Source organism: Tinamus guttatus, unplaced genomic scaffold, assembly GCF_059628265.1.
Source record: "Tinamus guttatus ecotype Peru unplaced genomic scaffold, ASM5962826v1 Tinamus_guttatus_pri_ptg000563l, whole genome shotgun sequence".
NCBI lineage: Eukaryota > Metazoa > Chordata > Aves > Tinamiformes > Tinamidae > Tinamus > Tinamus guttatus.
In genome coordinates, this window is record NW_028289097.1 from 136,489 (window position 1) to 274,725 (window position 138,237).

General features: G+C 54.0%; 5 protein-coding genes across 8 annotated transcripts; 3 read left to right on the forward strand and 2 right to left on the reverse strand.

The window, feature by feature from the left end:
• The first annotated feature begins 13,845 nt into the window (after positions 1-13,845).
• MYBPH (myosin binding protein H) lies at positions 13,846-25,807 on the forward strand. The gene is made up of 11 exons (XM_088534482.1): positions 13,846-14,239; positions 14,514-14,648; positions 16,687-16,854; positions 19,236-19,324; positions 20,528-20,723; positions 21,072-21,211; positions 21,340-21,499; positions 22,374-22,510; positions 22,914-23,100; positions 24,999-25,040; positions 25,600-25,807. Exons 1-10 carry the CDS (start codon positions 13,846-13,848, stop codon positions 25,007-25,009), a joined length of 1,617 nt encoding a protein of 538 aa, XP_088390608.1. The 3' UTR covers positions 25,010-25,040; positions 25,600-25,807.
• Positions 25,808-28,674: 2,867 nt separating this feature from the next.
• On the reverse strand, positions 28,675-53,049 carry ADORA1 (adenosine A1 receptor). Its single transcript, XM_010216307.2, has 2 exons — positions 52,628-53,049; positions 28,675-29,512 (listed from the first exon to the last, which is right to left on the reverse strand). The coding sequence occupies exons 1-2, from the start codon at positions 53,047-53,049 to the stop codon at positions 28,879-28,881; spliced, it is 1,056 nt and encodes a 351-aa protein (XP_010214609.2). The 3' UTR covers positions 28,675-28,878.
• A 14,376-nt stretch (positions 53,050-67,425) lies between these two features.
• Positions 67,426-70,325, forward strand: MYOG (myogenin). The gene is made up of 3 exons (XM_010216306.2): positions 67,426-67,905; positions 69,590-69,671; positions 70,204-70,325. Exons 1-3 carry the CDS (start codon positions 67,426-67,428, stop codon positions 70,323-70,325), a joined length of 684 nt encoding a protein of 227 aa, XP_010214608.2.
• A 1,681-nt stretch (positions 70,326-72,006) lies between these two features.
• On the reverse strand, positions 72,007-101,724 carry PPFIA4 (PPFI scaffold protein A4). 4 transcript variants are annotated; one of them, XM_088534471.1, is made up of 30 exons: positions 101,343-101,724; positions 93,877-93,978; positions 93,595-93,759; positions 92,758-92,832; positions 91,466-91,561; positions 90,704-90,925; positions 90,057-90,203; positions 89,472-89,610; positions 89,019-89,098; positions 88,651-88,782; positions 87,192-87,254; positions 85,800-85,891; positions 83,570-83,711; positions 83,097-83,302; positions 82,399-82,639; positions 82,084-82,119; positions 81,265-81,398; positions 80,931-81,094; positions 80,141-80,234; positions 79,755-79,836; positions 79,010-79,210; positions 78,119-78,181; positions 76,910-76,936; positions 76,068-76,243; positions 75,451-75,548; positions 74,532-74,707; positions 74,296-74,364; positions 73,040-73,217; positions 72,490-72,581; positions 72,007-72,225 (listed from the first exon to the last, which is right to left on the reverse strand). In XM_088534471.1, exons 1-29 carry the CDS (start codon positions 101,577-101,579, stop codon positions 72,523-72,525), a joined length of 3,696 nt encoding a protein of 1,231 aa, XP_088390597.1. In that variant the 5' UTR covers positions 101,580-101,724; the 3' UTR covers positions 72,007-72,225; positions 72,490-72,522. The 4 variants fall into 4 exon arrangements, with proteins under 4 accessions (XP_088390597.1, XP_088390596.1, XP_088390599.1 ...); XM_088534470.1 differs by having other exon boundaries at positions 80,141-80,237; XM_088534473.1 differs by lacking the exon at positions 82,084-82,119 and having other exon boundaries at positions 101,343-101,723.
• A 23,372-nt stretch (positions 101,725-125,096) lies between these two features.
• On the forward strand, positions 125,097-136,698 carry TMEM183A (transmembrane protein 183A). Its single transcript, XM_088534433.1, has 8 exons — positions 125,097-125,230; positions 125,719-125,808; positions 128,646-128,801; positions 130,465-130,624; positions 131,451-131,631; positions 134,760-134,840; positions 135,340-135,495; positions 136,396-136,698. The coding sequence occupies exons 1-8, from the start codon at positions 125,134-125,136 to the stop codon at positions 136,579-136,581; spliced, it is 1,107 nt and encodes a 368-aa protein (XP_088390559.1). The 5' UTR covers positions 125,097-125,133; the 3' UTR covers positions 136,582-136,698.
• Positions 136,699-138,237: the final 1,539 nt, after the last annotated feature.

Below are 138,237 nucleotides of genomic sequence, written 5' to 3' on the forward strand. Positions count from 1 at the left end.
CATTAAACACACTGGTTAAATTTTGTCTATTAAATTTATTAAGTAATCTCCAATATTCATCTCTGCTGTCTTCCCTTTAACATGCTGCATATTCTGCTACAGTTGTAATATATTATTGTCCATTATTCTTTCCTCCTAGATTCTAGCTATACTTGTACAGTTATGTGGAAATTGCAAGCAAAATTGCAAGCAGTTTGAGTTGCTCAAAGAAAGTGAATTAAATTTGGAGTTCTTCCCTGCACCCCCGCTGCATCCAAGGAGGAGCCAGCTCCAACTCTGAAAGCCGAGGGTTAATTTGAAACCCTGGTCCAGTGGGGATGTGGTCAGTGCTCCTCTTTTGTGCAAGGAGCTTTGTTTGTGGTGAGATAAACACGAGGTGCGGGTGCTCCCAGCGCAGCCCTTTTGTGGGAAAGGGCCCGTCTGCCCCCAGGCCTTGCCAGGGTTGTCCCCTCCTGGCAAAGGGGCTGAGGGCACCGGCTCAAGTTGCATGAGGAGAGGTTCAGGTTAGATATCAGGAAAAGTTTCCACAAGGAAAGTGGTGACGCTGTGGAACAGGCTGCCCAGCGCAGTGGTGCAGTCCTGGTCCCTGGCAGTGTTCAAGAACGTGTAGATTAGGGACATGATGCGGGTGTGGTGCAGTTTGGGCATCCCCTCCAGGAGGGCTCTGCTCTCCGTGTCTGCAGGTTTGGCAGGAGGCTGTGGAGCGGAGCAGCCGAGTGACCACGAGGAGCCTGAGCAGGGGACGGGGGGCAGCCTGTAGTTGATTTGTGCGGAGGGAGACGGTGCTGCGCTGCCTCTTGCTGATGGGTTTTCCCCCGGTGACCCGGAACCGGGAGCGGCTCCTTCGCCTCCCTGAGGAAGAGGCGGCGCAGGTGCCACTGCGCATGCGCCCCCCGCCGGAGCCACCAAAGCGCATGCGCCCCTCCCCGGGTCACCAAAGCGCATGCGCCGAGGGTGTGGAAGATCAGCTGCGCATGCGCGTAATGGGGGGGGGAGATGCGGTTCTGCGCATGCGCTCTACCCCTCGCACCGCGCTACCGCCTTGCTAGGGTGGGGGGAGGGAGTGGGCCGGGCGAGCGGGGACGCATGCGCAGTGCGCGCCGGGCTCTGTGCTGCCCGCAAATGGCGGCAGTCAGTACTGCAGCCGGATCGCGCGCATGCGCCCTGCGTTCCCTACCGCAATCGCTCTAGGTAAGGCGGGGATATACATGTAAATATATAGAGATATATATAATAAATATATCTATATATTAAAAATATGGATATAAATATATATCATATATCATATAAATAAATATCATATCGTATGTCATATATCAAGGCTTACTTAGACTTAGATTTAGACATACTGAAACAGACTTATCCTTAGAGAGACTTAGACTTATAATTTAGACAGATTTAGACGTTCTTAGCCTTAGAGAGACTTAGATGTGCTTAGTCTTAGACGGACTTACACAGGTTTACTTAGACTTAGGTTTAGACAGACCTAGGCTTAGACAGTTCTGGCCTTAGACAGACTTACACACCCTTAGATTAGATATAAACAGAGTTAAACAAGCGTAGGGTATCGAAGTGGAATAGAGGGGGCGTGGCCAAGGGGAGGGGGCGTGGCCAAAGGACGGGGCGGAGCCTGGGGCGAGGGGGCGGGCGAGTGGGCGGGGCCGGGCGGCTTCTTCCCGCGCGTGCGCGTCGGCGCCGCCTCCTTCCGGCGCGGGCGGGTGCGGGCGGTCTCGGTGCTGGTGCCGGTGCTGGGGGCTCCGGGCTGGCCGCGCTGCCCCGGCCGGGCCGCCCGGGCCCAGGTAAGCGGCGGCCGGGGCCGGGCGCGGGGGACTCTGCCGCCCGCCGGGGCTGCCGCCGCCGGGAGCGGCGGGGCGCGGGGCGGCCACGCTCGGCCGGTCTCGGGGCTGCGGGGCGGCCGCTGCCGCCGCCGGGAAATAAAGGCCGAAGGGCCGGAGCGCAGCGGCCGCCCGCCCGCCCCGGGGCTGCCCCGCGCCGCGGGCTGGGCCCGGTCGGCCCGGAGGGGGCCCCGAGCCGCGTCCCGAGCACGACCCGCTTCCCGCCCCCTGCGCACACGGGGCTGGGGGGCTGCGGCCGGAGGTCTCTGGGGTGAGAACGGGGGTGAAGGGGCAACCTGGGAGGCTGCAGCTCTGGGCTCCCCCACGGGCTCCAGGGCTGCTCTGGGGCTCGGGAATGGAGGTTCCCTCCTGTGTTTCCCCATTCCAGCTCCTGGGGCTGATCCGGGAGCTCAGGAAGGGAGGGGGACTCAGTCCTGGGGTTCTGGTGCTTGGGGACAGGCTCAGGAGAAGGGCCAGGCCTGGGGCTTAGTAAGGGCAGCAAAATCCTGGGGTTTGGGGGCTCAGGCTCCTTTCCGAGGTCTCAAACCAGCCCCCTGAGCTGCTTTGGAGCCCGCAAAACGCAGCACTTGGTCTCCATTTTGGACCCCCCAAACTCCTGGAGGGAGGCCCAGGAAGGCAGCACTAAGGCTAAATCCTGTGTTTCTGGGTTCACAGTCAGCCTCTAGGACCTGCTTGGAAGGCTCAAGAACAGAGGCCAAGTCCTGCATTTGGGGTGCTCCAAACCGGGCCCTGGGGGCTGCCCTGAGGCCTCGTCAGCAGAGACTGACTGCTGCATTTCTGGGTTCAAAACCAGGCTCTGGGGGCTCTTTTCGGGCTCAGAAACAGAAGCTCAGCACTGCGTTTTTGCTGCTCAGAACCGGATTCCTTACACTGGTTGCAGAGCTCAGAAACGGAGACCCAGTCATGTGTTTTGGGGGCTGGATGAAAGCCCCTAGGGCCCCATCAGGGCACGCAGAAGCCCCTGGGGGCCGCGTGGAGGCCCGTAGGAACCCCCTCCCCGGTCCAGTGTGCCCCGATGCCCTGGGGGGCTGCACAAAAGCCTCTAGGGCCCCCATGGTTGCAGTGGGGCAGGAAATGAGTCAAGAACCAGGTGAGTTGTAGTAGCTGTTCGGGTAAGAAAGCCCCAAAATGCCCTTTTGCAGAAATGACCCTTTTCTACCCTCGCCACGGCTGTGCTCCCTGAAGACGCCGTGTCCTCCTGGGTGCCAGCTCAGGCTGGATGTGGCACGTTCTGGGCACATGGTGGTCCACGGGCCGTGCCACTGCTCTGGCGTGCCAAGCATGGCCTTTAGGGACATGGAGAGACTGTGGACACTGCTGCTCTAGGACATGGGGCAAGTCCCCCTGCGGGCTGGGATGTGTTCCCAGGGGATGGGGAGCATCCCTAGGAGATGGGATCCCCCCTGGGATGGGGAGGCTCCAGGGGAGCGGGTGCGGGCGCCGCGCTGCCCGGGGAAGTCCCCGCTCTGCTTGCAGGAGCCCGGCGGCACCGGCACCTACAGCGGTGAGTGGCACCGGCACGGCCAGGGCGCCACGGGCTCCGTTGGAAGAAGCCCGAATTCCGCCCGCTGCGTTTTCACTGTGCCCGGGAAGGCCGGACGGGATGGAGAGAAGAGCGGCGGGGCCGGTCCGCAGCTCCCCCGGTTCACTGGGGTGCGTGGGCTCCCCTGGGAGCACCGGGCACGGGGGGAGCCGTAAGCGGGAGTCCCAGGAGCGCCGGGAAGGTGAAGCCGGGAGCACTGGGCATAGGGGAGCAGGGAACATATGGGTACAGGAATCCCGGGAGCACCAGGGACTGGGGAGGAGGGAACATCTGGGCGCAGGGGGAGCTGGGGACATCAGGCACAGGGGAGCGGGGAATGTCTGGGTGTTGGAGCCCTGGGATCACCCGGCCTGGGACACTGGGAACATATGAGCACGGGGGGCCACGGAACTGGCAGCAGAGGAACAGGCAGCGCTGGGCACAGGGGAGCAGGGAGCACATCTGGATATGGGCATCCAGGAGCACCAGTCCCAGGGGAGAATGGGACATGTGGCTAGAATCCTGGGACACTGCTAAGGGAAACACCGAGATGCCATTTATTTTAGTGCTGTGCTTTAATTTTCATGGATATTCCAGCATCCCAGACCATGAAAACTCCTCCGGGCAATGCCAGCCTGGGCAGGACCTGCACTCGCGCTGGCGTCGCTCCGTGGGTGCGGGTTTAGTCCCCGTCGGGTGACTCGGAGGCGCCTTGGCCACCACTGGGGCTGCTGTGGGTGCTGTTGCCCTCCTTGCTGGTTGTGGAGAAAGAGGGCAAGTGGCTTTAAGAGTAGTGATGATTATTATTATTTTTTTTAAAAAGCATTTTCCTTGCCTTGACTCCTAATATTTTCCCTGCTCCTTCTAGACTCTGCCTCCACTGTGAGCCCAAGGGCCTCCTTTCCCACACCAGGACGTTTCTCCACTGGATGGCAGCATTAGAGCAAATAAACCTCTCTGCAGAGGCTGGTGGGGATCTTGGAGCCCAGCTGGGTCTGCTGGAGAGAGGCCCTTCCTCCAGGGAGGCTTCTCCTTGCCCGGTTGTCCTGCTCCGGGGGAGCTGAGGCCGTATAGACTCAGTTCACTTGTGTTTTCGCTGGTTCTATTGCCGACTTTTTGCTCTCTGTGTTGGCTTTCCCATGATCGGACCAGGATCCCAAAACCAAGGTGCCCCATGACATCCTGCCCGTCTCCTGCCTGACACCCTTGGGTGCACCGGGACCAGTGAAATTGGGGTTTCTTAGCAAGGGGCATCTCCAAACCCCAATAGCCCCCACTGCGATGCGCAGGGTACAGACAGCTCCGCATCCAAGTCACAGATTGTGGGGATTGTTGCCTAAGAAAAAGTCATCTTTTAATTTTAGGGACCATTTCTGGCCCTGGCAGCTGCAGCGGGGAGCACCAAGCTCCTGACGATGAGAAAGCAAAGCAGACGCAGCCACTGCTCCTGGTGCTGAGGTGGTCTTAATCCCGACTGCTTCAATCCTGCTTTGTTATTCCTTGGAGCGGGGCTTTGGCAGAGGGACTGGGGCAGTGCTGCAGCCATCAGTGCTGCTCCATGGCCTCCTTTTGCAGCCTAGTGCAGGAAAACCCTCTTTTCTGGGGTCTTCGACCATCTGCAGCTGACCAAGAGCCCCTGCAGCGCAAAGCGGGCACAGGGATGATGCACAAGGATGAGGAGCGCTTGGAGCTCGGAATCAGGTAGAATGGGACTTGTTAGTGATTTCAGTATATTGCTGCGTAGTGCTGCTAAATCAGGAATGCCATGGTGATATCAGATATGCTAAAAGCCAACTTTTTGGTTAAAACTTGCACTCTGCAAGGGCTGGAAGGACCTGCTAGGCGAGCGCTGGCCCTGGACACTGTCAGGAGGTGCGAAGAGGTCTCAGCTTACACGGGCTGCGCTGGCACCGCAGCGCACGGAGGGGCATCCATAGATGGAAAGGGTCGAGCTGCACGGCCCGGGCTCAGGTGTAACTCGGGATCTGTCCCGAGCCCTCCCGTCCTGCAACAGCGACTCGTCTGGGGCTAAAATCCCTGTGGAGGTCAAATCCCCCCCAGGCTGACCCCGGTGAGCTCCAGGGGTCCTGTGCAAAGCGTGCGGGGGATTTCCAGGCTGGATGCACCCAGTTTTGCCCCACCAGGTGTTTGCTGCCCCTTTCTCTGCTCAATTCAGAGCACTTGCCCCTGCTTTGCCTTTGGTCATGTCCATGGTGGGAATTAACCCTTGGCTGAGTCCGGGGAACTCGTGGCACATGTGGATGGAGGCAGGTGGGTCTCACCTCCCTGGTGTCCCATTTAAGGATCGCGTGAGTCCCCGCTCTGAAGCTCTGGGATTGAGCCGAGCTGTGCCCAGCACTGGGGACAATGGGGACGATGGAGCCTGGGGCTGAGCTCAGTGGGTCCCACAGTGCCACAGCCCGGGTGACTTGTCCCAGGCCTGGGCTGGGTCAGGAGGAGCTGCAGGGCGATGCTGGAGCAGACCCGGGTGGCTGGCAGGGAGCTTCACCTTCAAAATGTTAAAGGAGGAAACCGGGAATTTTCCAAGCTGGGCTGAGCCATCTGGGAAGGGGCGGGTGGGGGCAGCGCCCAGATCCGTGGGGAAGGGAAACCCGGGGGGGATCCCGGCACCTCCGGAGCCGGCAGCACCCGGGTGCCCCCATCCCGGTGGAGCAGCGAGCCCATGGCCGGGCTGCGTCTCCCTGCAGGATGCGAGAGGCCTTTGTCACCCCCTGAGGAGGGGACAGCAAGAGCCTCCCCCTCTGCCCCGAGTTTGCAGGGCTGCAGACCCCAAAGAGAGCAGAGCTTCCCCGCAAGGAGCCCTGTAAGTTTTGCTAATCTCAAAATATTGTTGGCATCCGGAGCAGTGATTTACAGCGTGTTTTGCCATGGCAAGTACTTTCCGAAAGGCCATGCTAAGTTTACACCGGAGCTGCCGGGATCGGGTAACGGGGGGTGCTGGCGGCTCCCCCCGTCCCTGCTGGGCTGGGAGAGGACGTTGCCTTCCCTGCGAGGAAGGGGTGACCACGTTGTGAGCAGCACAAAAAAGGATCCGTGAGCGGGTTTTGCATCCCGGACAGGGTGGGATGCGGGACACGAGCTGCCCTGCAGGCGGCTGTGACGGTGGATGGGGTCCTGGCATTGCCCTTTTCCAGACACGTCGCTGGTGCCCGGCCCAGCTGTGTCCACCTCCCCCTGGGATTTGCAGGTTGTGGAATGGAGGTGGCTCCTCAGCTCCCACACCGGATAGCCTGGAGTCTCGCTCTGCCTTCCTGGCACCCTGTGGCCCCGCAGGATCCCCGAGGGGGTTTGGCAGGGGCCGGGGAGGAATGAACCCTCCGTCGGCATCCTGGGGATGTGAGGCCCTTGGAAAGAGTTGGATCCTTCCGTTGGTTGGGTCTGTTGTGGAGCGGGTGGTGGGGATGGCCTGGGATACACTCCAGCACGCCCCAGAATGTGGGATTTCCTGGTTAGCCAGGACATGGAGTGAGTCACGGGTACTTGGGATAAGGACCTGTCCCCCACTCGTGGTCTGGAAGTGCAAGGAAAGCCCTGGCTGATGAGACTGGGCAAGAATTGTCTTCCCTTCTGCATCCAAAGGAAAACGATAGGGGCGAGACTGGGAGGCCAATGTGCCCCCAGCCACCACCAGTGACCGTCCCAGTCCCTGAGCACCTCAGGTCCCTCCTGTCCACAACCACACACAGCCCCAGGCAGTGGGGTCAGGCTGATCCAGCATCCCTGCAGCAGGACACTTGTTTTTCCTGCAGTTTCTTGCTGTGTGAACCCCCTCACAAGGATGCTGCGTGGCCTCGGACCCCTGGATGGTCCAGGTGTCCCTCCAGCCTTTCCAAACCCCTCTCCGTTCTGGCCAGAGGCCACGAGCTGCTGTGTCTGGAATGGAGCACGGCAGGTGCTCTACGTTGGGGCATTAGGAGCAGGTGGAGGAGGTTGGAAGGCAAAGAAGGAGGAGGTGGAGAAAGAGGAGATTGAAATGAGCCAGGAGAGGGAGAAAGTGAAATCCTTTCAGGAAAGGGAGGAAACGGGGAATGTGAGAAAACTGGAGGAGAGATGGAGATGCCAGTTCATGGTGCTGCCTGTCCAAGAGGGCCCAGAGAACCCTGAAGATGGTTTGAGAAGGTTCTTGATGGATGTCGTGCTGGGAATCCAAGGAGGTAATAAAGGTCAGGTGAGGCTGGCAGTGTGTGCCTGCCCATTGGCCTGTGGGGTAATGCACCTTGGTGGGGATTTTTAGTGCCTTGAGCCCTCTGCATCGGGGTAGAGACCTTCCTGGCCACCTGCTGTTACTGGACTGACTGGGAAATGGAGGGCACTACCTGGGATCACGAGCACAGAGGTGACCAGAGGGGCTCTGGGCAGTGGTCTCTGTCCCTGTGTAACGAAGAGCTTGGAGAGCAAATGTCCAGGATTCCTGCTGGGACAAGATGGCAAGGAAGGTAACCTTGAGCGTTGGTGGGGCCTGGCATGTTTTCTTCCTGCTTCTCTTATAGATCCTCTGGCCAAAAGACTACATTCAATGGGGGAGATGGGTGTGTGTCCCTTGGACACAATTAAGGTGCATAAAGCCTTGTAAATAAAGCAGCAGTGGTGACATGTCAACCTTTTGTGGCTTTATGGGCCCTTGAAATGTGGAAGAGAAAACAACGCCGGGGCCTGCAGCCTTTGGCTGCCCCAGAGCAGGGCCTGGCAGGGCAGGTGGTGCCAGGGCCCTCCTGGTGTCCCCAGGCTGTGGGCAGAGGTGACCCCCAGTGCGCTGAGGACCGCGGGGCTGGCAGGGCTCAGTGCTGGGCAGCTCCCTGCCTGCCCATCCAGAGAGCAGGATCGGGAAAAAATCCCGAGGCAGAGCAATGCCCAGGGTTTGACATGGCTTCTTGAGCTGCAAGGGGTGGCTGACGTGGTGCCGAGGTGAGCGGTCCCGCTGTCCCGTCATGTCCTGTCCCGGCTGCCACCCAGGCCCTCATTTGGAGGCTGCGGTTGACCTTGCTCTGCAGCATGTGGTAGCCCTGTGGTCAGCACTACAGGGCTCTTCTGGCTGGGGACGTGCGTGGTGGCCCCCCTTGGTGCCATACCCAGGCTGGAGGAGACAATGTTGGTGCTGAGCTCCCTGACTCTGCTTCTGGTGATATGGTGGGCAAAACCAGGGCATCTGTGTGGGGTTCCCTGGTTAACTCTCTCTTGAGCTGGCAGGGAGGGACATCCCATCACCGCCCCTAAACTCACAGCCCAACGAGGCTGATGGTCAGACAGGGCCTGGTGTTAGTAACTGTGAGGCTGAGTGTGGCAGCACCTTCTCACCCCGTTCCAGGGAGAGGATTCAGCTCCGGGTTCCCAACTGGTCCTGGCCATCAACATGGGCTCACCCACGTGGTGCTGGGTGAGCCCATGGCTTGTTCTGAATCAAAGTGTTGATACCATCCTTGAACTGATGTGTTTTCCCCACACAAGAAGGGTGACTTGGAGCCGGCACTGCCCCTTACCTGCCCATGCAGGTTGTGCTGCAGGAACCGTCCTGGGCACCTGGCAGAGATCCCCAATGGCACCTTGGTGCAATTCAGGATGTCTCCAAAGACCTTGTTGCCTGGATATGTTTCCTAGACCAGATAAGGAGAACTTAAGGCAACGCTAATTTAGAGCTGATATCCCAGATCAGCAGTGCCAATGGGCGCTGCTTCGGAAGAGGCACCGAGATGCGCAGAGCGGAGCCTGCGTCACGGCTCGGCCCCAGGAGACCTTCCCGCCGTCATTGCTCCACGGTGCAGTCAGTGTCTGCTTGCGCCGAATGGAAAACTTGTCCCGTCCCAGCCCACCTGCCACCCTCCCCGGCCGCTTGACTCAGCGCGCCGCGAATATCGCGGTGACGCGGAGCCTGGAAAAGCTGCTCGTAGTGGAGGGAAGCGCGCGGGACGGACGGTGCTGAGCCTGCCCCAGCCGCGCACCCGCAGCCCTGCTCGGCCGCTCTGCGCTTTCCCCGTGGGGCTGGAGAGTGCCAACCCCATCAGGTGATATTGAATATGCCCCTATGGTGGGGAAGGGGTGGGCCTGGTGTCATGGGTGTCCCCCTCCATCCTGGGAGTTTATGGGTGATTTCTGCTTGTTGACACCAATGCTCCAACTTCTTGGAGCTGGGCTGTGTTCTCCACCCCATTAAAGCACCAAGCACATCACTTGCACTAGGGACCTGGTGCTGGAACACTGGTGGTGGCCGTCCAAGCGACAGCACTGGCTGTTTTGGGTGAAATACCTCACTTTACAGCCATTCCTCCTTCTTCTTCTTTCCATTCCTTCTTCTGCAAAACAGGAACCTCACAGCAATGAAGTGTTTCTGTTATGTATCCACGATGATTTGGTAAGTCCAGAGTTGGGGAAAAAAACCCTAGAAGACCAGGCATCCCAAGCAGTTCTTTAATGTTCAGCTCCTCAGCTGCCCTTGCAAATGACTAGTACAGCTCACGGGATGTATTCTTAGTCTTGTTCGCTCATCATTGTGTCAAGCATCAGAGAAATCGTGCTGGGGGCACTTCTTGTTTCCTTCATCAGGCTATTTTCAGCTTGCTCTGGTGGAGGGTCTTTGAGTGAGATGCGCTGCTCTCATCTGTCACCGCTGAAGTGGCTCAGCGTCATTTGAGAGACTGCAGTTCTGCCCTCCTGTCCAGCTTGTGTCTCATTCCATGAGCGCTTCCATCCGTGGTGGAGGAACAAACCTCACACTTCCACGGAGAAACAAACCTCGCAGTGTCCCCCAGTGAAGGGCTTTGGCTTCAGACTCGGGCATCTTGCCATGGATGCCTGTTGGGATCTACGACAGGACGCATAGTGTTTCTGTGTCTGAGTTTATTCAACGTACGGTGGTTTCGCTGGCGATGTGTGAATAAATGAGATGCCAGTATGCTACGGTAACCTGGCCCAGATAAGTCTTGATGATAAACCACATTGAGTCATTTGCTGTTAACCTATGAGTCACCCTGTGAGTCAACAGAGAGTCAACAGCACCTAAACATCATCAATCAGGTTAAAAACCTGAGTTCAAATCCAAAACTTCAAGTATGGTAATTGCCTTGATGTTCTATTCTAAAGAAAGTATTTAATTTTTGACTGTGCTCACCTAAATTGAAATGGGAGAGAAATGTGAGTTTGTATTTCCTTATGAGGTAAAGCTTCAGTATTGATTTCTTTCTGGAGTCTTTAAATTGTTTTTCTTGCATGAAGTCAAGAGATCTGTTCTTACAAAGCACTTCAGATTGGACAGCATGATCGCTCTTGACACAAATGCAGGGAAGGCTCCTGAAAGGAGTTTATGCTGCTGTGGGAGTCAAGGTGATCGCCCAAGAGTTGACTGAAAAAAGCATCAAAACATGGATCAAGTGGATACTGAAATCTCCCTGGAAAAGGTAGCGTTTTTTTAATCCTAAAGTCCCCGTAAATATGTCAGTTGTCTGACAACCACATGGCCAGTAATATGGCCAACACTCGATCTTGATGAAGGTTTGGTCTACCTCCCTCCAGATCAAGGAGATGCCAAGATCATTCAAGACAGGCTGAAGTCCCTGTATGTCAAGACATGGAGAAGGCAGAGTTTTCCCCTCCTGGTCCCAGACTCTCCAGGGAGCCAAAGGTGTCCCAGAGATGTGCTTGGATGGAGGAGGATGGAGATGGTCTCTTCTAGCCCTCCATTGCTGTTGCACTGGGAAGCAGGACTGTCTTCCCTCTTTGTTGGAGCAGCTGCAGAAAATTTTCTGGATCGTGACCTGCTTGGCAATTTTGAGCTGCTTCTAGCTGCTCCAGGGACTGGGGAGGAACTGCTGGCACCTGCCCATGGCCATGTTTGCCTGGCTCCCTGCAGGCAGCAAAAATCATGGGACCTCTGTTTCTCCCCTCCTTCCACGGGGAACGTGGCCTTCTGGTACCCCAAAGGTATTTTGGGAAAGGGAAGCCTTTTATGGTCCTATTCCTCCCTGCAAACAGAAGTAACTATGGAACATTTGGCTTATTACAAGGTTTTGAAGGGAAAAATGCCCTTTCCTGAGACACTGATACCTTCTCTTGGTGTCTTTGCTCTGTCCTGCTGCCAATCGCAGTCACTAAAATAAGCAAAGGAAGAAAAATTGATCTGTGGACCAGGAGGGTAGTGCTGTCAGGTTGTAGCTTCCTGGCCCCTCTTGGGCTCTGAGGGGCAAGTGGGGCAACAGGAGGGTGTGCAAGCAAGTGACTTGATCTGCCTGTGACTCGTGAGGCTGGTGGCTACGATGAACTTTTCCCTCAGCTTACAGGGGAGCCAGGATAGCTGAAACCGTGGGCATCCCCCGTGCTGCTCCAGGGGAACGGCAGCCACCTCCTCTACATGTCCCCTTCTGCCGTCTTGGTGGAGTATCAGATGCAGAGGTCTTCAGGGCTGTTCCTCCATGTTCAACCACCAGAGCTTGTCTATCCCCGTCTTCACAACCAAGAGCTGGGCTGGGAGTCCCAGGCCTGAGTTCAGCATCCAAGCGACTTCTGAGCCGAATAATCCGCAGAGCTGCCCTGGTGTCCTTTCCTTATCCCTTCTTCTAGCTAGATCCATTGCCAGTGTAGGGGTCCTCCACCTGGGATGTGGCTATTGGAGTGCTACTGTGCCTCTTCTTGGGATGCCGGCATCCTATTGAACACTAACCTTGCCATAAATGTTTCCTTTCCTTCTCCCCATCCTCTTCTTGGGCTTTCCCCACTTCAAAACCCTCTCCCTTGTTAGCAAAGCTCAATCCTTTGGACCTGTTGGAGCACACTCCTTCTTTCGTACTATGTCAGTCTCAGAGATACTGTTTGACCTTGATGCAACTGTTTGGAGTTTGGTGTTTTCTGGGGGCCACAGAGCAGTGAGCCCTTGGAGCAAAGCCCAGGAGAGTTGGCTTGCTTTATTCTTCCATAGCAGCGTCATGGGAAGCAGGGATGTAACTGGGGAACAGCAGAAAACACTCTGTGAACCTGAACTGGAGGAAGGTTGAGGAATTGGCCCATAGGTTACAGAGACATTTTCAGTAGTATCCCGTGTACAGCATGGCAGAACAAGGAGCGTGGACAGGTGGAGTCAGAAGGGGGATGTATCCTCTAAGGCTAAGGGACTTCCCTGAGTCAAGATAGGATAACTGGGGTGAATCTGAGCTTGGAGGCTAGCAGAAGGGTGAATGGACATGAGTCCTGGGGTGGCCTGACCCCATGGACAGGTAGTTGTTCCTGCTTCACATGTGCAGGACCAGGCTGGAAGATGTGGAGCAGGGCTGGCCCATGACTAAGCTTCTCCAGGAACATGGGCCAGGTGTACATGTGCAGCGAGGGGCTGGAGACTGGAAGAGAATGTTCTGGTGCAAACCATTGCACCAAGGTGGAGGGGCTTTGGAGAGGACATGGGAGACCGGTGGGTCTATGGCTGTGACAGCGGTTGGGGTGGACATGAGGGAGCCAGGGTCAGGTAGAAGTTGGGAAGTAAATGGAGAGCAGAGGACTGGAAATGGTTCTGGGCAACCTGCTCCACCTGACACTGGTTTGAGCGAGGGTTGAACTAGAGGATGTTCAAGGGTCCCTTCCAGCTCCAGAGATTCTGCAGTTTTGTCAGTCTGGGATTGAGCCAGAGGCCAGAGGAGGGCTTGAGGGGCAGAGGGGGGTGTTAGGCCATTAGTTCTAGGGGGTGGCTAGAGGGGGAGAGGGGCAGGTAGGACTGGGGCTCAATGTAGGATTGGTGGGAAGGACCTAGGTGCTCTAGGTGACCCTGCGTGTGCAGGGGGGTTGGACTAGATGACCTCAAGATGTCCCTTCCAACCTTTAGCATTCTGTGATTCTATGACCTGAACATAGCGGGGTCTGACACTCCTCAGCTGGAGGAGGGTCTGGAGAGGGGAAGCCTGGGGTCGGTGGAGACATAGGGGTTATCTGGGGTGGTGGCAGAGGGTGTCCATGGCAGGGGTCAGCAAGCCCCAAGCTAGAGGGGCTCCTGGAGGGGTTGGTGCTGGGAACAAGATCCGTGAGCCCTGTCCCCAGGGAAAGGTGACCTGGCCCTGGGCTGCCTGGTCCCGTGCAGGCCGGGGGGCAGTGGGGGAGGGCAGGGCCACATGCTCCGTCCCAGGGGAGGGGACAGGGGCGTGCTGCTGAATGTGCAGGTCCTGGGTGGCTATTCCTGGCGGCCCCCGCCTGCGCAGGCAGATTGGTTTGCAGGGAGGTGACAAGTGCCAGCCCAAGCCTATAAAAATCTCCCAGCTCCTGTCCTGGCTCGGTGACCTGGTTCTCCCTCCCAGCACAGTCAGCCCAGAGCGCAGACCATCAGTCCACAGCGGAGACCCCAGACGCCTGGTCTGGAGCGGGGACCCCAGCTCCGGAGTCGATATTCCAGGAGCAGAGATCGTTGGTTTGGAGTAGGGACCTCCACCCACAGTAGAGGTCTGAGAGCGGAAATACCCCTGGCTGCCAAGCTTTGCAGCAATGACCGGCAAAACCACAGCTTCGAAGGGACACCCGGCCCCGAAAGGACACCCGGCCCCGAAGGGACACCCGGCCCCGAAGGGACACGCGGCAGCAAAGAAAGAACCAGCGCCGGCCCCGTCTGCTGAGCACCCAGCAGCCGAGCACCCCCCGGCCCCAGAGCATGGCCCGGAGCACCCCCCGGCCCCGGAACATGCCCCGGAGCACCCCCCAGCACCAGAACATGCCCCGGAGCACCCCCCGGCACCAGAACATGCCCCGGAGCACCCCGCGGATGAGGCAGCTGCCACCCCAAAGGCAGAAGGAGCTCCAGCCCCTGAGGAAGGTTCTCCGGCTCCTCCAGCTGAACCCCATCCTCCAGCCCCTGAACCTGAGCCTGAAAAGCCTAAAGCGGGTGAGGAGGGGGATAGAAATAGAGTGAGGGGAGTCTTCGAGGTGGGGAGGGCTCGTGTAGAGGCACTGGGGTGGGGAGGGCGATGGTGGTGTGCGGTGGAGGAGGAGGAGGATCACGGGATGAAGCTGGCAGGGATAGATTTGGAGTGGGATACGATTGGCAGATTAGGCAGGAAGGGGTGATGGGGACTTGTAGTGGGCTGAAGACCAGTCCAGAGGTTGTGTGGTTGCCCTCTGATAGACCTAACGCTCTCACTGCCGTTGATTTGTTACAGAGCCCCCCAGTCCCCCCTTGTCCTTGGCTGTGGAAGAAGTGAGTGAAAATTCAGTTACACTGACGTGGAAAACCCCGGAGCACACGGGCAGCTCTGTCCTGGACGGATACGTGGTGGAGTTCTGCAAAAATGGAAGTAGGTTTGGGCTTTCCTGCCTCGTAAGCATGAGGAGCTGATGTGTTGCTGTGGAGAGCAGGGAACAACCCAGGAAGGAGCTGTGCAACCTCACAGTGCATTTCCTGGGCATGATTTCTCTTTCTTTACACAGACAAGTTTTATTTCAAATGGTCATTTCTTTTCTCAGAGGAGAGCAGCTGCCCATCACCTCTGAAGAGCAGGTCATTGCAGGCCCCTTTAGTGTGGGGCTAAACTGTTGGGGTTCAACATGACCAATGTGTCCAGCACAGAGTATGGGGCAGAGACTAACATACCCAAGGGTGATGGTGTCTGATGGACCTGGGGTTGCGGTGATGATTCAAGGAGGAGGAAGATGCAAATGTCCCATGTTTACCCAAAGGGCATGGGGCTAAGGTGGGAGGATAAGGGAAGAATGGGTCCAGTTGGGTAATGCAAGAGCAACTGGCAGGCAGAAATAGGGGCAAGTCCTGTGCTTTAGAGATGGAGGACCAAGATGCCTGGAAGGAGGAAAGACATCCTCTAGGTTTGCTTGTAGATGGAGGTAACTGGTGGGTGGCAGTAATTATCTGTGGTTCTTCCGTGGCATTGCTTGTTGAGGGAATGAGGGAGGTGAATGAGACTTAATTTTTGGGAGACCCATCTTGTGAAGTCCAGTTTGGCCTTGGGGTGAGACCCACCTTGTGTGGAGGAGAGATCTTAAAGGTGAGGTTAGAGCTGGTGAACTGAGTGAGGCTGGAACAGTTTGAGAGACCCAAGCATTTTGCAGGTCTTGGGAGCAGGAGCCCTTAACTCTTTGCTTATTTGAGCAGATGCAGTCATCACTGGTTTGGCTATTGGAGGCTTTCACCATGGGGCTGGTGGGCTTGGGAGGTGATCACATTTGGACCTGATGTGTGAAGAAGCTGTTGCATGGGAAAAGGAAAGATGCAGCCATTCCTGGAGGGAGCTGGCTGGCAACTACTCAAAGGTCATAACTTTGGATCCTCTCCTAGCTTGCTTTGGGTTTGGCTGGTGAAAGAGAGTGCTAGTCATTCAGTGAGGACCACACAGGCTTTATAGCTGCTGAATTTGAGCTATTGCAAATCTTGCCTTGGTTAGCTAAGATATGGTGAGGTTTGCCTGAGAAGAGGGTTGGTTTCCTTGGTTTGAGTGATGCAGGTGGGAAGGGACAGAGGAGCTGGTGGGACCTGACTGGTTACTCTGGTTGGTTGCATGGGTCTCCTAGTCCTGTGGTGACTGTGTTGTCCATTTCTTGGCTGGGAAACCTCTTACAAGGCTCAGCAGGGGTTGCAGGATGTTCTTGGCTGATGTGAGAGAGCTCCTGTGTCTGGGCTGTGGGGGGTGAATTTGAGAAGCTTCTTCTAAACAAGAGAAGCTGTTTGGGAGCCAACAAGCATGGTGAACCCCAACAAGACCGGGTCAGCAGGAGGAGCAGACTAGCTTATTGGGTGATAAGACAGCCTTGGAGACTTCCAAAAAATGCCCTTGGCTAGTCATTAGAGACCATGATATAAGAAAGCCACTCGTGTTCTGCAGACTTGGTCTGACCCTTGTAAATCCTTTATAGGCTGATGGGATAGAGAGAACAGCTCTGGTCTTGTTTGCTAGTCAGTACAGGCTTTCTGGCTCTTTGAGCCCCGTTTGTTGGCTTAATCTTTATATATATATATAAATATAAATATATATAATCTTTATATATATATATATATGTATTTTAACTTGCAAATTACATGCTAGTCGGAAAGAGTTGATAAATATTGTAACGGAGACGCATTCAGCATCTCAGTTTTTGGCACCCTGCAGTCCTTCGCAGGGCTGGGCTCCAGGGCAATATGGGATCCTATCCAATCTCTGGTGGCCAGCCTCACTTCTAAGGCCCTTTTTCGACGGGTGTCTTGAATCTCTTGGTTTTTGCAAAGAAATGTTTTGGTCTTTGCAAAGCAATATTTCCGGATTTCACATTCCTGTGACTTCATCCACTTCTATGGTGTGTGTGTGTGTCCATCCATTTTGTACTATTTTGTTTTCATTCTAGGCACAGATTGGACTGCTGCGAACCAGGAGCCCTTCCTTTCCATGCGGTACACCATCCACAACCTCAGTGCTGGAGAGAAGATCCACATCCGCGTGAAGGCGGTGAACGCCAACGGAGCCAGCGTCCCGGCCACCTTGGAGCAGCCAGTCTTCATCAGAGAGATCCTCCGTGAGTTGTGCTCCTGCCATGCCCAGTACAGGTTGCACCACTCAAACCCCCCTTCTCTCTTCCCACTTGCAAGCCTTTGACTTCAATGTTATTCTCAATAACCTGGTCTAATTCTCTTATATCTTTAACACCCAATCACATATATGTCAGGCAGTTGGGCCAGAGACAATCTTGTTTATTTAGATGAGGGAAGCTGAGCTGATTGTCTAGCGCACGGGAACTTTATTCATGCTGAACTTGCTAATAAATAACTTGTTCCCGTGCTTAGCAAGACTCACATTCCTCCTCGGGTGCTGTGAACATGCCGAGGCTGATGTGTGATTGCAAGACCGGCTTTCATTTATTCAAGGGCAAACATGGACTTATTTTCCTGTTCTGAGAAATTATTAATGTGAATTCAAGTTTTTCTATTACTCGAAGAGAGCAGCAGATTTTTTAGCTGCTTGAAGATAGTAATAATACTAAAAATTACCCTGGGAACCATCAATCTTTGATTGAAAAAGACTTGGAGGAAGCTAATGGTGTTTGGAAAGAGGCTCTGCAGGGTCCATCCTCAGCCTCTGGTCCTAAGAGATGGGCCTGGCTAGGCAGGTCCTGTGTCTGCCGCCTTGTTCAAGCTCCCACCCTGCCTGGCAGGACCGAATTCCTCGGTGATTTGGTGAGATCCCAAGTGCCACTTCTAGACCTGTGGAGCCCTCACTCTGGGATGTTGGAGATCAGTCCCAGCTGTTTGCATGGGCTAAGATAAAAATCAGGGAACTGAAAGACCCTTGCAAAATTTGCTCTTTTCTTGTTCCTTCTGTTTTTTGTTCCCTCTGTTTTTTGTTTTACTCTTTTGCTAACTGAAGCTGCTAATCAGCAAATGGCTCTTGACTGCTTTTGCCGTTTGTTTTGCATGCACATCCCTGTCTGTAATATCTGACTTTGATGCAAAAACAGCAGCCCTTGGGGCCTCTCTAGCCCCCCCACAGCCACCCCCCATGCATCCCTCCTGCTCCATGCCATCTCTGACCTTCTGGCCTTCACAGTTGATTAAGAAACGTGTCCCATTCCCCCTGACAGATCATTTATACTTTTACAAGGGGGAGCAGCAGGGATTTTAATAGCAACAAAGCAGAAGGCAGCGGTTTGGGAACAGGTGGTGTGAGAGAAGGCAGGGGACTGGGGAGGGAGAGGGAGCAAACCACCATGCGGTCAGCCACAGGAGTTGGATTTTCCAGGGAAAAATAGCAGGAAAAATGCCTTCCTGCACGCGGCGCCGCTTCACTTGGGATGCTGATCTTGGCCAGCCCTCTGCAGCTAAGCAAGGCACGTGTGCCCAGGAACTGGGGAAAATTCTTGTGAATTAACATTCCTCCTCGGAAGCCAGGTTTCCCTGCTCGGCTCAGACGGATAAGACCAAGTGTCCGCATCCATGCACGGATTCCTGGAGCGGGGCGCGCGGAGGAGAGAACAGCTCAGCTGTCCCATCTGGGGCCGCCGGGCATCTCTCTGGCCCCCCGCCTGCATTTTGCTCTCACAGCTGTTTCGGCATCGCTCCCTCCTGGTTTAATTCGAGCTGTCGCCCACCCCCTGCTCATGCTGTCCCTCCCCAGGGCTAAGCTCCGGCACGTTTAATCCAGGCAGAGACACACAGTTCCTTTTACGAGGGACTCACGTAAACCCGATGCCTCCCCAGCAGGACGGCTAAGCAGAGCAGAGCCGGTAGGGTTACACCACGGCTATTTTCACCCCGGCAAGGAGACACGAGCTCCATCAGCATTCTCTTTATTTATTTTTTTTTTCTGTTGCTTATCTTTGTTATGTTCCCTTGGGGACGTTAACCCTAGTTTTTCAGCTCTGCTCTGAGGTATCCTGCATCTTGGCCTCCTGGCTGTCCTGACCACACATGAGGAGCCTTGTCCTTCATACAACCCAGTTTCTATGTCTTGGAGAAATCTGCTTTTTGAGTTGGGAGGACATATTTTCCAACTGGGAGATACTGACTCAAACTTCAGGGCCACGAGGGCCGTGCTGTGGCAGCGCTGCTGTGATGCTGCTCCTGGTGAAGCCCACGCAGGGCAGCACAGGCTGGCCATAGTGAAGGGGGTGAATGGTCCATCACGGAGGTGTCATTGGGTTAAGCCAGTGGCTAGGGACAAATGGGGACGTAATGTGGGGGTCTGACAAAGGGGTGGGCTGCAGGGAAATGTGGGCTGCAGGGAAACACGGTCTCGCAGGCAAGAGGGAAGGGGTGGCTGTGCTCCTGTGCTGCATGTCCTGACGGACAAGCAGGGCGATGCATGGTGTGGCTTAGCCTGCATGGTGTGGCTTAGCCTGCATGGGATCTCCCAGGCCAAAGGAGACCTCACTGAGCCCACGGCACCAATTCTGCTCCGCAGAGCGCCCGCGGATCCGCATGCCCCGTCACCTGCGGCAGACGTACGTCAGGCACGTCGGGGATGCCGTGAACCTGATGATCCCTTACCAGGTAGGTGGGCAATGGTTCCCTAGGGATGTGTGGCTGGGTGGGCACAAGGCGTCCACCATCTCCTCCAGGATGGAGGAGACCATGTCTGGACGGAGGCTGTGAGAGCAGAAGGGGCCACTTGGCCCCTGTGTATCCCTGTCCTGAATATTACCTCATGGCTGGTGTTGGGCCACGAGAACCTGTGCAACCTCCCCGTGCTCCAGCAGCGGTGTCTGGAGCTGTGATCTGGCTTCTCCTCAGTCCTCACCTCATGTGGACTGGTTGGTGGCACCTATGCATGAGACCCTCTCCTGTTCCTGCCCAGTGCCCAACTCCACTCGTGCAGGGTCAATGATGAAGGTGCTGGCAACTGGAAAACCTCAAAAGGACTAAGACATGGGTCAAATATGGCAGCAGTCTCAGCTGATGAGCCCTGCTCAGCTTGGCTTTGCAGGGGTCATAGAATCACAGAATCATAGAATGCTTAGGGTTGGAAGGGACCTCTAGAGATCATCTAGTCCAACCCCCCTGCACACGCAGGGTCACCTAAAGCACGTGGCACAAGGTCTGGCCACATGCTGCAGAGTGATGTTAGGTTCCCCTCAGGGAGAGCAGCCGCACTTGGAGCAGCTTCTGAATGATGGGGAAGGAGAAGCTGGCGCTGATGGCTCCAACTGGAGTTCACATGCTTGGCTGATTTATTGCACATTCTCTGGAGAAGCCCCAAGGTGTTCCCACCACAACATCTGTAGAGCAGAGGGGAGGAAGCAAGGGATGGAAAGTTGCCCCTGTAAGTGAGGGACATGTCGACACCATTGCTGGATGGCAGCTGGGAGGCAGCGCTGGCCACACTCCAGGCATGAATCAGCCCTGGACACTGAATACAAGCCCCTATGCCAGGCTTTTGAATCTGGGCTCAGGGCCTGGGCAACGTGAGCTCAGGTCTGTCTACAAAGCCCTGGGCAGACAGAGATGGGCTTGCTCCGGGGCAGCTTCATAGACCAGTGCAGGAATGTCAGCTCTAGAGCCTGGCAGCTTCCCAGCAGTGGGGCTGGCTGGGATCAGCTGTAGTTTCTTCCCTGGGTACCAGGGGTGGGAGATGCTGTATCAGGCCACAACTGTGTGGACATATTCGGGTGGCTCTGCTCACCCTCCCTTCCAGCAGGACTGGTTGGGACCATGCTCTCAAGCAGCTCCTAACCTGCCTGTCCTGGGTTGTTCCAGGGAAAGCCACAACCCGAGGTGATCTGGACCAAGGACGACCAACCCTTAGACACCAAACGCGTCAACATCCGTAATGGGGAGAAGGACACAATCTTTTTCATCCGTGAGGCCCAGCGCACTGACTCTGGCAAATACCAACTCACCATCCGGATAAATGGAGCGGAGGACAAAGCCACCTTGGACATCCAAGTGATTGGTAAGATGGGGAATGTGGCCCTTCCTGGTCACTCCTATTTGCTTACAGTGAAATGTCCTCGAGGTCTCATTTCTGGAGGCAGCTCCTGCACTGGATGGGAAAAGGCAGAGACAGCAACAAGGTGGGGGACTGTGGGGTTGTTCTTCCATTGTGTAGAAGACTCTGATGTTGATTTGTTCTGGTTGAGGATGCAGGGTTTCTGTTTGCCCACATCCTTGTGCAGAACTCAGCTCCATGTGTTGCAATAGGACAAGAAGAGAGTAGAAGCAGGATGCAGGCAATGGACAAAGGGCAGGATTTTGGGGGGCTGCAAATTAGGATGTTACCCATGAGGGTTTATAATTGCAGAGCCACCAGGTCCCCCCCAGAACCTGAAGCTGGTGGATGTGTGGGGCTTTAATGTGGCCTTGGAGTGGGGCCCCCCAGCAGACAATGGCAACTCCGAGATCAAGGGCTACCTGGTGCAGAAGTCGGACAAGAAGAGCGGGGTGAGTCTGGGCTCTTCTGGGAACTGAGTGCCCTAATGGGCTCTGCAGAGGGAAGGGGAGGAACGGCTGCTGTTGTCTACCCACCATTATCTTTCTGCCTCTCCTTACTGCTCTCCCTTTCCCCCCAGCAATGGTTCACGGTGCTGGAGCGCTGCACTCGCACCAGCTGCACCATCTCTGACCTCATCATAGGCAACACCTACTCCTTCCGAGTGTTCACGGAGAACGCCTGCGGGATGAGCGAGAAAGCAGCCGTCACCCCCAAGCCAGCCCACATCCAAAAGACAAGTGAGGATAGGGCCCTGATGCTGGGGTGGGCTGTGGGAGGTGTCCTGTCTCCTCTGGGAAAGGCTGGTGCTGTGGCCAGGCTGCTGGGAAGGATCAGGACATGACCATCCTGGCCCCAAGCCCATCCGCTGGTCCGAGCCCACCTTGCAGGAGGACCCAAATGGGTTGTGGGGTCCCTGGCACCAGGTTTGCTTCCTACTGGGTGGGAGTCTGAGAGGGCACAATGTGGCCTGAGCAGGGAAGATGTCCCAAGACTGGGACAAGTTGCTGGGAGGCAAAGATTCAGAGCTAGGCTACCTTTCCTCCTTTCCCCAGGGTGAGGTTGAAGCAGCAGTAAGAAAGGGTGAGGGAACAGCCTCAGCTTTGCCCATCATTCAAAGCAAATGGAGGAAGAGACCCTTGAAATGGTCCTTCTCAGAACCAGGGCTTAAATCCAGCGTGTCTCAATCCTGATCTGCTCCTATCCATTTCCATCCTGCTCTCTGGTAACATGTAGTGAGACGGGGATCTTGGCCATGGTGCAAAGCTGGCATCCAGCTTCTGTTTCTGTGGTGGAGCAGGAAATTAGAACTGTCTGGTCTGGATATCACCTGCTGCATAGATGTGCTGCATCACAGTTGGCTTAGAGATGGCCATCCTCCCCTTGCAAGGACCTTGCACTGTCCCCACCAGTACCAGTGTGTCATGGCTGGATGAGAAGATTGGATAGACAGGACTGTTGAGAGCTGAAGACACGTTTCTGGAGTCAGGCTAGGTTCTGTTTGCCTTATTCTGTGAGGGAGCAGAAGTATTTTGGGATGCCCTGGGCTGAGTTCTCCTGAGCATGCATTGGCCAGCCCAGGGTACCCAGCTAGCTGTTGCCCCAATTTCCTAGAAACTGTCTACCAGCCTGAGAAGATCCGTCAGCGGGACATGCTGGAGCCTCCAAAGTTCACCCAGCCGCTGACAGACCGAACCACCACGCGGGGCTACAGCACACACCTCTTCTGCTCTGTGCGGGGCTTCCCCAAGGTCAGCAGCTGCATCTCTCCTCCTTGAACATCATCTGTGCACATGGGTTTTGCTAAGCAGCTGGAGGTGCTGGGTGATGGCTGCTTTTGTTGGGTTAGGGTTTGATTTATGTGGTTGCAGCTGCCCTCTGACACAAACCAAGACAAGTCTGGGGTGGCTGCACAGTGGAAGGGTGGACTGGTTTCACTTCTAGCCATGTTGCTTCCTTCTGCACTGGGGAAGAAGTGTGGGGCAGTCGTTAGATCTCAGGGCTGGTAGATTTGGCTTTTCACCTTGCCCCTCACTGTTGATCCTATGGAGCTATCACATTCAGGCAGGGCCTGGATAAGGTAAGGAATGGCTGTGGGAGCTGGCTGTGTTTTGGGGCTTTTTTTTCTGAATGAAAAACCCTGCTGCCTTCCAGCCCAAAATCATCTGGATGAAAAATCAGATGGAAATACGGGAAGACCCCAAGTACATAGCGATGATGGCGCAGGGCGTCTGCTCCCTGGAAATCCGCAAGGCCAGCCCTTTCGATGGGGGTGTCTACACCTGCAAAGCTGTGAACCCCTTGGGAGAAGCCTCAGTAGACTGCAAACTTGATGTGAAAGGTAAGGTGGGCTGGGAAAACTCTGAGGAGCAGGTCCAGGAATCCCCGGCTTTTCCCGTTCTCCCTTTTGCGGTGACGTGGTTTGTTTCTGTTTTATATTGAGAATCCAGGTGATGGAGGAGTCTCAGGGCATTGGCCAAGCTTTGTGCTCCTTTGGTTCATGATCTTGCAGCATTCTTTGCTCTTGAAATCCCCTTCCTCTCCTTTATGACCCAGAAGTAGGGAGGAAACCAGAAACTGTGGAGTTGAAGAGATGTTGGTGGAGGCCATGGCAGTCACCTGCTCTTCGCCAAATCCACCAGAACTCTGCTGCACCTGAAACCAATGTGTATGGGGGCTGTGCAGAACGACCCCAAGGCCAAAAGCTGCCTGCCCCATGGCCAGGGCAGCTGGCTTGTGAGGGACAGTCCCAGCACCCTGCCCACGATGACAAGGTGGTGGTCCAGAGCTGCTCCGAGGAGCTGGATGGCATAGGAGGCTGGTGTCCCTCACTGTCCTCACCTGTAGTATCAGGACAGCTGAGGACAGCCAAGGAAAGGTCTCAGATCCTCACCCCACTGCCCAGCATGACCAGCAAGCACCACATTCATCGGATGTGTGAACATCTAAATGCATTTGCAGATGGATTTTTCTTCCACACCCAAACTATATCTGCCAAACGTGGTTTGGGTCATGTCCCTGTCCCTCATGCTTTTTTGAACAGTTACCAGCCCCCTGGGCTGATCCTGTGGAGTTAATTCCTCCTTTGTGTCCCCTCGGCTTCCCATAGCCTTCCCTAGTGAGAGTCAGGGACATGTTGATCCCCTGCCTGCAAAATGTCTGTGTTTCCAGGACAAACTCCATTCTGGAACACTGTGCACCTTCCCTACAGACCTGACACCGTGGTAATGGGCCCATCGGTGCCAGGAAGGATTTGTGCCTGGCTTCTCCCGGCTTTCCTAAGTGCAAACTGAGGAAATACCTTGTGCAGACCCTGATCAGGTTCCCTCCTGTGGGCATCCCACAGCTTTTCAATATTTCCCTAATACCATCTCCTTAAGCTGGACATTACAGCTGCCATATTAAATGTCCCTGGGCAGAATGGCAAAGCGCCCTTCTTGGCTGGGTGACTGGCCCACTTCACCAACAGGCAGGTTGCCTTGATTTATGTCCTGGGGTCCTGCCCAGACTTTCCAGCTCACATTTCCCTGCTTCAGCAGAGTGTCCAGGCCAGTCCTGTGCGGAGATGCCCTGCTTGGTTTACCCACTCCTCAGACACCTTTTTTGGGCCAGGCAGACCCACCTGAGGGCACAAAAGGTTGCATGCCAAGCCCCCAAATTGCACCAATATTTCTCAAGTCACGATGTCATTAGACACGTGCTATTTTTTTATTACTTCTCCCATGCAGATGCCTTCCCAGCACACATCTGCCCCCAGACACAACCTGCCCTACTTCCCGTGCTCGCGGTGGCCGAGATCTGGCTGGCATCCAGCACGCTAAGTCCCTGCTGAAGCCGTGGAGCTTTTCAGCACGTTGTGGGGTGCAGCAGCCGGTGTCAGGGCAGTGACCCATGTGGCCACACACGGCCCCATAGGCAGGGCTGTGAGTGCAACAACGTGGTGAGGGCAGCACGGAGGCTGAGAGCAGCTTCTTGCTCCCCTGGGGACACAGAGCTCCTGGGAATTGTCCAGACTGAAGTTCGTGCTTGGACTTGGTGGGGTCTTGGAGAGAAACCAGCCGGGAGGAGGCAGCGATGACGGTGTCCATGCGTGCTCAGTGCAGGTGTGCACGGGGGCGGTGTGTTCAGGAGCACGTTGGTGTGTGAACATGAGCAGATTTGTCACGTCCTGGCTCGCTTTTAGAAGAGAGGGAGGCGATGGGAGCTCAGGGGTTTATCATCTGCTGTGTTTTCCCACAGTGCCCAAGTGAGGATAATTCGGAGAGCAAGATGAGGAGTGAGGTAGGTCTGGATTGTAGCTGTGGGATGGAGGGAGGATGGATTAGTCCACTGGGGACAGAGCATGTTGAGTGCCCTGGATTTAGCCCTTGTCAACTGCCTTCACCAGCACATCCCCAGCTCCTAGCCGAGTGGGATGGTTGAAGGGTCTCAGACAAACCTGCCCTTTTCCAGGGTGAAGCGTGGGCTGGAGAAGGGGATGCATACGGAGACTGCTGGGCCTGGCAGGCACCTGGGCAGCTGCCCTGGGACAGAGCCGCGGGTTTGCAGGCAGTACCTGGAGACACAGAACTCCAGGAATTGTTTGCATGTGTGGGCGAGTATTGGAATTGGGGGCAGGTAAAAAGAGGTGAGGGGTGGGTCTGGGGGGGAAAAGGAGCTGAAGGCTGGACCTGAACTTTGCAGTGTTGGAGAGGACAGTGGAGCTGGGCCAGGCTTCTCTTGTATTGGAGATGTGGCTTGGGACCAGGTTTCCAGCCTGATCCTGGACCAGGAGTCTCCTAATATGCACGTGGCAGCCGTGACCTTGTTGGGACTCAAGTCTCCTTCCTTTCTGCTGCAGGTGGATGCTGCAGCTCACAGCCCCGCTCGGTATTGCAGCACGAGGAGATGCTCCTGGCCATGGCCTCCTTGGCCTGTGGGCCTGTCCCCTCCCTGGCAGTGTCCCCAGGTGGCCCGTGTGTCCATCCTGCCATGACACAGTCCTCTCTGCACGTGTTGTTAGCTGTGACAATAAATCCATTTGAGGAGATGCTGGTCCTCATTAAAAATGTTCTGTCCTGTCTGTTGTGGGGTCAGGGTGGGGGGATAGATAGATTGGGGTGAGAGGACACAGCTCCTGGGATGGGTTTTAAAAGGGAGAAGGTCTTGTTTTAAAAAAAAATGCATATGAAAATGAGCTAAACCAGAGGCAATTCAGCCAGGAGGATAAAAGCTTCCTCTTGGAGCTGGGGAATGATTCTGTCAGGAGATTAAAAAAACCAGCAACATCAAAACCATCTCACAGTGACTCTACCTCATCGAAACAGAGTATCTTCATCCTCCTCCTCCACGTGAAGGAGGAACAGCCTTCCAGCACCTCATCACTGCCCTGGCACTAGCATCCCCTTCCCCACGGCAAGAGGCAGCCAGAGCAGGACCAGTCGATTCATTATCGTGAGGTGCAATTGACCCCTTTAACTCTCGGTAGCTCAGATTAAGAGATGAAGCCTCGTTCCTCCCAGCTCTGAGACAATCCAGGTCAGATGTTTATTAACAGAAGGCCCAGACACATCCATTAGATTGACTGAATGTGCAGTTAACCCCGACTCAGGGCTGCGGTTTAGCTCCTCCATCAGAGCAGTCATCCTTCTTGGGCGGAGGGGCCATCATGTAGATGAAAGCAGCTCTCAAGGCCCTGAGCCAGCTTGGCCCTGGGGTTGCATCCCTCATCCCGAGCGAAGAGGCAGCATCTCCTGCTGCATCCCAGGGCTTGGCAGCACCTTCCCCGCAGCCAGGGCAAGTGGAAGCCCCGTGTGGTGCCCCCTGTACCCAGCCAGACCCACCAGGCTCAAGGCTCTCGCTGCTCACTCTCTGCGGCCATGCACTGCCTGCTCTAGAGATCCTTTCCACCATCAGAGGGCATTGCTGCATTAATTTTTTATGTGGGCTGTTAGTTTATTGAGCTGGTTGGGGTTGGTGATGCTGCTTGGGTCGAGATTTGTGGTCCAGCTGCCCAGGACCCCGCAGCCGCAGCAGGCAGGGTGAGAGCTGCCATCCTCCTGCACATTCACACGCAGCCTTGGCTACCGGCAGGGCTGTCCTGGCCCCCTCGACATCCCTGATGTGGTGGCTCGTGACCGTGACCAGCTGGAGCCTCACAGGGAGGGCTCTCTTAGCAGGGGGTTTGCAGCCCTGGTGGCCAAAGCAGCGTTTCTGGCTGCACGGTGTTGCTTGGTTTGCCCTTTTCAGATGTTTCCTGCAGTCCTTAGAGGGTGACAAGTGTGTTTGTAACCCTAGAGGGGAGCGGGGAGGGGAGCAGCATCCACATATAGAGAGCCCTTCCCGGGAAAGGGCCAGAGGGCACAGAGCGGAAAAATCCGCTAGATTTTTTTTTTTTCCTTCTGAAAGCAATCATTTGAATGCCTTTTAATTTACGAGCAACCCAGCCGATTTATGAGCCTTATCTGGGCACCTTAGCGAGAAGCAGGCAAAGGCAGTTCCAGGAAGGCAGCCTTTCTCAAAAGGGAGATGCAAGCGGGACTCAGACCTGCACTTGCTAAGCAGCAGTGGGGTGGAGGAGGAGGCCACGTGGGATGGTCAGTGGGGTTCCTGTGATGGAGACAGCCCCTGCCCATGAGGATCTCCCTTCCTGCACAGCTGGTGGGAGCTGGCAGGCTGGGGTCTTGCTCTGCACCAAGCCTCTGGGCTCGTGTGGGTTGGGGTCTGCTCAAACATCAGCTGAACTTGCCCACACATGGCCATCAGCCCCAGGACTTCTACATGACCGGGACCACCCTCCTGTCCTCCATGTCACCAGGAGCCACATCCCTCTGCACATATGTGTGTTAGTGCATGCCCTGCCTTGAACATCCTCAGACACTGTTGACACAGGTTTGCAGATCCTTCAGCCAAGGGATGCTAGGAAGGTGGCCAAGACTCCCCCTTGGTGCTGAGACCCCAGGAAGGACTTGCTCCTTTCCTCACTATCATTGATTTTCTGCAAGCTTCCTTACTCCACTCCAGTGCATTTCACACAGAGTAGTCCTAACCTGGGGAGCCCAGAGCCAGTATGGACGCTGTATATTGAGATCCTAGAAAATGTTGAGCCTATCTTCCCTCATCTTTCTCCCCACTCTCTTTTGCTGCTGTCCTGTTATTTGTGCAGCGTAATCAGCTGCAGTTGCCTCCACAGTGACCAGGGCTGGCTGCTCTGGGGGGTGAAGGGGGCACTCAGCAGGTCCATCTCCCCTATCACGTGCCCTGCACTTCTACCCATAGTCTGCTAAAGAGCCACCCATAAATCTCATCCACCCAAGCTCCTTTTCCTCTCTGCAGCCCCTGCAGAAACCTGCTCCAGTCACTTGGTCATTCAGTGACGTCCACAGGGCATGACCCTCCCAGGGGAGGGAAAGGGTCATAGGAAATGTGTTTCCAATGGGAGAGTAGGGAGTAAGGGATACTGATAAGAAAGGAATCCTGATAAATTTATTCTCTCGACCACCTAATCAGCCCTGGAGTAAATCCTGCCACAGGCCCAGGCCTGACGTTACCCTCTGAGCATCTCCAGCTCTGAGCAGCCCCCAGAGATCACATCCTCCTCCAGTGCAACCAAAATCTCGTTGACTGCTCTTGGCAGCTTCACTGCCACCACTACGTCCCTCTCCCCTGGTACTCAACTACTTCCATGAGCCTGGGGATGTGGAGGCCAGAGGATGAGCTATCCCTCAGAGATGTCCCCACACTTGCCCAAAACCATGCTCCAAGGGGCCCCATCAACAGCAGAGGATCTGCTGGGTGTTTTTTTTTTTTTTTTTTTTTTTTTTTTTACCATTTTACTTTATTTGCATTAAGATAAACAGCACTTTCGTCTGTACAATTTCTTCTTAAATATTTGGCAACCTTTAAAAAAATGAAAAATCAACAACAAAAATGTAAGGAACAGTGCAGGCTACAATATCAAAACAGTACGATGCTTGTGAATAAATAACTTCCTAGAGTAGCTTGGGGATTTGACTGTTCAGATTGTACGGGCCTGGCAGACCCGGCTCTTGGGAGTCCGTGTCCTTTCCCCTGATGGCAGGAACAGCAGGAAGGTGGGAACGTGGGCATGGAGAACTCCGTCTCTTCTCTTGCCTAGCTCCTAGTTGCCTGGCTCGGCGGCAGTGCTGTTGATGTTTTTGTTGGTTTTGCAGCAGAAGTACTGGTTCCAGATTTGCAGGAAGGCTGTCCGGAACTTTTTGATCCTGAAGGCGTAGACGATGGGGTTCATGGCTGAGTTGCCATGGGTGAGGAAGATGGCGATGTACGTGAGGATGTGAGGTGTCTCGCAGGACGGACAGAACAAGGTGATGCAGTTGAGGATGTGCAGGGGGAGCCAGCTCAGCGCAAAGAGGAACAGGACCAGCGCTAAGGACTTGGCGATCTTCAGCTCCTTCCCGTAGTACTTCTGGGGATCAGTGGAGCTGGAGGAGACCTTCTTGTTGAGCTGCTTGCGGATGAGGTTGAAGACTTCCAGGTAGATGAGCAGCATCAGCAGCAGGGGAGGCAGGACCCAGACGAAGAAGTTGAAGTACACCATGTACTCCATGCTGATGACGGTCTCGAACTGACACTTGATGACAAACTCTGTGTGGCTGCCATTCAGCTCCTGAGTCCTCCGCATCTTGTTCAGGTTGTTCCAGCCAAACATAGGGGTAAGTCCCACCAGAAAGGAGATGATCCAACAGCAAGCAATGGCCACCGCTGCACGCCGGGGTGTCACCACGCTTTTGTATCTGTGGAAGAGACAGCGACCTCAGGGAAGGGTTAACACAGCAAGATCCTTTGCCCAGGTTTAAGATAGCTCCCCTTGTGCCAGTGATCATGCTGAGATTGCACCATGCTTTTCCCTCCTTTCCTTAGGAATTTTTGCCACTCATTTGGGTAAGGATGTTAACACTCTGGTGTCTCTGCAGGTGCCCTGGGGATCCCCCACTCTGTCTCCCACTGCCTCCTCCAGGGACTAGGAGAGACCTCGGGGGTTATCCTGGAGCTCTTGGGCTTGATTCAAAGTCAGGAAACAAGTTAGCCTGGACCAGGGTTGGGGGAGTCTGTGTTCAAAATCCATGATCCCACGTGACCCCAATACCTAGAGGGGCTTCAGGCCTCTTTGGCAGCCCATTTTACATATGAGAACCCCACACAGCAGTGGCTGATCTTTTCCTCCCTCTCCCCACACGCCATCCCTCTGCACTGGCCCTGCTGGGACCCTGCCCCAGCTGATTCCCGAGGAAATCTCTAGCAAAAGCTTCCTCTGGGGCCTGCTGGGCTGGAGAAAGGATCCATCAGGGCTAATGGACCCCTGGGGACGCTTCTGGGCAGTCTGTTTCACTTCCTAATGCGCTGGGCTGATCAATAAAACCCTCTTTCATAATGGGACAGTGCCAAGGGATGGAGGGAAGAGGAGAACTGTGCACTGACTTGGCTCTGCCCCCTCCCCAGTGCCACCATGGAGCACACTGGGGCTGTGCCCACCTCTCCGGAGCTTTCCAAGCAGGAAGGGAAGCCTGCTAGATTGATTTTCCCCTTGGCCCTCAGACGAGAGTTTCTCCTTGGAGGCTGAGAGGATTCACAGCCTCAGTGTTATTGCTTTCCACCAGAGGGGATTGAACAAATAATATTTGCTGGGTTTTTGAGCAAAGCTGGTGTTAACCTGACCGAGGGGATTGTATGACAGTGCTGGAAAAGCTGGATCCCTTTCTTGGTCCTCACCTCATGCCTGCAGGCCTAAATTCTGGTGCAAAGATAAAGCAACTTTTTAATACACCAGCCCTGCAGATGAGACCCCACATCCTTCTTCTCCCCCTTTAAGGTCCCGTCTTAATTTTGAGTTCACAGACAAATTGCTGGGATGAGAACACAGAGGGGCACAGCATGGGGCAGGAACATTGGTTCTTAGGAGCCTGGAGGGTTTGGGGCTGCCAGTCCTTCATGATTTTCCCAAATGAACCTGCTCTGGGAAACAATTTCCAGCATCCCAGAGGCAGCCCCAGGTCCCATGGGAATGATATGGCACTGCAGGCTGCTGTTTCCTCTGCAAGCCAAGGCTGGAGCTAGAGGGTGATTTATTCCCTGTGAAGAAGAGAAAGGGCAGGAGACCCTGAGAAAGGCGTAGGACCAGGAGAGCCCGAGCATGGGAAGGCTGAAGGGTCGTGGGGACATTGGTCAAGCACAAAGAGGGGTCCCACCAGAGCACTGGCAACAGAGGGGTACAGAAGATCCTCGTGGGGCTGTGCACTGACCTGTGCATCCCGTGTCACTGGTATGGAGGAAAAAGGCTTTGGGAGGGCTTCTCTCCCCTTCCATCCATAACCCTGCTCGTGCCCTTCTAGGCTCAGGCTCCCGGGGGGAACTAAAGACACCAGGATCAACCCCCTCCCTTGCTCTTTCTCTTTGCAAGCCCTCCTCATGGGCCTGCAAGCCAAGGCTGTGTCCCTGCATGGGATCCCCGATTCCCAGTGTCTCCTAATTTTGCTGAACGTGCCTCTACCCCAGGTGCTCATCTGGTGCTGCAGTGATCATGGGGGAGACAAGGATGCTGGGCAGCACCTGGGCACTCCCTGACCACCTTCCATGGCTTTGCCACCAGCCCCACAGGCACAGAGTCGTGTTCATCCCTTCTCCCCGTCCCTGGAAGCCCAGCACTGCAGCAGGGAGCACAGGGGATGGAGAGACCAGCCCTGGTGATCCCGGCCCCCCGCAGCTCCAGAACATCATGTGTTGCTGCCGATGGTTATCAGATCAGCTGTGGAGGTCGTGGAGACCTCAGGGCGCGTGTGAGCCAGTGTGGTCTGGAGGCTGCAGCACACACACACACACACGGCAGACATTCGTCCCACGCACTGCTGGCATCGTCACTGCCCGTCCATCTCTCCTCCTTGCTGCGTATCCATCTCCTACATTGCTGCACACCCCTCCTCTACCACAGTTAACATCCATCCTCTCCTTGCGACTCATCCATCCCCTACCACATGGCACATCCATCCTCTTCTGGCTGCACATCCCTGGCCTGACACAAACACAGCGTCCTGAGCACAGCCCAACACCATCGCATGGGGCATTTAGTGATGGAGCAAATAAAGGAAAGGCTTGGGAGTGCCCTTCCTGCTCCCGCTTTCCTGCCTTAGATATGCTAGAAGAAAAAAAAATTCCTTTCTTATTTACTTCATTTTGCATTAATAAAGAGATGGAGTTTGGTACGGGTCTAGAAGACAAAAGCACTAGGAAGCACTGGTAATGGCTTGCAATTAATAAATAATCATATTATGAGTTTCACCATCATGATCATCATTGCATTTTTATTACCACTATTATTTTTATTAACAGTTGCCACTAAAATGTCAACAGTAATGGACACTTCCATCATTATAAAATCTGGGTTTGTTTCCTTCATCTGCAGGGTTTCAAGCCTGGCCATATTTTCCAGCTTTTTCCTCCAGACCTCCCTCCATCTGCTGGTCATCTGCCCCTTTCCCTGCCAAGACTGGGAGCAAGGAGCCTGCAGGGAATATAGCAACCATCCATCCTCATTGACCTTGTGGCAAACTGGAATGGACAGGATTTTTGGTTTGGTGCGGAAGCAGGACGTCTTTGAGGGCTTGGAAAACATCTGAGAGAGCCAAGACATCCATTATTGATAGAGTTCTGTTTGTACTACCAGAGGAAGCACAAGAAGTGGCAGCTGGAGGCAGAGGCGGACAAACTGGCCCCAGGAGTCACACAGAGCTAATGGGTAAGGGGATGGAGAGCTGGAGCTCCAGGAGAGACAGTTACTTGTGGCAATATGTGCCAAGAGATGCTTCAGTCTCACAGTTTCTTGGGCTAAGGATGGAATCCTTGGGAGAGATGTTACAGCCCCTCTTCTCCAGGATATTGCAAAATGCTCCTCAGGGCAGTACCCTGGGGACGTTGTCCTGTTTGCTGTCCCTGTGTTATCATCTCCAGAGTAACATCACTAAAGTTCTTCCTTACGCTGGTGCCAGATCACCAGGTTTTGGTACAGCTCTACCTCCTCATCCCTCTTCACTGCAGCTTAGGGAATGGGCTCAGCCCAGCTCATGCTCTTTACACGTTTGTCCCCAAGAAAAGGTAGAGGGTTCATTTCCTAGGTGTCCTATCCACAACTTGATCCAACTCGGCAACCAAGAAACATTCCCTCTTGGTTTGGCTGAAAAACTTTGAAGGATTCCTTGACTCTTTTGAAAGGAAAAACAACAACAACAACAAAAGCTTTTAGTATTCCTTTGAGTACTTTTTTTCCTTCCATAAAATATTTGCAATTGTCCAGCCAGCCCCAAGATGTGGCTTTGCTGGTCCTTGCTCTGGCAGAGTTTATTTCAGTGCAATTCCTGGAAAATTAATTCACTAATGAGGGCAGGTCCTCACTAATTAAATGAAATAGGAGCCAATATGGTAGGAGGATAGGAGGCCAAGCTGACATGAAGCTCATCTGCATCATGAGCACAATAAGAATGAAGCAGCCAGAGCATGTTCTGATCTAATTGAAAAATCTCTAGACAAAAGCACTTTGATCTCAGAGGATTTAGGTTTCTGGTGTTTTTTTCCTGGCTGTATCTTTGCTTCAGATCTTTTAGTGTCCTGGAGGCCATGGATTGGGAAAAATCAGATGTTGGAGCTAGAAGTTGCTGAGAAGTGTGAAGCAGCATCCACCTCCTGCAAGGGAATGGTTCATGGATGGGACATGCCAGTTCCAGCATACCCAGGGAAGGTGGGAAGTGCTGCACAGGGGACACTGCATGCCAGAGGGACCTTGGTCACAGATCCTTTTCAATCCTAACTCTGTACTGGAAGAGTTTATTTCTTCATTCGCTTTTTGACCAACTTTCCTCTGTAATTCTTCTTCCCTTGAGATCTGTTTCGGGCTTAATATAGGTCAAAAGCATTGAATTCAGAAATGTTAAATTTATTAAGGATTTGAAGGTTTATCAAGATGTCTACAAAGGCCTGTTTGCTTTGGGACAAACATTTTAGCACCAACATCCTTCCTGCATTTTCTGTATGTGTTGCCCATTTTCTCAGGTTGGGACAGTCTCCATGTTGACTTTATGTCTTCCAATCGTGGTGGGGCTGGAGCCAGAATTCAGCCTTGTAAATGTTGCTGAAAGTTTTCAATGGGGCCTGGAAAGCCAGCCTGGGTGGTCAGGATCTGCCCCTTGTCCTCTCTGGAGGACCCTGCTGTGTCCTGTATGGGAATGTGCATCCAGAGCTCTTCCAGCCTTGGGGCTGCCCCATTACCCATCCCTCAGAGTCCATGCCTGTAGGGTTCTCCACGTCTCAGGGCTCCCCTCTGAATGCTCAGCCTTCATCTTTGCAGATCTTTAGCGCCAAACATCAACCATGCTCTTGACAACATCCATCCAACGATTGCTGGCAAACTAATGCTGGTGATGTGCCCACATTCCCTGCAAAAACAGCTGGGACTGTTGGATGAGGCACGACGCGCTCTATCTCCTGCCACAGAGGAGTTTTGCACCTTCCTGCATCATCCCTGTCATGTTCACAGCTGGGGCAGGGCTGGAATGACACATCCATGGAGCTAATGTGAGAAAAACAGCTCCCAGGCAGAGGGTTGCAGACACTCTTGCAGCACGTTGCTCTCATGATCACGTCACTTCTGTTTTTTAATTCTGGCTCTCTGAAGAAATGAATATTGGGACAGCTGGTGGGCATGTGCATGGTGATCCTTGACCTGAGAAAAGATGGATGTCAGCCGACATCTGCCAAACCTGGCAGCTGGATGGAGCTCTCCGTGGCAACCCATTCCCACAAATACTCTGAAAATGTTTCCCTAGCAGAAGGACACAGGTCTTACCAGCATCTCCTCTGGGGTGTATGGAACATAGCCCCATCCTGAAGTCTTGTTGCTTGTCAGATGCCAGCCGCCCTGGACACAAGACCTAAACACGCTGTGAGACTGGTCCAAAGACCGCGGAGACTCTTTCTGGTGAGCATTATCCAGAGTCCCTTCAATCTGGAATCAGATGGTTCCTCCTAGCCCCATAGCTCAGCAAACATGGTGTGAGCCGGAGTTACGGCCGCTCAAGCTCTACCCTCAGCAGAGAGAGGAGCTGGGTAGGACCAACCCTCTTCTTTGAGGACCTCCTTGCCCAAAAGATGTTCTACCAGAGCTGACCATCAAAGCTGGGGGATGCAGCTGGCCTGGCCCCTGGCAGGGTGTGCGTGGGGAGAAGCGGTACCAAAGGCCACTGCTGTAGGAGTCCACACCATGCCTCAAGGCTGCTTCATACACGCACCGTAAGAGAGGCTGAAATCATGTTCACTGTGGCTTATAGAGCTGTAAGTTTACTTGGTTGCATGGTTCCTATTGAGGTCCCTCCTGGTCCAATCCATGTCCAGGGTTACAGGGTGGTGTCCTGATTTTACCAGCAGAAAATGACAGATCTTTCTGTAGAAATTACTCTGCAGTGACTGCCCGCAAAGCACAAGAGGTTACAACCAGATGAAGCAGCTGGCAAGTTTGGCAGACATTTCTAACTGCTTTTAATAGCCTGTAATTTTTTAATGGATAAAGGCGATGGTGATTATGAGACATACGAGAGCAAATCCATCCTGCCAAAATTGACTGGTCCCTATGCTCAGAGAGGCTGTGTCCCCAGGGCTTTGGTGAGTGCTTCATTAGCAGTGGGTGAAGCTAGAGTTGGCCACAGCTCTGGCAAAGAGCAAGAAAGAGGCAGAGAAAGGAGAGTCATGAGAAAAGGCTCTGATCTTTGTCAGAGCAGAGATGTGCAGGTTGTGCATAGGATAACACCACGGTTGTGCCCATTTGCAGCTCTCCTGGACCTCAGACAGGATCTGGGGGAGATGATGCTGCCTTGGCATGGGTTCAGGCCTCTCTGGGACCTTTCCTGAGTCCTTGGAGGCTGTTGTGGAATCACCAAGAGTTGCAGAGAGACACAGGCACCTCCAAAAGCACCATTAGTGGCACCCATAGGGACACCTTGGCAAGAGCCAAGGGAGCTATAGCAGAAAAGGGCTGGTATTGGCTAAAGTGCTTCGAGATGGAGGTATGCCATGTCTACAGGGCAGCTGGGCTCTGTTTGGGTCCTGTCACCCCAATTTCTCAATAAAAAGCGTGTGAGCATGTTAAGGATTTCCATCCAGCTGATGGCTTTGGGTATGGGAACAGGCATCTTCCCCCAGCACCAGTGGTCTCAGGCCAGACCTGGGTGTCCAACATATCCCCCCCACCTCTGCTGCTTTCCTGACACCATCAGCTCCAGGATGCTAAGCCCTTGAGCATGCAAATGGCTCATCCCACCTTGAGCTTGACTTTTCCAGTGAGGAAGCATCACCTTGTGACTCTGCTTAAGGGATAATCTCCCCTTCCCACAGAACACACGGACACGCTCACTTCAGGAGTCCAAAGCTGTCATATTTCTGGTTCCAGCTAATGGGTCGAGTTCAATCTTTTCCTGCTGAGCTGCAAGAGACCTGTATTATCACAGCTCTGGTCCCTAGGGTGATAGGGACGACCACAAACACACCAATCCTGGCAAGATTATTGCCAAGAAATCATTGCACCCCTCTCAGGGCTGAGACCAGCCTCATCAGAGCAATAGCTGGCTGGGTTTCTGCAGCCTGCTTCATTTGGGATGCCTGCTCTGGCGGAGGCCCTGGGCTTGAGCGATGAATCACAGCCCATCTTTGGGAACAAACCACAGGCTTCCAGTAACTACAGATCTTCTTCCAGATCACTTTCCAGTTGTCCTGTTCTCAGTTCAGGGAAGAAATGCAACCGCCGCAGCAGCTCTACCGCAGACCGGTGCTGCTGCCTTCGCTTTGGACAACCCAGCGGCTCTCACCGAGACAGGGGTCTGCAAGGGGAAACAGGAGTGTGGGAAGGCAGGAGGGCACAGGGAGGGAGTGTGGAAAGCATGGGAGCCTTGCACGTATCTCTCCTCCAGGATCTCCTCCAGGCATAGGGGAGACCCTGCTGTTGTCCAAAGAAGGCAAAAAAGCATGTCACTGGCGGCGGTTTTTCTCACATTCTTTGTGCCGTATCCTTCAACGGAGCAGTAAATATAAGCCCTTTCTGCACATAAAGTTAATCTTGTTTTCAAACTGGACTTGATTTATAGCATATGGTTGGATCCTAACATGTTCTGATACATGGTCGCTACAACACAGCAGCACTCGGGGAGGTTTCCTGTCCAGCTTCTCCACTCAGCCAAAATGGGCCCTTCATCCCAAACTTGTGTGGGTCCAGGTTAATCAAGAGAATAGGGAAGCCCAGGGCATCCAATGTCTTACAGAAATGGTCATGATTTAATACTCATTTCCATGGGATGGCAGATGCAGGGATGAGCATCCCTGCCCTGAAAGGAGCCCCAAGGCCACCCAAACTCATGGGCAGAAGGGGACCTAGGTGTGCATTGCACTGAGACACAGTTTTTTTCCAGCAGCGACACAAGGTAGTGAAGTCAAGGAAGACCTTCCCATATGTGTTCCCTGCTTCCTTATGGGGTAAAAGGCAGCATTTGGCCTCCTGCACCCAGGCAGCTCTGGGGCTCCCTCCCCAGCTCCACCATGTGTGGTCACAGCCCTCCAGGATTTTCCTGGATTGTTGGCTTCTCCATCCAGGGCCTGGGGGGTAGGTAGAAGTGATTTAACGCCATTGGCAACAGCTTCAAAATAATGAAGCAAGCTGCTGAGGTGGTGGGGGTGGAGAGGGGAAATGTAATGTTCTTGTCATTTGGCTGCTGGTTTCAGAGACCAGCATTTTTGAGCATTTTTCTGCAATGCAAAGTATGAGATGTACTGCTTTAAAAAAAGAAATACTAGCTGAAATTCCTCAGTAGAAACAGGACTTTGAAAACTAGGGCACTGACCAACACTAAGAGATGGGGGGTAAAATTATGAGCATTGATTACGCTGGCGAGTGGGCAGTGTGATAGATTTGAATAGTTTTCAGTGTGTGACCTCCATGCAATAAAGTTACCGGACATTTTTAGTGTCTAAACAGTTTTGTTGTCAAAAGGAGACATTTTGTGTTCAAACATCTCCTTGGAGAGAGGCGGCCTCCCCCCATCCCATAGCTCAGCCCTGCTCTCCCGGGGGCAACCCCACCTCCAGCAAATGACGATTTATGCAGAGCGAGAAATTTGCAATAAGAGATGGTCCAGACCCCCATCCTGCCCTGGAAGTGGGTGCTTTTTGCTTTCTGTGTCTCCTAACACCTTTATGGGGAGATAGATGGATTTGGGCAGAGTCTTGGGTCATCTGTCTCTATGCCAGCCCATCACTGCATGCATCTGGTCACCTCGCAGGTACACAAGAGTCAGCCCTCATCCCTGGCTGCAATTAGCTGGCAGTCAATTAGGCAGGCCTGACCCAGCAGCTGATCTCACGTATCTCTGCACGTCTCTGTGTGGGTAGAGAAGCCAGGGCTCTGTACTAGTGTTGTACCAGGAATAAGGGATAGAAGGAACCTTTAGCTATCTGCGGTGGAAATCCAGATAGACTTTGTTGCAATAAAATTGGCAATTTTTAAATTATTAGTTGCGTTGCATTTGAATTTTTTTTTTTTGATTCAAAAGAACCTATCTGAAATGAGGACTCTCAAAGTCAACCCTGAAGAATGGAGAAGAAGGGGAAAAAGGGAAGGAGAAGAAATAAGGCAATCTTAAAAACTGCTATGTCTGTCAAGCACAGGTTCTGTGAGAAGTCAAAATAAGATGGCAATTATAAAATGCCTGGTGCATTTGTGAGCCTCCATGGCTTTTGCTCCATCTCAAGTGAGAGCCTTGAGGAAACGCTGTGATTTGCAGAAAGCAATTTTGTGCAAGGAGGCAAGTGCCAACTAAAAGAAGGGCCCGGGTGCCGTCTGCATGGCATCAAGTGGACTGCCCACCACCACCACCCTTCCCTGTGCATCACTGCCATGTTCTGCAGGTACTACCAAAAGAAAGGACAAGTTGGGACCCTGGGAACAGCTCAGACCAGTTGAGTCTCAAAGGCATGGACGGGCATTAAAGGGAAGGAGCAGGGCAGAGATATCAAGTGAAAAGAGGGTTCTTGAAACCTGCTGTTGACATTTCATTCACATTCAGCAGGAGTTCGCACCCCTCTCCATGGGCAAACGGGAGATGGGAAACCAGAGATAGCATCTCCTGCTAAAAGGCATTAATTCACCCATGGGGCATGGCTGAGGTGGGTCTTTATCTATCAGATGCAGAAGGATGCTTGAGAGAAAGATATCCTGAATTAGAGCTAGGACAAGAGATTATTATCAGCTGTCATATAATTTCTTGATTTTACACTTCTGCTTGGTAACCGTATCGCTGAAATTGCAGTCAAACAATTTAACTCTTTGATTTCTTAGTCTGCACCTTGTTATTGCCATCCAGGATCATCACAGCACGGTCTGCTGCTGCAGAGGGAACATTTTCCTTCATGCACTTAGTCTACTCCAAAGATTAATACATTCAAAGCTGAAAAAATGGCTGGGAGCTGGCAAAACAAGAGTTTGTTTTCCCTCTCTAATGTCTAAATAAGTATTAGGAGGGCAGATGAGATCTACTGTTTGTAAACCTCAAAGGACATGGTAACCCCAAACAAACAGTTCAACATCCTCTATACAATTAATATTTCCCCTGCTTAAAAGATCAATTTCAAATGAAAAATGTGGTTAGATTATTATTATTATTTTGTTAATGAGTTGACTATACGTGCTTTCAATTAATGAAAACCATTTTGGAGGTGTCGTTTTTCACGACAGCTGGATTCCAACTTCTGTATGAATACAACTTGCCACAAATCATGAGTAAAATCTGTGTTATGCACTCTGAAATGCAACAAAAATGAGAAAAGTGAGGATCAGAGTGCACACGTGCTAAGCCACAAAAGTATTTATATATGGAGAGGAACCTGCCCAGAACAGATCTATATATCGTGACCAGACAAATGAAACACCAAACTGAAAGTGAAGGTTCCGGTCAACATTGCAATCAAATGTTCCCCCATCACAAAGAATTGATCTTGAATCAAGAAAGCAAATAAACATTGCAAGTGCAAATGTGATATTTGTTATTTAAATCATATTTCCTGTTTCAGATGTAAATGATTTATTTCCTTGGAAGAAAACCAATTCACCTCACTGCCCAGAAAGAACCAACTCAGTATTTCCATCAGAATGACTGAGAGGAAGAGCTGAGACCCAAGACCAGGAATTACAGTGGAATACATCGGAGTGGAGTAAGCTACACATTGCATATCTTCCTAATTACCTTGGCAATTACATCTAGGCAAAGTGCAATGGGCAGACACACCCTGGGTCTGCACAAGGCCCTGTAGGATGAAGTCCTCTCCATGGGTGATGACTGTGTTGGTCCCTGTGGAGCCTGCAAGGGATTTTGACTTCTCCTTTCCTGTTTATTTGATGCCCCTCAACCTCCTTTCGAGAAAACAGGTCCCCTGTGAGCCCATAAAATGCCTGTGCCCCAGCAGCACTGAAGGTCCCAGTCAAGTTGCTTCCGTGATTTGCACGATGTTGCCCTATCCATCGGGATGCAGACCATCCCTTTCCCATGCAGCTCTGCTTTGACTGCTCAAGGACATTGATGCACAGAGTCATTGGCACTGAAGAAAAAAAATATTGCTTTTGGAAGCAGCATCCTTCGTGAGTGCTGGAAGTTTTAAATCAACCATTATTGTTAACAGCGCAGAAAAGAAAGAGAAATAATTTCATCTGCAAGAGTGTGCTAATTATAGCTATGTCTGAGACAGCATTTCTCAGTTGTGGCCTTTTGGTGCTTTAGGGAGGTTTGTAGCATCATTCCCTTTGAGAACAGATGGGGCAACTAAGTTGAAGGGGGGGACTGTGACATGCCAAGTGAAGCAAGATGAACCAAGTTGAACAAGAAAGCATCCCCGGTGCCAAGAGCTGGCGCTTTCCTGACCCGAAGAAGGCTGAGCAAATAAACATCCTGGTCTCTGGATGCAGGGAGAGGAATAGTCCAAGACAAGGTAGAGACATAGCCCAGGAAAGAGATAGATGCCCAAAGTGGCCTGGGAGGAGTCAAAAGATTTTGGGACAGCATAGGAGAGCAGGGATTTGGGGATTACTTCCTCCTCTGTTTCCTTTCTGTGGTCAAAGGTTTCCAATAAGACTAGAAATTGAACCACCCCCAACCCTAATGGCAGCAGCTGTTTTATATTTCTCTGCTGATGGGGTCACCGATGACGGCTCCTTTCACCCAGGATCTGCCCGTTCCGCTGTCCCCGTTGGACGTGCGCCTACGTGCCCGGCGGCAGGTTGCACCAGGCGCCGAGCGCTCGCAGAGCCGAGGATGCTCCGCTCATTGCTATTCTGCAGGGCAGCCCTGGGGCTGTGGGGCTTTTTGTGCCCACCCTGGACAGTGTCAATCGCTCTTTCTTGCCAGGGGGGCATCCTGCCCCAGCAGCTGCGTGTGGCGCTGCCAGCTGCGGTGTCTCCCTGCCAAGAGCGCGGCCGGCCTCTGGGATGGCTGGTTTCTGTCCCCATTCAGGGCACCTCAGGTGATGTACCTAGGAGGACCAGGTGCCTTTTAGTCTCAGCACCCATGCTGGGCTCAACCTGCAGCCCACTCAAGTCCACCTGCCCTGTGTGTGCCAGGATCACTTGGGAAAAGCATCAGTTTTCCTCCAAAATAAACCACTATTGTTCATTGCAGCTCAGCTGCGCTGACTGTCATTGCTCCAGGCTCTGAGAGGGTCCTAAGATCTGCCTGTCCCTCCTGGGAGCCTTTTCTCAATCTCAGGGCCCGCTCCATGTTCCGTGTCCCCATGGCCTCTGAGCCAAGCTGTCTGCTGGGTGCCCTTGTAGGACCCTGTGCAAAGAGGGGCCATATAAGAAGTTAATAAGGTTGAGGTGACTAGGTACCTAATTTCGCTATTTGCTTCTGCTACTTATGCTGAGCCCGCCTGCTCTTGCCGCAACCATGAGATATCAGCCGTGAAGAACTGATAACTGCAAATAATGTATGAAGGAGTTGCAGCTGTCTATAAAAACATGAACTTTTTCCTGAGACGGCGCGGATCTCACGCAAACTGTAAGAGGTCCGCCACCGGCCAGCTACTAAAAGCTTGCTTTTCAACCCACCAGGTTGAGTGTGCGGGTGGTTATTGAGATTAAGGACTAACGCCCTGAACCCTTGTGAACTGAGTCTGGGTTCCCTTGTGCCCTTTGGGTAGGTTCCTGGAGGATTTCTCCCCCTCCTCCTTCCAGACAGGCATTTCCTTCCAGCCCATTGCTTTCTACTTTGAAATGACTCCTGTGTGTGTCATAAAGAAACTCATCTCTCAGGTCGATTCACCAGGTTTTGTCTTCCATATGATTTCCTCATTTTTCCCCATTATTTTCTGTACTACAAAGACCAGAAGGTTCCCATGCTCCCCCTGCTTCCAAGCCAGAATATCAAAGCAGGTAATAATACCTTCTGAATTTCAGTCCCCTCTTGACTCCTCCAATGCTGCTCTGATTGGTCCCCCTGAGCCTTCTTTCCATCCAGAGGCTCCTGCTGTGACCTCTTGGGATGAGTCACTCCTGCCTGTCAGGCTGATTTTGAGCATGGCCGTTTGGATGCGGTGGCTATGCAGACCCAGTCCCTGAGCAAACCCCTTTGCCCAGTCCTGCCTAATCAGCCTCGAATGCTCAACAACTCCCAGGTCCCAGAGTAGTGGCTGCCACATCCCATTGTAGCGCAAATCCATGCACAATATCCCCTCGCACTCAGAAACAAGCTGCTTTGGGAAGTCCTGGACAGGAGATCTGGTTTGTTCTGGCTTCACTGACTGCATGATGACATGACCAGCCCCATGGATGCTGGCAGTGGGTCTGTGGTTCTTCATATCAGAACGTAGTAGGCTTTGTACTAGTTGTCTCCATCCAAGCTTGTAGCCAAAATCACACTTCTGGTCAACAGAGTCAACCTGGGACGTGGCTGAGCTCATCCCAATGCTAGGAATAGGCCAGAAAAAACCATGCTGTAATGCACCCTGGGGCGTAGAGAGAACTGAGGGTGGCTCAGCTGTCGGGGACAACATGACGTGGGCTATGCTGTGACATGGAGCTGGGGAGGAGGTTGGTGCTGGCTGGCTGCAGTGGCAGAGCAGTGCCCCAGCCTGCCCGCGCACTCAGTCCCAGCCCCATGAGTCACCCACACTGGATGGCACGGAACGGAGGTGGGACTGTTTCCACAGAGGCCAGATGATGACAACACCTCCCACCTATGGAGTCAAATTCTTCGTCTCTGGGGTGGCGGTAGGTTCAAGAGCTCCCTGTCAAAGGGCTCCTACATGCCCTTAGCTGCCTCAGGCTCAGCTGGCTGGGCTGTGGGGCTGATCCTGACTAATTCATGACGTGCTACCTGCAGGCCTGGGATGGGCTGGGCTGAAATGACTGTGTCTGTTTGAAAAACCGTCCTTCGTTAGGGTGCTTCAGTTATTGCTGTGGCTATATGAAGTCTTTGGAAAAGACTGGGCACATACCATACATGTATCGTCATCACATTCATCGACTCAGCATTGCTGAAAACACCCCAGTCATTCTGGGAAAGGGAATCCAGCTCTGAAATGCTGTTGGGAGTGTGGCAGAGAATGTCTGGGTGATTCTGAGTGTTTTAGGGTCCCTACTGCTCAAAAACTTGTTTAGAGAGCTATCATATCATGGACTCAGGACCACTCTTCACTCACCACCCCAGTGCCTGGGCAGAGTTTTGCAGTCCTTGGATTGCCATCAATGGAGAGCCCTTATTTTGGCCCCAAAACTCAGTTCTAGGAAAATCAGCCTTGAGCATCAAGCTTGGAGCTGCAGCATTTTATTACTCCTTGCCTTGCTTTGCTTTGCTTTGCCTTGTCTTGCCTTTCCTTCTATTTTTCTCCCTCTTCCCTAAAGCCCAAATACGGCCTCCCTTCAGCCAGATGGACACAGAAATTCTGGAGCAGGAGGTGGGACCTGGCGGGTTCCCAAACAGATCCATCTCTCCCAGGATTTGTGTCAAGCCTGCCAACTTTGCCTGAGTTACACCATGTCAGAAGACCAGCAGGTCCTTCATCCACTTTCCATACCTCTGCTTGAAAGACGGAGGCAGTGGGTGAGTGAGGGGAACAGAGATTTTGCAGTCACTCCATTGTCCATCCCACCATGACCAGTGGTCCTGGCAGTTGGTCCTCCACAATTTTGGATGGAGATGGAGAACTCATGGACAATTCCTATTGTCATGGGATGATGGAAAGCAAGCATATTGGGTCCCCACTGTACAACATCCCCTCTGTGTGCTTCACAGAGCAGCTCCTTTTGGGCTGTTTGTTAAAAACATACCCAAATCACTGCTATGGGGATGGCAGAGCCCTGCTGGGTCCCATCCACTCATCTCAGTCTGGTTTGACAGCTGTTCTCACAGCAGGATGAATTTATGGGCAGGAATTTACACACTGTATGGCTTCTGTAGGTTCATCTCAACCGTTTCTGACTCTCTCAGGAGACGGAGATAATGTCACTTTCAAGTAGATCAGACTGAAATGTGTCTCTCAGTGCTTTTGACTGTAGGTGCAGCACATCTGCAGCCCAGAAGGACCTTTTGGCTTCCTGAAGAAGCCCTGTTTCACATTGTTATGTCTAGCTAGAGCACCATGGTGCACCCCGGGATCACAGGGGAGCCCTGCTGTCTAGTACCCTAGGGACAGCTGTGACATTAGACAAGGGTGATCACTGCATAGTGCACGAATGGAAATGCCAGGTCATCCTGGGGTGTCTCAGCATCTAAGTTCACGTCTCCCATGTCCTGACCTTCATCCCTGCCAAAGTGGATAGGTCACCCTGTGCAAGCCATGTTGCTGCTCTGTGCCTCAGTTTCCTTCCCTGTAAATGTGCTTCTGCCCTCGGTGGGAACATGCCTTCAGATTTACTTCTGACACCTTGTCAAGGAGCAATGTTTTAACCTCAAAACTAGTAGAAATGGAAAAAAAAAAACAATTAAAAAAAAAACTGTGAAAATCTTCCCGGAGTGTTATTTTGGTATATGCAGGAAGACACAGGCTCTGCCAAGGGCACAGATGTTGGCTTTTAGCTAACGGGGTCAGGGCGAAACGATCCCCTGGGCAGATTACCCAGTGCAGGGGCTGTGTCTGCCCCTGCTCAGAATAAGGTCCAGAATAAGCTGGGGAGCTGCTGCCTGGCCTGCCCGTCCTGGCTGCCTGGAGGTCACCCACCTCTGTCTGTCATTTTAATCAGGAAAGTTTGGGATTGACCTCGAATATCAGCATGCCTGGGCATTCCTACTCAGGAATTAGGAGGAAATTCTCCGATTTCCCTCTGTGGTGCTATGAAAAGGGCACCCCCGCCAGAGCTTTGCCATATCCCGCACTCATCCTGGATCAGTGACAGCATGAAACCCATGCTTTTCCCCCAAGATCTCAGGAGATGACAGCCCAGCTTGCTTCTCTCTAGCCCGCCTCTCAGTGCTTGTAGTTGTTCTGAGTGACCTGATTTTTTTCTGCAGACATCTCGTGGTGCTGCTGTGGCAGCTGCGTGTGCTCCCGGAGCGCCTAATCCCGGCATCCCTTCCCCGCAGGAAGAGCCCTGCCTGCGCACGGATGCAGCGTTGATCTCCGACTTAGCGCACGCTCAGCTGAAAATTACTCCGTGCATCACAGAGCCTGGCTAAAAGCTGGCTCATGTAGGTATTTATTGGGATTTTAAGAAAAATATAACCTACTGGAAAAATACCTGTGGAGGGAAGCTTGTTTCCAATGCTCAGATCATTTCAGTGACACCAGACTTGTGCTCCAGGTCTGGGCTACAAACTTGATCCCAAATCAGCACTAAAATTACTTTAGCTGAAACCTCTTGATCTTCATTTCTCCAGTGCTTCCCCCTTTCCCAGTTTAGCAGAGTCCCACAAACTCAGACATCTCAGGGGTGAGGATGCAGGTAAGGATGGAAACTGAAGCATCTCACATGTGTTGGCAGTTACTGATCATCTCACTGACCCTTACAACACCCTGTGGTTAAACCAGACTCTGGAGCAAGATTGTGGCAGTAAATCTGGGGATAGATCCATCCTAGGCATAGATCCAGGGATAAATCCTTGCTGGGTTCAGCTCTATTCTTGAAAGGACAGAAGCATCTGGCACTGTTTGATCGTGGACTTACCAGTGCAGAGACCATTTCTGCATTTGTACAGCACCTTACACAGAGGGATTGGGTGCCAGGCATGGATGCATCGTCAGGGTATAATTATAATATAATTATAAATAAAAATTATGCTCTCTCTCCCTATAATATATATATAATTATAAATATAATATAATTATAATTATAATGCACCATCCAGCACTTGGACAAACATATATAAGGAAGGATGGAGCTTTTTCTTTGACTAACACACACTGAAGGATAGTTAGTGAGACACCCCCCAGCAGCAATCCTGTCTCATGCTCCCAGATCTGAGTCACCTGGATGTTTTAGAAACATTTTCTCCAAATTAAAAAATAAGCCTTAGAAGAACCACAGCTGGGTTTCTTTGCTTGTTTGCCTGGGCAGACTTCCTTGCTGTTGCCCTGGTTTATCATTTGCTTTGGACAGGCTGGTTGGATACATTTCCTACGTCTCAGCTTCCCAGAGGACTCTCAAATGAAAAGCATCACCTTGCAGGCAGATTGCCCTCAAGCACACTTCCTTTTCTTAATTTCATTCCATTGATGTCTTTTTTTTTTTTTTTTGAGCTCAAAACCTGGTTCCAGCCTTAAAAATTATTTGTTAGGTTTGATACCATCTCCTTTCAGATGGCACCTTCTCCAGGGTCCCACAGGGAAAGGGCAGGGGGACACCAAGCTCCCCAGCCTCAGCAGAAACCTCCCCACGTCCTTCCCATCCGTGTCCTCCGTCTTTGCAAGTCTCTATGTCTGTGGAGGCTTCCAGACATTCAGAATCCACAGCACAGGAAGATTTCACCATTCTCCTCCTGGGAATTCAGGACAAAGCATGGTCCCATACCAAGGCCCCTCTCATCTACCTCCTATGGTGGTGGGTATCCGCCATCCTCCTTCCAAGATGATTCCTCAGCCCTCAGTGGAGGAAAGGGGGAAAAAATGACTCAGACGTACACCCTGCTCCACGACCCATCTGGCCACCAGCAAGAGGCTTCCTAAGGCTTCCTGTAAGCCATCCTCAGCTGGCCCCATGCCGGTGGCTCTTGGCAAGCACCAAGAGAAGGGGAAAGAGCGCTGCAATCCTGGCAAGGGCTGCAGCTCCAGCTCCTATCCTTACTGGTGTTGCCCCAAATAGGGAAAAGGAGGACTAGAGGCTTCATTTGCACCCGGGCCTGAATACCCCCTGACACAAGCAAAGCGCAGCCCCCTTGCACTGTGTCCATCCCCTGCTGCCCCAAACCTTGCAGGGGCCTGTTGCAAAGAGCTGGGATTTGCCCTCCTGCCTTGCAGGAGCTGTGGGTTGGGGCTGGTGGGTGCTTCTGCCATTCCAGAGCTGTTTTATCTTCCAAGGCTCAGGACGTGGCCCTTTGGCAACAGCAGACTGTGCCAGAGCTGTCCTCCAAAGCCGCTCACAGAGCCAGCTTTATCCTCACAGACCCCGCTTTATGCTGGGCTCTCCCTCTGCTCAGTCCTCTATTCCCCTCTCTGCTCCTGATTTCTATTTCCTAGCAATTTCCACCCCACTTTGATCTAATTTCCGCAGCTCTGCAGCCTCACACAAAATGCAGCTCATCCAGATTGGAAGCTCCTGGGGGAGCTGCGGTGGGAAGGACAGGATGATGGGGGAGCACCCAGCACCCCGGTGTGCAGCCTTAGACACAAAGGGCAGCCAGAGGTCCCATGGGTTCCTGCTACAGGCAGATTTCCCCAGTTTGTCCCTTAGTGGCATGAGCTACAAAGCACTTGAGGAAGGAGATGATGGGCCAAAACAAGCAGGTGGGGGGAGGCCCTGCAAGGAAAACCCGAGACAAGACCTGTCTGCGTCCATGCATCCGGCCACCCCATGGCCCCTTGCTGGTTGAGACAAGTCCTCAAGACACCGGTTCTTCAAAACCTCCAGACACAGCATCTCCGAGTGGAGACAGGCGCCGAAGGAGCCACATCCCTCCCCAAACATCCCCCCCACCAGCATCCCCCTCTGCATCCTGCTGCAGAGAGGCTGGAGGGCCAGTTCCTGCTGGACGCTCCCTGTCTGTCGCTTCCCCTCCTTTTGAACTCCTTTCATCTTCTCCCGGAGCGGGGAACGTGGCTGCAAGGAGGAAGCATGGGCTGGCCCGGGGGATCCTGCTGTGCTGCTGGAAACGGGGCGCCTGGGGTGCTGCCTTGAGGCTGGGACGGCAAGGAAGGATGTGAGAGGGGAGATGGGGGGCTCTTCCACCAGCATGAGCACATCAGATCTATTTTAGGTGGTTTCCAGCTGTTTGAAACAGCTCCTGCAGTCTGGGAAGTACAATACCCCCTTCTCCAGCCTGCTCAAGCTGAGCAATGTTCCTACATCCCCCCATAGCAATGGTGCTTCAGAGGGTTTTGGGACAGAGGGAGAGGGTTTGTTGGAGCAACACAGTTCCCAGACTCTGCTGGTGGCATGGGGTGCTGAGTTTGCCTCCTAGCTCTTCACCAATCAACATACTTCTGTCTCCAAAGTCCCCTTCCCTCTGGTACTCAAGACCTTCAGGTGGAGGGAAGGTCACTAAAAGGAAGAAGAGACTGAGAAAATCCCTTTTATTTTTTTTTTTTTCCCTCTCTAAGAAATTACCTGCTGCTGAAGTTGCCAGGACATTCATGGGCCTCCATGCTGCATGCTGAGCCCAGATATCCCTGTCCAGGCTCAGCACGAGTGTGTCTGGAGCCCACTTTAGGGAGTCCCCTAAGTAAGGACTGCCCTAAAGACCCAGGCTGGCAGTGGAAAAGCCATCCCTGACCCCGTGTCTGCTTGGCCAGCCTGCCCTCGGCTCCATGGGGAAGCCAGCCATGGGATAAGGAGGCTGCACCACACCTTGTTCTCCCCTCTTTGCCAAGCTGCACTTCCAGCCCCAGCTCAGCACTGCCTAATTAAACAGAAAGCTTTGAAAGCCTGATGGTGACTTAGTTTCTCCTTCAGTCAACTCTTTCCAGCCAACAGTCCTGTCTTCTTCTCATCCCTGCTGGCCACCATGTGACAGGGACCTCGGTGGCACCTGAGATCCTTGTGCATCCCTTCAGGGTTTCAGAAACGCAAGCAATGCCCTGCAAGGGAAGCTCTTAGTGCTTTTGCTTGTTCTTTTGCTGCTGGCATGAGGGCGGCATGGAGATTTAAGGAGCTGCTCCCGTTCCCCGCCAGCCGCCCCTGAGAAATGCATTTCCCCTTCCAGTGCTCGGAGCGTTTTCCTGAGCCTCGTCAGAGCCAGTGCCAGCCCTGTGCAAGCTGATAGCAGCACCCGGGACATAAGGGTGGCACAAGAGAAGCCAGCAGGGACCCCGTCCTCCCTACTGGGGCACGTGTTGGTCACACTGTCGGGCATCCGCTCCCTGTGCCAGGCTTATCTCGAGCCTTTCTCTGAGCAGCCCTGTCTTGGCACAAGTGCAGGGTACAGCACGCACGCTGTCTCCTGGCTCTGTCCCATCCAGGCCCGGCACTGGCCAGCCATGCTCCACACCTCCGTGTTGCAGCACATGCCCCTGCTCCATGTTCCGGAGTGTTTTCCTCCCTAGCTCCAATGTTTGCAAACCTCCAGCTGCTGGAGGAGCCCAGGAGCTCCCATCTCTGGAGATGCCTCCCTTCATGAGCTGCTCTCCCAGGCATGAGCTGCAAAATGTGGGTGTAGAACATCTCCCCCTGCCCCTTGGGAATGTCTGGGTTTGGGGGTCATGATTTACCCTCAGTCCCTGCTCTTCCCATCAGTTCTGTCTGCTGAGTCCTGGCCATGCAGCCCAAAATACATGGGTGCTGCATGGGTGATGGACTTGTTAAGGTGAGCACTCACAGAGCAGGGCTCTGACCCTCAGACACCAGGGAGAAGGCGAGGAATCAATAGCCCCACTGCCACGATGAGGATACCCTCCTTGCAGGGGATGCAGCTTCCACCCAGGTGCCAGAGCCCCTTCTGGGCACAGGATTGATGCAGTCTGGGCAATGCCAGGAGAAGCGAGATCCGCATCCCCACACATGCTGCCAGCTATCAGGCTACAGCAGGGGATATTTTTTAGAGAGGGAGACAGAGTTACCCAACACACCCTTCCTTAAAAATCAGTGCAAGTCAAGTACGAACCAGCCCTAGCTGCGAGGACATTTCACTGGGTGAAACAAGTTGACCAAAGCAGAACAGATAAATCATCCCTTGAAGCATCCAAGCTAGTTCTTGGCTATAAGAGAAGTCGAGGCAACATGCAGCGATGGAGGTGGCCTGGCAGTGGGCACCTCATGAGGGACCTAAGTCCTGCCAGGGCATCTCAGGCTCCTGGTGTCCAGCACCACTTTGCACATCTATGGGTTTGGTGTCACCGAGAGGAGAAAACTGTGAAGCTGTGATTCAACTTTCAGCACCTGGGCCCATAAAAGGTGTTTCAGCATCATATTTCGGTAATGTGCTTTTGGCATCCAGCAGCAAGTGAAGAGAAATTTGGCACATTTTTGATTTAGAAAATATCCTTCACCAGTGTTTTCGACCCTATTTGTGTTCTCCGATGCTATTTCATTGCTGCTTTGCCTAGGACATGAATCAACTGGCTAAAATCACAGCACTTGCCAACTGCAAGGAATTAGCAACAGGGAAAGAAGGAAACGTCCAGTGACAAGAAAACAGAAGGGCTGGAGAAGCCAGCCTTTCAAAAGTCTTTCAATTCTAAATTGGGATACAAGAGCCATAGTAAAAATCTCATGATACCTAGTGACTGAGCACAAAACAGGATGACAAAATTCAGAATCCATATTGCACAAGAAAAACCTGACCAAACTATAGGTGGCATGAAGGATTCTTGGGAGTCCCAGCTTTCTTGGGAAAGATTCTGTTGGCAGAGCAGAAACTTCCCTGAAAAGGCCCATTTGATGCTCAGACGCAGTAAGGGAGGAAAGAGACTTTGTTTGAATTTGCTAGAAGAAATGACAGACGAGGAGCTAGAGAGTGTTGCTATGTAAAAACCTGCAGCCCTCCCACGTCCTGAATCCATCCCCACCTCCAGGAGGATGCAGGAGATTCAGGAACGCTCTGAGAGTGATGACAGGGTGAGAATTGCACAGCACGTTTGGGTCCACAGGATGGGGATTTTACTGACCAAGAGAACTGCACTGAGCTGGGAAGTTGGCAAAGGCCCACGAAAACGTGTGTGGCACAAAGGAGTTGAGACCATGTGAGACTGAGAGGGCGCCCGGGAAGTTCTCCGATGAGACCCAAAGGAAGAGCTGCTTTGCGGTAGTTCCATGTGGGATGCATTGGGGCAGGATGATTTCCAGAAGGGATTGGACAAATTCCCAGAAGATGGAGGTGCTCCAAGAGAGCTCAAAAGCTAGCGATCGCCAGAAGCTGAGTGGGTAGCAAGGACTTCTCGCCTGACACACACACACTTCTTTCCCCAAGCATCCGCTGCCAGCCACTGTTAGGGGAGAATCCCCAAAGCAGCAGATCTCTGGCTCAAACCAATGGATCTGGGAATGCCAGGCACTCCCAAGCCGCACTGCAGGGTGCCTCCTGCCCCATCCACCTGTATGAGGAGACAAGGGAGTCTTGTCCTGAAAAGAGGTCCTAGTCCCACAGGAGCACCTTACAGGAGGGCGTTTGGTCTCTTTGGTGGTCCTGACACTGATACTCTGAGGAAGGGGGTTGTATCCAGGGGGGCTCGAGCTGGTTGTGCTCGGCCAGGTTGCAAGTCAGCAGCGCTGCTGTTCTCATGCCCACCTATACTGCTTGCATGGACCACTGCGCTCCAAACTGGTCCTCAGCACCGACTTTCCCCCTCCTCTCTTAGCCAGGATGCAGCTGCCTGCCATTCCCTTAGGGAATGTTTCTTCCCCTCTGGACTTTGTGGGACCCATGACCAGCCTTTCCACAGCACAGCTGAACCACAGCTTGAGCTCTCTGCAGGTCACCGCGAGCGGGAGCTTTCCTGCAGCCCATGAGCCTGGAAAACACCCTGTTCTCCTTCCTACAGCCCAGGGATGTTCTCATGCAGCACAAGGGGGACTGACATTGGGAAAGGAGATGAAGACACCCATGCCAGGGTGTCCTTGGGGAACAGCACTGACACTGTGCATCGCATCCTGTCCTGACCTTTAACACCCCCTGCTCTTGCCACAGAGCTGGCCACAAAGGGCTCCAAAGGGACTGTGGCACTGCACTGGCCAGGAAGCAGTTAACTCTCTCCTCTCGGAGCCACACAGTTCAAAATAAGTGTTTCCACTGGCGGATGCCCAAGCATAACAGCAAGGTGGCCGGGCTGTGTTTGCAGCGCGCTCAGGTTTGTCAGCAGGTGTTGAGAAGGGATAGGATGGAGAAAGGAGTTATTTGCAGGTCAGTCTTATAGGCAGGGTTCTCCCTGGGGAGGTGACCTGGGGGTCTTGTCCCAAAGGATGATGCCATGTGCCCCAAGGAGGCAGGTCCCTAGCTCTAGGAGATCCTCTCAGCAGGGAGAACCTGGGATAAAGACAAATGCATCTCTCCCTTTCTGCAAGCAAACTGAAGCCCATCACAGCCAGCGCCTGCTGAGATCAGTGCTGGAGCCAGATGTTCCCTGTCCCTCCAAGTGGAGTTAACACTAGGACACTTTCCTCCTGTTCTGGCTGCTCCTAGGAGAGCTGGTGACCTCCTCAGTCCCCTAACCCCCAGCAGCAGTCACCATAGGACCAAGGCACAGAGCATTTTTCCTACCTGACGGGGATCTTCACTCGCAGGTATCGGTCCACAGCAATGGCCAGGAGTGCCAGGATGGAGCTCTCGGTGAGGATGAGCACGGGGCAGGCCACCATGAGGCAGCTGTAAAACTCTGTCTGTGGTCCGATGTTGATGATGATGGCCAGGGGGATAACCAGGGCTCCCACGGCCACATCAGCCACTGCCAGCGAGACGATGAAGCAGAAAGTGGCATCCCGCAGTGCCTGGTTCATCTTTACAGCCCAGATAACCAGGATGTTGCCTGGCACGGACACCAAGGCGATGAGGACTTCGATGGAGATGTAGGCAACCTGGAAAGCTGAGATGGACTGTGCCATGATGCTCTGGTCCCCTCCCCACGAGCGTGGGGATCCTTTGGGCACCTGCAAATGCACGAGGAGGCAGTGAGCTAGCGGCATCAGGCGGGAGGTAGCCCGCGGAGCGGGGCCAGGGAAAAAAGTCTCCGTCTGCACCTGCCTCTGTTGCCCCCGTTTCCTTGGGACATGGCCAACTCCTGAGCCCCTGTCCCTCTCCATCCCACAGCAACTTGCTTTGCAAATGCTCCTGAGAGTCCGCCGTGCCCCTGCACCTCCTGCCGCTGGTGCTGGCACCCGCTGTCCCCACACGGTTCCCAGTGGCCGTGCTCCAGATCCTTGCGGACGCGACAGCCGCTCCACTCCCCTCCCATCTGCTTTCTGCTGCGAATTTGCTTCGGCCGGCCAGTCCCCCAGCCCCAGCCGCGGCTGCTCACCTTGTCCTGGGAAGCAGGCGCTTTTTTTGGAGGTGCTCCACCGCAAAACGGAGCTCTTCAGCGCCCGGGGGGCATGCTGGGCGGGCACCGGAGGGATGCTCAGCGCTCTGGGTGCCCTTCGGCCGGCTCGGCTCGGCTCGGCCCGCGTCCCGCCCGGCTCCCGCAGCCTCCGCCAGCTTCCAGCGGGAGCTGGAGCATCACATGGCGCAACGCGGCGGCTCCTGCGGCGGTTTAAAGAGCGACTGACCCGGTTTAGGGCTCGCGGCGCAGAGCCGAGCGGAGCGGGGAAGGCGCTGGGCTGGAGCGGGCTGCGGCGGGGGCGGGAGCCGGCCGGCCCCGTTGGCTGGCCCGGGATGGGGAGGCAGAACCGGGGCAGCTCCGTGACAGGGGGAGGCCCCGTGGGAGGAGCCGAGTGGAGCTGGGAGCGGTGCTAGAGCCAAGCAGCAACCCCACGAGTTGCCTCATGCTCTGAACTCGCTTTGGGCCCCGGTTTTAGCATCAGGACCAACATTAAGGTCTGGTGTCAGCACGGTTCCTGGAGGGAATGTCAGCCCTGAGGCAAAACCAGAGCCAGCCTCAGCTCTGAGTGAGCAAGGACCTGCAGGACCCTGTGCAAAGAGGGGCTGTATAAGAAGTTAATAAGGTTGAGGGGACTAGGTACATAATTTCGCCATTTGCTTCTGTGAACATAGCTTGCTACTTATGCTGAGCCCCCCTGCTCTTGCTGCAACCATGAGATAAGATATGAGCCGTGAAGAACTGGTAACTGCAAATAACGTATGAAGGAGTTGCAGCTGTCTATAAAAGCACGAACTTTTTCCTCAGATGGCGTGGATCTCAGGCAAATTGTAAGAGATCCACCACCAGACAGCTACTAAAAGCTTGCTTTTCAACCCACCAGGTTGAGTGTGCGGGTGATTATTGAGATTATGGACTAACAGACCCAGGGCAGCACCCAGGCACAGAGCAGGCTCTGCTCTGTGTTCATCCCCAGGAAGGGACCAGAAGCCAAAGTCAGGACCACATGTGGCACAGCGAGCTGGGAGATATCTCCCAGGCAGCCCCAAAGCTGTGTCCAGGCTCCAGCTGCTGCATCTCACCCCAAATGAGTGGAAAAAAGATGGATCAGGAAAGAGCCATCAAGTACTGTTCCTCCTCAGTGGTGCTGTTCTCCGAATGGCACCCTTGGGGGCTAGTGAGGGGTCTGTCACCCCTCGCTAGGGTGACAGATCCTCACTTGGGGATTTTCACCCCCAAGTATCTCCAAGGATCCGCATCTCAGCTGTGCTCCAGGCAAACACATGACTTTTAGCTGCATAAATAGCCGGATCCTGTTTATCCAGGTGCTGCATGGACCAGTGCTGTTTCCTCACCTCCTCCAGCCCATCTGCAATCTCAGACTGGATTTGGGGAAGGGGACTGTCCACATCCTGGTCTCCAAACCCTGTCTGCATCTCTCCAGTGAGTTGGGGTGCTGGGGCAGGACATGTTCCACCAATTTGCTTTGTCTCAGTGACCAATGTGGCAACCCCTGGATTTGTTCCTCTATCCATCAGAGCCTGCAGACCCCACAGCAGGGTTGGGGGTGGCTGTGGGGACCGTCACCAGCCCATGCCATGTGGTGGGCTTCCACCTCACTGTCCCAAGCAGCCTCAACAGAGCAACTGGAGCAGGACGGGTTGTCCAGCATCCGGAGCCCATCCAGCGGCTGTGGCGATGTGCCACTTCCTGGCACTTTGGCTGTGCCAACAGCAGGGCGAGGAGAGCTTATTTAGATTTAAAAGATCGATTGCTCTGCAGGGAGAAAAACAACACAAGGAGGATGGCAGGTTCACATAAACATTTTGCTATTTATGGGAGGCATTTGCTGGAGTGTCTCGCAGTCCCTAGTGCGTCTCTCTTCACACATCCCCATGTTGCTGAGGAAGAAGTCACCATGTTCACCACGTTTCACGGCTCCAGCCTAAAACCAGAGGTAACAGGTGGGGCAAATACGCTCAGCCCGTCCTCCAGGCTGGCTCCAGGTTCTGAACAGCACCATGAGAACAGGGAATGGAAATGGCATCCCAAAACAGCCCCAAAACCTCTCACCTGCCTTTTTTCCATGGAAAGCTTCCTTGCACTCAACCTCTGGCTGGGAGGAGAGCAGGAAAACCGGCAGGTTAATCATGAGAATGAAATGTAGAGCCAAATGTAGGCAGGTCCCAGCCTAATTGTATGCAAATTTTCCAACCATGGTGATTAAGAAAACACTCCTTTTCCTTAGTGGATTCAGCGTGTTTCCCCCTGAGTACTTGGGATGCAGAATACTTTGGCTTAGCAACACCCCTCATGAGAGAACAAACTCATGAGAGAATGAGATTCCCAGCTGAGATGTGACTCTCACCAATGGGCAGCAGTGGGAAGGGAGGTCTATCTCTCTTGCCAGCCCAAGTAAAGTTCCCTGGGACTCTGGCAAAGCCTGCAAGCAAGCAAATGTCCTCCACCATCACTGATGGTGGTGGTGCAGGGACTGCTTTGTGGGGAGGGCGTGGCAGATGTGGCCTCATCCACTTGGCCTTTCTAGCTTGGGTCAGAGGAGGTTCAGATATTCCTCAACAGAAAAGCAGGTGACACAATTTGCTTGTGGCACCCAACACGTTGCCCATGTCCTCCATGCTCTTGCTGAGGTTTGGAAGAAGAAAATGTCCTGAGAAATACAATGGCTCATGATGTTCCCCAGGACGTACTGGATGAGGCTGCTACAGGCATCTTCTGCTGGCGAATATCTGTGTCATCTGCCAAGAGGAACAGGGGATGAAGGACAGGGGGAGGTCACGGCTTGGTGCACCAGGACACTCCTGACCCAGCTTTTCCAGCTGCAAGAGTAGGGCAGGAGCAAACCTGGACTGCTCCAGGGAGGGACATTGGGAGCTTTCGGTGCCTGGAGCCCTGCTGGAGTGACACACCGAAGGGCTCAGCATGTCGGGGCTGGCTGCATGAGCCTGTCCGGGTGATGAAACCAACCCCGTTCACACACCTCCGGGGCTGGGCAGGAGCCAAGAAATGCTCTTTTTTTTTTTTTTCCTCCAAAAAAGCATGTCAGAACGTGGGTACCTCGGTTCCACCCATCTCTCAGGCCCTTTCCGATATTTTTCTGGTCCTTGTTCCCCTTGTGCCTCAGCTTCTCTGTGTGAAGGACATGCTGCCATCCCCAGTGCTCAAGGCAGGAAGGGTTTTTTTTCCAGTTCTGTGGCCATGGGGACCATCCCAGAGTCCCTCTGCTCATGTGCAGGGGCCTCTTAATTAGTGAAGTTAATTAGGAAGGTGGCTGGTGCCAGCAGCACAGGGTTGACCCTCTTCCTGAGATATTAATTAAGATGCCTGGCACCCCCAGACACCACGGTCCAGCGCGTCCTGACAAGATGGCACAAGGAGAAGCGAGAGAAGCAAACAATTGGGAAAGGCCAGAGCTCTTCCAGAGGTGCCTCTATTACGCAGGAAGAACAAATTAGGTGACCCGATGGCTTAAGCACCAAATTAACCTGCTTTCTGAGGATGTCCTCAGCTGGGCAATGTGTGGTCCTGAGGCTGTTTTTTCTCCCATTTACATGTACATGGTCCTTGTCCCATGGGAAGCCATTTGGGTAGTAAGAAGCATCCCGCTTCTCCAGAGTGAAGTATCCTCATGTGGACTCTCCATGGGATTCAGGAGCTGTGGCAGATTCTCAACAGTTGTTACAACTTTTTAAAAAAAAACCTCCTACAAGGTTGTCTGAGGTGTGAAGTCCCTTTGTTTTTTGGTGGGGGCTCCTTATGTCACGTGCTGGCCGCTTTTTCAAGCTTTTCTGCACAACCACAAAGGGTAATTTTTTTCATCAGGAAGCTGAGACTTCCATCTAATCACAGGTCTCCCAGAGCAGGGATTTTAGCATAAAATACTCTGTGCTGAAAGACGGTGGAGAGATTACTGCCTTCCCACAGATTGAACCTTTCCACTAAGCACATCCCAGCCCTGCAGCCAAAAGCTCTCGGGGAAGCTGGCTGGCAAAGGAGAAACTGAGTCACGGGCTGGATCCAGGGTCATGCAGCAAGTGGGTGTAGCGCCAGGCTGTGATCCTGTTCTCCTTAGCCCTTGCTAAATGCCATCATCATTAGGCAGCTGGCTCCCACACGCCGGGCTGGAGGGACAAGGCCGGCAATTGGGGCCATATCCAGCTCTGCGCCCTGCCAGATGCCAACCAGATGTTGTCTGCAGTCCCCTGGGCTGCAGCCAACGGATGAGTGCTTTGGCTCTGCTCCATCCCACCCTTCTCCAGAAGTTTAACCCAACTCTCCAGAGCCTCGTTAGTGGTATTCCCCTGCTCCCTCCAAGCCCCTTCTTTGGCTACAGGAAAAGCTGGGAAAAGGCAGTGAATTCTGGATCATCCTCTGTGCTGCTTGGATGGTGGGAGGGAGGACACTCACGGGAGTTGTGGAGCCAGCCTGAAGCTGAGTCTGGATTAGGCAGAGGAGAAATGCTGAGGCATCACAAGTGGAAAAAAAAAAGTTCCTGAAGTGCCAAAATGCATCCAGCTCCATCAGCGCTGCCCTTGGCACGGGATCGGGTGGAGCAGAGGTCTCGCAGGGATGCAGCACGCAGAGGAGCCGGCGCCTGCCCCAACCCGGCCCCCTTGCCTCCTTCCCAGTGCATCCTCCTCACCATGTGCACGGCCTATTTTAATCCCCACCGTCTGCTGGAGGGTGTCCTGGGAGTGTTATCAAGCCAGGCTGTGGGCCAAGAGATATTCCCAAGCATTTCTTCTTGCTCCAGGCGTGGTGCAGAAGGGGGTTAAATCTTTCCATCACTGCAAGTGAGCGTGCCATGGTTTACAGGACAAATACAGCCCTTTGCCTTCACTCCATGGCCATTTCTTAAACCAGACAAGCGCTATCAAAGAGCATTTTGTAGGGGTGGGCTGGTGCTTTTTGCCTCAAGCTCCATGGGCTCTGGGTCATGCCCGAGGGAGGGGAGGCTCGTGGTGCAAGTGCTACAAAGCATTCAATAACCACCATCGACCTTGCTGGGGTAAAGACTTGTACAAGACAGTAACTTTCCAAGGAGGGAAAATGAAACAGAAAAAAATAACTGCAGAAATACAAATGTCTCATTAGAGCCCCTGCAAGTCGTGGTTTGCTAGAGAAAAATGGATGAGAGCCTGAAATCTCTTCCCTTAATGGATCTTTGAGCTGGTGTAATCATTTTCTGATTGATTTTTTGGGCAAATACTGGGAAGGGAATGAAGAGAGGAGACTGTAGGGATCACAGAGCTGCACCGGGTGGAAACAAGGGTCAGCCCCACAGCTGGGGCCGTGATGACTCAGGAACACTGGCCTCTGTCCCCTTGTGCTCCACGGGGAGCATTGCTGGGAGAGGGAGAAAGCAGGGCATGAAGGGATGACAGTGGCAAAGATGCATTGGCTCGAAGTTTCTCTTCTCTCCAGTTCCCTCCTTTCCCCCCTGGCATGGGGTACCCTCTGGAACTGGCATCCCCGCTCAAGACAAGAGACGCAGCCCGCAGGCAGCTGGGATGGGAACGTCATGTCCCCATAGACGCTGATCCCAAGATTTCTTTCTTTTCTCACCTCAGAACTGGGTCCCTCAGTTCTATTTAAAAACTCTCTGCTTTTAGCTTCCCGCTGTCACTTACTACCTCTCTCTCAGCTGGCTGAACAGCTCTTGATTTCGGCAACAGACTTTTCTCCACACTCAGACACTTAGAGACCGTAATCACATCCCCACCCGCCAAAGCAAAAGCTCTTTGTCTGTTAGGGTTGAGCTGTCAGGCTCTTGGCAGGAGGTGATTTCTCCAGCCCGCAGGTCCTGCATTCAGCAACACAGAGATGCTGTTGCTAAAATTGCCTCTATCGGATCTCTCCAAGTTCAAGAACTTGTTGTTTTATTTGTAGAAATGAAACTGGGACAAAATTTTGCTGGCCAGGTCCCCTATATGGCATGTTGTTTAAGTCCTTCACGCGTGTCTACATCTGCAGAATCTACATGGAAAATTCCTTATCAGCAAAAGGGATCTGCCTCCTGCCCACCTCGCCTTTTCCTTCGGCTGCGAGTTTTTCCATGTGGCCCCAGATCAGCACAAACATTCCCCAAAACATCTGATCGCCGATCAAAACAGCGTCCCAGGACTTCTCCCTTGGGGATGGCTTGTGCGGAGCAAAGGTGCTGGACTCCGACGTGACTCCGCAATGACGTGGCAGCAAGACATGTGATATTTGCATTGTGCAGAAAAGGGCCAGAGACATCCAGTAGTGACATTCCCACAGAAGCACTGGCTCTGTTCCTTCAGCATGTGCAACCAGAAAGGTCCTGCCATGAGCTCGGCACATACCAGCCCTGATGGGCACAGGGCAGTGAGCCTGGCTGCTTCTCCTGGGATTCCTGCCCGTGCTCTCATGCACTGAAAGGATTCATGTTGCATATCCAGTTGTGTGGTGGGAATTGCTCAGCCTGATTTATGTCTTGGGAAGAGCGAGGAGATGGGGAAAGGCACTTTCTTGCATTCATGTCATGGGGCTGCTGCAGGGTGATCCCGTGATCTCTTGCCCGTTGGAGGGGAGGCTCTGCAGAAGTGGGAACCAGATGCAGGAGGTTCCGGATCTCAGCCCCAAAGGCTCTCAGGATCTGGTTCCCAGACGTTGTTTTGGGGGATGCTAAGGTCCCCCGTCTGCTCCTCTCAGGGCAGAGAGGGCCGAAGGAGGCTGCAGATGTTGCCTTTCTGGGCAGCTGTGATCTAAGCCGCCTCCATAGCTTTTCTCTGCAAAGCCACTGACCGCTAAGCATCCCGCCTGGCTCTCTGGAGACCTTCGGGAATGAGGCTCAGCCCGAACCCCAGGAGTGGCCTTTTCCCATGAAAAAAAGACTGGCGGAATCAACCCAGCATTTGCTCTCCCTGTCTGCTCCTCCATTTGGGGTGGAGAGGTGGGGATGGGACAGAGGAAGGAAGCTCCCCACTCCTCATTATCCCTCATGTTTTCCTACAGGGAGTAAAGAGGTTCAAGCCCAATCTCACACTTCCACCCCCGCAAAAACTACCACAGCAGGGAGCTGTAATACTGCACTTCTGCTCATCTCCTGGCTTTAAAGGGGGCCCAGGATCCACCACAGCCACAGCAGTGGGAATAAGCAGTGGGAAGCTCAGACACTGCCCCAGCTGCATCCCTAGGTCCCTTCCCAGGTATGAGGGTCTTGTCCCATGCTGGGGGCGATGGGAGCTCCCAGTCTTTGGATTTGGACTCTCTAAAGGAATTTTCAACGTGAGCCTCTGCCCTCCACGTCCAAAGGCTCTTTGGACAGTCAGGGCCATTCCCAGAGCCAAGAGTGAAACAGCTGCCTCCACATGGCACAGCACCCAGACAATTAGTGCCAGGTCAGTCATTAGTCCCTAAGGATGGTGGCTTATGCAGGGATAAGCACTGTCCTGAGAAAGCCCTTGGGGCTCGTCAGTGGTGTCTGGACTCGGTGCTGGGACGCACTTCTCCTGCAGGCCCACATTGGTGAGGGTCCTAGAAGGAAAATATGGGTCACACAAAGGCTCAAGGCAAATTCCTGTCCCTCCTGAAGGGGTGAAAGCCGAGATATTCTGTCGGAGAAGATCAAGGGCGAGTGAGGTAGGTAAAGCTGAGTTTGAAAATTCCTTCCCTAGGAGCGTCTCTCTTCCAGCTAACAATAAAAAAGCAAAGGAAAGTGTTTCCGGGAAGCCCCCCTGCTTCTCCTTAGCCTCCGCTCCCTGGACTGGGATGTTTTGGCCCTAAAGGAGAGCCGGGGCCTGGTGGGGGGCGGCAGGAACCAGAGGAAGCTGGGAGCTATTTTCAGGTCTTCTGTAGGAAAAGAACCTGCTGGGGTCATTACACTGAGAGGAAAAAACAACCTCCAGATTTTATCCTTGGGGGGTAGGAAATGAATAGCCAAGCTCATCCCAGTCAGAAACTGGTGCCAGAGTCCGCAGGGGTTCATCCAGAGGATTTCCAGGTCTCCATATGGGCGATTCCCTGTCTCACAAATGGTTGTGTCTGCATCCCAGGCGACTAAACAAGGATTTGGCAGTGTTTATCGCAAGAGGAAAAGGTGTTCCAAGGAGTCGGAGCTGGAGCAGGGCGTCCGGCCCCGAGGGCTGGGCTCGACGTGCCAATACTCGGACTTCTGGTGCCCTCTCCCGTCGGGAGCGCCGCACGGCTGCGGCAGCCCCGGGAAGGCCGATGACTTGTGCATCCCTCGTGGCAAGGAAAAGGCCACCTTGTTCCAGCCACAGCCCTGGGGGACACTGCAGAGGAGGGGGCTTACCCTTGGCCGCGGCCTCAGGGCTCAGAACATGGTCACTTAACAGCTTTTCCACTCCTCCTGGCTGATTTTGCTGGTTTTTAAGCCACGCACTTAATTTTCTGCGTGTTTGAGATGCGCTGGAAGGAGCCTGATGCCCTGGGGTTGCCTCTGGAGCACGCTGCAAGCACACAGGGGTGCTCCCGGCATCTTTGCAGGCCCGAGGTGTTTATCCAGCTCTGCCAGCTTGTGCCTTCATCCATAGGGGTTGTTTTCTCCCACTTGACACGGCTTCGCAGGAGATGAGGATTAGGGGAAGGGAGAAGGGATGGAGAAGGCACTCGGATCCCTCACTGGGGATCTCAGTTTGGTATCCAGGCGGGTGAGATGCGGGAGCAGATCATTGCCTTTGACATCCTCGCCTTGGCCAGCTGGGGGAAAGCAGGATGAGAAAAGCATGGCATGATCCCACCAGCCACGTTCCACCACGTGCAGAAGGCAGCAGGGCCAGCATGTGAGCGGCAGGGGTTTCCCAATAGCAGATACCCAGGGGTGGCATCCAGACACTGCGTGGCCTGTCCGGCATCAGGACCTCGTTGCTGCAGGGCCGGGATTATCCGTGCGACGCTTGACCGGGCCTGACACCACTTGCTGGAGCCCCCGACAGCTGAGTATGTGAGTGGGAGCTGGGGTGTTCCTAGGGCTCCGCGGGAGCCTGGGGTGCAGAGGAATGAGTCTTGGTGAGCAGGGAAAGGGCTGAGCCACCAGCTGCAGCCTCTTTCCAGGCATGGGAATGCGCAGGGTGAGGCCGCTCCGGAAGGGCTGGGTCCCATCCGCAGGGACTGGCTTGTCTGGCATCACGGCTGGCACTTCCCAGGGAGGCTCTGCAGTCCCTCTCCCCACCCAAGCCAGGAAATCCCCATGGGAATCTGCATGCCCTACCTGAGGGTCACCCATCCTGGGACTGATGTCTGCTTTCGGAGAAGAAAAAAGGCAGGAGAACTGGCTAATCCCTTGAAAGTGCAAAATGATTCCACCTGTTCCTCAGGTCCTGATCCCAGAGCATCAGCATTCAGGTCCTGGTCGGGCCACCAGGCTCTCATGAGCCCCACAGCTGGAAAGTGCCCAGGATGTAGCGAGTTATGACCCCATGGGCAGACATCCATGAGACTTGGCCTGGAGCTGCCTGAATGTTTTTGGCTCTGGACCAGCACATTGGCTCCCTTCTGGATTCCTCCAGTACCATCTCCTGGGGGTCCTTGCAGTCCCCCTTGGGGCTGTGCACCCCCTGTCCCCTGCTGGGGGACGCTGATGTCCCCAGCTCCTGTCCCTGGGCCTTGCGCCATTGCCTGGCCCAGGCAGCTGTCCCTCTCGTGGAGTCGAATAGCCACCATATGTCGCTCATGAATCCCTCGCATTCATGGGTCTTCCTTCAAATACCCACCTGTTCTCCAGTTCACCGAGCCAGGCTCTCCCACCCCAGGAAAACAGCCCCTTGTTGACAACCCGGTGCTCCCCGGACCCACACGACACAGATGGGGACAGTTCCATGTGCAGGATAGAGCTGCAGCCTCCTGCGTGCTGAGGACATCCCAGCACGATTGAACTCGTAGGAGAGCCCACGGGCTTGGAAGGCTCATGCCATGTCGGAGCGGGGTCTGCTGGTGGGGCCCTGTTGTGCAGAGCCCGGATCCAGCTGCACTTTGGGACTGCTGGGCTGGATACAGGAGTGACCTTATGCAGCACATGGGTCCATGAAGCAAAGGTGGCCACGGCATGGCAGAAGCACCTTGAGGGAGGACCCACAAGAAGGCCAGAAACCTGGTTTGCTGTGGCATCCAGGATGGCATCTGGACTGGGAGCTGGTGGCTTGGGACAATCAGTGTGGTCCCTGGGCTGGAAGCCAGTGGACGGATGGGTTGTGGGGGCACCCAGTGTGATGTTTGCACTGGGAGCCAGTGGACTGGTATGTCAGGGCACCCAGGATAGTCCCAAAACTGGGAGCCATCAGACCAGTGCGTTGGGACAACCATACTGTCCCCAGACTGGGAACTAGTGGATTGCTAGACCAGGGCACCCAGACGCAGGTCAGGAATGGGCTGCTGGCTGCTCCTGCCACCTCTGCTTGTTTCCCAGGCAGTGATGGAGCGGGAGAGACAGTCGCCCACAGCTACACCCAAACCGGAGCTAAAACGAGCCCTGAATTGCCGGCAGGTTGGGACCTGGCCAGGGAAGGCTGCGTCTCTGGCTGGCCGCGGGGCAGGCTCTGAGCGCGGGCCCCCATGGCGGCCGAGCAGCTGTCGCTGTCCCAAATCTGTGGCGAGGAGGCACGTCGGAAATCCCGAGTGTCCGAGGAGAGGTCTGCGCCGCATTCCTCGCCCGGGGAGCAGGGAGAGGGCCAAGCATCCCCGTGCGCCTGCAGCTGCTCCCAAATATGTTACAACTTGTCACTGGGGCAGGAAGGGAGGGCAGCAAGGCGGAAAGACAAAGGGGACATGGGGTGCACGGCGGTCCCAGGGGGATGGCGAGGTCCTCACATGGTCCCAGTGCTGGGATGATCCCAGTGCTGTTGCTTGTGCATTAGCTGGAGGAAAGGAGGTGGGGAGACCACTCCTGAGCAGGATTGAGCGTGTCCCTGCTCAAAATCCATCCCCAGCCCCTTTCCTCCCGGCAGCAGGATGCTGCCCATGGATCCTGGGGTGTCTCCATCACCTGGCTCACATCCAGCGCCTCAAACTTGCTGCTTTTTCTGCCCTTTCCAATGCAAGGAGCCAGCTGGTCCCCAACACACGGGCCTCCATCCAGCCCTCCCACACAGTGCCTGCACATGCAGCACCGTGCAGCAGACTGGGGCACGCTAAACCGAGATGCAGGAAAGCAGGATGCAAAGGGTCTGTGCCCGGGGAGAGTCGGAACAGGGAGAGCAGTCCTGGAGGAGCAAGAACGAACCTCCTCACAGGTCTTTTTTCTCAATGAACCGGTATTTTTAGCCAGGGGCTCTGCTTCAGCCTGTGGCTGCTTTTCCTCGGAACACGCAAGCCACGGCAGCGAGGCCCTCATGTCCCCCCCACCTCGGCTTCTCCCGGGGGAAGGTCACCCCGTGACGAATGGCAACACGTTGGCACTGGCGCGTGCACAGTGCCGCCTTTGTGCGCGTCCCAGCCGCCACCATCCATCACGGGATAACCTGACAGCAGGCAGCAGAGCCCTAATCCCCCAGCCGGCGCTGCATTACCCGGCGCGGGCAGCCAGGAGACCCAGGGAAAGCTGCCCACGCTGCAGCGATCCCCTGGGCGCTCAGGGTGGCTTTGACTAGCCAGGGAGCCCACCAGGTAGCCCGGGCTCTGAAGACCCTTGGGTGAGTGGGTGCAGACGCATGCTGCACTCGGGGACCCCACATCCAGCTGCATCCCTGACCCATATCCAGGATTCAGTCCCACCTCGGCAAAGAGGGTTTGACAGGCACCGTGGATGGAGGAGAGCTGGGTGACTTGACCACCAGGAGTCACAAGGAGGATTCAAGTCAGGTGCCCACTTGGTGCTGCGCTGGGAAAAGCCCACCCGGACTGCCAGCGCCTGCTCAGATGATGCTGCCCCTGTTTTATGAAGTGCTAAATGCTTGACCGGGTTGTCGTATGGGCTGGCCACATGTCCCACAGACCTCTGAGCCTGTTATGTCACTGCTGGCTTCTTCACCCTCCAAACACACTCTCATCTCAATTAAAAAAACCCTCTCCATCATCTCCCGCAAAGTGTCCTGTTTGAGGAGCTCACCAACATTTCTTCCACCAATGCATCCACCAGCAAGTTCCAAGGATAAAATTCCACATGAGCAGGGCAAATCCAAGGGAACGTTAACTGCTTTATCCAATGCACGGGCCTGGCTAGGGCTTTTGTTTCTTTCCTCATCCAAGAAGTGGGTTCCTCTAAGAAGGTGTTTTGCTGGATTGCCATTCCTGCTTCTGTTACTCTTGTTCTCTGGAGGTTTTGCAGCTGTAGAAGGATGGGGCTAAGAAACCCCTTGTGGATGTGATGCCCACCCAGACCTAGGGCATGCAGAGCTGGCTACTCCTGGCCAAAACTCCAGGGGACCCCAATGTTCTATATGGGATGGCAAATCCCTGGTGCTGAGACTGAAAAGCAGGTGCAGGTCACATTTTAAGCTCTTGAACCCCAAAGAAAACACGGGCCTGAGCAGGTAGGAGGGTTTGTGGTGGGCACTGCTGTTCTCCTGAAGACCTGTGGGCCTGAAAGGCTCTCAGTGAGCGTGGGGCAAAGGGAAAGCCCTCAGTGGAGGTGGCGGAGGGTCTACTCAATGATAGGAGCCGATGAGATGTCGCATGGCAGCAATAGGCACCGACAAACATCCAGCCCCTGTTCGGAGCCTTCCCTTTAACGTGACAGATCTGAAACGGCCAGAATTCAACCCAAGTCACTGCGGGTGCAAGTGAATGGGAGCGGGGAATGAAACAGGGCCCGGCCTCCCCGGGCAGGGGGATCTGGGGAAGGAAAATCTCGTCACACTTCACCCTTCTCTTTGCCGACATTCTTTCCACTGACCGATCCCTCAGCTGGAATTTGGCCTGGAGCGGGAATAGGAGGAGATGGGAGATGGTCTCTTCTGTTTCCAGTGGGGAAAAAAAAACATCCCTGTGAATTTAAGACAGAGCTGGAGAGACATGGTATGGGGACAGGAGTCAGCAGGGAGAGCTGGGAACCAGAAAAAATCCCAACACTTGTGTTCTCATACAGGGCCCAGCGTTGTGCCTTGGTTTCCCCATTGGCATGGCTGGAATGACTGCCAGAAGAGAGGCACAGCAGGATTGTCCTGGCACTTGGGCAGGGGCTTTTGCTATTGATGTGTCCTGCACTTGGCTTAGTGATGACAGAGGAAGGACAGTGTCAGAATGGGAGGTGACCAGACCCCTGCTTGGTTCATCTCCCAAGCTTGCATCCTCCCAAGCAGACAAGGGGTCCTGGGTTGAGCAGGAGAGGTTCCCTTTGGTTTTAGGGTCCTGGAAGAGAATTGGAAGCAAAAATACTTTATGCCTAGAGCCTTGCTCCTGATCTGGACTCAGCCCGCTTTGGACTTTGCTGACGCAGCCAGAGACAGCAAAAAACCTTTGTGAAGGATTTGCCACGAACTCTCTGCCAAGGCATCTTGGGGTCTCCTACCTGCCCCGAGCACTTGGGGACACAGGGAAAGGCTCAGCCTGGCCGAGCAGGAGGGAGGCACGAGAGGGACGATGCTTCGGGATACAGCAGGGATGGTGGGATAGGCTGCTCCTGGCCAGGCTGCCTGAGGATGCAGCAGGACCCATGAGGCCGGATGCCACCATCCACCCCAGGGTGGGACGAAGCTGCCTGAGCCCCGCTGTCCCCCCAGTCTGGTTGTGCTCCAGGTAACTGATGATACAGGAATGTGGGATGGAGCTGCCGTCCCCAGCAGCACCCCAAGGGCTCAAACAAAGCCCTTGTCCGTGGGGTGGCCGAGCTGCTCCTCCCAAAGTGCCAGCTCCCCCCAGCACTGTGTAATCCCCGCCTGGGGGGGAAGAGCCCACGAAATCAGATGGACAAATTTTGATGTGAGGCAGCAGCTTAGGGCAGGCTCAGGTTTCCTTTAGGTCTTCTATATTTATCTCCGTGATTTAATGCCAGCGCCGGGGTTTAAATGGCACCGAGCAGTTGGCGTGAGGAGAGGGAGCAGCCGTCCCCGAGCCGCGCACACATCTCCCCGCCACCCAGCCGCCCATGGAGCTCTTTGAGACCAACCCGTATTTTTTCCCGGACCAGAGGTTTTACGACGGCGAAAACTTCCTGGGCTCCCGCTTGCAGGGCTATGAGCCGGCGGCTTTTCCCGAGCGTCCTGAGGTGGCCCTGTGCGCCGACGGCAGGGTGGCCATGGAGGAGAAGGACTCGGCCCTGCCCGAGCACTGCCCGGGCCAGTGCTTGCCCTGGGCTTGCAAGATCTGCAAGAGGAAGACGGTGTCCATGGACCGGCGCCGGGCGGCCACGCTGCGCGAGAAGCGCCGGTTAAAAAAGGTGAACGAGGCCTTCGAGGCTCTCAAACGCAGCACTTTGCTCAACCCCAACCAGCGGCTGCCCAAGGTGGAGATCCTGCGCAGCGCGATCCAGTACATCGAGCGCCTCCAGACGCTGCTCAGCACCCTCAACCAGCAGGAGCGGGAGCAGAGGGACCTGCGCTACCGCGGCACGGCCTCCCAGGCGGGGGTAAGTACCTGAACATCCCCTTGGCCACCGCCGACCCGGGGGGATAGATCCCTAATGGCCCCAACCAGCCCTGGAGCACGGGGACAGGGACCTGGAGGCAGCAGCCCCAGTCCTGCTGTGTCCTGGACCCCCCAAACCCTTGGGGCAGCAGAGCCAAGGCTACTACGGGCTGGCAAATGTGCTCTGCACGGGCAGCAACGCTGCAGCCTGAGCCACGGTGGGGTCTATAGCTCGCTTTCCCTATATGCACATGTATATATTCATGTATGTACTGCAGGAAGAGTGCAGGCTGCTCCAGTGCTGGATACTGCATGGAGCATGGCACATGCACCCTCATGTGCCGGAGCTGATGTAGGTAGAAATAAAATAAAATAAAATAAAATAAAATAAAATAAAATAAAATAAAATAAAATAAAATAAAATAAAATAAAATAAAATAAAATAAAATAAAATAAAATAAAATAATAATATGTCCTTGATGGCTGGTATAGAATGTCCCAGGCCGGGGAGAGGACAAAAGGATGGAGGGATTGGGGCAGGGCCCGCTGCCAAACCCTTTTCTCAGATCAAAGGAGCCAGATGGGGACACGTGTTGAGGCTACGTCTTGCCAGAACTCTTTGAATCACCAGACTTTTGTGGTTTAACCAGGTTTTCAGGGGATGTTTCTACCTGCCCTCTGACTCCCTGAGGGGGATATGCGGGCGTGCTTTTCCCCTGCTGCCCCGGGATGACAATTGGACTTTATAAGAGGCATGAAAAACTGTAATTCATGGTGCTTCAGCTGACTGAGGACAGGGGATTTACGGGAAAAGCCGTCAGGTATCAGGATAGCTCAGGACAGTACATTTAGGAGCTGTGGAAAGGACTGAATAGAGTCTTAGGCATCACTGTAAAAAGCTCCTGGGGTTGCCAGGATCCATCCGAGCTACCTCTTCATGTGGGTTTGATTCTCTTGGATTTTTCCGCAGTCCCTGCAAAAGAATCAATGCAAAGTGCTGGCCCAAAATGCAACCAAGTTCCTGCCTTGCTGCTCCTCCTTGCGGCCTCCCTCTCATGTTCACACCTGCTGTGAAACCTTTAATTCAGTGCCAGAGCCTGGCTGGGACGAGCGGAGGTTGTTTCCCTCTCTGTGTATGCAGCCAGGACACACCAGGGACCCCGAATTTGGGGGTTTCACCTTTGCTGTGAGCTAGGTCCATCCAGGTGGATGTGTCAGCTGATGCTTTGGGGTTGCTGTCATGACTGGCAAGGCAAAATTGCATTTCAGGGACAACGCAGGGCAATGAACACCCATGTGAAGACATTTAGCTTCCCTGTAACCTTTCTCTGCTGCTTTGATAGTCAAACAAGCCAAAGATTCCCCTTTCTAAGAGCAAAGCCCGGGTGGCAGCCTGGGTCCCAGGGCTTATCCCTGCAGCTTGTGCTGGACCGTGGTGCTGGAAGGGAGCCCGCACGGGCTCAGGGACCGCGTTTGCATGGGGACACCCCATCCCAGGTCCCTTTACAAGGGTGCTGGGCACATACCGGGTCCTGAAGGTGTCACCTGGTCCTCCCAGCGGCTGGCCGGGCGGGTGACAAGGGACGTGTCCCTGTCTGCTGGGACACAGCGCCGCGGTGGGGGTGACAAGCGGGCGGCAGGGGGGTTGCAGCGATGCCCGTGCTCAGCACCTCGGCTCCCCGCAGGCGCCCGGCGAGTGCGGCTCCGGCAGCTCCTCCTGCAGCCCCGAGTGGAGCGCCCAGCTGGAGTTCGGCAGCAACCCCGCAGGTAGGAGCTTCCGAGGACGGCTCGGGGGACGCTGGCTCCGAGCGCTGCTCCGGGCGGACAAAGGGAGCCTTGTCCTTCCCTCCCCGCCGCACACGGCTGCGCTGTGGAGACACAAGCCCCTGGAGACCCGTAAATCCTCCAGTGCCTTCTTGGCTCCCTGCTCAGTGCATCTGGGCTTCTTGTAGTGCCTGGAGATGCTGCGTTGCCTCCCTTCCATCCCAATTCCACCTGTTCCACCTGTTTTCTTTTTTTTCTCCAGGAGGCAAAAACTTGCTCCTAAGTCTCTTGTTTTGCCAACACAGAATAAAACCTAAAAAATCTCCCAAGGTCTTGCCCCCCATCGCCCTTGCTGAAGAACAGCCTCACGCCCCTAACCCATGGGTGCAAGGCAAGAGTGTGTCCCCAAGTCACTCTGGCTACGGGGCACATCACAGGATGGAGCCAGGAGCCGTCCCAAACCCCAGAAACCTCACAGAGGGTCCCTGTCCCAGCCCCGACCCCAGCAGAGATGTTTCTCCCTTGCTCCTCACAGATCACCTCTTGGCTGACGATGCTTCGGAGGACCGAAACCTCCACTCGCTCTCCTCCATCGTGGAGAGCATCGCCGTGGAGGACGTGGCTGTGACGTTCCAGGAGGAGCGAGTTCAAAACTGAGCCAGCGCAAACCCCCAGCAGCTCTTTGAGCTGGCAACAGGACAGAAATAAGATAGCAGTAGGGTCCAGCTGCTGGAAAATGTATTTACCTCTCCAGTGTTGTGGACTGCGCCACTGAAACCACTCGCCTCTTTTCCTACTCTTTGCAAAATGCTCCTGCTTGGCTGGCTAAAAAAAAGAAGGGGGGGGAGAAGTGGCACTTGAGCAGCGCTGGCAGCAGTCCCGAGGCGGGGGGACAGCCAGCGCGGTCTGTGTCTCGTCCCCGTCCGGGGACGGTCGTTTCCTTGGGGGCCAATGTTGTGTGTGTTGGGGTCGCTTTCTCGTTTTCTCTTTCCCAAGACGCTCTGTTGACCAACGTCTTTCTGCAGCTGGCACCGCGTGGGCACCGAGGCCCCGTGGAGGCCGCCCCGCGACGTCTTTTCTACTGAGCACTGTGTGGAGTTGCCATTCTTTTTTTTTTTTTCTAATTAATATTTTTGCTAACTTATTTGGACTTTTTTAAATAAAGGCATTCTTGTTTGAACAGGCTTGGGGGGTCTCTTTTAGCACTTGAGGTCTCCCTCATTGATGCCCCCAATTGTGATGGTCTCTCCCCCCTCCAAGCCTGGAGACTTTTCCCAATTGGAAAACCCTGTATCTCCAAAGCACGCAGGCAAGTAGACAATGACAACCCCTTCCTCCAAAAGGCCTTCCATTTTCTCACTTTGGTCCCTAGAAATAAGGCTCAAGCCAGCACTGCTTTAAAATCCAGTTTATTGGAACACACATACATCCTTTCCTGACCCGCTTCAGGGTTTGGAGTCCATGCAGTACCAATAATATGACGAAAGAAATGGGACATCAATATAAAGGGGTCACCGACTCTCCAAATTAAAAAAATATTTAATACTGTATTAGGCAAATAATACACCGAAAAGACGTTGTGACTGTATAGCCTCTCAGATATTGCACTTCCAAACAGCACATGATAAGTATAGGTTCATTCCAGCCATCAATAAATATCACATCAGAAATAGGGGCCACACAAGGCAAACGTGGCATGAGGAGACGAATAGATCCTACCCTACGAGGAAGAAACGGGAAGAGTGAAGAAGCCTCCTGGATTGATTCCTGCCTGTAGTCCGGAGGCAGGAGGGGAGAGCATCTCCTCTGCACCTGGAGGGGAAGGGACGGGTGTTTCTCGGGCCCCCCTGGGTGCCCAGGGGCGGTTGCCATCCCACAGGTGCTGAGCACCGTCCCGGCTGGCAGGGAGCCGTATGGGGCGGTTCCAGCCCTTCCCCACGCAGCCCTTCACGGACCGGGCAGGTGCAGCCTCCTCCCGAGCAGCACCCGGTCCCGGAGCGCAGGGATCCGCTGCCTGCCCCCCGGCACACGGCCCCGCTCCTCGTCCTCGTGCTGGCCCCTCCATCCGGACCAGCCCCGGTGCTCACTCTTTGCCTAGTGGCCCTGATGGATTTCCATGTCAAGCTGAGCCCAAATCCTCATCTTGGAGTACTCCGGGGGTCACATGAGCCGCTGCAGTGGCCCTTGGTGTCTTGGCAAATTGAACCAGGCAGGAGAAAGGTTTACAAGCAGCACATCCCGCTTCTGCGGCACCTCCGCAGCTCACGCAGCCTCCGCCAGCAGCGGAGCAGGTGCCCAGCAAACGCGTCCGTAGCCCGACCAGTGCATGAGAAGGTGGGCAGAGAAGCCACAGACAGGAGTGGGGAGCAGCCACGGGGAGCCAGGGTGGAAAGATGGGTGCACAAGCAGAAGGAAGAGCAACCTTTTCAGTCCACATGGCCCCAAAGTGGTGGGGCTGCAGGGTCCATCATTTTGGGCCAAGGAACAGGCACGGGCCGGCCGCTGGCCTAGCCCCAGAAGGCAGTCGGCATGTGGCCATACGGAGAGTGCGGATGTGCTGAGAAACAAAGCAGAAAAGGCTCCTTAAGGACAGCAGGTCACCTCCATCCATCCGGGGACGCACGGACCAACAAACCCAGCCAGAGCTGGTGCTGAACCCTCCTGGTCCAGGAGGTGCCTATGAGTCTCATGCAACAGTGGGTTGTTCCTCCACCATCAATGTGTCCTGTGCCCTGCTGTCACGGCAAACCTCTCTTGGTCCCCTGTTTCTTGCCTCCTCTCTCGACCCCCAGACCCGCTCCGAGGTCCTCCTGGCACTTACCCAGGGCTGGGCTGGCTCCTGTCACGCTGACCCTCAGCAGGAGTATGTCCGGACTGTGGAGGTCTCCAGTCTTGGTGACCCAGAGGCACCAACTAGAAGGGAGTCAAAGAGCAGAGCATGCAATTAGTGATTGCTCCAATTTGTCCTGAAATTCCCACCAAGATTTCCCTGCTCCCGTTAGGCAGGGTCTGTGTATTGAAGCCATGTGAAGACGAAGTGCAAAGGAAGAGGCACATCAAGCAGGTCCAATGCCCCCAGGGCTGAAGCATATTTGGAAAACTGATCCTTGCCATCCTTAATGAGGGTGCTGCTAATTCTTGGGATTTTGTCCCAAGTTTCATGTTACTCAGCTGCACGGGAATCACAGCATTCAGGTTTGAGGTAGAAAGAGTTAAGCAGAGGTGTGACTCAAATTGTTGCAGGAAAAGCCATGAAAATTGAATGAATGAAACCTGAAGTCAGGAGGAGAGCTGAGCTTAGGGCCTGGAGCATCAAGGTCCGGGCATGGGACCTCAGTGGGAGAGGAGCTAGGAGGAATGGGGCAACCTACCTTCTGGGGACATTTTCTTGGCGGGGGCCGCTGGAGGTGGCAGGGGAACCAGGCTGGTGACGCGGAAGCCAGCGGGCAGCGTCTCGGCCGAGCCGCTCAGCATGTTGATGCTGTGAACGTCCCGGGGACGGAAGCGCTTCCGCCAGGATGGGGTTCGCCGGAAGGTCTTGTCATCACTCTGGAAGGGAAAAGCAGGTTACGTGGCATCAAACAAGCCCACGCTGCCGAGGGGTGGCTGGACTTTCCATCCCTGTCAGATACCAGCACCGTTTTCCCCTAAATGAGGGTCTTTTCACACATGGAGACCAACTGTATGGTGCCCAGCGCACAATAAGTTGAGGAGGACACTGGAGACATCTCTCAGATCTCACAGCATGGTCCTTTCGGGCTCACCTACCGCTCCTCTCCAAGCTGCCCATAAAGATGCCCTCAAGACATCAACACACAAGCCCTGGTAAACACCCAAAGGGAAGCATTAACTTAGGCCAGATAATGGCATCTGCAAGTTTATATTTCTCCCCAAGCTATACAGAGAGCTCAGACTAGCTCTGCTATCATATCTCATGGAGGAAACCTATATGTAGCAGAGGTCTAGATGAATTCTCACCTCCATTGGCTCCATGTGAACCAACTGTGCAGCTTTCTGGCTGCTTAACAGGGCACCTCCAACCCACCAGCTTCTCTGGTCACAAATGTGCCTTGACCAGAACATCTGTGCTTCTAGAAAGCAATATTAAAGCAGCTGGAAAGCAAAGCTATGGGTGCCCTCTTGAAATTCAAATCACTGAGCACGAGGCTAGAAAAGATTTAAAAGATGTTCCCTCTCCTGCCTCGAAGCTCATTCCTCAGGGCCTCATCTACTGATTTTAACTTATTCCTCTGACACTGTTCCTGCAACTCCTCTTGAGAATCTGTTACGTCCTACTTGGATTTCTTGGAGTAGGGGGAGACACCAGAGGTCCTGCCTGTAGCCACTGATGATGCAGAGGGGCCCTGGGCTGCTGTAAGCATTTTCTTGATGCAGAAAATGGCCAATAAATCAGCATCGTGCTTCCTAGCCCATGCCACCAGGTGTGACTACAAGAGTTAGAATGTTTTGACTGATGTTCTTGCACAAAAGGTGAAAAAAAAAAACAAATATTACAGCATTGGTCTAGTCATCTTATCTTTGCCAGACTCCTGCTGCCTTTTTTTCTTTTTTTCCTCAAGAACAAGTGCTCATCAAGACCTGGACATGGAAGAGACTGGGTACTCACATCATCCAGCCTCCGATCAGTGCCCAAGGCGAGCAGGTTGTTGAATTCCCTCTCCAGCACCTGTCGAGCCTGCAAGTAGCATCAAATGAGTGATGGAAACAGGTCTCAGCACAACTGGTGGGACTGGTGGAGATGCAATACAGCCATGTCCATGCAGTGCCCACCTCAGCCCAGGGCCAGAGGAGGGGACATGGTGAGCTGGGGTCCCCAGGAGACCCTAAGGATGCTCCCCATACCTGGGTGTTCTGCGTGGGTATCTGCAACACCAGTGCCAGGCTATTATGGTCAAAGTTTTCATCGAGGGCCAAGAGTGCCCCGTGCACCCCGCTCTCAGTGAGGTTGTTCCCGTACTCGCGGAGCCCGATGGACTGGATCCAGTGAATGACCTGGTCATTGGTCCACACCAACACATCTGCAGAAGAGGGAAGACTTGTCTCAGGGGTCCTGGCCAGCTCAGGTCACACTCCTGGTTTTGCAGGGACCTAATGATGTCCCAGAGTCCTGCCACACAACCTCAGGCTGATTCTGGGACCAAATGAAGGGATCTTTCCCAGAGCAGTGCTGGGGATCATCTCCTTCCCTGGCCAGCAGCAACATGGAGTGCCCAAGCATCAGGAATGGCTCCCTTCTATTTATCAAACTAAATGCAGAAATTACAGGCAGAAAGAAACTGTGCAAATTAATCCTAAGAACCCAGGCTGCTGCTGTAATTAAGGGCATTATCAGTAATGACACATAATCTACGCAGCAGCCAGATGTGCAGGGAATCCCAGGATAGCCATTGAAGAAGGGGATGCTCAGCGACTCGGGGATGCCCTGAGCATCTGAACTGGGTTGCAGAAGCTGATACAGTACCTGAACTAGGTCTTTGGTGTCTTGACACCTTTCCTCTCTCCTCATGTCTGACTGCGGTAAAATGCCTTAGAGTGAACTGTCTAAATGCAGCAGGAGCAGATTCTGAGGGGGAAGTACTGCAGGGAGGTTCCTCATGGAGAACAGACCTGCAAGTATGGTATTCCTTGGAAGCATTGACCCCCCTGTCCCCAATGAGCACAGTGCTAAAAATAAGGGAGAGGAGAGAGAGCACCCCTGGGCATCTCTTGGGATGTTTTTCCTCTCCTGTTCCAGAGCCGGACTTTGTATGTGGCTGCTGACCTTTGATTTCATGCTGGGTCTCTTCTCGCCTCCTCTCGAGCTCTTTGCGGTCATAGTTGAGCCTCTTCAGGCACATGATGCCATACTGCAGGCTGGTGCTGCAAGGACATGGAATGTCAGGCAACCCTCAGGAGGGAGCAGCATCATGAGGAAGGACCCCATGGAGGCCCCCACTTTCTCCCCACGTACCCTGAAGGATGCTTCAGGGCAGGGTTGGGTAAGTGCATACACAACCCAAAGCAGAGATCTTAACCAGAAACCAGGGAATTGTTTTTCCTTTTCAAGGTAATTCCCCACTCCATCAGCTTCAGCCAGCCCATACCACCCGAGAGCATGTGGACACAAGCAGTGATGGGGAAACCAGCTCATGGGTACCCCACAACAAGGTCAGGATGCTGATTTCCTTTTTCAATGGCCATGCCAAGACGTGCTCTCCATGCATCCCTTGCATGCCAGAGAGATGCACGAGCTGATGCTCATAATTCCTGCTGCAATGAATCTTGATCCAGGCTGAGTGCTGACAGCTGCCCGAGACCGGGGAGAAGCCCTTAACCCCCTGTTCTCTGCTCCATGCACAGCCACCGCACCCTGGAGACTTCCTGGAGGATGGGGCTCACCGGTGGAAGCTGTCCACCATCTTCAGGTGCACTCTGAGGTCTTTCTTGGTGAGGTGGTCCAGCATCCGAGCATCAACAAGACACTCCATGAAATAGCTGCGATACTGCGGGAGGCCCAGACTGGGCAGCCACTCATTCCCTATCCATTCATGGTTCATGTCCCCATAAGCCAGCGTCTGCAAAAGTAAAAGGAAAAACTAGGGAGAAACTAGGACTCCAGAGAGCTGCAGATAACCCCAGGAGAGCGGAATCAGTTCAATGCTGCACCCTGAGGAAACTGCCTTGAGTATCAAACCTGGGTTAGGGTTTAACCCTACTCTGTATTCATGGCACTGGAGGGAATGGTCCTGTATCCTACTGATATGTCCTGAGAAAACGGGGTAGCAGGCAAAATGGAAACACAAGGAATAGCTGAAATTTATCATCAGTCTATTTTAAAATAAATTAAAAATGGATTTCAGCACATTTAAGATTGCTTCTGTTCAAAAAGCTTCAGAAATCACCGAAACATTTAATTTTACTCCTTCAAAATGAAAACACAGGTCACTTTTGGGTAGCAAAACATCCATTTGTTTTCACTTCGAGTTGATTTGGGGTGCACAAAGGGAAATAAAACCTGACAGAAGAAAAATGAAACATTCAGGACTGATTGGAACCAGGAGTGATGGATCCAAACAGGACTTTTTCCTCCCACCTTCTCAGCTCACGGAAATGTTCCCTATCCTGCACTTGAAGCCAGAAAAAAGTGAAGTATAAATGTTTGTGCAACCAGAAATCAGCCTCTCGCTCTCTCATAACCCGCCACGTACCGCACGCAGAATAGGGTGACATAGGGACCTCACCTGTGCCCAGCTGCCTTCCTCCGTGTCCTAAGCGACACACGCAGCATGTCAATAGAAAGGACAGGTAAAGTCAGTGATTCCAGCAGTTCCGCACTGCGAGAGCACACGCTGCACGTGCCGGCCGCGGGACCCCTCGTCGCGGCCCCGGAGGGGATGGGGACGCAGCTTGGGCTGCTCTGGGCATTTTCACGGGCATCCCTGTCTTCAAAGCTGCATTGCACCGTGTGGCCTCGAGCCCGGAGATGGCACAGACGCTGGGGCTCACACACTCCTCCTGGCAAACACAGGCCCCCTCTAAAGACAGATGGATGCAGTGAAACACCCAGCGGCCACACTGCCTTGTGGGTCACAACCCACAAGTCACCACCCCAAGGGGACACCGGCCAACCCAATTTGCCAGCCCAATTTGCCAATTTGCTTTTTCTTTTTTTTTTTTCCATTGTCAGCCAGTGCTGGTTTTGTTCGACCTTGCACAACATGATACGTGCTGCATCCCTGCTGTAACTTTGAACTCTCCATCCCTAAACACCAGTTAGAGGCTCTGGGCTTCTTGGCCAGTGGGCACAAGATGCCTAATAATTCCCACAGTTAATCCAAAAGGATGCCCCTGCTCTGAGACATGGAAACAGGGTTGTTAAGCTGGAGAGAGAGGAGCATGGCCACATCTGTCTAAGGGACCTCGAGGCATCGGGAACACAGTCACGTCTCTCCAAAGGACCCACAGGAGCATGGATATGTCTCTCCAAGGGACCTCACATTATCAGCTGGGGTAACAACATCTCCTGCTCATGTGCAGAATATATTTGGGCCCACAAAGGTCCATGGCAGATTAGCCAATAACTCCTCTGGGTGCAGGATGACAAACATGTGGCTCCTTGTGCATCTATCTGAGGCCGCTCTTGTTTTTTTAACTTCCCTTCTCTTTTTTCTCTAAGTCACAATGGACAGGCAAGCTATTCTGGAAACCCAGAAAAAGCCACCGACTCTTGACAACACATCTGATTTTTTTTTAGAGAGCTTTTAAAACTGCTGAAATTTTAAAGGCTGAAAGATGGTTTCTAAACAGGTGCACAGTAGTGGTCAAGAGCTGACACATGAGATGCAGCATAAGACCCCTTCCCTCTCGGGGTTTAGTGCATTAATGCATGCCCGGAGCTCGGCTTGGTAACTGATACAGCGCGTGGCGACAGCAGGGCTGGCCGGGCTCACCGTCTTTGTGGAAGTTGCCATATTCTCCATCTCTTCATGGGTGACCCAGACATTCCCGGAGGACTAAAGGGGAAAGGCAGAGTGATCAGGGTTACCAGGTGCAGAGCTTTGGTTTAACAGGATGATTCCGGGACCGAAGGAAGGGAATGGACCAGGGGGGACCTAGCTGGAAATAAGCCTGGCTTGAGATGTTGTAGGGTCTCCTGCTGGGTAGTTGAGGCAGGGAAGCCCAGAGAGGGACTGCTAGGGAGGGACAGTGGGGTTCAGGCTGTCCTCGCTCTATGCATTGCCCTTGCTGGGGTCTTGCTGCATCCTCCTAGCTCAGGACTCAGTCCCTCAATCCAGTCCACATCCTGTCTAGGGGAAGGCTGGGTTCTGTACTTAACCTGACCTGACTGAGGAATTTCAAATGGTCCCGGAAAAGGTTTATGTGGAAACAATTGAGAAAACAGGTGTGAATATCTGAGCTGGCAAATACGGCTAACATGAACTGTTTCACTCTGATTTTGTCCTTTCCAGGGCAGGCAGTCCCTGAGCTTTGCTCGTTGTAGGGTGCTTGACAGTGTTTGCCTCCTGCTGACAACCTCCGGGTGTGAAGATAAGAGCATCTGCTGGTGCTCAAAGATGGGAAAGCACTTCACACTTGACAGCAGTAAATTATCTTTGCACCTGAGGATACATGTCTGGTGCTTGACTGGTCTGGGAGGGGATGTCACCTCCTCGATGACCTGCTTCAAACAGCAGTGAGTCCTTCCTCAATCTTGCCTGAGACATTGGGGTTCCATGGGTCTGTGACCCCAAGCAGCTGGAGGAAGTGGGGCCCAGCCATGGTGTCCTGTCCCGTTGGGGTCTCTTTGGAGGGCATGGGGATTGGTGGGGCAGAGCACTTACTGTCCGTGACGTGGGTGGCGCCGACGGGCTCGTGAGCGACACCATCTCCTGGATGGCCAAGCGCAGCTTCAGGCGATGCAGGGCATTGCTGATGCCAATCTCCCTCTGGATCTCAGTGTCGGACAAGGCCGACATGATGGCCCCGCTCTTCACGTTGGCTCGGCAAGCAGCAACGTACCAGGCTGGCATCCCCACCCAGAGCTGCCAGAACAGGGCAAAAACGGTTACTGCCTGGGCGGCATATCCTAACTTCCTCTGTCAGCCCTCAGGATGTTCTCTTTAAACCTTGGTACTGAAGTGGGATGCCCATATGGGGCTCCTTTGTTTTCTTAGACCTTGCACAGATGGCCTGGGGGCAGCCCAGTATTCCTGCATGGGATCCCTGGACGCAGCATGGGGAAGGGGCATCTTTCAACTCAAAGTAAGGATCAGGCATAAGGAAACCCCCAACCCCAACTCTGCAGACTGTGAGAGAGATGTGGACAACTGCTCTGCTCCTGCAACCCTGCTCACTTGGCCCCACAGAGGCTCTTAGACAGCTCCTGTCCCACATCCCTTCTCAACCAGCCAGGAGAGCAAATCGCTCTGCAATCAGATAGAGGTTCCTGCTGCCACTTGTGCTGAACACCCACTCTTGGAGAGGCTCGGGGCTTTGCAAGGAGAAGTTGGGCATGAAATATTCAGCAACCACTGCTGGCAACGCAGCTGGTACATGGAGACGCATCACGGCCATGGTCTGCCTCACCTCGAGCCAGGAGACAACGGTTGGGCCATCCCAGTGAGCAAAGGGCAGTCCTTTCCTCCGAGCCTCTTCCAAGAGTTCGTGCCTGGAGGGAACAACAGCAGTGATTTACTGGGTGCTTGTGGGGAAAGGAGCAGCTGTGGCCTGATCAGGCCCGTGACATGAAGGTAGGTGGGAAGGACACCTCAAAAGAGAGGAGACCACGGGCAGCACGAAGCAGCCACCAGCAAAGCAATAGTGGAGTTAACAGAGCTCTAGGAAGAGTGAAGTTGAGAAGACGTCTCTGTTTAGGGCTTCTCAGCAATTCTCATGCTCAGCCATGCTCTCATGGCTTAGCAGCCATCAGGTGGGACATTTCCTTGATGGGGCAGGGAAGGAGGGCCACTCACTTCTTCCGCAGGCGTCGATCCTTCTCGGCCTGAGCCCCCAGCTTGCCGAGTCCCAGGGGGTCCTGCATGCCCACCTCTGTGTCGGTCAGCAGCACTACTGAGCAAGCGAGACATGCCCAAAGTCAGCGTGACACCCCCGGGAGCAGCGTAACGTCCCCAGGGTTTGTGTGACATGCTGGGGCCAGCGCGGGCACTGCTGGGGTCCCCACACCATGGCATTGGGGGTGCCCAGTTGTGGCACAGTGGGTGATGACTCTCCTCCCACCTCCATTTCCTACCCACTTCAACAGACAACAGGTCCCTGGGCAGTGCGGAGGGGCTCCTCATCTGCCATCCCTTGAAGACACTCAACCCTTAAGTTGTGAAGGGTTTAGGTGCCGCAACATGGTGCCCACTGAAGGGCTGTACAAAATTAGGGAGATTCCAGGGGGAGGGAAGTAGCTTTGGGGACATTAGAAATAAGATATGGTGACGGGGAGTCATTACTGCAGCATTACCGCACGAACACTGATCTCATGATCATGCCATGGACCACGGGGCAGAAAGCCCCAGATATGCCTGTCCTCAGTCTGGGGCTGTGTTGCCAGACCCGTAGAGAAGCTGTACAGAAATCAGAGCCCGCAGACTCCTGGCACGACTCAGCTGTGGCCCCCATGTCCCCAGATTGGATGGGATGTCCCTGCTTCTCCGCCTGGCACCCCCAAGAACACCCCAAAGCCAGACAGTGCCAGGAAGCCCGGCCTGGGAGGACGCCCGCCCAGCGCACGCGGGAATGGGGCTGCTCACGGACCCTGCCCTGTGGCCCCTTCTCTGCTCAGCTGAATCAAGCGACCCTTCTCTTTTTTCCCAAACAAGCGCCCGATGGAGGATTTGATCCCCTTCCTCTTGGAGCCCTTGTGCAGGGAGTCCTGGCTGCTGTTGCTGCTGGGGTTGCTGGCCTGCTCCTCCAGCGAGCTGGGGATGGAGGAGGGAGAGGAACAGCAAAGCCTTTAGGTTATTCCCGAGCAGCACACAAGCCACAGCAAACCCCAGGCAGTCCCACAGCCCCACGCTCCCCCATCCCAAGCCCTGGGGCTGAAGAAGCAGCCACTGTTGGGGCAAGACCTAAGGGATGCTCCACGTACCTCTTGCCATCCTCTTGACTCAGTGCAGGGTGGCCCAACTTCTCCAGCCGCAGTGTCCTGGGTGAGGACGGTGGAGACGTCTCACATTTGATGGTGGTTTTATCTTCTCGGCTCTCATCCCGAGCTGCAGGTGACTGAACAGACAGAGGAGCTGTGAGGGTTGATGGCAAAATCCCTGGCCCTATGGATGCCCTGCTGGCTGCCCCAGACTGACCCCCTCTCTCTTGCTCCATAGAGGCATGGCCAAAAGAGCCAACAGCACACCAAGCCTTCGCCATGTGCCAGGATTAGCCTAAACCCAAGCACTAGCAATGGCTGGAATTGCCCAGGCAGTTGGGGAGGTCATAAAGGCCAAGATCCTGGGAATGGGGAGGAGAGAGGATGCAGCCCCGTGGTCCAGATCAGGATGCAGGGATAGAAACTGCCAGCTGCAGCAAAGCGCTCTGAGGAGCACATATGGGAACGTCCCCAGAACACCCTGTCCCTGGCAAGGGTGCATGATGTTTGAAGACTCGTTGGCTTTCCAAACATCCCGTGTCCCACCAGTACCCACAGGCTGCTGGTCCCAGCTCCCATGCCAGAACAGGCAGTGCCATGCAGATCAAAGACGAAAGGAGCAGCCAAGGAACACAGAGGACACGGGGCTCAGACTCCAATGATGTGGCCGGCATGCCTCCAAGCACCTGATGGGATCCCCCTGATGTTCCTGCTGAATCCCTGGGGTCCCCAGCTCTGTACAGCCTGACCTGGCATAGACAAAGCCAAGAGCAGGCTGGAAAAGGGGCTTGGACTGAAACCAACGGGATGGGAACGACTCACAAGCAGTTTCCTCCGATGCTTCCTCAAGTCACTGGGCTGATTGCAAGGGGGAAAGTGAGAGAGACACAGAAAGGGAGGTGGTCAACAGAGAACACTTCCCGCAGCAGCCCTCCATGCCCCGGAACGGCGAGTGCCACTGGGGCCAGGCAAGCCAAGCTGGGAGAAGACAAACACAGGCGCCCCGCTCCATGTCACACCCCCACACATCCGTGCGCACACCAGGACATCGCGACCACCCCAGGCAGCCACACGTGCACACCCTGCTCAGCTTCGTCCCCTGGCCCAGGGTCCCACGGGTGCTGTGCGCCACCTCACCAGCGTCATGATCCCCATGCGGTCGAGGTCCTGAGCAGCGCTGCGGGAGGACAGCTTGGGAGTGGAGCGCCCGCTGAGCGGCGGGGACGAGCTGGCCAGGGACAGGGCTGTCAGCGAGGTGGGGATGGAGGCCCTTTTGCAGAGCTGGGTGAGGTTCAGGCCCTCCATGCTGCCACTTGTCACGCGGGTCTCCAGCTCCTCGGCACGAAGCTCAGTGGACTCCTTCTCCTCTTGGATCATCCTAGGGGAGCAGCAGGGCTCAGCGCTCCTGACTCCCCACCTTTTAGTTCCTGGTCTTTTTACCTCTCCTAAAAAGCCATGGGCTTTTTTTCCCCTGCAGCAGGGAAATGCACCCTGAGTGTCATGACTTCTGGTCTCCAGGAATGGCAGCAAGACCCATCAGGATCCGTGGAGAGCAAGGCACAGAGGGGTCTCAATTTCATTTAAAATTTTAGGAAGGGGCTGCTTTTCAACAGCAATTCTTTCAGCAAGCCAGCCTGGCAAGCTGAGGGATAGGCAGTCATTGGGAGGGTAGGACCAGGCCCTGCAGATGGATGTTCTGAAGCCATTTCCCTAGCTGAAGCTGGACCAAGACCTCAGACTTAGGACATTGGATCCTCCTCCCATGGCCTGGCAGTTTGTGGCCCCATTAAGCCATTTCAGAAGAAGATTTTGTCAGTTTTTGTCTTTAGCACTACCTGATCTCCTCATTGATGGCATCCAGCTGCTCCTGGAGCATCATGGCCAATGTCTGGGCATCCGAGTGCCCGCTGGGAGAGAGCACATCCATGGAGCTGAAGAGTGTCTCACGGTCGTCCTCGTCCACATCGGAGATCTCGGGGTCGCTGTCAAATGCATGAGGCCCCGTGGCCAGGACACTGCCCGCCTGGGCCTGCTCCCAGTCCTGTTGGAACAAATTCATTGCTCACGCACGGCAACCACATGTATACGATGGCCAAATTGGAAGCCTTCAAGCAACACTCAATATGACCCAAGTTAAAACCTTTCCTGCCAGATTACTCCCACACAGGAGCCGGGTGAAGGAAATTGCCCCATGTCCCCAGCTCAGGGAAGATGCCCCCATGTGAGGCCAGTATCCAAGCTGGGAGACCAGCGCCAAGCACGCCAGAGGAGACTCCAAACCAGACAGTTCAAGATGAAGACGACTTACCTTGGCTGGCTCCTCTCGTCGGGCAGGGAATCGACCCTTCTGTGCCCGAGGAAGACCTGGGGCTGTCCCGAAGCTCTCAGCAGGGCCATGGACTACGGTGCTCAGTGGGAAGCGCAGCTCCGTGGTGCTGCCCATGTGGGACCTGGGGAAAGAGAGCCCATTGCAGAGACTGCCCTGTGCAAGGATGCTCCTGGCTCCAGCCTGCTGGTTGCTCCACTTGCAACCCAGACTTGCCCAGGATAGAGGAACAAGAGGAGAGTGTCATTCCAGGATGTCCTCCCTTAGGAGCTTTCCTTCTTCCCTTTTTTTAAAAAAAAAAAAAAAGTTTTTTTTTCTTTTTTTTTTCAGCATTTACACAAGAAGTCCCTGATGAATAAAATCTCACTTGAAACAAGATTTTCTAGGTGTGGGGCATGTATGTGATGAGCATCTCTTGGAGTGTCCAGTCAGAAAGCATCTGGGAATTCTTCATCCTCCTCTTTCAAACTTGGGCAGTGCTTGGGAGTGCATTCACGTGCCAGGCAGAGCAACACAGTGTTTGGACGTGAGGACACTTTTTGCCACTTGTGGTACTAACCGGATACCTCCACCATGTCTGATTGTGTAGAAATGCCTGTCCAGGTGATGCTGATGTGCCAGTTCACTGACATTTGCCTGAGCCTGCAGGAAGTCCAAGGGAGCAGCAGCAGCTCTCCATGCAGGGAAGATGACCTGTTTATTTAGTGAGGGGTTTTATGACTGGTGTCATCCCACTGGGCACTAAATTGATGGCATAGCAAATAAAAGGGAGCATCTTGCTCACCTTTCCCTGCCTTAGACACCCATCCACGCATGTGAGTGAAGTCATTTTGCAGGAAATGGGATTGTTATTCCCTATATGCATGGTAAGAAGCAGCACGAGGATTTGGGGCTTGATTTAACAGGAGAAAACAGCCTGGAGAACAGGCTTTCCAGGGCAGATTAGTATTTTTCCACCATGGTGGGTCGGGTTCCCAGAGAGATAGAGGACCGGGCTCCCTGGTCCAGTAACCTATTGAGCCCAGAAAAAATCACTAACGTGAGCAGCTTGGCTTGGCGTCAGCTTGGCGATTGCAGACGGAGGCGCAGCCCAAGTTTTCCAGGGGATTTAAGCTGTGGAGCCGCTGACAAGCTGCTTCTGAGCTAAAAACAGATAAAGGAACCTTAGACAAAAGCTGACATTTCATCTGGGGGATTATTTTAGCCTCTGTAACTCAAGCTTTTTGTTGAATATTCCTGGCGGGAAAAAAAGAAATGGCCTGTACTATCCTTACAAATCTACAGGAGGAAGTCCCACATATGACCCAGACATCTCTCCAGCACTTGGCTGACCTTCATCCTCAATCTCTCCTTCGTTCTTTCCATTTCTTCTCTCCATGGCATGCACGGAGCAGCCAGTCACTCTCCTCTCTGCCCCAGCTGCTGACACATTTGAAGTTTTGATGCCATCTCCTTTCCATCTTTTCATTCCTTCCCAAGAGGTGATTTTTTTGTGGCTGGTGGTCAGTCCTGGCGCTGCCTCGAATCCCAGCTGTGAGGCCTCAGCAGAGGACACAGTCTGTGACATGGGCACCCTCCTGTTCTTATATTCTGTGCCTGTTCCTGCTTTTTTTGAAGCCCTGGAGTCTGAGACCCGATGGACTCATCTGGCCTCCCGCTGCTCTGGGCTGGGCTCCTCAATCTCCCAGACAAAATATTAAATAAAAGGGTGTGGGAGGGCCACTGTGGAGAGGAGGTGAAAAGGGGGAGGTTCAGCTCTACGTGGGGGTCTCATTGCCCTCCCTGTGCCATCACGTATGAGAGCCTCCTGTTTTCCCACCAAACCAATCCCCAATGCACCATCAGGGGAAGGATATTGGGTGAACATCCAGCTTTCATAGGGACTTTTGCAGGACTAAAAATGAGCAGAAAGAGGAAATCATCACACGATCTGCAGCACTTCGAGCTACCCACTGCCTGGGTAAAACCACCCCAGGGGGCCAGGAAGAGGTGATACACTTTACGTGGAAAGAAAAATGACGCCCAGTGGGTATTTTTTACCCACAGAAGAATAAAGTTTGGGTCATTTGGTTGGGCTGCACTGTTCTTGACAACCTGATGCCAACTGCATGTTGGGGCCTCGCGTTGCGCTCCAAGAGCCAAACACCCCCAAAGCCACGGCTGTGTGGACACGAGCCGGGGGCTGGCCGAGCTGTGGCCACCAGGCCCTTACCTCGTGTGCACGCTGTCCACAAACGTCCCGCTCCTGGTCTTGAGCTGATCGACCTCCAGCCTCAGCTTGTCGATCTCGTCTGACAGCCGTCGCTGTTCGGCATGAAGCAAGACACAGAGAGGGTTTGGTTTGACTCTGCGCAGCAGCCGCATGTTGTGCAGTCCAGAGCCCTCAGCTCTGTTCATATTTATTTTCTCTTTAAAAAAAATCCCCTTCCCAGGTTCGAAGCACCTTTGATTCACCAGTAAAGAAACCGCTCATGCAGGCGACAGTGAATGACCATGCCAGGGTGATGCTGCGAAGGGAGGGAGTGATCACAGGCCCGACACACAGACACACGGTGCTGGAAGCGGGGCTGGTTTGGGAGATGAGGGAGAATCGGTCACTCCGGGATGCTCTGGCTTCGCTCCAGGCTGAACGTGCGCGTTCGTCTCGGCTGACAGCAAGAGACCCGCTAGACACAGCTAGTGCTGGCCCTGTTCATCCAGTTGCCAGCCCTGTACTCAGGGGAGCCCAGGTCTGTGGGAGATGCAAGGAGGGAGGCTGCAGCTGAGTGGGCAGGCCAGGCACATGGGTTCCTCTGGGCACAGCAAGTGGGCAACCAGGGCTGGGCAACATGCGAGCAGCATCGCAGAGCCTCCGAACTGTGTCTCTGCCTTCAGCTGGAGAGCTGAGCCAGGGAGCTGGAGCTGTGCATGCACCTCCTCGCCACGGACAGGGAGCAGCTGGGAGAGCAGAGGCCCCGGGCAAGGGGAGAAGCAGCTCATTGATTCCCTCCAGGCATGCACTAGACACGGGGCACATCCCGAAAACTCCTGCTTCCAAAGGTGCAGTCCCCTGGCTTTTGGGCTCAGGACACATCTTGCAAACCCTGCTTGGGCACCTGATCTGAGAGCAGGGAGGTGCAGAGACCTGTGGGGCCTTCTGCAGCCTGGGCATGGAATAAATCTTTCCCCCATCGAGCAAGAGGGTGAGGAAAGGACCTCCTCAGGGACAAGGCTCGTGGCTGTCTTGGCAGGACTGTCCCTCACGGCCAGGACACACCAAGGAGCAGCCGAGTGCTCTGGAAAACCCTCCTCTGGAAAGATGGCAAAGCCATCCCGGCCTCACTGCTGTCCTGGGTGGGGGTCAGGGATGGATGAGTGTGATAGAAATACAAAGACAGGACTGAACGTGCCTGTTAGGGAACCGAATCGGGGGTCTCCGGGAAGGCGGGTGGCAGCTTCCATCCAGCCACTGCATGGGTTAGTTTGTGGCCTCCTGCTGCTGGGTTCTTTGGGATCCCAGTTCCTCCGAAACTAGGGTATTTTTAGGAGGCACAATTGTCACTAGCCGGGGATTAGGAGCGAGGAAGCGCAGTCACTAGGGCAGGCTCCCTGCAGCAGCATTTACCTTGTCGTGCTGGTGCTCCTCTATCTGCTTTTGGGTATTTTCCAGCTCTTGTAACAAAGTGTTCTTTAAAAACCAACACAAAAGAAAAGGGAACAAAAACAGGAAAGAGAAAGAGAGACCATTTAGGAAGTGGCCCTGGCCCCATGGCCTCCCAGGGATGGCCAGCATGGAATCGCCACCCGGACAGGGCAGTGGCAACAGGGATGGCAGCAGGTCCTCAGCCCCGCTGCCTTTTCCTCACCTACCGCCTGCAAACCACTCTTCTCTGCAAACCTCCTGCTCCTCAAGCAGGGCTGCCTCCTGTCTCACAGATTAGAGATTTGATCAGCAGCGTTTGCAGATTAGGAAATGTAGGTGAGAGGGGATCAACTCCTCGAGCAGCTGGGTCAAGGGCAAAGGAGTGCCCTGCATCTAAGCTAGTTGAAAAGGCAGGAGGAAAAGCAGATGAGGAGGTAACTCTTTAACCTTGTGCTCTTTAGGGGAAGTGCTGGCAGCTGGGCAGGCATTTCAGCTTTGTTTTTGACTTAGAAAGACTCAGAAAAGCTCTGTGGGTGAGCTAGGGCCAAGCAGCAGGCTGGGGTGCTGGTGATGCCCCTTTGCAATGTGCCACCACTCCGGTCTCTGTGCTCCACCAGGAATAGGAACTTGGACTCAGCCCCACATGCTGGGTCCTGTTCTTGACCCACAGCTGCTCAGACATCAGCCGAGCGGCCGGACATGCCGGTGCAGGCAGCTCTGCTTGGGGACATTAATGCAGAGCAGCTTGGAGACAGACATGGTCCTAGATGCAGCAGCTTGAGGATACATCCCCTGCATGCTTTGGTTAATGAGGGGTTCCTGCAGGAACCCAAATTGAGGTTAATTATCAAGGGCTGAGCTCCTCTCTGTGAGCAAGGACACCCCTTGCTCTGAGGCACCTGCTCTCCCAAGGTCCTTGCCATCACTCTGGGGCAGCAGCAGCCCCAGCTGCCTCCTGCAAAGGAAAGGCCAAAGGGATGGGAGGTGGGAGGCTGCTCACGGGCTCTGCTCCAGCTTGGAAAAGGAAGATCCATCCAGAGCAGCAGGGCCTGGGGGACAGGAGCTGGGAGAGGGCGAACACTGCATTGTCTGCTGCAAAATGCAATGAGGGTTTGTTTTGGTGCCAGCTGGGCACAGGCGGTGGGCAAGGATGCGCAGCGGAAGGCACAGGGAAGCGAGGGAATGCCGCTGCCGGAGATGAAAGGCGGCGGGGAGCGGGTCTTGCAGGGGGAGGGCTGGCGAGGGCGCAGTGCAGAATGCGCTTCCCGGCATTCCCACCGGCCTCGGTGCCCGCCTGGCATCCTGCATGCGATCATTCTCCATCCCTGCATGGACACTTCCAAACCTCCACGCTGCAGCTGGCCGAGGCTCTGCACCCAGAGGGATGCAGAGCCCTCACCCTCCCCGGAGCCCCGGAGGAGCCCAGCGCTGCAGCCACTACCTTCTCCTCCAAAGCCGCCATCCTTTCCTTGAGGTGCAGCTGCAGCCGCTCGTTGGACTCGCTCAGCAGCCGGTCCACGGTGTCCGAGAGCCGCTTGTTGTGCTCCTCGTTCATCTTCTCCCGCTGGCGGGCCTGCAACAGCAAGCAGTGAACGGCCACGTCAGTCCTTGGGGCTGCTTGTGGCAGGAGGGGGCTTCAGGCCTGCTACTCCTGCCATGGGCAAAGGACCAAGCAGGCCTTTCTCCTCATCCTGCATTGGGGATATCAGCTGAGCCAGCCCGTTGCGCTACGCCCAGGCCAAAGCGAGAGGGAACCGAAGCTGGACCAGGCCCCACAAGGCCCCCCCATCTGGACAGAGCAGCACTTACCCTGGCCAGCTCCTGATTCTTCTCCTCCAGCTGGCTCTCCAGCTGCCGGAGGTGCTCCTCGATGCTCCCGTGCCTCTCTTCTGCCTGGGAGAAGCAGAGCAGCCCTCTTGGATGGTGCTTCCCAAAATTTTTTGGTCCCTCCTACCCTGTGGCATCCCTCCCCAGGATGCAGCTCTCCCTCCCACTGCCTGCATCCCCACCACGCTTTGCTTTGCTGACAGCCCCACAATAGCCATGCTAGCAAGGGGATCACAGACAGGAGACCCCCCAGAGCTGGCATGAGGACAGGGAGCCTTGCACTTGACAGGATGGTACGGGGGCTTGCCAGAGCACTGAGGAGCAGTGGGCCACCAAACCTGGGGCTCCATCACTGCACACAGGTGGCCAGACCTATCTCTTCCTCCGGTCCCTGCACGGTGTCCTGGTCAGGCTGTCCCTGAGCACCCCACACACTTGCCTTGGTGAGCGCCGCGATGCGCTGGGCCAGCTCTGCTTCCACCTCGGGCAGCGTCTCTGCTTTTCTCATCGTCTGCTGCAGCTTCTGCTCCGCCAGCTCCAGCAGCTCTTGCAGGTGCCGGGCTTTCTCCTCACACTGCCAAACGGAGCACAAGAAGATGCCTGGCACCAAGGCTTGCCTGTAACCTGTCTGCAGGGCATACTTCTCCCTCCCAAGTGCCTGGGGTGGTGGGAGCCAGTTCTGAGCTGGTCCCAACCGGGAGAGACTTGTCCCAGGTCGGGGAAAAGGGTGATGGGGGAAATACATCCTGCTCCCACCACTGTGGTTGACCCGTGACTGGCCAGGAGGGTCTGATGCTTTCCATTTCAATCCCTTTCCAAATCTCCCCCAAGATGTTGTCTGCGCATGCTTCCTACGTATGGTACCACTGGGTTTGGCATCATCTGGCACAGCCCAGGCCTGCAAATGGGGTGTTTTAAGGTGTTGGGAGGATGGTGATGCACCCAGGTAGGATGTGCAAGGTTGGCCTAGCCTCTCGTAAGGACGGTGTTGTACCACCCCATCCACATCAGCACTGGTACCTGGCGGTGCAGGGACTCCTTGTTGGCCAGCTCGCTTTCCAGCTTGTCATTGAGGTCGTGGATGGAGGTGGCTTCTCGCTGAGCTGCCAGGTAGCGTTTCTCCAGCGTGGTGATCCTCTCCTCCATGTCCTCTTTCTGAGCCAGAGCCTAAGGGAGCAATGGGGCAGTCATGTCCTGTACCAGTGGAGAACTACAGTGGCAAGTCCTGGTCCTTTCCCATTAGTGGTCCTGACCTGTAATCTACAATTTTGGAACAACCAGCCACATCTCTCCTGTAAGACTGGGACACCTTCCAAGTGCAAGTGCACAATAAACACCCTGCTTTGTACACGGATGAAGGACAGCAGTGTGGGCGAGGGTTAACAGAAAAGTGAGGTAACTAGTATGGACGTGGCTCACCGCTCTGAGTCTGCAGCATCCCTGAGTTCCTCAGCACCTGCTCATAGCCTCAGGGAGCTCCTGCTGATGGACTGCCTCAAAATTCCCCAAAAGGCAGTGGTCTGTTGTGGGAATTGCTGGTCTTCACCCTCCTTTCTGCATGTACACTAGGAGTTACCATCCCCTCCCCAGCCCAGAGTGTGGAGCAACTGCATCCCTGAAGCTTCGGTGGGGCCCAGGATAGGGTTTTCAGTATGACAGTGTCTCACCTCTCGGAGATCTCTCTGGTACTTGCTGCCCATCTCCTCCGACTTGATCAGATCTTTCCTGGCAGTGCCCAGATCCTCCTCCAGCTCAGCGATGCTGGCAGCCAAAGCAGAGATTCGTTCCTTGGCCTGGACCACTTCAAAATTCTGCTTCTCCAGGAGCTCCTGCAGCTCCACCACCCGCCCTGCCTCATCGTCGGCGTGGACGGAGCCGTTGGAGAGCCGCTGCAAGCCAGCAGAGAGGCATGTCTGCAAGCCAGCAGAGAGGCATGTCTGCAAGGCAGCAGAGAGGCAGGCTTGGCTGTCCCAAAGCACAAACTGGCATTGACAGCATCTACTCAGCAGAAGAATATGGCCCGAGAGGGACTTGGTGTGATGGGGAGATGCAAGGGAGCACTGGGAAGTGGGGCTCAGGGAGCTGCAAACAGTGTCCATTAGCCGGAGACATTGCTTCTCACAGGCTTAATGGGGACGGGCATGTTGAGGGTTGAACCCTTGGATGTGCGAGTATCCCTGGGAATCAGAGTGCCAACAAGTGTCCAAACAGGAACACAGATTCCCCTGCACCGGCAAATGGCCTGCTTGGCCTGTATCCTCCTAGCAGGGAGGAACATTTCCCAGGGGATTAGACCCAATAGGGAGAGGAAAGAGGTTTTCAAATGTCCAGGGGTGATTCAGCACCCTGCAGGCAGCAACAAGGGGATCAGAGAAACTGTGGCTGGTCAGAGGTGGAATAGTCAGAGATGGTGTTTTCTGGGCTCTCACCTTCCAGGGAAACTTCTGCATCGGCTCCTTGGGCTCCCTGTCATCCCGCTCTCCTGCTGGGGCGTCCCGTATAGAGCCTTGCTGCAGAGTGGCCACCTGCAAGACAACAGGGGTTCATTAATCAGAGAACTGATTAGTGACACCAGCTTTGCTGCACACAGGTCCTTGTGCAGGAGGACAAAGAAGGTGACAGGCCCTTGCACAGGGCTGGAGATGCTGCAGAGGAGTCCCCTGGCCACCCAAGGGGAGAAATTGCTCAGACGCTGCTCAGGATGTCCCACACGTCTGTGAGACACAGATTGGGCATCCTGACCTCTCAACTGCGACCACCTTCCTGCCAGCTTCCTCCACCTTTAAGAGCAGTCATATTCAACCAGTACCCATTTCTCAGGGGGAACTGGAAGGAAAGGCTGAAGAAAGCGAGGCAGAGATCCTACATGGGGAACGAGGGGATGAAATGAAGCCATAGCACTAATGTGGGTTGAAGCTGCGTCTTGTACAGACAAAGTGCTGTTTGCTACAGCCATGAAAAGAGCCCGAGCTGTTTTTTCCAAGTAAGCTGAGCCCTGCATCCTGGGAAGCACTTCAAATACGAGCAAAATTACTAGTTTTGGCAGCCAAACAGGCTCCAGATCTGATGCAAACATATGCAGCAGGAGCAGGAAGAGGATGGCAAAAAAGTTTTTTGCAAGGCATCCGAAAGCCACGTGCTACTTCCCCACCAAGCCCAGAAAAGTATTGTGAGATATGTCCTGGCAACAGGAACTAGCAGCAAAATTTTGCCAGACAGGGGCCTTAATAGGTCAGGTTGGCTCTTTCTGGCAGCAGTGGCTGGGCTCCAAAATGAACAGGCTAAATATTGGAGGGGGACAGGTCTGTGCAAGGAAGAAGATGTGGGATGTGAGACAGGGTGCTTGGAGCCAAGAGCTTGGGGTCTTTGTCCCATTGACCAAAGTCATTGTCAGCCAGCCGAAGTGATTCAGTTTCAGGTTGCTTTTGTCACTGAAATGAAAAGTCAAATGGCAAAACAAGAGAGGAAAACTTCATCTGTGAGACAAAAGGTTTCAGGGAACTATTGCTTTCTTTGCAAGTATTAAGCATGCACCAGCCTTAATAGGAATAAAACCCATTACAATAAAAGCAGTGAAAGCCATTTTTCCAATTTGCATGATCATTTTGGGGGCTGCAAATGCAAATTCAGCATGAACTCCCAAATTTGGTGTAACATACACCAAGCAGTCCCTGCCCACCCAGTGCCCCAGCACAGGATGCCAAATGTCCCTCTTCCTTACCTGCCTATGGGCATCCACCAGTTGCTCCTCTAATGTTGCAACTCGCTCTAAGGCCGCTCGCAAACGCTCTCGGACCTGTGGTTGTGCAAGATCAGGGTAAAAGATGTTACTTAGCTGTAGCAAAGATGTCCAGGAGACAGGCCACCTCCTAGCCCCCCATATCCAGCTGTCTGCCAGGCTCAGGTGGGTCACATCCAGGGAACAGGCTCAACAACTCAAGGGAAGAGATGCTCCAACCTGAGGGAGTGACTGCATGTTGGAGAAGGGCCTTGGATAAAAAGTGACTCCTGAGGGAGACTCAAAGCTGACGAACCTTGAAGATGTTTTTTAGCAGAGCAGGGAGATGCTCAAGGCAAATGAATCAGGAGGAGCAGCTGTGGGTCCTAATGCAAAGACCACAGCAGGGTCTCAAATGCGCCTCCTCTAGGCCAGCGAGCCAGGGAAGCAAGATCCTCATCCCCAGCAACCTCCCTCCAGCTCAAATCCTGCAGCATCCGCTCAGCAGTCCTGCCAGCACTGCTCTGCAAGCACAGCTCAGGTCTGAGTCACCGTATTTGAGCACAAACTGCCCTGTGGGAGATACGTTGTGGTGACGGAGCTGCACAGGGGATGCTCTGGAGCTGGGGACACATGGAAGTTGAGTGCACACAGCTCTGCTCAATCCGACATCCCTGTGCACGTGCAAAGACAGCGGTGGCACTGAGAACTGCTACACTGACCCCATCTGGAGAACTGATGGATAAAAATCTGGGAAGAAGCAGGGAAGTTGGGTCAGGAAGGCTCGATGGTTGCTCCTAGGATGCTCAAGGCGGCCGGGATGCACAAGTCCCATCTCACCTTTTCGTCGAGTGCTTTGTGATGCTCAAACAGAGACTTAAGTGCTTTGAGCACCTCGACCTCGCTGGAGACTCCGGATGGCGACTGGGCCTGGCGTTTGACTACTGTCATCCTCAGGGACCGCTCATGCCTTGACACCAGGCACTCCAGGTGCTCAAGCAGGAGCTGCAAGAGAGTGAACGCAAGGCTCTTACCACCCAGCCATGTGAATACCAAGCCAGGAGTTTGCAGCACCCAGTGTTTCTGGGAGCCAAGACCTGAACATGAGGGTTTTACACTCACCCGCGTGTTATTGCGCTCGGCTTTCAGCTCTGAGATCTCCTCTTCCCTCTCCAAGAGCTGCTCCCGGCACGCGCTGAGCTCCCGCGTCAGCGTTGCAAACTCCTGCGGAAACCGGGGCAGGGTGTGAGCAGGGAGCACGTCGGAGCCGGAGCCCCGCGAGCGGGAACCCCAGCACAGAGCGGCTCCCATCCGGCACCCGGACAATGAGGGAAGAGGATGGCAAGAAACCAAAGGAGAAGCACAACCAGGCTGAGAGGTGATTTATTCTCGCCTCTGCAAGAACTCTGCAGCGCTTTGGTGTTTATCAACTTGGTTTGACTAATCATGACACCAGAAGCTTCTCCGCCGCTCCAGTGGTGCTTGATGGTACTTGAAGCATCCCAGCCAAGGCCATCACCATGCTCCCATCCTCACTGCCCCCTCGACACCCCAGCCTTGGAGTGTCCCAGCAGGTTCAAACATGCTGCAAAGTCACAGCCAGTCCAGATGGAGTTCACTGGCCCTGGGATGACTCTGCCCATGGGGTCATGGTCTGGCTTTACCCAAAATTTCACTGCATTGGAAATGCTAAGAGCCATCTATGACACGTCACAGTGGAAGATGTACCCCTGCAGACCCCAGCACTCCTTTCTCCAGACACAGGTTCTTCTGGCCACTGGCCACAGCCAGCAAGGAATTGCTGGGCACAAAGCAGTGCCATAAGCCTCCCAGTACAGATTTTGGGACACGTCTGGTTCCTTAGAAATAGAGCAATTGCCTTTGTGACCGTGCTGGAGGGGATAGAAAACGTGCTATGATTTTTTCACAGTGCAGGAGGGTTAATTTTCTCTTTAGAAATGAAAATCATGTGTCCAGGTTAGCCCAGGAGCATCCTCCCACTGCTCGCAAGGCTCCCTTGCTGGTTTAAGCACCGGTTCATGCCAGGGCTAAGCAACACTTTGCAGGTGGAGCATTTTGGGGTGTAAAATGCAAATAGGCACCACCGAAACGCTTCATAAATTTACACTGGTTTCACACCATTGCTGAGAAGAGCTAAGAAGGAAAAGAGTTTGCAGAAGATGAGGAGATTTGTTTGAGCATTAACGAACCAAATTTTCATGAGGGACTGAGAGCAGTTTTACAGCATGAAATTCTCTTTCACTCTAATTTTTGTGTTAACATCCCCAGATCTCAAAACATTCTGGCTGAAGTTGAATTAAACACTGACCAATTCAAGGCCAGACCTCCTGCAACAGCCGGTATCTCACCAAGAAATGAAGAGCTTTTTAATCCATTTGCCAAAGTGATGCTGAAATCCCAGGATTTGACCTCCCAGGTTCCCAGCCCTGCTCCTGACCTCTTGCTTCCTTGGAGACTTCTCCAGCCCAGTCTCCATCCGTTATCCTCCCAAACGATCTCAGTGAGCTGAATTGGCCCTGCACAGTGCCCACCCCATGCCTGCCCATGGGCCATCCCACCCGAGGTCACTGGACTGGGCCGAGACTTTCCCTGGGCTGGGTTTCCCGGGGGATTAGGGCTTGGCAGAGGCCAGCGGCCCCCACGTGCCCCCGCGCGTCCCTGTGTTATGCAAGGGCTGTGCGTAAGAGCAAGCAGCTTGTGAGCGTCCACGCGGATTACGCAGGGCTTGGAAAGCCGCGGAGGGGAAGGCGTGCAAGAGCTGCAGGAAGAGCAGTGAACATCGACCGCAGGTTTGGATTCCGGGACCTGGCTCCCCGAGTCCCTCGATACAGACATAGGTGCTTCAGACATAGGTGCAGCCTGGGGCAGAACATGGAGATCCTGCCCCACTTCCATCCCGCAAGGACAGGCCCTCTCCCATCCCTTCTCCATACTGGTTATTTACTCCTGCCATTGGGAGAGACGCTTCAAGCACTGCTGTCATCTCGGCAGGGTTTGCCCATACCCCAGGTGTTCCCCAGCTTAGAGCCATGGCTCTGAGCAGCCACAGGGTGCAGAGGCAGCACTGAATATTCCTGGGTTAACCCGTGTCCTCCATGGCCCGGAGGAGGTAACAGGACCTGAAGGAGCAGCAGGTACTTGGGTTTGTATTACCCAGCCCAGGCCAGGAAGAGCTGGCCGGATCCCTGGATCTGCAGCACATCCAGGCTGCCAGGCTTGGAGCATCCCATATCGGGGAAAAAAAAAAAAAAAAGGAGGCAGAAACCGTCATTCCTTGGGGAAATCCCAGGCAAAGGAGACTTTGCCAGTGCAATTAGCAGCAGTGAGATGTGACAGCAGGACGCACTAAGGGTTAGCTGAGTACATATGGGTGCATTTTGATGCCCTCAGGGTGTAAAAAGAAATATATCACTCCATCAGCTGCCCGTAGCTACCTCTGCTAGTCCCAGCTGTGCCAGATGTCAAACCTGGCACAAGTGACCTTGCTGCCATGCCAGGGGCACCACGTGAGCTTGGGGACCATGAGGACAAGCCATCCCTGACTCCTACCTATGGACATTCCCTCGGTGTCCAGGCCAAGGCACTCGGGCAGCACCATCGACTGCAGCTTTTATCCTGATCCACAGGCACAAAGTTGCCCTAAGCCTCAGCAAAGTGGCCATGAAAAGGATCTGCGGGATTTTCTTCTCCCCTTGCCTTGGCGAGGAGCATTCCAGGACAAGCAGAGGTGCCCGCTGCTGGCACCCAGCTCCGATAAGCTCTCAAACTAAGCAGGGACACCTATAAATGGATTAGAAAGTGAAGCAGAGGTGCCTGATCTTCAATCAAAATGAACGTCGGTGATTAGACACAGCGCTGGGAAGCCCGCAGAGTCCTCAGGAGCCCTGTGGGAAGTCCAGCAACCTGGGAGATGGCCAAGTTGGATTAAAATCAAACTATCCAAAGACAGGTGAGTATGAGCAGCCAGGCTCAGCTCCAGGCCCTGCAGAAGCAGAGATTCGAGGGAGTGGATGCTATTTTCTGTGTGAAATATGCAGAGCACTGCACAAGACACAGCAATGATGTACAGTGCCTCAGGGCTGGTCCGCCGTTTGGTCAACGTTGGTCACGTCTTGGATTTGGGGTCACCACTTCAGCCATATGTGCTGCTGAAGGTGACAGGGAAAGGGAAGGATGCACATCATGGCCCTGTTCTTGTTGACATTGGGGATGCACATCATGGCCCTGCTCTTGTTGACATTGGGGAAGAGCTGGAGGGAGGCCAGAAAACAGCTACAAGGAGATGGCTGGGGAGCCCAGGAGAGGTTTATGAAGCTCGGTTTCTTGGTACTGACAGAAGACAGTTTAAAGACAACTCAAAGAACAACCATTCTCCTGGGAGTCACCAACCCGGGATCTCAGAGATATGTGGGACTTACAGAACTATGACCTACACAAATCAAAAGCAAGCAAAACTGCCCAGTTTGGGTCAGAAGCACAGTGGCTGCTGCAACGCATCGGAGCCACGGGAAGAGACCGGCTCCAGCTGCATGATTAACGGCATTTTAAGGCTCTTAATTGGAATAATTGCTCCTGAGAGGCTGTCTGCCAAGGGAGGGTGATGTGGGAAGGTTGCCTGTGTTGGGAAGTCAGCAGCACTTACTTGCTGATCAAGGGACGGAGCCCCATCCACCTGAGCGGATGCAGCAGAATTACGAGAAAGCTCTAAATCACTGTCTGGGGGATAAACACAACCCCAGCAACGTGTGGCCTGGGATTACGAAGATTAAATCCTGCCAGGCAAACCCAAGGCTTCAACTACCACCTGTGGTCGAGGCTGGGCTGCACAGTGGGTGCATCCTGGCCCTTCCTGCCACGTTCCACAAGCCAGCAGGAACCATCTGTGGGGCAGAAGCGTCCCCTGCTCCTGGTGCCCAGTCCTGACTCCTGTATTTCCACGCAGTTTTGCTCAGAGAGGAACACGCAGACAGCTGAACGAGCAGGAATCCAAGTCTCAGCAGCTTCATCCCATAGGAGAAGAGCCAGCCATAAGGGTTCAAAGATGCCAGATCTCTCCCTTCTCCCCCAAAACCTCAAGATGCTTAAAAACCTTCTACTATTCCTCCCAGTTGGAGCCTTTGGGGTTGGATTTTCACGTTGCTCTTTGTAAACCGGGCACTGGGTACCTTCATGAGTTAAACAGGAGGAATTGAGGGGGATCATTTGATATCAGGACACAAGGATGCCAGGGATGGAGGTGGGCTCGTCAGCACTCAGGGACCTCCTTAGCAGGTCTGTCCATCCCAAAAGAGCAGCGCTCTGCTTGCCGGGCAGCCCGGAGGGCACAGCAGAGAGGAGCATGAAAGACCTGCAGCAGGTTTCCAAGGACATTGCTTCCAGCAGCCTCTGTGAAATTTGGGAGCCTCTTCTCCCTGTCATGCTGCTGAGGACAGGGAGTCTTGCTGAGCCTCCAGTCACTGGGGGAGAATTACAATCCCACACGGGACCCTGCACTGGGAATCCATCTGGACATCTCTGGAGTCCGGTGCATTGCATCTTTCAGGTCACTTTTACAAACAGAAAAGCAGGGAGCTGAGTTGAGCCAAGCAACCATGTCCAGGGCCCTGGAGAGCTGCTGAGAGCACCCACATCCCGGCCAGACCTTGGTCCTCAGCACCAGTGCCCAACCGTGCACCCCCGGGCAGCAGGGAGGGCAAGAGGGATTGGAGCCAAGAGCTTTCAGCCCGATTAAGTCGCATTCTGTGCTCCCACATGAATAAATAAATCATGTAAGAAGCATTAAGGCAGCTTAAGGGAAATCACCCTGCAGTTCTGCCTTTTGGGGGCTGAGGGCTGCACCCACAGATAACGGGGGGGGGGAAGCAGTTCAGCTATGGGGCACCTGGACCCCCATGGGTATGGGGGGCCAGGATTTGCAGTTTGGAGAATCCCTGTCTGTCCCATCCATGGGTCTACTCCAGACACATATGTCTCCTCTCTGTTCCAGCCTGGGGAGAAGAAACTGCCTTCACGAACCAAGAGGGAACCTGTCATCGCAATCTTGGACCAGTACGTTGTGCTGGAGAAGAGCAGGCCCTGGAGCATTCCCAGCCTTTGGAATATGCCCAGCTGGAGCTCTGGATCCCACACAGAGGCAGCCACATCTGTCTGCCCGAGTCCCCTAGAAGGACGCAGGCTGCCACGTCCCCTGGCCACCAACCTCCCCACACAATTCATCCTTGGCACAGCCAGGGCTTGGGGTTTTTAGACACTGGGAAGGGTTATCGGCCTCACGGGAGGGACATGGAGGAGTCTGCATGCCCAGCCTGTCCCAAAGGCAAGGTTTCTTCAGGCAGTCCATCAGTCTGGATTGGCCTTTCCCAATGGAGTCAGACTCGTTACAATAAACACCAGGCAAAGAGGATTTCAGGAGGGGAATATCAGCTCTCAGAGAGGTAGGAGGAGGAGGAAAAGGCACCTGGAATAGCCCCTGCCGCGCTGCATTCCAGGGGAGAAGCCGGCCGCACGCTGCTTACCTGGTACATGCACATGCTGGGGTTAATCCCATTGGGCAGGTGAGCACCTTTGGGTTTGCTCCCTGCCTTCATTCCGAGGCCTCATCTCCGGCGAAGGCAGGGGCTAAGGGCGCCGGGGGCCGCCGTGCCCGGGCGCAGAGCCGCGGGCCAGCCAGCCCGCGCGCCTCGCCGCGCCGGGGACACAACGGGGCCGCTCGGCAAGAGCGCGAGGCAGCGGGAGCTCAGGGCAATTCCCCATCTGCCGCCTGCACTGATTGCATCCCTTGCTGCGGGGCAGGAGAGCCGCAGGGACCAGCAGCCGTGGCCGGGGGTGCGCGGGGAGCCCGGCGGCGCCGACGCCGAGTCCCTTCGCGGTGACCCAGTTTGCCTGGCGCTGTGTGCGCACTGCCCGTGCCGCGGCTCGCGCGAGCCCTTCTTGCAGCCCGCTAAATCCGCGCGCTCTCCTAATCCGAGGCGGCCCCCGTGGGGCGGGCGGCGCGGGCTCGGGGTGACCTGGCTTGCTCTCTCCGGCCGCTGGTAGCAGGGGAGCCTGGAGCACAGGGGTCGCAAGTCCCTGGCGCACAGGAGGTGACGGTGGCCCTGCCTGCACCCTGGGCACGGGGAGAACTGGGGGCATTTTGCAGAGCATCTCTGGGGACAGGGAGAAATCCATCCCTGGGGGCTCCACGGGAAGCATCTCGAGGTTCTTTGCTGTTGGCAAGCAGAGGAGAGGCAGGACTAGTCCAGTGTCATGCACTGGTGGAGGAGGATACTGAGAGGCCCAAGCTCTGGCCAGGCTCATGCCACATGTTTTGGTCCATTGACCCTGTCTCAGGCTCTTGGGTGCCCACCATGGCAGCATGAAGGCAAATTAACAGGATCTAGAACCTCAGGACTCACACAGTTACATGGATGCAAGTCTTCCAGTCTCCTGCTTCCCCTGGCTGCTGGGCTCGTGGCTGGCTCTCCCTGCATCCCATCCGCAATGCAGGGATTCAAAAGCCCCACTGAATCCAGCTCTCTGCCAGCTTCAGAAGGGAAGGTGAGCAGCTCACATCCCTCCAGTGCTTCCCCACATCCCTTCCTGGCTTGACAATCTCTGCTTGCAGAATCAGAGCTCAAATCCAGGCCTCTGGACTATCTGCAGCAGGACCTGCTGCTGGAGGAGCCAGGAGCAGAGGAGCACAAGCAGAGCCAGAAACACCCACAGCTCCAGTTCCCCAGTGCCCTGGACTGCTCGCTGAGCTCGGACCTCCAGCAACTTCCCTGTGTTCTGCCATCTGCTCCGGCTCAGGGAATGGATGGACCCATCCCATAGCCCTGATCCCTGCTCTGTGCCCAGCGGGGCACCCCAAGGAGGGCTAGCGGCAGAGCTTGCCCCAGTGGGCAACGTTGCCGGGCCTGGTGTCTCCATGGTTGAGCCCTGCACAAGGATCCCTTTCCCAGGGCTCAGCCTCACCAACCCCTTCAGAGAGTCTGTAGAGCCAAGCCTGGACCCCTTGATGTACCCAAAGCAATTTCTGGGTGCAAAGATGCCCTGTCTGCATGTAAAAACTTTTCCTGTGGCCTTGGTGCTCACAGCTGAAAGTGAGCAGGGCAGGGCTATAGCCCTGATTTGGGTGTGAGGACAGCTCAAGGCAGAGCAGTGCACTGAGAACATCCCCCAGGAATGAAGATCTTGGCAGACCAAGCGGAGCAGGGAGAGGAGGCAGTGGCCAGGCCTCGAAGTCTCCAATGTTCCCTGCTGCAGAAAATCTCCCCCCTTGCATCCATCTCCCTGTCTACCCTAGGTTATCCTCAGGAAATTTCCAATCCTTCTCTGCATACTAACAGAGGGATTATGGTCCCATGCTTTCCCACACTCCAACAGGGTATGGAGGAGAAGCAGAGATGTCTACCTCAGTTCTGGCTTGGCTTAGGGGATGTTTCCTGTTGCATGAGGTGCAACACAACCAGCACGAGCACCGCTATAACCCTAGGTCAACCTTCCTAAACAAGGGGGCTAAAAACCACCCCAAGAGGCCAATCCCCCTCAACATGGGGCTCCTGCTCTTCCCGGGGCCAGATTCTTACCTGTGGCAGGGCCGAGTTCAGCTGCCTCTGGAGCTGGTCCCGCTCCCGCAGGGTCTCCTGCAAGCGGCTCTGGGTGATGGAGAGCGTCTCGCGGGTCTCCCGCAGCGTGTCCAGCAGCTTGTCCCTCTCATCCAGCATGTTCACCATCAGCTGCTCGAAGTCGGCATCGGCGTCGGGGCCCTGCTGGGGGCCCAGAGGGTCCCCCTCGCTGATGGTGGGCATCACCTCGCACATCATGGCGGAGCGCGACGGGCAGGCGACGGGCCTGGACGTGCCCACGGGATGAGCAGGGGGAACTGTGGAGCTGGAGGACCCCGGTCACATCCCTACGGGCTCCCACAGAGCCAGTGCTGGAGAGGACAGAAGCGAGGAGAAGGTTGGGGACTCCCCCATCCCGTCTGGGCACCCACTGAGGCCTAAGCGGACATCAGCATCGTGCCCAAGGGATGAGGAGATGTCCTCCCCACCGAAGACGCTCTTGCAGATTGAAACCCTTCCACTTGGCTGCTTGTCACTGCTGGGGCAGTGACAACCCCTTGTGCTGCTGCTGCTGCTCTGATGCCTTCTGGAGCATCGATGAGCCACAGGAATGTCGTTCAGAGGGGAAGGAAGCAGCCCTTGGAGATACGTCCCAACAGGGAGCCCAAGCTGACAGCGCAGGGAACATCTGGAGGATATCTGGGCTGCTGGCACATGCTGAGGAAGAGTCAGATGAAGGAGGGCTGTTCGCCTCCAAGGCTGAGTGAGATGGTCACTTCTGGCACGGGCATGTGTCTCTGGCTGGCATCACAGCTCATTAGAAGCACACTGGTGACCTAAGGGAGAGGGAACAGAGGTCAGACCCCTCCTACTGTCCCCCAGGGCTCCACCTTCCTACCCCATCCAACCTTGGGTGGCTGCAAACAGCGGGCTCAGCCCCCACAGGAGTGGGCAATGTCACCTGTCCCCAAGGCCAAGATCCCATCGCCCTCCTCCGAGCGCCTGACTCCTGATGGAGCCCATGGCCCACACGTGCTCCAGCTGCGGGTACTCCTCGCTAGCCTAAAATCAGGCTCAAACCCATTCATTTGGATCAAATCTGGCAAGAAGACAAAACAAGAAAAGAATTAAAGGATCAGAATAATTCACCCTCCCTCTCCTTACAGCACCAACGGCCATTCAGCATTAAATCAGCCACTGGGCAGCCTCTAATGGTCATATCTCTGCCTGGGGGTTGGAGCTGGCAGCATCCCCTAGTTACTGCCCGGGGATATGTGCCATCCCTCAGCCAGCATGAGGGATGAGAGGCAGAACCACCAACTCGAGCCTGGCTTTATGATGGATAAAGACTGGTGGTCATGGGCCACTTGACCCTGAGGGTGATGCTGGGCAGCCTCACATGCACTTCCACAGCCAGAAGCCACGCGGGAGAAAGGCTGGGACATCTCCTGGGAGCAGAGAGGTGGAGACTTAAAATGAGAGTGGGGGGATGCCTGGAGCTGCGGAGCCAGATGGGGGTTTCTGCTCACACTGAGGGTCTCCACAGCAAGGGTGGCAGTGACAGTGTCCAGCCAGCCGGCAGGGCCCTGCCAGCCCCTCACTGCCACCCCTGCACGGCCTCCTCCGCAAGGCCACGTCACAGCAGGGGATTAAACCAGGGGCAGGACTTGAACTGAGCAGCAAAACCCAATGCAGAGAGCTTAGCGTGAGGGCAGCTTGGCCAGTGCCAGCTATGGGAGAGTTGCCCTAAATTTAGCAATTTTTCAAAATCTTTGCAACAGGTAAAATGCCAGAAACTAGGTCTGAATCTCCCTTTCCAAACCTGAAAGGACCTGCATGCAGTAAGGCCTTCCCTAGACCTTGGAGCTGCAATAAATGCCAGCACTTTCTGCCTCTATGGCCAAGAGAACAGTTGCACAGCAGGGCCCTTCTCCCCGTTCAAAGGCTGCGTGCACAGGACACGCCGTAGCCGAGTGCTAAGTTCTTGGGATAACATTGACTCCTCCGGTGATGAGGAGTTGGACACACACAAAAAACCCTCTAATAATAGAGAAGCCCTGGCAATAGTGCTAGCCCCTCGATGTCCACCCCACATCCTTCCCTTTTTCTTATTTAAGTCATATTCCTCCGGCGGGATAAAAGCCGGAGCAGGCACATAATGCTGTCCTGAGTCTTTGAGGCTTGTTCACTCTCCTTTCTAGCCACTAGAACACGGGTGTCCGGGATAAACGTGGTGCCCCATCCCGCTGCATCCTTGCAGAAAGGAAGCTGGAGGAGCAGAGGGTATAGAGCACTCATGCAAGGGTCTGCATTCAACTACATGTTGAAACTCTTCTAATTTGGGGGCAAAACCCAAACCAGGTTGCTTTTATGCCACATCTGGCTACTGCGCCTGTGGTTCTGCAGTGGAGCACAAAGATGTTTATACCACAGAGAGCCAGGCTGCCCCCAAATGCAACGTGATGCGAATGTCAAAATCAGCCTTGTGACCATGTGCCACGTTGCCAGCGCGGAAGTGAATGATTTAGTGGGTGAATTAAGAGGCATCCATCAAGGACCGGAGGGAAGAGCCCCACAGGCAAATATTCACAGGTGCTCAGGGAGAAGAAATGCTGCAGGGAACAACCGAGCCATAAATCTGAAGTGGGCGATGTTGGGAGGGGAATTTGTCCCAGCCGCAAAGGTGAAACTGCCTCTGTGTGCAGCAGCACAAGGGATAATGAGCACTGGGATGCTGAGGGTAGCACCAGGACACTCTGAAGCCATGGGTCATGGTGGGTCTCCGTGGAGGATTCCCAGGATCACCATGGAGGTAACCCAAGGGCTGCACCCACACAGTGCAGGAGGATATACCCCACAGCTCCATCCCCATGCATCGTCCAAGGGCTATTTTTCTTCTCCCTTCCACCATGGCCAAAAATGTACAGTTGCAGGGGGTATGGGTGAGCTTACTGCAATTTTGCATCATTACAACCTGCACGGCATAAAACTATCCTCCCAGCACAGGCAACACTTGTCTTCTAAGGGTCCAAAGCTCCTCCATACCCAGATTTGGGGGATTTCTTCATGTCACATTTTCCCCTTGCACAGTGGGCCACTGGTCATTGGTGCTATGGAGGTATTAAGGCCTCCTGGAGAGATGCTGCAATCACTGCAGCTGGAGAAGGGCTACAAACAGGGATGAGACGTGGTAACCTGCCAGCCCTGGGATTTCAGGGACTCTGAGTGCACTGCTGACACTCCGAAGCTCATGCCTGCTGGCATCCCTGTGAGTCATGCCAGGGCAGAGAGGTTTTGGCATGGGAAAGCGGGGACGCCAGGGCCAGACCGGGTTTGATACCTGATATCTTGGAGCCCTCTGGAGCCAGAAGCAGCTCACACACCAGGTCAAGTCTAGCAGCTCCTTTGTGATGACCTTGGTCAGGAGAAGCAAGCATCTCCCACACTTCTGTTCCACCCAAACCTTCGGATGGTGCCCACTCTCCCAAACCAATAAAAACCCACCTATTTTCACCCCCCTTTTCCCCTGTGATGGGTTTGCATGCCCAGCTGGTCACTGGTCATCTTGGGGGTGACGACTGTGGGTGACCACCCAAACCCAAACGCACAGCAAACTTTGCTCACGACTTCAGCAGCAACAGGGCCAGACCTAAGGCAGCCTAAACGTGCTGGATGCCAGAGGGGTTTGAGCAAGCAGCAAAACAGTGCCTGTGAATCGCAGCCTTCACAAGTGCATCCTGTAAAGCTTTGTAAATGCTCCTGTCTGCGTTAGAGGGCCTTCAGTGATGGGATAATCGTTGGCTGGAGGAGTGAGGATGCGAGGAGCCAGCTGGTGAGCAGAGAAAACAGCCACTGCGCAGCTCCAGCCCTTTGCTGGGTATTTTTAGTCCTGCGGGGCTGCCAGGCGCAGGCTGCTGGAAGCCAATTCCTTCATAACCCTCCCCAAATGTTGCTTTTGCCACCACTTGGCACAGCGAAATGACGTAGTCACACACCGCCCGCTTGGAAAGGCTGGTTTGCAATGACAGTGCCCACATACCGAGCAGCTGATGGGAAAAAACATATATACATATTTACCCCCCTAGGCTGGTATTTGCTTGGCATGTCTCTGTAGAGAGCCAAACCACTGGCAGGACGTTTGTCCCACTGTGCAGGACATGGCACCATGCGGCAGCCACACAGAGGGCCTAGAGAGCACCCCGATTTGCCTGACACCCCCTTTACACCAGGATGAGAGGCACTTGTAGCATCTGTCCATGGACAAAACCATAGACAAAACTCCATGCACGGAAGTAGAGATTCCTGGGTTTTCTCCAAAATGCTTCCCTCTTGTCTCAGCCCTGACAAGGGAAAAAAACCCTCCATGGGTCCGTCGGCAAGATCATCACCCCAGCAGGCAGCTGGCAGAGACGCTTTAACGCACACCTCGGAGGCAGCGAGCTCGCGGGGATTGGTCATCCCATAAAAATGTCAGTTTAATCTTTTCCGTTGGCAGAAAATCCTCATCAGCTGCCCAACCTGGTCTCAAAAGAGCACATCAGGATCCTGACTATGCTGACCCTTTCCTGACCAGGCTTGGGAGAAAGGACAGTGACCCCCTTTTGCTGTAGGTTTTTCCTTGCAGCACTTCTCTTTCTGGCTTTGCCTTGTGATGTTAAGTGCCTTTATATGAAGGGGTGCAAAGGGGTCCTGTCCTGTCAGTTCTGGCAAGCACAAATCCATCAGTGTTGCCACAGACATGATCACATCCTGGCTAGAGTACACCCTGCTCTCGTCAAAGATGGACGCTGTTTCGGAGAGGCCAGAAACCACCGATCTCCCAAGCTGGTCCTCAAGAAGGTCAGTTCCAAATCACTAAGTCATGGGGATGGGTTGTATCTGGCAGAAGGGGAACATCTCCATCAACATCTCTGCTATAGAGCCCACCTACCAGCTGACCCTTGGTTGGAGATGTGGTAGACACTGGTGGTTCCCACTGATTGCAGCTCCCTTGTTGCCTGTCCCTGTCAAGGCAGGGTCATTGGATGAGGTCACCTTCAAGGTGCCTTGCCAGTGGGACATCAGTACGACCATGACTGTGCCGGGTCTGAGCTGTGCTCTGCTCCCACTGCCCAGGGAACTGCCACGCTGGAGACCAACGAAAGGGTGGCGGATGGGCAGAAACCATAATTTTAAGTACAAAGTCCAGAAATGGAAATCTTCATCCTTGGCAAGTCTTGGAGATGAGAGTCTTGTGTTGGCTATGAGCTGGGTTTTAAACTCCAGAGGCTTCTCTGCTGTGGCACTGCAGAGAGCCACTGGTTGAGCCACACTGGTGGCAGATGTCCAGCTGGGGGTTATCGAGCTGAACTGGACATGTCTCCCCTGTCCCACAGAACTTAATGGCCCCTCTGACCATCCCTTTCCTTCCTCCATTGATGTGCTTGCCCTTTCCATACGTTTCATAGGTTACATCAACACTACTTAAGAGTTCCACTTGTCCTGGTTGAGCTGCCCTCGTCCATGAGCTCAAACAGCTTGGCTTCTCCACCCCAGGGGATCCACAGGAAAAAAAAAAATCTGCATTGCAATAAAATAAGCAAGCAGCAGCATTCCAGCATCTCTCCCTAGGTCCTTCTCTTTGCTCTTGCCTTGGAGGCCTCCCTGGCATACACGATGGCCTCTAGTCCCCTGAGAAGGATCCAGTATACCACAAGGCCCATATGGTGCTGGTGGAACCGTGCTCCTTGATGTGGCCCTGCTGACTGCAGGGTACCGAGCAGATGGTACCTGTCCCATGCCAGAGCCAGTCTGCGGCCAGGACACCCAGGGACAATAAGGGAAATGGGGCATTCTGGCTAGAAATAAGCTGCCAATTTTTAGTAACAAAGGTAATGAAGGATTGGATCCACTTACCAGAGGGAGATGGATTCACAGGGAAAGAAACACTGGCATGAAGATGGGCTGCTGAGATCTGAGCCCTTAGGAAAAGCAGTCATGCTTCCTCCTCTGTTCAGGTCTTGGTGCCCATCTTCACCCATCTAGACCTCAGCAGACACATCATGGTAGAGCCAGAGCCAGTGGACACGGGACGCATTGCCCAGGGTAAACCTCCCTCCCCATTGCACGGGGTGTGCAAAAAGAGGTCCCCATCCTCAGCCTTTGAATGCCCTAAGCCACTTAGTAAAGCAGAGGGAGAAACAGGGAGGAAAAATATGTCCAGATCTGGCTGTTTCTTTGCAGGGAGAAGTAAGTGTTGGTATTCTACCGATATTTATAGTTCCCCGTGGGAGAGGAGGTATTATACACAACTTCCAATGGGTATTTTCAGAAAGCCACCTGCTCCTTGCCATTGTGCAGAAATGCAATTGTTCCATAAGGAAAAGCTCCTCAGACCATCAGCCAAAATCTCCACCGGGTCCTTGGGCACAGACAGGGGTGGATACTCCTAGGAGGGCTTTGGCTCTCCATCCAAAGCATAACCCACTGGACAGCGTTATATCAGTCACATTATGATTCCTGACTCAGTTTCTTCATTTTGGAACATAAAAGGCATTAAGAGTCCTAAACTGACCCCAGAGAAAATGCAATCTCTGTTTAGTGCTCGCAGGAGCTGGGTACGGGGAGGGAATGGCAGGTTAAAGATGTGTCACCACGCAAGCCTCCTGCATTTGCTCTTTGGGGTAAGATGACAGATGAGAAAGAGAACTGGAAGGGCTCCAAACCCGATGGCCCCATGGACAACGGGATCCCACAGCCTGGCCAGGAGACTCAGCTTGCCCAGACTCACCTTTAAATGTGATCTCTGGACCTCCAACAAAACCCAATGGGAGGGAGACAATGACAACCCCAAAGCTACTGCTAAATCCATCAAGATCCCAATATGGTCAAGATTTCCTATGGAAGCCCAGCAAGCGTGTTTGTAAAACAAGGGGTTATAACCACTGTAATATGCCTTAGAGCTGGATTTCACCCTGTTGTAGAGCTGGCCCAGCAGTCTGCAGGATGAAGGGGTTGCTCAGGACCGCTAGAAATGCTAAGAACCACCACAACCCCCACAAACGCTACAGTCCCAGAAAGCTGGTAGCATCACTCCACCGATGGGACTGCCAGAAATAACGATTGCTAGAGAGGGCGAGTGATCGTGAAACCACAAAAGAGAGGCCCTATCTGGAAGGGAGCAGAACAGACTCGCTTGATGCCTGACGACAAACATAAAACCCTCTTCTGGGATGTGGTCTGCAGTCACATCCACCTGCCGAGATGATCGCAGGGTGCTCACAGGAACCAACACAACGCACAAAGCCACAGGCTGAGATGCTGGATCCACTCATTTCCTTTTCAAACAAGCCAGTTTGTTCTATTTGCTGCCCTTGACTCCCTGCATGCACACAGCTGTTGTATACTCTTTTTTTTCCTATAGCTTTGCAACCAGAACCTCAGCCCTTTGCTCTGTCAGGACAAAGTCAGCTTCTCCTTCGGCTTGAGGTCAACTTAGATGAGCAACAGCAAGCAATGCACTGGCTACAGCTCTTCTGAAAGCAACATGATGAGGAGAAGCAGTGCCTGCAAGTGCCCTGCTTTAGTCACGCAGCAGGAGCACATGCATTTGCTAATTTATTCAGCGACGAGGGAAGAGTCACCGGCACAAAGCGGGGCTGATGAGATGCACGCCACGGACATGCTCAAGCTGTGAGGAAAAGATGCACTGATGCTTCTTCACTCATCCTTGCACCCACCTCAAAGCAGATTCTCGGGCTTGCAGCTCCTGGGGACCCAGGAGGCTGCAGACTGCAAGGAAGCCCCTGGCAAAGCCCATGCTCCTCGCAAGGCAATGCCCATCCCGACCATCTCCCCAGGGTACGGGGCTTTGCTGCACCACCCACCTCGCCGGCATCTCTTGTGCACCAAGGACCATCACCTGCACCTGGGAGCAGAGCTTTGCACAGGGAGCCTCAGCAGTCACCGTTACCACCATTTGCCCTGGCCATTTTGCATTATTTGGGCTTGGGAGAGGGAAATCTGCTACATGACTTCTCCAACGCGTGCAGCAGCGCCCAGCCTGCCTGCTCTGCTCAGGCAGCTTTCAAGCATTTTGCCACTATCCTTCTGCCTTCACCAGACCGCAGATTTGGAGCGGCATGGAGAAGGAGTCCGCCTAGGTAATGTGAAGAGCCAGAACAGCACGGGGACGGGCCTAGAGCGGCTTGCAGCAGCTTACGCTGCCGGCAGGCTCCAGAGCACATCCCTGCATTCCATCCTGGAGGTTTTCACCGCCAATACGACCTGAATGTGCAAAGCAAGAAGTGGAGGCCTGCAGCACGGTCCACAACGCGGGGAGGCCTCCGGAGCTCAGCCAAGCACCAGCCACCATGCACAGGGCCACGGCACAAGGAACAGGGCTACTGCAGAGCCGCACTGTTATTAGGATAAACCAACGACGCGAGGAGGGACAGCAGCAATGGAAATGCCCTCCCTGGAGCCTCCCAACCTCCTGCCTGCAATCCCCAGATACCTCCGCACATCACTTTTCTACACCAAGTGGAAGGTTTTAGTCCTTCTTACCCACAAAAGACACTGAGACTTCAGGTTGGGCATTGGATGGCCCCAGATTGGACAGTTTGGGACATTCGAGCGCTGCGGGAGCTTTGCATTTTTGCATTCACTCCTTCCACTTTCCCTTCCTGATGCTCAGCACAGGCTGCCATCGCTCCCCTCCCCGGTTTGCTTTAGCGAGTCACTTAATCCCTTTGCTGATGGCAGAGCTAATACTAAACAGCTTACACCCAGCTGCAGAGACTCCTCGGCGGGGAGCGCGCCGCGCGACGGGGATGGAGCCGGCGCCAGGATCGTGCCGGCTCTGCAGCATCCGCGGAACAGAACGAGACGTGTCCCGTGTATTCCCAGTGAATCGCGTGTGCCGACACAGCTGGGAGGGACGGGACGGCGGAGCTGCCTTGGCTCAGGGCACGGCAGGAGCCTGGGGGAAAATCCCCGCCCGGCTGGTTCTTCCCCCTGAGCAATGCCCAGGAATAAGCACAACCCTCCCCGGTCAAGCCGCGCTGCTCTTGGCCATCTCCCTGCCTGGTTTGGATGGGAAGAAGCTGGTGGAGGAGCCAGAGGGCAGGGGCAGCTCCAGTGTGGAGAGGGCAGAGGAAGGGACAGACGGAGCTGCAGCACGGCCCCATTCCTCCCCAAAGTGCGACCGGAATAACCTGCTCCTGTGCCCGCCTGATGGTGCCAGCGCAACAACTCGGCGGGGAGGGCCCGGCACGCGGGGCGCCCGGCGGCTCATCCCGGCGCTCTACAGCAAGCGGCACAGGCAGAGGCAGCTGCGTGGGGACATCTGAGGACAGCGACATTTACAAGGCGGCCGGGGGCAAGCGCAGGCGCTGCGGCGGCTGCCTCCGTCTCGCCCGCTCCGAGCAAGTCGGCGGCCTCGGCCCTCGCGCCTTGTTACGCAAACGCAGCCGCCGGGCGCTGCGGCGAGGGGCGAAAAGAGCAGCCCACAGAGCAGGCAGCCCGTGGGGCAGCCCGTGGGGCAGAGCTGCGTGAGGCTTCGTCTGCATCTCTCTCTCCTCCTAGGCCTTGCATCTTCTGGGGAGCGACGCTGCGGGGCTGCGTGTGCCCCTGCACGTCCCCCAGAACCCCTCCAGACAGAGGACTCTGCTCCTCTCTCCCCGTGACAGCAAGGGGAGACCTCAAAGCTGCAGGGCTGCTCTAAGCTTTGAGAATCAGGCAGAGGAGGGAAATCCCATGGTTTGCCTTGAAAGAACTGCAGAATCAGCTCAACCCCCCTACTAGCCATCACAGAATCCACAAGAAGCACCTCAAAAACACCCCGCCATGGGAGAAGTTCCAGCTGGAGCTTGTTCCTCCTTGATGGCAAAGACCAGTTCCCTTCAGGGACTGAAGTTTCAAGTCCCGAGCAGGTCTCTTCTGGACCTTGGCTTTTCCTTCTCATCATGCCACCATACAGAGCAGCCCTGCTGTCACCTTGTGGGGATCGCAGCCCAGGACTGCCACAAAGGAAGGCAGCAGAGAAGCCCTCGTCCTTCTTGGGATCCATCTGCACTGAGGGAACACTTATCCTGAGAGCTTAGAAGATGCTTCCACCAACCCAGCCATGCAGAAAGCGTATGCTTGCCACCAGGAAGGATTTACATTGCATTAATGGAGCATTGTCCACGTCTTCTGAGGTGCTGCCCTCCTCTGTGCAGAGCTCAGAGAACTGGAAGCAACGATCAGCTTGCTCCAAACGCAGGGAAAGACAACGTGAAGCCATCTGGGTCCAGGAGCAGGAGAAGAACCAGGGGAACCGGGGCCAGCATGCCTAAAAATGCAGGAAACCTGCCATGGTGGGGAACTGCAGCAGCCGGCACCTTCCCCTATTCTGGGGACTTGAAAAAAGCCACATAAGTTCTGAAGGGCTGGAGCTAACATAGATTGCTCCAGAAAAGGTTGAGGAACAACATGGTTTGCACCAGGATGGCATCTCTTCTCTCTGCCAGCAGATCTCTCATGAGAGGTTTTATTGTCACCAAAGGCAGCACATTAGTTCAGCTCAATTTCCAACTTGTTCCCTCCTCAAATGTCATCTCCGTGGAGCTACACTAACACAGTGAGCTCTCGACCTTGCTGGCAGCAGCTGTGTCGTTCAGGATCCCCATGACCCCGCAGCCGAGCGCTCCAGAACCTGGGTCTTCAACCCCGCTGAGCTTCCCAGCGTCCGTGGTCAGTGGTGAGTGTCTCCCCTGCTGTGCCCCGCTCGCCCAAGAAGGCCACGAGGGTGGTGGCCCCCATCACCTCCATGCTTCCATTGATCACCCCCAAAGGACATTGCCCATGGGCACTGGGCTCCTCAATGGAGCGCTTGGCAATCGCCCCCAAGCACTTCAAGGACCTCCAGGACATGCTAGGGACAATTGCATGGCAGATGTCACCATGTGGAGGGGGACTAACCTCGCTGGATTTAGCCCATTTCCCAGGGCAGTGAGGCTGCTGGAAGGAGGTAGGAGGGAAGTAACCGCACGGCCAAGCACTGTCAGCAGGGACAACCCAGCAAATTGGCCTGGCTGGGATCAGATGAGAGCAGGATTTGACCTGGAGGGTGTGGGACATCACTAGGAAAGGGAAAAGGTGCGTTTGAAGCTCATCTTGCTTTTAGAGAAAATAAGGAGGGATGAGGGGCAGAGGATGAACCTGACATGCAGCAACACATCTGCTGCCCTAGATGACAACATTGTGCATCCTCCCTACTGAAAGCAAGCAGCAGATGCAAGCTCTTGAGCCAACAGGACCCACGCGAGTTTAGGAGGGTTTGAACGGAGAGGACGGATAGATGTGGAGGAAAAGCAACAGATACGAAAAGGAGGTAGAAAGGCCATGGGGACCGCTCTCTTGGGGGACACACTGCCAATCCCCCTGGCTGGGCCAGCATGAGAACAGCATCAGGAGCCCTGCAAGGACCATACCCCTCCATCCCTCTCCAGATGCCCTACAAGTGGCAGCCAGGCCCAGCCCTTAAAGGTTTTGCAGCCGAATTCAGCCCCCACTCCCTGTGCTGGCCAGGCCCACGCGCTCCAGCCCAACCCTGCCAGCTTTGGCCTGGAGGTGGTGCAGCCTGTAGCAGCACATCCCAAGGGCCACCACGTCACCAACACAGCTCCAGCCGCTGTGCTCCTGCAATCCTGCAGTCTCTGCAGGGCAATGTAGGGAAAAAAACCAAACAAACTGTGTGTCAGGGGCTGGTGGGATGCTCATCCAAGCAGAAGTGGCTCCCTGCCCAGCCTCTGGCACCACGTCCTCCCCTGACCCTCCCCAGCTTGGATGCTCCGAGCAGACGCCAGCCCACCTGAGATGAGCTCTACCTGCCGCGCTGGTACAGAGGCTTTTTGCAAACATCTCTCAGCACAAGCACGTCTGATAGACAGAGCTCCCCGACCTTCTCTGCCCTGGGCAAACACACCAGTTCCACTTAAGCAATGTAGGAAGTGACCCGGTTTGACGTTTGCAGCCCTTCTCTGCCATAATACAGTGATTCTAGGCCAGCTTGTTCGAAGCGACGCTGCTGTGTTTCGCCTCGTTAACATTCATGTAGGATCTTCAGACGATGCAGCCAGAGCAGTAACACCTCTCTAGTGTGCACAGCCATCCAGTGCAGGGAGCTCAAACGCACTGAAATAACCCCAGACCCGGCATGTCCTTGACCAGCCTCTGAAAATAGTATTTTTAAGCACTGTCCTTTGCAAAAGGTCTGGTCCTGCTGCAGGAGATGGAGGACATCAGGCTTTCCTAAACTCAGTGCATTCACAGCACCTCTTGGCATGCACATTAACGCTCACCCTGCAGATATCCCACCACATCTCCATGTGATACCATGAAGTGCTGTTGGAGGACTCTTTTTTCCCCTTCAGTGTCACAACCACGTCTGCTGCCCACCACATCTCAGCTCAGCAGAGCCGTTCTCATCTCTTTGGCCGTGCTCTGAGCAGACACGCAAGGATAACTCAAAGGCCAGGTCCATATCCAGCACTGCATTGTCTCCTTACAGACAACGCACGGCATAAAAACCTCTCCCAGGCTCTTCCCAGCCTGGATGGAGAGTCACCCAAAGGACAAGACTCATCTCTGCCTGTAGCTGGATCCAGGTTCCTCCCAGGCACTGGGTCCCCATAGCACCTTAGCAGGTCCAAGGCAGAACTCCTCCTGTGCAGGGAGCTGGCATCGATACTAACCTGCCCTGCTCCTTGATCTCACTGGATTTCCAAGGAGCACTAGCCAAGCCTGAGAGCTGAAAGGACCAAATCTTCAACAGACATGGGGGAATCCAGCTCCTGAGTCCTCAGAGCCAAACTGGTGCTGAGACCCATACGCAGTGTGGCCACCCTCAGGTTGAATCTGGTCTGGGAAACGTGGGACAGGATAAAACAGGAGAGTTTCTTAGCCAGTCTTGGTCTCATGAGGGGGAGAGACAGGTTTTCTAGTGGGACTGATGTTGTGAAAAGCAATTACACATGAAGCCATCCCCTGCAGAGTCTGCTGTGCTCTGGCCTGGAGCTTAAGTCATCCCGGGTTTGGATTTTAATTAGTCCCGTTCTGAGTATCTGTTCCCTATTTCCCTCCAGATAATGATTTAATTATTACAGACGTCTTCAAATTAGCAGTTTCCTCAATGGACTATTCAGCTGGGACCTCCTCACTTACGGAACCCATCTCGCCACCACCAAAAAAAAGCAAGGTCTGAGAGCATAAAGTAAAATCCAAATCCTTGCTGGAAGGAGAACCCATGCAAACGCCCGGCTCCTGAGCAGGGCCGTGTGGATGTGCAGGAGCTGAAGTGATGCATTTTTGACCAGCGCTGAGCACCGGGAGCTGCACACAGGAGCCAAAGCAGGAACCCAACCCTGGTCTTCAGTGTCATCCATGTTTTCTCTTTCCAGGCTGAGCCTGGCCTGCTGGATTCGGTAATCTCAGTAATCACTCGCAGGACACATGGAGATGTTAAAGTCCTTGATGTTTATGGCTTCTTCTCTCTCTTCTTTCTCGCAGGGACATTGGCCAAACCCTTCTCCTTACTTTAGCCCCATCTCATGTGGATAAGAAGCCAAGCTCCAAAATGTACCCCATGTGTCTTTGCTTTGTGCAAGAACATGGTGGCATCTGAGCTGGTCATGTCCTCCCATCATCAAGCCTTGGCACCTGGCAGGCCACAGGCAGATGGAGAGTCCAGGCACGAGGAGAAAAAAGCACCACAACCCAGAACCACTGCTTCGCATCCTCCCCCTAAAGAGACTGCATGTTTTGGGATCCCCTAGGAGAAGACAGCCCATGGGGAGCTGGGGAGGACCCTGCTCACTGCTAGGCTACAAGCACCCACGTGCTCCTGGCAGCCTCAGCATCTCCCAGCAAGTTCCCCATGTTGGAAGGGACCACGGGGTACAGGGGAAAGCAGGTGCCTGGTGGGCCCATGCGGAGGAGCAAGACCCAGCTCCTGAGAGCAAGGCAGATCCATTCTGCGAATGGGACGAGGCAGGGGCCGTGCTGCGGTCTGATAACACTCCTGCCCTTAAGGAAGAGGGGTGAAGACAGCAAGGAACAGCAGAATCGGCCACCCAAAGAAACGCTGGACATGCATGCAAAGCACAGGGCACGGTGCGGCGAGGGTGAGATCTTCACAAAGCATCTCTGCAAAATGACTGGGTGCCAACAAGCAGTAACTCATCCACGGAAAAGCCGAGTCCCTAGCTAAAACGCCGAGCAGACAAGTTGCTTCCTCACTGCAAGGGCCCTCTTGGACCTTGGTTGAGCATCTCCACATCGAGGGGATACAGAAGGGCTGGCACAAACCCTCTCCCCACAGCAGGCCAGCGAGGAGGACGTTCTCATGTGGTTCCCATGCGGGAGAACACTGGGCACAAGTTGCCTTTTACAGCACAGCAACATGGACTAATTTGCAGCATCTCAGTAGGGAAGGGACACAACACACATGAGCCGCCTAGGTCTAAAGATCTGGGAAATGAGCTCCCATGTCATGAGAAGTTTTGCTCTCACCTTAAAGCAGGGCCAGCCCTGGTGATGCAGCTACCCCGGGCTCCCGAGACACCAGCCCCTGCGACAGGGTTCCACTATGAACCAGAAGCTCTTTGGTCTTTTCCCACTGACGCACTTGAGCGACTGATTGCATCTGGTGTCCCCCTGCCACATGCTGCAGAAGCAGCCGACCCGAGCAAGGAATCCCTCAGGATTTCCCTCTTCGGAAGTTCTACAATCCCCATGTTACAGCCATAAAACTGGATTTTTGTGTGGAACAGCATTACTGCCTCTCCCTGCTGCAACGGTAGCAGGAGCAGCAGCAGCAAATCTCTGCTGGCTCCTCCACACTGCAGTTCACACTCCAACACATTAGGTAAAACTGACTGTAGCTTCTGCAGGGAGAAAGCCCTCGAGCACAGCCATGCACAAGTCTCCAGCTAAAAACACAGCCTAGACCTCCTGAAACCCAGATTAAGGGGCTATTCGGTTGGCTAGAGCAGCCTTCCTCCTCCAGTTCCCTGTCTAAGCACCAAACACACAAGGAAAACAACTAGACAGCAAAAACAGCCAGGTCACACAGCCTGTTAGCCCAGCTAACGGGCTGGGGACACAGCTCCCAGCGTGATGCAGCCACCTCTTCTGCACAGCGAACCCCTGCGCACTGCGTCACCACGGTCCTCCTGCATCACCCGCATCTCTCCTCCCCGCCAGCTGCCACCGCTCACAGGTCCAGGGGCCACAGAGCATCCCGAGCTCATCCTGAGCTCTCTGCCCTGTCAGATTTGCTAGGAGAGACCGACACATCTGAGACGTGGCGGGGGGAGAGCACCGGCTGTGACAAGGCAACCCCGCCAGCTTCATTTCCTTAGGAAACCAGGCTAGAGAGGACGTGAATGGGAGAGACACAAAGGGAAGGGAGGGAGATGCTCCTTCGCCCAATGAAGCCTCGTAGAAGATAATAACGGCAGCAATAACAGACGCCTCCACCTGGCTGAGGACAAAGAAAGGCGTCCTAGCCATGAGGAACAGCAATAAAATTGGAGCAGAAGACAGGACATGACTTAAAAATGCCTGAAATGTCACTTTATTAAAAAGCCCTCACCTAGAGAGAAGGAAGGAATGATGAGAACAGCGATATGATGGGGAAGGCCGAGCAGCAGGAGGACAAGCGGGATGGGGAGCAAACATCTGAGAGTAGTTTGCTCACTCTTGAAAGCCACCTGGTTGAGTAGGGCAGCAGGTCCTGCAGGAGCTGCCATTAAAACCTCTGCATTTCGGTGCATCCTTTCGAGGTTCGAGCCCTGCTCTCCTGCCACCCGTGGGCCACGCAGCCTTGACAACTCCAGTGGCTCCGTTTCCTCCACGGAAACCAAGGAAGGTTTCCTTCCCTTGGAGGAAACCACAGGGCTGGTGTATGTGATATGGTAGCTGCTTTCCACAGCTCCCCAGCCTCTGAAATCTATGGAATTCTGCAAGACTGGGGAATTATCAGCATGTATGATCTGAGCACATTATAGCAGCATGTAGCACTTCCAGGCAACCCCTTCTCAGTGTTTGAGCTAAACCACCATTCCTGGCTGCACTTCCAGCTCAGGAAGGACCTCACTCAGCAGCATAAACATTTATCACATGGTGACAGAAAGAGAAAAATCCATATACCTTCAATCCAAAGCCTCCTAAAGAAACACCTCCAATCAGAACATCATTTTTTCCAACCTCAGCACCTCCCAGCTATGCTAAACTTTTATTTTCACATCTATCACATTCAACGCTGCTCTGAAATCCCAGTTTTCATTCCAGAAAGCCAGTTTTCTCACAATCCTCCAACTGGCCACTTCAAGATCCCAGCCTGTGACAGGAGCCTTTGGCTTCATTCACAGACCAGCCCACAAGCTCTACCTGCCCTGCCAGAAAACTAATACGGTCAAGAAGCCAAAATCTGATGGATAAGAAGGCCTGTGAATCAAAACTAGTCCCCTTCCCTGCCACCCATGCCACAGAGGGTCCACCCTAGTCCATGGCTTAAACCAGATGTGTACATTATATATTTGCTGCAGGGGACTAGACACCACGGGACACACACACTGAGGGTTAACAGGGATGCAGTGTCACACTGTGTTTTCCAAGAGCTCCTAAAGCGCGTGGTCATTGGGACACAAGAGCATCCTTGCAGGCAGTGCCAGGCTCAGCAACGATGGCCATTTCCCCGGCAGCAGCTGAGGTCTGGGCCATCGCTTTGGTGAAATGCAGCTCAGGAGGGGCTTGGGGGGCAATTTCCTTGAGGTGGAGGTGCCACATCAAGGAGGAGTCTCCCCTCCTGAGGCTGTTGGACTCTGATTCCCACCATGCTCAGTGGGGATCAAGCATCTTCGTCCTGAAAGCCCCTGATGCACACACCTTGGAGCACCGACAGCACAAGAAATAAACGTTCATTTACCCTGAAGATGAACATAGCTGCTGCATTATTTAAACAGCAGATCTCTAGAGCAGAATTTCACACTTTGTAGCATTAACAGATGTCCCACACTGAGCCATACAGCGATATTTAAATAAAAAATGGTGGCTGTACAATAGCCAAACCATTTGAGAATTAAAACGCTGGTATTTTTAGGCAGCAGGAGTACGTGTGGGAGACATCTCAAAGTGCAGGCTGATGCCATTTGCTGCAGGGCAGTTAGAATTAGATTTATTGGCAACATGAGATTTGGAAGCGACACCAGCACTCATGAGGAGCCATGCAGTGATCAAGAATGCTGAGTCTTATTTTAGTTTCATTTTAAGGGACAGAATTTCTTCATCTGTGTGTAAATATATAGCACATGTAGACAGAAAGCATCATCTGCAATGATGCTCTAGTCACCTATTCCAAAAAACGGTCACTGCAAACATCTTGTAACTAAATTAAGTTCAAACAAGTGAAAAAAAAAAGAAAAGCTCTTTCCTAAATATGGCAGCTCCAAAGTGATGACAATGATCAAGCGACCATTGCCCAAGTTAGGATTCTAGGGAAGGAGGGAAGAGAAGTCTTTTCCCTCCATCAAACACTAGCTTTCTCCGGATGGCACGTCCGGATACTGGTCAGGTAAAATCCTTTCTGGATCTGCTGATCACAGAATCACAGGATCACAGGCTGGTTGAGGCTGGACAGGATCTCTGGAGACCAGTTCAATCTCCTCTGCTCAGGCAGTGTCACCTACAGCCTGTGACCTAGGATTGTGCCCAGATGGTTTCTGAATATCTCCACAGAGGGAGATTCCACAACCTCTTTGGGCAACCTGATCCACTGCTCTGTCACCTTCTCAGTGATGGACCTTCCTGTGTTTCAGTCTGTGCCTGTTGCCTCTCGTCCCATCACTGGCCACCACTGAAGAGCCTGGCTCCATCCCCTTTACACCATCCCTCAGGTATTTGTCCCATTGATAAGATCCCCCCTCATCCTCCTCTTCTCCAGGCTGAACAGTCCCAGCTCTCAGCTCCTTCCTCCTGTGACAGAAGCTCCAGTCCCTTAACCAGCCTGGGAGGCAGAATGTGACCGTCATGGTCTTGGCTGCTGAGGGAAAGGGCCACGTCTGCCCTATGAACCTGGCTGCTCATAAGCAGCACCTGATCAGCTGGAAAAGACGCCCTGTGGCTTCTCAGGCTTTTTGGGAGGATACAGAGGAACACCCAGCTCAGCCCAACTTAGGAAGCAACTTTGGCTTTGCTTGCACTTTGACGCTCAACAGAGAGAAAATAAATGAAGGCAGGCTGCTGTGCATGGGGACTGGAGAGCCCGCGTCCCCAGGAAGGGATGGGGAGATGTCTCCCCAAGGGATGCTGGCAGCGGCTCTAGGGACCCTGCTCTGTCTCCTGTGTCCCACCAAAGCCTGCAAGCAGCTGCCTGCACTGCTGCATCCCAGAGAGGAGCAAGAAGTGAGGAGAGCAACTGTTACCAGGCAGGGGGAATCTCCAGGACTTCTCCTCAACAGCTCCTTATCTCAGCGAGGTTTTCCAAGCAGCAAAGCAGGGCCCAACATCTTGGTTCACTCCACGCTGCCATGGGGCCTTCCAGGAGCTTGGCTTCCCCTCTGCTCCCGCAAGGCTGACTGCAACCCTCCTCCCCAGGCTCGTGTGGCCCCAACGCCGGGGGAGCCGGACCTGCCCGCTGGAGCAGGGCACATGGGGACATGGGCATAGGGTCCCCCTTGGTGCCAGCCACGTATCCGCGCTTGGGCGTCGCTTCCATGGCCTTCTCCATTGCCAAGGGGGCAGCACGGGGGGATGCAGCCACCAGCGAGGCCGTGCTCAGCCGCGATGGGGGACACGTCACCAGCACTGCAGGACAACAAAGGCGCATCCCGCAGACGCTTCCAGGATTTACCCTGGAGTTTTCCAGCCTTGCTGCCTCTCCTCTTCACCGACACCCACCAGCCCTGGCCAGAAACCAGCTCCAGCTTGCTGGGGAAGCTCCATGGAAACACTTTCCTGCAGATCCACGAGAAAAGCAGGATCGGTTCCGCCGCAGGAGCCTGCAGGACGCGGAGCGACCGTGGCGCTTCAGGAGCGCTCGGCCTCCAAAAGCAGAGCAGGATCTCGCAGCCTCGACCCGCAAAATCACACACTTGCAAGGGACTTGCCTGCATTTGGGGCAGTCAGGGACCAGAATAACTCCCTCTCCTGTCTCATCAGCATGTGAATAAACCAGCCACGGCTAAAAATAACCTCCGGACCTTTTCTGACTGCTTCCTACACAGCCATTTTGGGGGGGATGCTGGAAAGAGGCTGAGTTCTGCTTAGCACAGCTGCCAGGCACTGGATTACAGGGAAGATTAACTGGATTACCGAAGCTGTAAACTTTGCAAAAAAGCCCATCTTCTCCCTCACCATCTCCGCAGGCCCTGGCGTTCTGCATGCAGAATGGCACAACACAACCAGGCCCTTTTATTCGCGACTAAGAGCTTTAGCTCGAGTTGACGGTACCTGTGCTAATGCTCTCGAAAAGCCATAAACCCTCTTGCCGTTTTTGGAAGCTGGGAAAGACCGATCCTGGCAGGAGCTGATCTTTTGGGGACGCACCGCACCAAGGAGGCTCCCAAAACGGCGAGCGCTTGTGCTGGCCGTGCTGCCGCGCGTTCCCAAGCTCTTGCCATCCCGTGCCCCGGCCGGCTCTTACCTCTCGGCTAGCGATGGGGCCTCTTTGCTGGCCAAACCCCCCTGGGGCACCGGGAGGCTGTCAGGGCCCCGCGGCAGCGCGTTTATTCTGTCCCCGCGCATTAGCCGCCGCTCGGGTGCTGCTTGCAGAGGAAGCGAAAACCATCTGTAATTACGGAGGCCAATCGCTTCCACGCGGAAAGAAGGCGAGACAGAGCTTGGGAAAAGCAGCGAGCCGGCAGCGACGCGGGAGGGGGGCCCCTTCCCTCCCCGCGGATCCTCTCCCCTCGGGGAGGCTGGAAAAGCGAGGCCGGGCGGCGCGAGCCTCCGTCCCCGCTGCGCATCCTCCCTCCCCAGCACAGCAACTGCTATTTAAGGACATCGGCCACGCGCCGCCGGCGTCTCGGGGCACCGCAACCTCCCCGGCACGCGGCGTGCGGGCTCCGCATGGCCGCTGCCCGGCCTCAAAGGCCTGGCATTCCAGCCGGGAACTGCCCTCTCCTGGAAATGGGTGCCCACAGGCTGGATTCGGGGGGGAAAAGAGCTCTGTGCTGCCACCAGCTTTGATTTCTTGCTTATTTTTTTGGATGCAATTCCAAGCAGTCACCCAGAGCCGGTGCATCCGCATGCTCGCTAGGGGAAGCGTGGAAGAAATTCAGAAATGGGAGCTGAGAAAAATCTGCATTTCAGGCAAATTTGAGCGTTGTCAATCCTGCAGGATTACAGCGCTGGAGAGGGCAATCCCCATGCACCAATTTGAGGTACACTGAGGTACATTCAGGAAGGAAGGGGTGTCCTTTGGCAGGACGTGGGGGCATGGGAAGAGGCCCCTCCTGGTTGGTGACATTTCACCCCAGTTTTTGGAGAGATTCGGACAACCGGCTCCGTTAGAGGAAGGGGTTCCCTCCATAGCCCACTTGCTGGATGGAAATCACCACAATCCCAGTACTGCACCCCGAGCACGGCTTTCCACAGAGATGAGGGAGCTGGACGAAGACCCGCTTCAACCCCACAGCACACGTCATACCGATAACATCCCCAGTCGACCCCAGCACAAGTAGGATCCAAACCCAGCGCTACCGGCACCGCTTGGCCAGCGAAGAGCCTTCCATCCCTCCTCGCGGACGCCGCTCCGAGCGCCCACGTGCGGAGCATCCCCGGCAGGTCCGAGGGGGATTTTCGCTTCCTTGCTCCCAAATGGCAGCTCGTGGGAGCTCCCTGGCACCCGCACTCGCCTCCAAGCCCCCCGGCACCCCCTCACAGCCCGCTGAGCACTGACAAGTCCTGGCCACGCGGCTGGGGAGCCCTGCTTGGGCCCAGGCGCCGCGTCCACAGCCGAGCTCCACTCCGTGGTCACCTCCCTCCTCCGTGTCATGGAAAGCAGCTGGGATTTGTTACAGCATCTATTGCTACTCTTGGAAGGAAAGCCAGGTAAGAGATTCAGTACCCTCCCTGCCAGGTAACGGCCCAAAAACCTCCCGGCTGCTTTTGGGAGCTATCTGGGAAGCCTCAGGCACGCCAGAGCACTGTGTTAGCATGAAATTAACTGAAATAAGGCTCCCAGGTTCACTGAATGAGCTGGTGGCTTTCTTGCCTTGCTGGGGAATGTCACTGAATGGCACCTGGCGGGCAGTGGTCAGACGTTTGTGCACAAATTTGTCGCTCCCTGCTGCCCCCAAAAGCACAGAAACATCCGTGAGCATTTCCAGATGGGTCTCCTTTGGGTTGAGCAGACTCTGACACCCTGCAAGGAGCTGATCCCCTTGTTTAATCCCGAATCTGCCAAGCCCCGGGTGATCTGGCACCCCAAAGCCCCTTCTCTGCTCATCAGTGCCACCCTGGCATGCCAGCCCGGGGAGATGCTGGAGCCGGGGGAGCAGGACGCTCAGCGCAGCCCTGGTGCAGCACACGAGCAGGAAGGGCCTGTGCGCGAGCTGGGAAGGCACCTGGGCACCCGCAAGCCCCAAAGGGGACCGCAGGGACCAGCTCTGCTCACGGATCCACGAGGAACCATCGGGAAAGCACCCGGAGAGCGAGTCCTGCTTCCCTACCCGCACTGTCCTGGGATGCTGGGATGGAAGGAGCGCATCGCGGTGTCCTCAAGGACACGGGTGCCAGCAGCTCCCAGAGCATCGGTGCTCCAAAGCCACCAATTTTCCACCTCCTCAAAGCCACGAAGCCCCCGCTCCAGCCCACGCCACCGCGTTCACTCAGGCACCCAACCGGCGGCTGCGGCTCGTGGGCACGCGGGCGATGCGGCCCTGCGCCCGGGCCCGCGTGCAGAACCTGCTCCAGCAAACGAGCAGATGGCAGCAAATGAGCTCAGGCAAACGCTCTGCCAGCACCCACTTGGCCCGAGCCAGGGTGTCCCCAGAAGGTTTTGAGGAGCTTTTAACAAAACGCCGCCCCCAGAGCCAATTGCGGCTGCAATGCTGCGAGTCGGCGGAGAAACAAGGGTGAAGGGTGGTGGGTTTGGGAGGGAATCGTGGTGCTGGAGGCAGCTGCCACAGCTGTGACACGGCTGCGCTGACGCAGGGGAGCGCGGGGACCGGCACCTCCTGGCTGGCTAAGCACCGGGGAGGATGCTCGCGGCAAGGATGCTCCGATCCAGCCCGGAGCTTGGGATTAGCAGGATGCTCGCCGGCTGGTCCGGCCTGCAGCTGGGTGCCGGGAGGATGCTCACGGGAGGGATGCTCACGGGAGGGATGTTCACGGGAGGGATGCTCACGGGAGGGATGCTCACGGGAGGGATGCACACGGGAGGATGCTCACGGGAGGGATGCTCACGGGAGGGATGCTCACGGGAGGGATGCTCACGGGAGGGATGTTCACGGGAGGGATGCTCACAGAAGGATGCTCATGGGAGGGATGCTCGCCCGGAGGATGCTCAGGAACTGGATCCAGCACGGAGGGAGCCGGGAGGAGCCGCCGCTGGGAAGCGGTGGGTGCCGGAGGAGGCCGCAGGGAAGGACCAGCTCGGCCGGGATGGGTAAGGTGGGGGCCCTGCAGAGGCGCGGGGACACTGGAGACCAGGGTGGAGAGGGCCTGGGAGCGGAAAGGAGGGGCCCCCTCCCCACTCGTGCGCCATAGGGGCTGCTGTCCCCTCCCTCCCCCGTGTCCTGCGTGGGCGGGGGACGCGGCCACCCGTGCCCCCCCCGCTGAGCATCCCGGAGAGGGGGGGGCTCCGCATCCCTGGAGGCACCGGGTTGGGCGGGATCCCAATCCCCCCCCCGGCCCAAGGGAAGGGGGGGCAGCGCGAGCCCCCCCGCCGGGCGCCCCCCGCCCGCACTCACCGCCGCCGAACGCGCTGGAAGCCGCCGCCGCCCGCGCCGCCGGCCCCGCCCCCGCCGGGCCCCGCCCACTGCGTCCCTGCCCGCGCGGACACGCCCCCTCCAGGCCACGCCCCCGCCCCGCCGGTGTGGCCACGCCCCGCGATGGGGGGGGCTGGGGTCGGGGAGGGGGGCAGGAGGGAGCTGGGGGGGCAGGAATGTCCAGGGGGTGGGAAATATCCTGGAGAGACAGGAAGCTCCTGGGGGTGCAGGAGCCTCCCTGGTCATAGGAACATCCCTGCGGGATCCTCTGCTGGGGGGCGGGAACATCCTTGGGAGGCAGGAATGTCGGGCGGGGGGGCAGCAACATCTTTGGGGCAGCGGGAGCCTCCCTGGGGGCCAGCTCCCCGCTAGGGATCAGGCACCTCCTTCGAGAGCAGCATCCCCCATGGAGCGGGCAGGAACCTCCCGTGGGGCTGAGCACTCCCCCGGGAGCCCCCCCGCCGTGTCCGCTCGCCGTCTCCCGTTACTGGGAGCACTGGGCGGGGGGGGCGAATTCCTCGCAGGCTCCGTTCCTGCGGACACTGCGGGGGCAGGAAGCCCGCGGGCTCCGTTATTGTGGACACTGGAAGGACCGTTTAACCCCAGCCCCGTTACCGGGGGCGCCGCAGACTCCGTTACCGGCAGCGCTGGCGGTGGGGGGGGGAGGGTGTCTCCTCACAGGCCCCGTTACGGGGCCTTCGCCCTGCCGCCGTGACGTCAGAGCGCCGCGCCGGCCAGGCTCACGTCGCGCGATGACGTCAGCGTCTCGCGAGGCGCCGGTGGCCGTGGCGGCGCGGGGGGGGCGCTGTGCCCGGGCCGGGCCGGGCTGGGCCGCTCCGCTCCGCGCGGCCCGGGACATGGCCCCGCGCGGCCGGCCCGTCGCCGCCGCCATGCCCAAGCGCGGCGCCCGCAAGCGCCTCAAGTTCCGCGCCGACGACGTCTGCTCGGAGCGCGGTGAGCGCCGCGGGGGCGGGACCGCGGCCGAGGCCCCGGGGGGGTCGGGGTACCGCGAAGGGGCCTGGGCGCCGGGGAAGGGCCCGGGCTCCGGCCCGTGGAGGGACAGGGAGCGGCCCGGGCCCGGGCGGGCTCTGGAGGCCGAAGCGGCCAGGGGGGTCTGGGCACCTGGGCCTGGCTGAGGGCAGAGGGGAACGTGGGTGGCCTCGAGCTGGGCCCTGGCAGCTGCTGGGTCCCTGAAGGAGCCGCCGGGCCTGGAGGTGACCTCGTGTGTTGCGGAGGAGGGTGGCGTTTGGCTCTGCCTAAGCGTGGGCCGGTCCCTTATGGCGTGGGGGACCCCACGGGCTGAGGCCGAGGGTGGCACCGGGCCCACGAGCCGCCGCCGGGCCCTGTCCCCGCACTGCGCGGGGGCAGCTCCCGCCCGGCCCCGCCGCGGTCCCGGCCTCTCCCCTGTGCTCCTGCTCCCCTGACATCCCGGCTCTCCGCAGTGACCGTTGCAGATTACGCGAACTCCGACCCAGCCGTCGTGAAATCAGGACGGGTGAAAAAGGCCGTGGCCAACGCGGTGCAGCAGGAGGGTGAGTGTGCGCTGGGCAGCCCTGGTGGCCCCTGGCTGGGGGCTCCTTCCCCCTCACTGCACTGTGCAGTTCCTGGGAGATCTGGGGAAATTCCCCTTCCTTCCATGGCCTGGGAGATCTGGCTGCTTAGTTTGATGCCTGAAAATGTCTATTCTTCTGCAAAATCAGGTAATTAGGATGTTAGACAGGCAGTTTTGTAGAAAACCTCCTGCAAATCCATCTCAGAGTTACTCAATCTTTGTTAATCTTTGTTGTCATACATGAAAGGCCTTTTTCCGTTTAATATTGTGTGTTTTCTCCCACCTGAAGCAGAAAATAACAAGATAGAAGTTTCTATTCTTTACCACGTCATGCAAAACTGTAGACAGCTTTATTGGCAGCTTTTTTTCTGAAGAAACCCTTTTCCAGTGGGAACGTGGTTTTGGTAGTTCTGCTGTGAGTTTTATTTTCCCCTCTGTGCTGCAAACTGCTGTGAGGTCTTCTGAGAGTGTTGCTGCTGCTTCAGTGCAAACTGAATAAACAAGCAGCTTCCTGAAAGGTTGTTGCAATATTTTGTTATCTACTTCCTTCTTGGCTTCTAGCTGTTGAGGGTAATGGGAACTTTCTGACCTCACACACCCTATTTGAGAGCAGTTAATGTTTACAGCTTGTCTCTTTAAGTGGTCACACAGGTAGAGTTGGGGCGGAGGTTAATTTTATAACACAAACAGTGACTGTGGAGCTCTTTTTAAATGAGAGAAAACTCATTATCTTGCTGAAACCTCACATGTTCCAGCAAAAGGTGCTCTTTGTGCAGGTGCCTGTTTGGGGCAGCTGTACTGGGTCGTGATGCTGCTGAATGAGTTTTTTTCAGCCACTGTTACTCATGTTTTTCCCATCATGGCACCTCTGTGTTCTGGAACAGCCTTCCCCCTTCCCAATCCTCCTCCTGTTCGCTGTTGGATATTCTGTTTCGTCTCCAAGTGCTGCACTTCAGCCTCCTGTGTCGCACGCCGTGTTGTCTGTTCCTTCTGCGCCCCGTGTCCCAGTGTCACCTGGTGCAGTGGTGACTCAGGATGGCAGCAGGAGGAGGCCGCAGCCTCTGCCCAGGGCGGCAGCTTTTGGCCTCGCTCACCCACTGCCTCCCTTTGTGCCAAGTGGACTTGGCTCTGGGGGCGGTTGCCGACAAGCAGAGAGTTTCACGGGCGAGCAGAGGCTGGATGGAATTTTCCTGGGATTTTCCCTGCCCCATCCTAACACCTCAGCAAGGGTCGTGACCGCTGTGAGATAAGGAGCGAGTGTCTGTTTGGTGAGATAGCAACACAGAGCAAATTTGGGGTATGAAGAGAGGTATCAGCTCTGATGTTGACGTGACAGGGATTTTTTCCAGGCCCCTGTCAGAGTCTCTGGCTGTTGCTTTCCCTGCAGAGTGTCACCATCTTGCTGTCCTAACGCCCTGTGATTTGCGTTGCCATCGGCTTGTCTTTGGCTGTAGAAGGTCCCATAGAGAGGGCAGTAATTTTTGACGGCTTGAAGGGGAAACTGCTGCCCTGGCTGCTTGCGCTTTGCACTGTGCAAAGAAAGGAAGAATTGGTTCAGGAAAGGACTGACAGCATCGCCTCGTTGCTGGGTCGAGTCCTTTGCTGGGGCTGAAAACCAGGCTGTGCCGTCCCCCTTCCTAAACTGGTCAAGCTCTAACTTCAGACTCTCTCCTCCTGCCCTTTTACTGTTTTGGAACCTCGTTTTTCTGTGGTCAGAAGTAAGAACATGTCTAGACTAAGCTTATTTTTGGTCAATTCATATTTTTTTTCCTGTCATTCCCATCACTTAAAGTCTAATAGCTCTTCTCTCTCTCTGATGGGCCTTACGATGGTAACTACTTTGTATAAAAGTTTTTCCAACCTTAAGTTTGCTGGGTTAGAAAAGCTCAGGCAGTATCAAGTCCGCTGTGGCAGCGTGAGCTGCCTCTGGCTAGTCAGTCTTTTTTCCATGCGAGCACTTTGGGTAGAAATTCAACTTTTCAAATTTGCATAACTGAGTTGTGCAGAGAAATGACTGTTTTTGCAAAGACTTTGTGTGATGCTGCTGTGTTTAGGGCCACACTTTTTTGGGGGGGGGGGTGGAGGGGACTAACTGATTACAGGCTCACACTTGAATTTTTCTGCCTAATGAGCCCTCAGTTAATAGACTGAATTTCAGAAATGAAGTTTCCTAACAGTATTATCTTAAACATCTCCCAGGCACAGCAAAGGAGCACTGAATTCACTTGCTGTTTTCCTCATTAGTCCAGGGCTCTTTTCCTTCACTAAATGCTAGGATAATTTGAGCTTCAGCGCCTGGCACCGGGTTACACTGCCGGCTGCTTCTCTCTCTTCAGCCCCACAATCTCTTTATTGCGGGTATCAAAGGGCTAAAGGGCTACCTTTGCTGTGTGCATAGGACAGTTACGGGCTGCCTTCCCACAGAAAGAGTGGCCGTGGTCGTGCCAGGAAGCCCTGATGCTGGGGAACCACGAAAGGTCTGTTTCGTTCACAATTGCAGCTGGCTTCAGCTACAGCAACAGGATCAGCTGCTTAATGTGCTGGAAATCAACCTCGTTGCTCATTATTTAAGGCGAGACAGAATAATTATGTTTTCAATTCACTCGCCCATGCTAATCTTGCTCTGGCACGGTAATCCGCAGGCCCAGGCTTCACTTGCTTGTGTCACTACAGAGCTTCACCACGGCTAGAGTGTCATTTCTTAGCAGTGGCCCTGGCAGAGATCTGACTGCGCTTGGGCTGAAAGATCTCCTGAACTTGGACTGCCTCCTCCTCTCCTCCAGCGCATTCAGAGTGTGTCGTTGCTTCTTGTTCTAGTAAAATCCCTCTGCGGTTTGGAAGCTTCTTGCGTTCCTGCTGAGGAAGTTCTCTCTGTATCTGGAGACTCTTGTGACAGCAGTGATGAAACAGACACAAAGGAGAGTATCAACGGGCGACCTGCGTCCAGAAAGAAGAAGAGCAAAAGGCACAAAGGTACCGTCGTGGTCCTCTCCTGGGACAGCTCTGCGGGGGCTTTTCCAGGGTGTTTTTCTGTCTGTGGGTTAGGGGTTGTTATTACAGACTAGTCCCGTGGCTTTTCTTGGGGTTTTGAAACGTGTGTGCACAAGTTGAAGGGATTAAACCACCATTCCCAGCTCTACCAAGAAACCTGACGTGACTTGGACAAAAACGTTGACTTTTCATGAAGGTGGAGGCTTGGGCACACAATCCAAGTTGAAGATCTTGTTCCTTTCACTGATTTAGTCAGCCTTGCTGCTCTATTGAAAGAGTTAGGAAACTCTGCTGTGTGTGGTACTCTGTTCTTCACTGAAAGCATCGGTGAGGGCAGGATTTGCTTTGAACAACAAAGCACCACGTATCTGTGGGCAGAATCCAGGCTTTGTTTTTAGGATATTTCCAAACCTGCCCTTTGCTACAAATGGGTTTAGAGAGCAGCTGAGTGAATTTAGCCCTAGTGTTACCATGGAAAGCTAATTCTGAGGAGCTCTATCCTTCAGTGCTTATGCTTTATGCAGCTCTATAGTGTGTAAAGTTATTATGTAAAGATACTGATTTGTGTAACTAATCATCCCCTGCAGGTTGTAAATACACAGCAGTCCTCTGGGATGGGATTTCCATTGCTATTTATTAAGTTGTCTTTGGAAATCCTGGAAGGATAGGAATATCCCAATAGCTAGTTTGGGTGTGGAAAGACAGTTTCTATTCTACCACTTTATTTTACTTCCAACAAATTGTTTAATTTCCCTATCATCCTCATTTTAAAACCCAGCTGTTGTAAATCTTATTGCCCAAAGAGTTCAGCTAGCTGCTTAGATCAATCGTGCAGTAGCAGAGAGTTGAGGAGTGCTTTAATCTAAATAAAATTCATACTTTTTAAATCTCTGCTCCTGAATATGAAGAAACAAACACTTGAAAGGCTGCCACCTCTTTTAATTATTTTTAAGCAGTACAAGTATGACAAGGACAAGTACAAATCTACAGATCTTTTTCTACATTCTCATTTTAAATTTGCTCTGTCTCTTCTTGAGAGCTAGGTGCAGACAAAACTTAATATCTTGAGCTGTTCTGTGTCTTGTCCGAAAGGACATCTGTTTTTCATTTGAATCCCTATTCTCCTTTCCATATACCACTCTTGAATGAGGTCCTTTAGCCTCTTTACTTAAGAATATTCCAACAACTAATACGCAGTTGAGTAACTTAATTGTTCCTTTAAAATCTTATCTCTTATAATATATTTTTGAGAATTGTCTGTGGGAAAACATGATTTTGTTAACTTAAAGGCACTGCTAAAATGAAATGAATCTGTGAAGCTTCAGTTCTTTCTGCAGAGCTTTTAATGCTTCAGAGAGGGAGAACAAGCCGTTCTGTTCTGTATTAATTTCTTTAGTTTGCCATCTTTGATTAAAAGTCAGACTTAAGAAAGCAGCTAATTAATGAGAAACTGCAGTAACTGGGTGTATGTGCTGCCTGGCAGGGCTTCTGCAAGAATCTTATGACCGTTCACCCTGTGCTCAACCCACGTACACAAACTCAAGTTACTCACACTGTACGAGCAGTGGAAAGCATAGGCCTTCACTCTAGCTGTGCTTTGGAAAAGAGGTTTTTTATTACAGTAACACATGTTCACTGCATTTAGAAAATCCCGATGGTGACGGTGGAGAAGAATATCCCATAGATATCTGGCTGCTGCTGGCATCCTACATTCGCCCTGAAGACATCGTTCGCTTTTCTCTGATCTGCAAGAAGGCCTGGACTGTTACTTGCACTGCTGCCTTTTGGACCAGGCTCTACAGAAGGTGAGGCTCTAGAGATTGTTTTATCAATAGATAAATCCTACCAATAGGTAGGATGCTTCAGTGGTGACCAGTGAGCTGCAAGTAAGGGAATATTACAGGATTATATTATATTATAGGTCCCTTTGGACACTGAAAGGCTGCATCTGCTTTGGGATCTGGAAAGGGATCTCTGCATGGCAGCATATTCCCACATGCTCCATACAAGATCTCAATGCCTGTTCTGGTTTTGTGCTTGCCAGAGCCTGCATGCTTCTGTTGTTAACACAGAGAGCACATGGTTATGAATTCAGAAAGTGAGGTCAGGCCATTGCCTGCCTTCAAAAAAGCAAGCATGATTGACAGAAAACTTGCCTTGCCTGAACTAGCTTTGATTGTGGTCACCTTCTTCTATTTAGGAAGGCAAAAAGGAAACTAAGAGTAGTGCCAAGAATTTAGGAGTCATCTTCCGGGTGGTAATGGGTCATAATAAAATAGGGAAGAGAAGAAAAGCAAAGAAGGGGTCAGAATATGAAACAAATCCTCCTTTCCTAGTGCGTGCCACTCACGCTTGCCTTCAGGAGGGAAGATTTGATTTCTTTTTAATGGATCTGTTGCTCAGGAGGGACGATCAACAAGAGTACAGAGCAGTTTGTGACTTTGTGAGTGCCATGTGATTTCATGTAGAGACTACAAAGCTCTTGCAACGTTCCAAGTTGATCACTGGTCCCCCCCGTGTTCATTCAGATGTTCAGGTGTTGCTCAATGATGGTTTTTGTAGCTCTTTTCTACACATCTCCCTGACTTTCTGACCCTTCCAAGCATGTTGGCTTTGTCCTTTGCTTTTCAGGCACTACAGCCTCGATGCGTACCTGCCCCTCCGCTTGCGACCAGAATCCATGGAAAAGCTGCACTGCCTCCGTGCGTGTGTCATCCGGTCGCTATACCATATGTATGAACCTTTTGCATCGCGAGTCTCCAGGAATCCAGCTATTCCAGACAGTACTCCTAGCACTTTAAAAAATTCCAGAGTAAGTGCTAGTTCTTAGGAGGGGGGATGTGTTTGAGATGTTGCTTTTTCTGTATTTTTATTCTATTTCGAGGAGAAAAAAAATCTTGTTTAGATGATCCTCAGTTAAGCTTGGTTTTTAGAGGATTCTCAGCTTAGAAGTAGTGATTTTTTAAAGATTTCTGGTTACTTGTGTCTGTACAGCTGCTGCTATAAGGGATCTTGCTTACTTTTCTGAGTGCCTAAATCCTACCATGATAACTTTGTAATCAGCAAAAACACTTGCTTCACTGAAAATCAGAAGCGCTGGTGATATAATTTGTAGCTTTCCCATCCTCTGTTCCAAATTTGTTGTTGAAAGGAGGTTGAGGTAGGGTCAGCATTCATGTCTTCTGCTTTATTCTGATGCTGTCTGCCAGAATACATCTTTTCTCCATAGCAGGCATCTGGAGAGCATCAGAAGCGACACTGGTAGCCTCAGAAAGGGACTCGTTTCATACTCCGTCTCCTCTAGGTCATCCGTTGCCTCTGGTTTCTGCGAGAGGGAGGGTAGGGAGGTTGTGAGCATGGCGAAGTGCAGAGCAAATGTCTGCCTTGGGACAGGGGCTGCAGTTGTGTTGGCCTGTGAAGGATTTGTCTCTGGTGTGGCAGGCAATTCCCTTTGCTATTCCAAGCTTGGAGCACTTGCATATCCTTTCCTCTTTAATTGCTGTTATCATTAACTCTGAATTGCCTTTGTGTTTCTTGTCTGGTTTTAACTCACAACTGGTTGACATTCAGGGAACAGCTTAAGCAGCAGCGTGAATTCCCCCCGCTCCAAATCCAAACGCTTGGTGAATGAGGCTTTTGGAATGAAACCAAAGGGATTTTGGTTCAACCGTTCTTTCCGTGCCACAGACAGCAACCTCATCTGCCTGGGTGACACCTCTCCTTCCCTGCCTTCTTCCTTCCTCTCTCTGTGAGGATACTGGGAAGAGTGTTGCCTGCGTAGGGAGCAGAGTTAGCAGCAGTAGCACAAGCAGGTGGTGCTGCAGAGCAGGAGTGAAGCAGCGTTTCCGCGTGTAGGTCTTTCGTCTCTGCATCCAGAGCTTTCCATTCCCTCTCCAAATCCCCAATTTGGATGTTGTCTGTTTTAAACAAAGACCAAAATGCTTCTAGGAAATTCCAACCTAAGCTTAGTGCTTCTGAGCCTGACTTCCCACCAGGGCATTCCCACTGCTGGGACGTGCGGCGCGGCCGTGCGCGCTAGAGACCCGTGAGGTGACACCACCAGGGCTGGCAGCGTAGGAGCATTCACGTTGACATCATAACGGCTTTGGTGCCCACTGCTAGCGCTTCTACTGCACTAACAGTTCTAGAAAGATCCTGGAAGTGCATTTTTTTATTTTCCAGCTTTAAAAAGAGAGAGAGGAAAAAAAAAAAAGGAAATTAAACAGTGATGAGGCTTTGTTAGAACAGTAGAGGTCTGACCCAACCCCTTGGAGCAGAGAAGAGCTATCAGGAGTGTGGTCTTGCTCTACTACTGTGTCGCAAGACTGCGAGCTCCAGCCGCGTTGCTGTGCACGGAGATGTCCGGGCACGGTGGGTGTGGAGGAGGTTCCCTCGTGACCTCCCCTCGTCCTCGCTTTCATGGGTTTCGGTTATACCTTTACGGGTCACTGAAAAGAATGGCAGATGCCTCCGTAAACTGCATGTGGCAAGAGCCCCCAGTCCACAATGTTATTGGATCTAGCTTTTCCTCTTTAATTTCCTTTTTTCTTTCCCTAGCCTAGCTTGTGTGGGACACTGGAGCCGTTATGGTGTCAGCAGAAGTGTTTGCCCTTTAAAGACACCCCCATTATTTTTGGTGGAGCAGCAGGGCCTCCGGCGCGGCTGAAGGGCAGGACGGCTGACCCACGGATGACATCCTCTGCCCCTTAGGAGGTACTGACCGTTTTGTGCTTCGCTACTTGCCATGACCAAACGAGCTGTTAGACCAGGTGAACACAAATGCCACTAACTGTGGAGTTAAACTTGACGGAATTTGCTGCACACCCAAGTTAACAAAGATCTGGAGAATGTTGTTATAGGTGAAACCCGGGGCCGCCGCCGCCTCCCAGGTGGAGATGGCCTGACACGTGTTTCTGAGCTTGACTCCACATGTCTTTGTCGTTCACCATCAAGATTTGTCATTATAGAGATCCTTTAAGGACTGTTATTTATGGACATGCCTCAGACTTTGAGTTAAGGGCCTTGTATCTCCTGTAGCTACTATATATGAAGCCCCCATGGTGGAGACTGGTCAGGCTTGCTTTTACTTGGGGTCACTCTAGCTGAAAATAAGTTATATGTGTACTTACTTCCCCCATCGGCCCGGCCAAGTCTTCTTTTGGAGCAGGAGAGGCTGTGTATGAGCGATGGGGAGCTCTCCTCTCTACTCCTGTTATTTCTCCTCCCGCTGACACTGTTAATAGCAGCAGATAAGACCAGCTGCAGTGGGCTGGTGTCTGTGGTGTGGAATCACATCAGGGATGGTCAGGCTGACTCATTTGATTCTCTCCTTGGCTGTTGAAGGACAGTAGCTTCCACTCAGGGCAATCAGACTGTGCTAACCTGGCACTGTTTTTATACTCCAAAATGTGACAAGTTGGTGCACAGTCGTGTCAGGACCATCTTTTGTCTCTGAAGTGGCTTAGGAACTTCCGTATCTGTCACCTCAAAGGTCATGCCTCAGCCTTTGCATTTCTCTCTGGATTCTTTCCTTCTTGACTCTTTTTTCTGGTTTTGGGTGTTCCTTGCTTCAGTCTTTTTTTTTTTTTTTTTTTCCTTTGGAGTCCAGCTTAAGGGGCCTTCTTGGTGCAGATGTGGGGCATAGAGGAGCAGTTGGATCTGTCCTACTCGGGAAGGGACAAGTGGTGCAAAGGGATTTTTGTTTCGCAGACTAGTGACTACATGTTGTGCCATTCTGTTGCATGATTAATTGACCAACTTCACACTGGGAGATGGAAACTTTGGGGTGTGTTCTCTGAACGTGATTAATTTGAATAAATGGCTTCTGACTGCACTTCTGTAATGGTGTTTCTAATTAGAAGACTTTCTGCCCTGCAAAAACATATTTAAAGTGTTGCCTGTAAGAGCTTCATAACTTTGTGTTTCTTTTTTCTACCTCAGTGTCTGCTTTTCTGGTGCAAAAAGATTGAAGGGAACAGACAAGAATCAATGTGGGAATTCAACTTCAAGTTCAAAAAGCAGGTATGAAAGCTGAACTCTGAATGAAGAGCCAGCTATAACTTTTCTTTTTTAAAAAAAAAATAGAAGGCAGTAACATTTTTTTTGGAGTGATAGAAAGGACAGTCCTGAATTATAACAACAAATGGAAACTCTGAATTCCATGATAGAACACATTGTAAAACTACACTTAATATTCAGTCTATGCTACCAGCCTCTTCAGATTCCTACATTTTTATTTCCTCATTTGTTACTCTTTCTCCACTTGAAGACGTAGATCCTTTATCACCCCAAATAACTAATCCTTAGGTTATTGTTACTCATTACAAACAAAAAGAACAGATATTTTGAGTTTCATGGTTAAAACTGAGCCTAAATCTCAAACTTCTTGCCTTAACTTGAGAAGAATTGCCCTTAGAAGCCAACACGTGCTAATGAAAAATGCAAGTTATGGCTCTCATGATAAATATGCTGTATAAACAACCTTGAGAGTAGCTAAGTAAATATTTATCTTTCTTTCAAGTCACCCAGGTTAAAGAGCAACTGTTACAAAGGTCTTCAGCCACCTATTCAGTATGAGGAAGTCCATACAAACCCTGATCAGGATTGCTGTCTACTGCAGATCACCACCTTTAACTTCATATTTGTGCCAATAGTCATGGGTATGACGTTCACCTTGGTAAGTGTTTGCCCACGCCGGCAAAGTGGGCCAACTTCACACTTAGAGTTTCTAATAGGAGGTGAAAAAGAGACTTCTGGTCCCTGCGGTTTGATGTAAATCATGCTGTTGCACCAGGTAACTAGTTGTGGGCATCTCCAAGTCAATTCCTAGAGGTGTTGCTGAGGATTTCCTCAGTTGGGTTCTGCAGACCCATCAAGTCTTGCCTGTTTGATGTAAACAGTATCAGTGATGCAGAGAATTTGGGAGAAGCTGAGGGTTTGCTGCGGCTGGGAGTGGTTGTTATTGATGCTCCAGCAGGGAACAGTGTTGCAGTGTTTTTGTGGTCCCAGGTTGATGATGTTGGTACCTCACTGTGAGGTAAAATAGCAGCTTTTGAACTCAATTTGACAAACTCAGTTATCCCCAAAGTTGCTCCAAAAAGAAATATTATTTCAGAAAGTAGCAGACCACGTGTGCTAACAGCCAGACAAGCAGTAAGACCCAGGGCATCATGTGTGGCTGTAAGTCAGGGTTTAAAATATAGCCTGTGCCCACGAAAAATTTGGTCTTAGTGTGAGCAATGAGTTGAAGCCTATTTCTGCCAGCACCTGAAATACTGTAGATGGATATAGTTTTGAGTTTCTAAGAGTTCACTTTTAGATTAATTGGAGTTCTTCCATTCATTTGTTGTTTTGATTTTTCCAAAATTCTTTTTTGCATGTGTAGGTGAAAAACTTACCTGCCCAGAGTTACCAGTTCTGTGTTTTAAATGTTCACTTAATCGAAAAGAAGTCATTTTGATACCCAGGGCCAATGATCTGAGACTGTAACCACAGTCTCTGCAGACAGCGGGGTGTTTGTAGAATAGCACCGCTGTCTCGCAGCGCTCATCCTTGCCTGTCTTGCTCTTTCTTGCAGTTCACCATCAACGTGAGTACGGACATGAGGCATCACCGTGTGCGCCTGGTGTTCCAGGATGCCCCCGTTCGCAGCGGCAGGAAGGCCCGGCTGGACCAAGGAGTGCAGGTTGTGCTGGACCCCGTGCACAGCGTGCGGCTCCTGGATTGGTGGCACCCGCAGTACCCCTTCTCCCCAAAAGCTTAGTGCCCTCCTGCGCCCGCACAGCCGGCAGGTGACTGAATCTGGCAGGCTGAAGAGAATTCCTAGGAACCAGGAAATCCTCTTTTTATTTCTTTAATAAATTCTGCAGTCTCCTTGCAAGTGGTTGAAGCTACTGAGCTAGTCTCTATGTATATAACTTCTGGTCAGTGATGGGCAGAGCTAAGTGTAAAGCGGAAAAAAATTTGTAAACACTTTTATGTAAAAATTCACGTTTTATGATTTGAAAGGAGCTCCCTGGAACTGTTCATTTAAAATCCTTTTGGTGCTAATGAAAGTGGTCCTGTTTTCTGTTGTTTGGGAAGAAGCAGGAAACTTTAATATGATGAGAAGCAATTTCAGAAGCAAAATTCATGTTTGTTTTGCTGCAGCATGATTGCATTCAAATACAGTGTGATATTTCGGTGTCTGAGGAGCAGTAACCAAAGCAGCAGTGATCAGCAATGATACCAATTGTCAGATGTGAGGTTTTTTTTTTTAAAAAAAAAGCATAAATGATCAAAGTAATTATTTCAAAGAAGATTTGTAAGGAAAAGGGCTTTGAATGTAAAGATACTCCACGTTCTCACACTGATGTTTCCCCTTGAGAAGATCTAAACTGTTAAAGCCCAAAGATGCTTTTCAGAGATGATGAGCAGAGTGGGGGGAGATGCAGGGGATAAACTAAAAATGAAGCAGTTATGAAGGACCTGAGTTTTTGTACAAGCAATGGAGAAGCGCCGACCTGTTGATGCTGGATAGCCCAGGAGCACCGAGTCCTCAGTGAACGAATCAAGAAGAACCCCCCGAGCTCTCTGGGACTGCCGTGGCAGGGGTTGCTGGAGAAGGGAGCGGGGTGCTGAGTCCGGGCCTGTCGGAATCACCAGTTGTGTTGAGAATGACCCGGGCTTGGGGATGCAGCAGGCGAACGTTGTGGCTGTGACAGCCTCACGGAGGAGCGGGACAGGGCAGAGGGCGCAGGTGAATAACGGTGACGACAGTAACCAGATCCTGAGCTCCGCAGCTCCTCCGTATAAAACATGAGCTTATCGGTCCCGTTTCGTACCAGATCTTGTCACGGGCAGGAATAACCAAGCGCTCTTGTCTTGGCTGTGTATAATGGTCGCTGAAACTCCTGAATAGAGGGTGGCTGGGGACAGAGGGATTTTATCTCCTCGCTTTGAATCAGCTATGCAAACGCTCCGTCATCCCTGCGTCCCCTGGAGCTCCCTGCCAGGAGTTGTGTGTCCCTTGGCCGCTGTGTAAGTCAAGGACACCTGTCCCAAGCTTGCATTTACATTAGATACTCGCTGTGTGATATGAACTTTGAACAAACATATCAGAAAACCGCCTTGCTCTTTCCCTTTTCATTGCTTGGGACGTTGAAGCCAACAGGTGAGTTGTTTTGAAGCCAGGTGATAAAAGGTAAAGGAGGATTTATTTTAACTGTGATAGCAAAGTTCGTTCGTGCTGGAGCTCTGTTAAAGCTGCGGTTGCAGGATACTTTCTGCCCAAGGGCTGTGCGGTAGAAACTGCCCACAGAAAAGGGAAGAAGCTCTAGGGCAAAACATGTTAAATTTTCCCTTGCAGTGTCTCTAGGTATCTGTCAACTCGCAGCAACAAGTCCTCAGTGCTTATGTAGTAGCTTCTTTTTAATACGTT

What these genes read in the sequence shown, in the direction of transcription:
- MYBPH (XM_088534482.1), top strand. Translation starts at nt 13,846, where the DNA reads ATGACCGGCAAAACCACAGCTTCGAAGGGACACCCGGCCCCGAAAGGA. An exon ending in GGAGTTCTGCAAAAATGGAA is followed by an intron (nt 14,649 to 16,686) that starts GTAGGTTTGGGC and finishes TTTTCATTCTAG; the next exon opens with GCACAGATTGGACTGCTGCG. An exon ending in CTTCATCAGAGAGATCCTCC is followed by an intron (nt 16,855 to 19,235) that starts GTGAGTTGTGCT and finishes TCTGCTCCGCAG; the next exon opens with AGCGCCCGCGGATCCGCATG.
- ADORA1 (XM_010216307.2), bottom strand. Translation starts at nt 53,049, where the DNA reads ATGCCGCTAGCTCACTGCCTCCTCGTGCATTTGCAGGTGCCCAAAGGA. An exon ending in CGAGTGAAGATCCCCGTCAG is followed by an intron (nt 29,513 to 52,627) that starts GTAGGAAAAATG and finishes TCTCTTCCACAG; the next exon opens with ATACAAAAGCGTGGTGACAC.
- MYOG (XM_010216306.2), top strand. Translation starts at nt 67,426, where the DNA reads ATGGAGCTCTTTGAGACCAACCCGTATTTTTTCCCGGACCAGAGGTTT. An exon ending in GCACGGCCTCCCAGGCGGGG is followed by an intron (nt 67,906 to 69,589) that starts GTAAGTACCTGA and finishes GGCTCCCCGCAG; the next exon opens with GCGCCCGGCGAGTGCGGCTC. An exon ending in GTTCGGCAGCAACCCCGCAG is followed by an intron (nt 69,672 to 70,203) that starts GTAGGAGCTTCC and finishes TGCTCCTCACAG; the next exon opens with ATCACCTCTTGGCTGACGAT.
- PPFIA4 (XM_088534470.1), bottom strand. Translation starts at nt 101,579, where the DNA reads ATGATGTGCGAGGTGATGCCCACCATCAGCGAGGGGGACCCTCTGGGC. An exon ending in AGGAGTCCCTGCACCGCCAG is followed by an intron (nt 89,611 to 90,056) that starts GTACCAGTGCTG and finishes TCCGTTTGGCAG; the next exon opens with TGTGAGGAGAAAGCCCGGCA. An exon ending in CGCCACCCACGTCACGGACA is followed by an intron (nt 78,182 to 79,009) that starts GTAAGTGCTCTG and finishes TTTCCCCTTTAG; the next exon opens with TCCTCCGGGAATGTCTGGGT.
- TMEM183A (XM_088534433.1), top strand. Translation starts at nt 125,134, where the DNA reads ATGGCCCCGCGCGGCCGGCCCGTCGCCGCCGCCATGCCCAAGCGCGGC. An exon ending in GAAGAGCAAAAGGCACAAAG is followed by an intron (nt 128,802 to 130,464) that starts GTACCGTCGTGG and finishes CACTGCATTTAG; the next exon opens with AAAATCCCGATGGTGACGGT. An exon ending in GCACTTTAAAAAATTCCAGA is followed by an intron (nt 131,632 to 134,759) that starts GTAAGTGCTAGT and finishes TTTCTACCTCAG; the next exon opens with TGTCTGCTTTTCTGGTGCAA.